We start from the raw sequence: 121,896 nt of genomic DNA, 5'->3' as shown, positions 1-121,896 counted from the left end.
TGTTATCTAGGCTGTGGAACTTTATGTCAATTCAACACTATAGTGGCTTCAAAAGCACAAACTCATCCAAAAATTCAGGCGGTGAAGGAAACCCTTTGCTGAAGAAAAGCAACAAATATGAAATGAGATTATACACTGACAATCCATTCAGATAATGGAAAGACTAATTGCACAAAACAAAAAAAAATTAACACACCCAGATGATATTTTACCATTTCTATAATCATTGTATGGTTTATGTGGTCTTTTGATTAGACCGGAACACAGATCAGCACAGGAAGAATAAATGGACTTCAATATAACTGGGGTATAAACTTCTTTTGCAAGGAAGATTGAGTGACAAGGGATAGAATGCCACGGAGAATCCCAACGAGCATCTAAGCACAGATAATAAATCTACAAGGCATTATCTGACTTTCACACTGAATGGCGGCTGTTGACATAACCACTAAAAAAAAGCCATCCCAGCAACGACAGGTAATGAAGTACTTTAACCAAGCACAAGCCTTAATCACTGAAAACACTGTGTAGTCTGAAATCCTGTCAGCAGTAAACAGAACCCTGTTCAGCAGCTTCAATGAGTTAATGCAGCAATCTCACAGAAACTGTATATAATGGAACATGTCAGCATGACAATGTGTTTATTAACATGATGTTATTAGATGTTCCTATGTATTCTTTGCTTCACAAAGAAGGTAAAGTACTCTGAAGAACCTAACCAAAAATGCTTCTGAAAGTAAGTTCAGGGTCAGGTTACTGCTTCCCAAGATGCATTCTGATACATTAGTGTAATAAAACAGAAGAAAACATATCTCAGATGACAATGAGATGCAACTAACAACGTGATGGCATTTTTATTTGTTTTGTTATTTTTAAAATCTGTCAGATGTTCTTGAGGTTCAATGTCACCAACTGGACTTGTCAATCAACCCTGCAAGTATTTGTGTACAGCAAGGATTACCGTCTGACTGCTAGTCAGAGAAGGTTTGCAAAGTGATTACAGGCTGTACAGGACAAAGTGATGCCAGCACAGGTAGAGGTGGTGGTGAAGAAGTGGTTGGCATTCTCACCTCCATCAGACAGGGCACTGAGTACAAGTGTTGGGATGTCACGTTTCAGCTGTATAGGACGCTGGTGAGACTGTACCTGGAATACTGTGCGCAGTTCTGGTCGCATTACTGTAGGAAGGATGTGATTAAGCTAAAGAGCATGCAGAAAAGATTCACAAGGATGTTGTTGGGACTGGAGGGCTTGTGTTATAAAGGGAGACAGAATAGGCTGGGACTCTTTTCCCTGGAGTGAAAGAGGTTGAGGACTGACCTTATAGAGGCTTATAAAATCACAAGGGGTATAGATAAAGTGGATGGTTAGTCTGTTTCCCAGGGTAGGGGAGTCTAACCCTCAAGGGCATAGGTTTAAGATGAGCGGGGGGGTGGGGGGGAAGATTTAAAGGGGACACGAGAGGCAAAAGGATGGTGGGTGTATGGAACAAGCTGCCAGAGAAAATTGTAGAGCAAGATGCAATTACAACGTTTAAAAGACACTTGGACAGGTACATGGATAGGAAAGGTTTAGAGGGATATGACCCATATACAGGCAAATGGGACTAGCTCAGCAAAGCACCTTGGTCAGCATGGACCAGTTGGGCCGAAGGGCCTGTTTCCGTGCTGTATAACTGACTCAGATGGAATTCAGTTTTTGAAGTTACTGCAGTGCTACACAGACACAGCAAGTTCCATTTTTTTTGGGGGGGGGGGGACTTCAAAAGTGCTGCACTTCCATTGGCAGTACTAGTCCTTCCAAGTTAACCATCACCTCGAAATCAAGCTCCCACTATTTCCAGGAAAAGTGTTGAATAGCTCCTTTCTCGGAAGGTTACCTCTGCTGTAAAACCTGGGTTAAAAAACCAGCCACAGGTATTGTACGCCAGCTTTAGTAGGTTCACAAGTATCAGTGTTTTGTTTCAACGCTAGACAATGACCATCCTTGAAATATTGTGTATTGGACATTTTTACCATCTGCAATTAGACTGCATTTTTGTCAGCAGAAAAACTATTTTAAAGTCAAATCCAACTCCATGTCTAAAATAATGCAAGGTACATGAAAAAATGAATTAGAATTTAAACTATAAACATCCTGAGGGTAACAAAAATCTACGGCCAAACTCATTTTTAGTTTTTATTCTCAGATGTAAATCAGGTATACATTATATCAACTTGCAACAAGTTAGAGAAATGTTAAGTCACTCCAAATCTCCCATTTGGTTTTGTCTAAATTCATACATTTAATCCACTACTCAGCAAGTAATTGGTTACTTCCAAAACAAAAGTATGTGCATTGTGCACATATTGGTCCAAATAGAATACAAAAATTAATAGTAAATAAATTATTTTAAACAAAATATTTTTGTTCTAAACAAAACATTTGTATGCCAACATAAATGAGCCAAGCAGCCAGATATTTACCGTGGACCCAGCCTGTTCTTAAAGGCCCTTAAAGATTTTGCCATCATCGGTGCAATTTCTGGTGGGGAAAAGAAAAGTCCTTTAAGAAATCCATACTCTGACTCCGAGGAGTTATTAGCACAGCAGAAAGGATTAGGAGCAAATTCTGTTGTTGGACACGGGACTTATTCACTTCAAGTACAATTCACAATCAACCCAGTTGTTGTTCAGGATTTAGAACAATTGGAAATATCAGTTCATCATCATTTTATTTTTAAATGGTCCTAAAAATTACTTCTGTGCTTTAACAAAAAATGATTTGCTTTACTTACTTTTAACTTGCCTCTTTGCATCTGGCCCTGAATGACTGCTTGCAACAACATTGCTACTGCCGCTCCTTGTCCCATCAGAAGAGCCACTCCCTCCAGTAGAACTGGACCAATCTGTGCTCCCAGAAGACTTCATCCTACGAAGGCCAACAATTAATTGCAGCCATGAAAATGTATCAGATGTTCTCCATTCATACACACACACATATATACACATACACACACACGTTCTCCATTCAGACAGTAAGTAACATCCTATATATACACATGTACATATATATACACACACACATATATATACACATACACACACACACATGTTCTCCATTCAGACAGTAAGTAACATCCTATATATACATGTACATATATATAAACACACACACACACAAGTTCTAGTGCAGATTACAAATGGAAGCTGAACCTCTACTGCCCACCACATGCTCAGAACCCACTATAGACAAAAGACTCTCAAACATTATAAATCTGCATATGTTCCTCATTATGAATAGGTTCTGGGGGAATAAATTGCAAATCTTCAAGCTATAACAGGAAATGAGCCTAGAAGGATTGTACAAACTAGACAAGCAGATTGTTTCATGAGAAAAACTGGCTAAATTCCAACCCATTCTGGATGTGCTCCTCTTCTCGGTAATGTTTTACAAACTTTTCAGGCACAGGTCAAGTCTTCCTCCAATGCCAAAACAATTCTAAGATTTGTTTCCCCTCCTCCAACCTCAATGGACTCCTCTTTTAAAGAGCAGGAGACATCTAAGCTTTTGTAGCACCACACTTTGTAGCCACTACACTTTGTTATATTTAATCAGCAATAATTATCGCTGACATTGTTATAGATGCACATAAAGCTAAACATTTTTCAATCTTAATTAACAACGTTACTATCAGATGACAAGCTGGCTCGCTGCCTCAGTAAAGCAGCCAACATAATCAAAGACCCCACCTATACCAGTTAACTGGGAACTTCTACCCCGCTGTAGTAGGAGCAAGATGATTCATCCTTACTTCAACATAGTGATGTTTAAGTATTTTCCCCACTTCTTTTGCATGATAAACATCCAGATTTAACCACAACACCAAGCAACGGAGCTCATTATTCATTACAACCATAAACCGCAGCTGTTCCAGTGCAGTTACAACAATGGCTTTACCCAACCATGTGGAAAATTGTCTGGGTGAGTTGTGTTCACAACAAGTAGGACAGATCTAATCTGACTAATTCCCACCAAGTCAGTCTACTGTCAATCAGAAGAGTGAAGGAAGGTGTTGTCAATAGTGCAATCATGTGCCACTTCTACTCCAATGACTTGTTTACCAATGCCTACTTTGGATTTCAGCAAGATCACTTGGCTGTAGACTTCATCACAGCCTTTGTCCAGAATTAGACCAAAGAGATAAATTAAATTTAAATTTTAAATTCCAGAGTGACTGTCCTTGACATCAAGGCAGCATTTCACTGAGTGAAATGTGCGCAGATGCTGGTAAAACTGAACTCTACGAGTGTCAGGCATGGTAGAGTAGTGGTTAGTGCAATGCTATTACAGTGCCAGCGACCCCGGTTCAATTCCCGCCGCTGTCTGTAAGGAGTTTGCACGTTCTCCCCGTGTCTGCGTGGGTTTCCTCCGGGTGCTCCGGTTTCCTCCCACATTCTAAAGACATACGGGTCAGGAAGTTGTGGGCATGCTATATTGGTGCCGGAAGCGTGGCAACATCTGCGGGCTGCCCCCAGAACACTCCACGCAAAAGATGTATTTCAGTGTGTTTTGATGTACATGCGACTAATAAAGGGGATAAACTCCAATGGGTTGGAGTCATAATTCACAAGATGGTTGCGGTATGGTGGGGGAGGGGGTGGGGTCAATCATTCCAGTGCCAGGAATTCATCAGGATAATATCCTAGGCCCAATCAGCATCATCTTCTCCACCATAAGGTCATGAGATCAGATTTCATAAACTTTGCAAAAATTGCATGTGCTACTCCCCAGCAAGTGAAACAGCCATGCCTGCATGCAGCGAGACCTGGACAACATCCAGTAAGCAGTAGATAATACTCATTCCACAGAAGTACCAGACAATCATCACCTCCGACAAGGGAATCGATCTTCGTACCCTTGACATTCAATGGCATTACCGTCGATGATTCCCCCGCCATCAGTATCCTGAAGCTTTCTGTCTCTGTATCAGGATTGGCCTTTTCTGCTATGGCTCATCCATCTGTGTTTTATTGGCTCAGTTTTTCCTCTCGACAAGGTCAGCATGAACTAGATGCCGAAGGGCCTGTTTCTGTGCTGTGGTCCTCTGTGACTCTCCATGATGTCCACGCTGCTGGGCATGTCCCACAGTCCTGCATTCAGCAACTCTTACATTCCTTTGTTTGTATTGACTCTTTAATGTCCTCCCTGTCTAATTCATCTCCATTAACTGCCCCCATTAACCTAGATAACCCTGACAACTTATCCTCATGGCAACCCTGGCCTCACCCATCAGAGCTATTCTCTTTGTCCTATCCATTACTCCCCAGCTCCCTCTGCAACTTAAAACTAACCAACTGTTTTTTTTTCTTTTCCTGGTTCAACCTGAAACTCTGTTGCTCTTTCCTGAAAAGCTTTCTGACCTGCTGAGCATTTCCTGCTTTTACCGACCATTAATTAAGTGGACAGAAATAAGAGAGGATTTCTCTCTCTCTCTCCCTCCAGCATACATGCAAAGACCCATCTAATTATTTCCAGTGCCCTTTCTCTTCCTACAGGGCCCAAATGCTGCTCCCAAGTATTTTACCAGTCCCTTTGAAAGTTTGGATTTGCTTCCCCCACTCTTTAAGCCAGTGCAAGTTTAAATGCAGGGAATTCTTATTTCACCAGTGCAGCCCCAATGACTGCTGATTACTCTGCAACCATTTTCTTTCCTTATCGACCTTTTCACTGGAAATATTTTCTCCTTGTTAACTACAAAAAACCCCTCACGATTTAAACCCTTAACCTTTTCTGTTGAAGCCGGCCAATCCTAGAGTCACCTTCTCGCACTGAATCTTCTTGCGCCCTTTCGAACACCTTGGCAGCCCCACTGAAGAGCTACGCTCAGAATTGGCCACAGCATCCCAGCTGGAGCCAAGCCACATCATCTACAGACTTAGCAGAACTCAAGACAAGTCAAGTCGAGTTTACTCTCATGTACACAAGTACGGTGAGGTGCAGGTACAATGAAAAACTTGCTTGCAGCAGTATCACAGGCAACGTAGATTCAGGCAACACACAAAACACAAATTATACAAGACAGTAATGAAACAGACTGTACAAAACAAGACATTAGTGCAAAAACACAGTCAACAGCAAGTCCATGGTAGAGCAAGAGGTGCTCTGTGGTGTTCTGTTGCTGAGGTAGGGGTTAGGGTTGTGCAGGTTGGTTCAAGAACCGAATGGTTGAAGGGAAGTAGCTGTTCCTGAACCTGGTGATGTGGGACTTCAGGCTTTGGTACCTCCTGCCTGATGGTGGCAGCAACTCAGAATCTCATTTCTTCAATAAATAGTCTCCTCACTTTCCTCGTTAAAGAATTACGTGCCTACAGCCCTGTTCTCCCTGTAACTGTGCACCTTTAAAAATGCACCATTTTGTGCTAGGATCTTGCGTGATGACACTCCTCATGACTCACCCGCTTGCTGGACCCATATTTCATCTCCTTTCCCAACTGAGATCAGAACCACACTGCACGCTGATAGATGACACCAGCCCATCAGTTCACAAACTGGTTAATCCATGCAATTTTTATTTCATCTTTCTGTTCTACCTGTAGCAGCAAGAATGCTTACCTCTGCTTGGAAGAGCTGTGAAATGCAGTTCCTGCAGTACCATGTTTTCCTTGCTGCCGGACAATACCCCTGGGTGGTTTTGCAGAAGTATTGACATATGCCAATTTCACTTGACGACCTAAAGACAAGATTATTAACCAATGATCACATTCTTGGCACAATCTAATGTCGCAATGCTGAGCCAATAGCCTTTCTAACTGCTAACGCGGTTGGCGTAATGCTATTAGAGCGCCAGTGACCCGGGTTCAACTCCGGCTGCTGTCTGTAAGGAGTTTGTACATTCTCCCCGTGTCTGCGTGGGTTTCCTCCGGGTGCTCCGGTTTCCTCCCACATTCCAAAGACGTACGGGTTAGGAAGTTGTGGGCATGCTATGTTGGCACCGGAAGCGTGGCGACACTTGCGGGCTGCCCCAACAACACTCTACGCAAAAGATGTATTTCACTGTGTGTTTCGATGTACGTGTGACTGATAAAGAAATCTTAACTTAATGAGTTTCCAATGGCATATTTTAATTGAAAATAGTTATTACTTACATTTCAATAATCTGCAACACAATGGTTTTAAGTGACTACAAGAAAATACTGTTCTCAAAATTAATTTTCACTCATCTTGTCCCTTGAATGCTGTGGCAAAATATTGAGCCAAAATAGGCTCAGGGACAGTTTCTACCCCGCTGTTATAAACTGTTGAACAGACCTCTTGTATGATAAAGGTGAACTCTCGATCTCTCAATCTACCTCGTCATGGCCCTTGCACCTTATTGTCTGCCTGCACTGCACTTTCTCTGTAACTGTAACACTATATCCTGCATTCTGTTTTTGCTTTTCCCTTGTACTACCTCAATAGACTGATGCTTCGAAATGATCTGTCTGGATGGCATGCAAAACGAAGTTTTTCACTGTACTTTGGTGTATGTGTCAATAATAAACCAATTGCCAATATGTCAGTCAGAGTCAAGTAAGACCCCAATGTTAAAAACTGTAGAAACCAGTCATAAAATAAACTTACACAAACATACAACATTCAAACAATGGATGACACAGAAGGATAAAGACTCTGGCCTGTAAATTATAGGATTTGCATTGCCCTGATTGCAGCTCTGAAATTGTTTTAAAAATAAAACAATATGCTTTGAGAAATGCTTTAGTGCGTTTCAAACATAGAACATTACAGCACATTACAGGCCCTTCAGCCCACAATGTTGCGCCGACATTTTATCCTGTTCTAAGATCTATCTAACCCTTCCCTCCCACATAGCCCTCCATTTCTCTATCATTCATGTGTCTAAGTGTCTCATAAATGTCCCTAACGTATCTGCCCCCACAACCTCTGCCGGCAGTGCGTTCTACGCACCCACCACTCTCTGTGTAAAAAACTTACCCCTGACATCCCCCTTACACCTTCCTTCAATCACCTTGAAATTATGTCCCCTCGTGTTAGCCACTTTCACCCTGGGAAAAAGTCTCTGACTGTCCACTCGATCTATGCCCCTTATCATCTTGTACACCTCTATCAAGTCACCTCTCATCCTCCTTCTCTCCAAAGAGAAAAGCCCTAGCTCGCTCAACCTATCCTCATTAGACATGCTCTCCAATCCAGGCAGTATCCTGGTAAACTTCCTCTGCACCCTCTCTAAAGCTTCCACATCCTTCCTATAATGAGGCGACCGGAACTGAACACAGTACTCCAAGTGTGGTCTAATCAGAGTTCTATAGAGCTGCAACATCACCTCGCGGCTCTTAAACTCAATACCCTGACTAATGAAGGCCAACACTCCATAAGCCTTCTTAACAACCCTATCGACCTGCACGGCAACCTTGAGGGATCTATGGACGGGGACCCCAAGATCCATGAACCAAAGTTCGTAACTTATAAAATAAACCCTTAATTTCCCATACTGATATTCCATTAACCAAAAAAAAAAGCTGTAGTTGTAAGAGTTACATTTTAAATTAAGATTGCAAAAGGTTGATTGACCAAGAATTGGTCTAAAATAGTTCTCAGCACTTTCCTTTCTAGAATTCAAGTGTAGGAGTTAATGTTATATGTATCATTTACAATGAAGTGCACTTAAGTACAATTTATTTGCATTATATTTAGAATTGTCCACGTCCATAGATCCCTCAAGGTTGCCGTGGATGTTGATAGGGTTGTTAAAAAGGCATATAGTGTGTTGGCCTTCATTAGTCGGGGTAGTGCGTTCAAGAGCTGCCAGGTAATGTTGCAGCTCTATAGAACTCCGGTTAGACCACACTTGCTGTATTGTGTTCAGTTCTGGTCGCCTCATTATAGGAAGGATGTGAAAGCTTTAGAGAGGGTGCAGAGGAGATTTACCAGGATGCTACTTGGATTGGAGAGCATGTCTTATGAGGATAGGTTGAGTGAGCAAGGGCTTTTCTCTCTGGAGAGGAGGAGGATGAGAGGTGACTTGATAGAGGTCTACAAGATGATAAGAGGCATAGATCAAGTGGATAGTCAGAGACTTTTTCCCAGGGTGAAAATGGCTAACAGGAGGGGACATCATTTTAAGGTGATTGGAGGAAGGTATAAGGGGGATGTCAGAGGCAAGTTTTTTTTTACACAGAGAGTGGTGGGTGCTTGGAATGCACTGCCAGCAGAGGTTGTGGGGGTAGATACATAAGGGACATTTAAGAGACTCTTAGATAGCCACGTGAGAGACAGAGGAATGGGAGGGAAGGGTTAGATAGATAAAATGTCGGCACAACATTGTGGGCCGAAGGGTCTGTACTGTGCTGAAGTGTATGTTCCCTTTAATTCATGAGACCACATTTCAAATACATGCACTTTTGTACACACAACCTTCAAAATTCTGGTCCTTAATGTGGTATAAGTTTAATAGAAAAGAGCCTTAGATTGCAAAACAGTATCTTTTCTCGATTCAAAGGTGGCAGAACTGGATTTTTGTTTGAAGCACTGACTGTTAACATGAACCATCAGTACAATATTTCAGGACAAATTCAAAGTTTAAAATGTTTTGTCTAAGACAATTTTAGAAAGAAATGGTTCTATTATCCTCAGGTGTAGCTGCGGTGAATAAAAAAAGATAAATTGAAATAAGTACCTAGAAAAGTTGGCAGAATATAATTTTAAGAATTGGGGTTTATAATAATTATGAACAGCAATGAACAGAGCTGTCAGAGTTAGACAGCATGGAAACAGGCCCTTCAGCCCAACTTGTCCATGCCAAAAGCTGTCCATCTGAGCTAGTCCCACTTGCCTGCATTTGGTCCATATCCCTCTAAACCTTTCCTGTCCATGTACCTATCTTAATATCTTATAAACGTTGTGACTGTATTGGTTTATTATTGTCATTTGTACCGAGGTACAGTGAAAAACTTGTCTTGCACACTGTTCATACAGATCAATTCATTACACAGTGCATTAAGGTAGTACAGGGTAAAACAAGATTGTACCTGCCTCTATCACTTCCTCTGGCAGCTTTTCCACATATCCCTCAGCCTCTGTGTGAAAAAGTTGCCCCTTAGCTCCCCTTTCCCCTCATTTTAAATCTATGCCCTCTAGTTTACACTCCCCTGCCTGAGAAGAAGACTGACTATCCACCTTATCTTTGCCCCCTCTGACCTTATGTACCTCAAAGGTCACCCCTCAGCCTCCTACGTCCAGGGAAAAAGCAGTCGCAGCTCATTGTAACTCATGCTCTCCAGACCTTCTGAATCTTTTCTACCCCCTTTCCAGCTTAATGACATCCTTCCTCTAGCTGGGCGACCAGAACTGCACACAATAGTCCAACTGTGGTCTCACCAACGTCATGTACAATTGTAGCATGATGTCCCAACACTTGTACTCAATGCCCTGAGCAAACCCTTTCGTCTCCATCTTATCTATCTTTGTTGCCACTTTCAGGGAACGATGTACTTGTACTCCAAGGTCCCTTTGTTCTACAGCGCTCTCCAGGTCCCTGCCATTGAATGTGTTAACTACAATGAGCTGTTAACTCATTGGCACTGTGTAAATGTCATTCTAAGGGCCAACAATCTGGGTCTCAAGTCAGTGCAGACTTGTATACAAGTCAGCTTTGAACACAGAACTGAAGGAGGGAGTGTTGGAGACAGAGATTGCAGCTGCTGGAAATCTGGAACAACATACAAGGGAGTCGGAGGAATTCAGCGGGTCAGGAAGCAGCTATGGAGGGATAGGGACAGTTGACATTTTGGGTCGAGACCCTTCATCTGGACTGAAACAGAAGAGGGGAGAAGCTAATATAAAGAGGTGGAGGGAAGGGGTGGAGCAAGAGCTGGCAGGTGATAGGTGGATCCAGGTGAGGGGGTTATAGGAAGGTGAGGTAGAGGGAGCGTTAACTTTTTTTTTACTGAGAAGTTAAATTTGTCTATCGGAAGTAAAGGCCAATGTCCTCACCTTTCCAATATTCCTTCTTCAACCAAAAGCAAATTCCACCAGCAATTCATTTGTTTTATTTCAGGAGCACGTCCAGAAATTGATAGCCACGTTTGGCTTTGAAACATATAGAGTCAAGTTTATAAGCAGTAGGCTATACACGAAGAGCTTTGGGAAGTTCCAAGTACATTATGTGCGACTGCTGAACTACAAGATCTGACATTTGCTAATAACAAGTAAATGGAGAAATCCTATTTGCATTCTGGATATATTTAGGCAAGCCAACATCTGTAAAGAGGACAGACTGGTAAATGTCTCAGATGTACACTTCCTCATTAATGAGGAGAACTGATACTACAAACTGAAAAAGTCAATTATATCAGGCACGGTAGTGTAGCGGTTAGCGTAACGCTATTACAGCGCCAGCGACCCGGGTTCAATTCCCGCCACTGTCTGTAAGGAGTTTGTACGTTCTCCCCGTGTCTGCGTGGGTTTCCTCCGGGTGCTCTGGTTTCCTCCCACATTCCAAAGACGTATGGATTAGGAAGTTGTGGGCATGCTATGTTGGCGCCAGAAGTGTGGCGACACTTGCGGGCTGCCCCCAGAACACTCTACGCAAAAGATGCATTTCACTCTGTGTTTCGATGTACATGTGACTAATAAAGATCTTATCTTATCTTATTTAATTTAAATCCCCCTCAAGTGCACATTAAACACCAGGTAGATGAAACATCTAGTTGCACTGGATGCTCATCTCTAGTTCCAACTCCAGATCCAGCACAATGATTCGAAACGTAGCCACTACATAGATATGATGGCTTGTCAGTATAAAAGTGTCAATATTATTTTCAAAACTGACCTTTGGGTTTATTAGCATGAGCAGAGCTAATACTTTGAGTCAATATTTTCAGCTTCTGTTCTCGTTCGTCGTAGAGCCTTAGGTACAGCTCACGCCACGATTCATACTCTTGGGGTTGTTCACTTTTGAAGTCTTTTTTACAATGTTTCATCCAGAGGTGATCAGTCTGTTCAATAAAGCTCTATTTAAGGTAAACAGAAGAGAGATATCACCAGGGATATTATAATTACAAAAGGTACGAACTATTCAAGAGTACACAGCTCTCATGGTCTTGTCATTAATCCCAGAGACGCTTGGACTCAGAGTAACACACCATGGAACCAGGATCTCCGGCGCACCATGTCAATGTTGATCATCTACCGTAATCAGTTCCCTCCCCACTGATGACCCTCCCTGCAACCGCACCAGGAGCTACACCTGTCCCTACACCTCCTCCCTCACCAACATTCAGGGTCCCAATCCTTCCAGGTGAGGCAGCGCTTCACCTGTGAATCCGAGGATGTCACTTATTGCATCCGGTGCGGTCTCCTCTACATCGGTGAGACCCAACTCAGATGGGCACCTTCGTTGAGCACCTTCGCTCCGTCCGCCGCAACAGCCAGGACCTTCCGGTGGCCACCCACTTCAATTCCACATCCCACTCCCACACTGACATGTCTATCCATGGCCTCCTCTACTGCCACGTTGAGGCCAGATGCAGGTTGGAGGAACAACACCTCGTATTCCACCTTGGGAGTCTCCAACCTGATGGCCTCAACGTTGATTTTTCTAACTTCTGGTAACCCCTCGCCTCTTTGTTTTCCCTCATTCCTGTGGCCCACTCAACCCTTCCCTTTCCCCTCCCCTGCCCTCATGACCTACCTATCTATTTCCCACCTCCTTCCATTTATACCATGGTCCACTGCCCTCTCCTACCAGATTCCTTCTTCTTCAGCCCTTTGCCTCTTCTACCAATCACCTCCCAGCTTCTGACGTCACTCCCTTTCACCCCTCCTCCCCCACCCACCTACCTTCCCCCTCTCACCTGGACTCACCTGTCACCTGCCTGCGTGTGCTCCTCCCCCTCCCCCTAACTTCTTATTCCGGCTTCTGCCCTCTTCCTTTCCAGTCCTGATGAAGGGTCTTGACCCAAAACGTCGACTGTTTATTTCCCTCCACAGATGCTGCCTGACCCGCTGAGTTCCTCCAGCATCTTGTGTGTTGCTTCAGTAGCGTCTTAATCTTGAGTTATAATAAAACTCAAACCTCCCAGCTTCTGACACCACTCCCACTCTCCCCCTCCTCACCTGGATCCACCTATCACCTGCCAGCTCTTGCTCCACCCCTTCCCCTCACCTCTTTATACCGGCTACCTCCCCTCTACCTTTCCGTCTAGATGAAGGGTCTCGACCCGAAACATCGACTATCCATTTCCCTCCACAGATTCTGCCTGACCCGCTGCGTTCTTCCAGCGTTTTATGTGTTGCTCCAGATTCCAGCATCTGCAGAATCTCATGTCTCTATTCCGCAATCAGTTCTCCTTTACATCCAACCCTCGATATCCCTTGACATCCCGGGTACCCTTGACATTCTGACGATTTCCACGTTGAATGATATAGACCTCCCGACAAGTATGTGCTCCCAGTCAACTTTTGCAGCTCCAGCCTTAAGATATTGAAATTGGCCTTCCCCCCAATTCAGGACCTTAATCCCCATACCGCCCCCATCCTTTCCATATGTACCTTGACACTGACAGAGGTATAGTCACCATCTCCAAAATTCTCTCTGACACTTCAAACAATTCCTTAGTAAACTAAAGAACTGAATATAAAAGATAATGCCTCTAAAAATATGTCAAATGCAGGTGAATGCTTCAACTTTTCTCTCTGCAAAGAGAAAGTGAAGTTTTACAGAGGAGATTGGACAGATTTTAAATACTTATGTTTTTCATTTACCAAGGACCATTATCGAGTCATACACCACAGACATAGGCCCTTCAGCACAACTGGTCCATGCCGACCAAGATTCCCATCTAAGCTTGCGGGCTGCCCCCAGAACACTACACAAAGATGTATTTCACTATGTATTTCAATGTACAGGTGACTAATAAAGATATCTTATCTTATTTGCCCGTGTTTGGCCCACATCTCTCTAAACGGTTTCTATCCATGTACCTGTCCAAGTACCTGTTAAACATCATTAATGTACCTGCCTCAACCACTTCCTCTGGCAGCTCGTTCCATACACTGACCACCCTCTGGGTGAAAAAGTTGCCCCTCAAGTTCCTATTAAATCTCTCCCGTCTCACCTTAAACCTGTGCCCTTTAGTTCTTGATTCCCCAACCCTGGGAAAAAGACTGTGCGCATTCACCCTATCTATGCCCCTCATGATTTTATACGCATCTATAAGATCAGATTTCTTTATTAGTCACATGTACATCGAAACACACAGTGAAATACATCTTTTGCATAGAGTGTTCTGGGGGCAGCCCACAAGTGCCGCCACGCTTCCGGCGCCAACATAGCATGCCCACAACTTCCTAACCCTCATTCTCCTACACTCCAATGAATAAAGTCCCAACCTGCTCAGCCTCTCTCCATAACTCAGTCCCTCGAGTCCCAGCAACATCCTCGTAAATCTCCTCTGCACTCTTTCCAGCTTAATGGCATCTTTCCTATAGCAGGGGTGACCAAAACAGAACACAATATTCCAAATGCAACCTCACCAATGTTTTGTACAACTGCAACATAACATCCCAATTTCTATACTCAAGTGCCGTGACTGATAAAGGCCAGTGTGTCAAAAGCCTTCTTCACCATTTAGGACACTTTCACAATCTAATCTGTTTCATTTTTGTTCCAGCAATTTAAGGCCCCCTCATTGACATTTACAATGCAATGTTCCTTCTCTTCTCAGATCCTCACCTATCAGCACTTCTTCATCAGCAGACAGCCTTAGAGTAGTTTGTCACATAGCTGCACATTTTGATTCAATACATTCATATTTTTTGTCTCAGTGCCTATTTATAATACTTTGAGGCATTAACTACATTACTGGTTTATAAACCATTTTACAAAAGTTTAAAGTCTTAAACAAATAATCCATTGAAATAGGTTCTCAATGTGTTTGAAACAGATCTACATGCTGACTAATAGAAAAATATCTTCAAAGATCAAACTAAAATATTGATAATATTTAGTGCACAAAACTTAATTTACCACAGCAACAAAAACAATACTGTTTATTTCCCTTCCTTGTCATCATCTATTTGGTAACTGCCCAAACAAATTGAGAGCTCAAGTCATGGATATTAACACACTAAATTTCTTGTTGATTTAAACACATATCTAAGGCACACATTATCCTTTGCTGAGACTTTGCCCATCTCCCCAGAATAGTAGGGGGAAGAACTATCAGAAGATACACTGAACTTTCACTCTTCTGGGAAATGTGTCCCAGCCATAATGCATTCAAGACACCAGAAAAAACCCGAATCTTCATTCAATGGACTTCACACATTTAACACTTCATTCTTCAAATTCTCCAATTACACCCATGTACTTATTTCAAGAAATCCAAGAAGAGAGATTCTGCTGGATAGATATGCCCCACAGAATATTACAAATCCACCAAATGTATACTAGTTTATTAAATACTATGTCATAGCTTGAAGACTCTGCCATCGTCATGTGGAAATCCTCCCACAGTCGAAAGACGTACGGGTTAGGAAGTTGTGGGCACGCTACATTGGTGGCGGAAGCGTGGCGACACTTGCGGGCTTCCCCCAGAACACTCGATGCAAAAGATGCATTTCACTATGCATTTCGACGTACATGCAACCAATAAAGAAATCTTATCTTATCGTCAGCCAAGGCATTTAAGTACAAGAGTTGGGACATCATGCTACAACTGTACAAGTCGTCGGGGAGACCACACTTGGAGTATTGTGCACAGTTCTGTTTGCCCATCTGTAGGAAGGATGTCATTAAGCTGGAAAGGGTACAGTACAGATTCCCTATGATGTTATTGAGACTGGAGGGCTTGAGTTATAAGGTGAGGCTAGGACTTTTTTCCCCCTTGAGTGTAAAAGGCTGAGAGGTGACCTTATAGAGATGTATGAAATCATGAGGGGCATAGACAAGGTGGATGGTCACAGTCATTTTCCTGGGGTAGGGGAGGGCATCGATTTAAGGTGGGAGGGGAAAGATTTAAGAGGGGAAAGATTTAAAAGGGGACCCGCAGAGCAACTTTTTCCACACAGAGGGTGGTGGGTATATGGAACGAGCTGCCAAGGGAAGTGGTTGAGGTGGATTCAATTACAACATTTGAAAGACACTTGGACAGGTACAGGGGTGGGGATAGGTTTAGAGGGATATGGGCCAAATGTGGGCAAATGTGATTTGCTCAGGTGCACACCTTGGTCAGCAAGGATGAGTTGGGCCAAAGGGCCTGTTTCCGTGCTGTACAACTCTATGAAAGCTTTCTTCAATGAAAACACTTAGAATTATATTTTCCAAGAGTAGTCATCACAGGGCAGGTGTTGATTGTCCCAGCACATAGAATTCTTGGATGACTCCAGTAATGCCAAGTTTTTACTTTGCTGACGCCAAATCCTGAATTGAACTTGTTTAAAAAAAAAGCCTTCAACTAAAATGAGAATGACCACTCTTCACTGAATTCAATCTCCGTGTCAAAAACTCTGATCCTTAATTGCCAATCCCAGCCTTTCCCTGATCACAGTTGGACAACAAATCATCATCCCACGTGTCCCAGAGCGAAGTTCGGGACTGTCCGCTCCACCACCAAAATCACCTTCCTCATTGACGTCATGGTAACCTAACCCTTAACCAACCCTGCCTCAGTTCAATTGCCACTAAAATGCTCATCTCTGGTTTTGTTGCCCCTAAACTTGGCAAAGCTCACCTGTGTCTCTTCCATTTTCCACCATCCATAAATACCAGCTCATTAAAATTGATGGCCACATTACAACTCCAATGGAATCCAGATAAGCACACAAGGAAGAATAGAATTACATGCCGATAGGATTTTATGAAGAGTTGGGGAAGGAAGCAGGTAGTTTGTGTGGAGAATAATGTTGTTGATCAGCAGAGTCAGAGTCTGTATCTGTTGATTGGACACTCAACTTTATTTAAGGCAACATCTAAATATAAACCAGACTACAACAGCCGAGAGAGTTGTCTGTCTAGAATCTTGACAGGTTAAAAAGGAGACAAAGCATTTTATATTAATTTTACTAAAATATATTCAGCTAATGGTGCCTGGCAGTAATGTGGGAAGAGCCCACCATATTAGCAGTGGTTGGAGAATGAGGCTGAAGCCCACTCTGTTCCACTTCTGGAATCTGAACTGCACAGCTCTGACATGGCTTCTTTGGATTGAGTAATTGTGAGCAGGGTTGTCTGAAGAGATGCCGAAGTCCTTGAGAGCCTGTTTGACCTTGTCACTAAGTCTGCATTTTGCCATTCCTGTGACCAGCGGGTGGTTCTCAACTTGGCCTTGATCCAGTAAGAAACTCTTTAGTACTGCAGAGTACTGAAGCTCCTTTTGAAAAGAAATGGTGCTAAGTTTGTGATGAAGCATCTTAGCACCAGTTTACCAACCTGAAATCTGTGACTCAAATTGGATTCAGTCAGGAAAAAGGCTCTGCTTTCTTATAGAACTCCTTCCAAAATCAGAGCTAAAAACACATTTAATTTATTGAGGAAAAAGATTAACTTACTACAACTGGTGGGGGCATCCAGATTTATGATTTATGTGAAATTAAGTGAGAAACCTACTTTTTTTTTAATCCAGTTATCCAACTTAAAGGCCATTTGTATCATTATGTCTACACATTTCAATCTAATGTGTATGTTATTTTATGGACATTGCCATTTTAAACCATCCTACAGATGGCACACTGATGAACAACAACACCTGTCTGCTATTGTACAGGTTCCATTTTGGAGTAATAAGTTTGTTACACAAGCAATTCAGTGATTTAACATTTCATCAAATACCAATAGTGGCGACACAGATTAAAAATCAGGCACATAAAATAACATTTGGATGCAGAACTGGCAAGTAAAAGATGGACAACAGCAGAAGCACAAGTACATACACAACACTGGCTATTGTGTGTGCTTGGTCAATATATTCTTCAGTAGTTATTAAAGCAATAACAGCAATGGGGCTACAGTAGACAGTGCAAAAAGGAAAGATTCTTTTGTTTTTTTTTGCAATGATTGGCCTTTCAAATACAGATAATACTTCAGTAATTTAAGAGATACCCAGAGTGAGAATTGTGTAAGTTTTACCCAATGATAAGATATCTTTATTAGTCACATGTACATCAAAACGCACTGTGAAATGCATCTTTTGTGTAGTGTTCTGGGGGCAGACCGCAAGTGTCGCCACACTTCTAGCGCCAACATAGCATGCCCACAACTTCCTAACCCGTATGTCTTTGGAATGTGGGAGGAAACCTGAGCACCCGGAGGAAACCCACGCAGACACGGGGAGAACGTACAAACTCCTTACAGACAGTGGCTGAAATTGAACCTGGGTCACTGGAGCTGTAATAGCATCACGCTAACTGCTACACTACCGTGCCTGCCAAGGTTCATTCCACAAGCTGGAGAGGAACTTGGAAGAAATCTGATGGCAACTTATGGAGTTAGCTTACGTGCAGTTAATCAGAAGTCATTGAAAATATGTGCCTCCCAAAAGAGCTCAGTTGCAACTTTAAGGAGAACACAAGAAAATAGGAGCAGGTGTAGGCCACCAGGGGCCTCAAGCCTGCCCTGTCATTCAATGTGATCTTGGCTGATCTTTGTTGGCCTCAACTCCTCTTCTGTGCCAGTTCCCTGATCCCTCGATCTTTCAAATATTTATCTATCTCCACCTTAAAAATATCTAATGGTCTGATCTCTACCACTCTTTCAAGTGTAACTGGTAGCATCAGTGAAATAACAAATATCAACTATTGGCAAACTACTACATTTAAAGCCCTAAGCACCTTTTTGAATGAATTGTAAATGAGTTTTCACTAAATGCAGTTACTGCTTTTAATATCACATTTTTGATCAACCTGCCAACTCGGACCTGATCAAGAAATGCCTCCTTTGACCCTCACTAATTTTTATCAACGCACCACACAAAGCATCCTATCCAGATGCATCACGGCTTGATATGCCAACTGCTTTGCCCAGGACTGCAAGAAACTGCAGAGAGTTGTGGACACAGCTCAGCACATCACAGAAACCAGCCTCCTCTCCTTGGACTCTGTCTATACCTCTCGCTGCCTCGGTAAAGCAGCCAGCATAATCAAAGACCCCACCACCCCAGACATTCTATCTTCTCCCCCCTCCCATCAGGCAGAAGATACAAAAGCCTGAAAGCATGTACCACCAGGCTCAAGGACAGCTTCTATCCCACTGTTATAAGACTATTGAAGGGTTCCCCCGTATGATAAGATGGACTCTTGACCTCAGTCTACCTCATTATGACCTTGCACCTTATTGTCTACCTGCACTGCACTTTCTCTGTAACTGTAACACTGTGTTCTGCAATCTGTGTTGTTTTACCCTGTACTACCTCAATGCACTGTGCAATGAATTGATCTGTATGAGCGGTCTGCAGGTTTTTCCACTGTACCTTGGTACAAGTGACAATAACAAACCAATTCCAATCCAAAGCATTGCTAGGATTGATGTAGATTGCACTGCCCTCAATAACCACCTTATTTCCTCACAAAAAATTCAATCAAGTTAGTTAAACGTAACCTTCACTTAACAAATCTGTGACGACTGTCCTTGATTAATTTGTGCCTTTCAAAATAATAGTTTATACTATCCCTCAGAACTGATTCCAATAATTTCCCCAAGGTTAAAGTGAAAAAAATCATAGAAACAGAAAGCTTAAAAAAGGACAAAACACAAAAGAAATGTTAACACTTTTTCCTTCCAGTGACGTCACCCGAGTTGCTGAATGTTACCAGCATTTTCTGTTCTTGTAAAAAAAATTAAACCAACTGACCTGTAATTACTTGCACGTTATCCCTTCTTCCGTTTTTTTTTCCCCAAACAAATGCACAACGTTAGCAGTCCGCCAATCCTCAAGCACCATCCCCAAATATTTTCTCTTGGCCTTATGACTCATCTACTTTCAAAGATGTTAATTAATATCTCCTCTCTTACCAGTCTTATCTCATCCAATTCTCCACCTCCTCCTCCCCACACACAATACCAGTATCAACTCCTGCTGAAGTATTCGCTAAGATCATCAACCACATCTTCTGCACGTGGGTTCCATTTCTGGCTCACAGTAGATCCTGGTCTTCTTTTTGTTACCCATTTGCTCTGGTAGACTTAAAACAAATCTTTGGATTCTCTTTGATCTTGGGTTCGAGGAACTGGCACAGAACAGGCCAGCAGGAATCAGCCAAGATCATACTGAATGGCAGGGCAGGCTTGAGGTGCCTGGTGGCCTATTCCTGCTCCTATTTTCCTGTGTTCTCCTTAAAGCTGCAACTGAGCTCTTTCGGGAGGCACAAGTTTTCAATGACAGTAACTTCTAATTAACTGGAAAAGAGGACGACGAGACAGGATCCGATAGACAAGTCAAAGACCCCAGGCAGAGAAAATAGTGGGGAAACTACTCCCATCGATGGGAGAGTCAGGTTCCAGTGACAAAGAACAAAGATGATTGATTAAAGAATCCAAAGTCCCATAAGAACTACAAACTTTTCACTCAGTTAAAGATTAGGGTTGGGCAGTATTGCCAGGGATAGAAATGGCAGCAGATTAAATTGTAGCATTTCAGAGAGAGGAGGTCAGGTAGTGTTTCAGAGCACTTCTTAGGGCTGTAACAATTGTGATTCTGCAATCTGATTACTACAACAAAAGCCCTCTCCCACTGATTCTCCTTCCAACTGCCATGCTTCATTCACCAGAACCACATCTAGATTTATATTCTCCCCCACCACCACTCCAACTGCTCTTGTTGGACTTGCTGCGTATTGGCTGACAAGAAAAATCTGCCTGAGTGCAAGTTAGAAATTCAGTGTCCTTTACGACTGCTGCTCTAGGATGCTGCCTGGATTTGAGAGCATGTCTTATGAGGATAGGTTGAGTGAGCTGAGGCTTTTCTCTTTGGAGAGGAGGAGGATGAGAGGTGACTTGATAGAGGTTTACAAGATGATGAGAGGCATAGATCGAGTGGACAGTCAGAGACTTTTTCCCAGGGCGACAATGGCTAACACGAGGGGGCATAATTTTAAGGTGATTAGAGGAAGGTATAAAGGGGGCTGTCAGGGGTAAGTTTTTTTTTTTTACACAGAGAGTGGTGGGTGTATAGAACGCACTGCCAGCAGAGGTTGTGGGGGCAGATACATTAGGGACGTTTAAGAGACTCTTAGATAGACATATGAATGATAGAGAAATGGGGGGGGGGTGATGTGGGAGGGAAGGGTTAGATAGATCTTAGAGCAGGATAAAATGTCGGCACAACATTGTGGGCTGAAGGGCCTGTACTGGGCTGTAGTGTTCTATGTTCTATGCTCTCTGCTTCCCAGTTACATCAGGACAATGGAAAAATCCTGCATTATTACTGCCCCAGTGTTGGGGAAATTTGCCCACAAATTTGCTCTCCCTTCTCAGTCTATTTGGAGTCCTACAGAACATTTCCAATGGTGTCATCGCTCCACTTATGTGCTTGAGTTCAACCCATAAAGCCTCATTTGATGATCCTCCATTCTTATATGAGTGTTTCTTTAGCCAACATTACCACCACACAGCTTTTTGCTTTAATCTTTCCTTTCTTCACTGAGCCAGTACTGGGAATGCTAAGCTATCATTCATGCCTTCTCTTTAAGTATATTACATATTTCAGTAATGGCCAAAGTATCATATTCCATGTGCCCATTTGTGCCTTCAGTTCAACTGTCGAATTTACAACACTCTTTCCATACAGGCGTATACTATTAGTGTTGGAAAAATAAACGTTAACTTCTACCCAGCTTTGAGTAGGTTAACAAACCAGTGTAAAGATAACACCCTTGACCCCAATCTTTTTTAAACCCCTTTCAATGATAGGGAGCACCAATACACCAGTAGCTACAGTAATTAAAGTTTGAATAAAAGTTTTGATGGACCAGTGAAAAACGGCAACAAGATTTCCTCAAACTAAGCACCAGCTCGAGAAAAGTAAAAAGATAAAGGATTAAAATAACTTTACTGTGAAGGCGCAGTGTTTTTATTGTCCCTGAGCTGGGAGTTGTAAACCAATTTACAAATATTTTACCACTATATTTGTCATTCTTATACATGATTGCTTCTTTAGCCAACATCACTACCACACAGTTTTAAAAAAATTCTTTCTTGTCTGAGGTCAGCACCATTCTTTCTTTTGTGCTGACTGTATTTATTGTGATTATTATGGTACTTGTTATTAACAGGTATACGGTTTACTGTGAACTTCATGCAAGTAAGGAATTTTGTTGTATGCTGGTGTATATGGCCATTGACTTCAGGAAAGGGGGAGGTGTACATGCACCTGTCTATATCAATGGTGCTGAGGTCAAGAGGGTTGAGAGCTTCAAGTTCCCGGGAGTGAACATCACCAACAGCCTGTCCTGGTCAAATCATGTAGATGCCACGGCCAAGAAAGCTCACTAGCACCTCTACTTCCTCAGGAGGCTAAAGAACTTTGGTTTGTCCCCTTTGACACTTACCAACTTTTACCGATGCACCATAGAAAGCATCCTATCTGGACGTATCACAGCTTGGTATGGCAACTGCTCTGCCCAGGACCGCAAGAAACGGCAGAGAATTGTGAACACAGCCCAGCGCATCACGGATACCAGCCTCCCCTCCATGGACCCTGTCTATACCTCTTGTTGCCTTGGTGAAGCAGCCAGCATAATCAAAGACGCCACCCACCCGGGACATTCTCTCTTCTCTCCTCTTCCATTGGGTAGAAGATACAGGAGCCTGAGGGCACATACCACCAAACTTAAGGACAGCTTCTACCCCACTGTGATAAGACTACTGAACGGTTCCCTTATACAATGAGATGGACTATGACCTCACGATCTACCTTGCTGTGACCTTGCACCTTATTGCACTGCACTTTCTCTGTAGCTGTGACACTTTACTCTGTACTGTTATTGTTTTTACCTGTACCACATCAATGCACTCTGTACTAACCCAATGTAACTGTACTGTGTAATGATCGGTTTGCAAGACAAGTTTTTCACTGTACCTCGGTACAAGTGACAATAATAAACCAATACCAATACTCTGAATCCAAGATGGTTACTTAAAATCAAACATTGAGATAGTGTAGGTCTTTTTCAACAGGAACATCAGTCTAAAATAAACTCCTCACCGGGTTGCAATCCTCAATTCGACACAGCTGCTCTGAGGTACATCGATCAAGCACTGGCTCAATAATTTCAAATGGCACACCACCAACTTCATGAATAGCTTGGGGAAGAGAAAGAATAGACTTCAGTATTTTGTTTACACTAAAGCACCGCTATAAAAGGTCATCCGTAACTATCACAAGAATAAATGTGGGCACAGTTTAAGTTTCTTCTTAACAATACCAAAGCATGTGAAGTTGCATGCTTTTCAACTCAAGATTCAGCTCAACCTGAGAACAGGAAGATGCGTTCAGAAGGGTGATCTAGCAGCTAACAGCAGAGCAGCCAGAAAACGTGATCATCCTGGTCCCTCCATTAATTTGACACACATACCAAGGAAAAGGTTTAAAAATGTTTTAAAAAAACCAAAATCACATATTACTCTATTACTGGAATTTTGCTATTTTTGTTTCCCATTTCCCATTTGTCCAAGTTACATCTTCCGAGTTGCTTAACATAGAACATTACAGCACAGGAACAGGCCCTTCGGCCCACAATGTTGTGCCAAACTCATTAAGCTAGTCATTAAATAACTAACTAAACTAGTCCCTTCTGCCTACACGTCCATATCCCTTCATCCTCTACATATCCATGTGCCTATCTAAGAGTCTCTTAAATGCCTCTATCATATCTGCCTCCACCACCACCCCTGGCAGCACATTCCAGGCACCCATTCCCTATGTAAGCAAACTTGCCCCACACATCTCCTCTGAACTTACACCCTTTCACCTTAAATGCATGCAATTCTAGTATTAGATATTTCAACCCCAGGGAAAAGATAACAGCTGTCTCTCTCTGTCTTTCATAATTATAAGATATCAGGTCTCCCCTCAGCCTCCGCCACTCCCGAGAAAACAACCCAAGTTTGTCCAACCTCTCCTTATAGCTCATGCCCTCTAATCCAGGCAGCGTCCTGGTGAACCTCTTCTGCACCCTCTCCAAAGCCTCCACATCCTTCCTATAATGGGGCGACCAGAATTGAATGCAACACTCCAGAGTTAGCCAGAGTTCAATAAAGGTGCAACATAACTTCCCGACTCTTGAACTTGATGCCTCGAGTAATAAAGGCAAGCAGGCCATACGCCTTTTTTACCACCCTATCGACCTGTGCAGCCACTTTCAGGGGAGCTATGGATTTGGACCCCAAGATCCCTCTGCATGACTTGATAGAGGTGTACAAGATGATAAGAGGCATAGATCGACTGGACAGTCAGAGACTTTTTCTCCAGTGTGACAATGGCTATATAATTTTAAGGTGATTGGAGGAAGGTATAAGGGGGATGACAGGGGTAAGTTTTTACACAGAGAGTTGTGGGTGTGTGGAACACACTGCCAGCAGAGGTTGTGGGAGCAGATACATTAGGGACATTTAAGAGACTCTGAGATAGACACATGAACAATAGAAAAATGTGGGAGGGAAGGGTTAGACAGATCTTAGAGCAGGATAAAATGTCGATACAAAATTGTGGGCTGAAGGGCCTGTACTGTGCTGTAGTGTTTTATGTTGTATATCAACTTACAATCAATGTTGTTCTGAAGGACTCGGATGCACTGTTCATACAGAGACATCATCTTCAAAATGTTTGTTGTTTTACAGCCCGAGTACACTTGCATTTTACAGTTCAATCTCCGACCAGTAAATTCCACCGTGTTCTCAGAAACATTGGGTGCCACTGCTGATAAAAAGGAGGAAATTATTTTCAGTTCCAGATGCACAAAGAAAACCACCTCCAATGAACTTACAAGATGCAACAACAAGAGTGGAGCATTCAACCAGAGTCTATTCTCCATTCAGTTAACTTATTGCACGACACGGTAGCGTAGTGGTTAGCGTGACGCTATTACAGCGCCAGCAATCGGGGTTTGATTCCCGTCGCTGTCTGTAGGGAGTTTGTACGTTCTCCCCGTGTCTGTGTGGGTTTCCTCTGGGTGCTCCGGTTTCCTCCCACATTGCAAAGATGTACGGGTAGGTTAATTTGGGTTTAAAATGGGCGGCATGGACTTGTTGGGCCGGAAGGGCCTGTTACCACGCTGTAAATAAAATTAAAAAATTTTTTTTAAAATTTTATCGTTGTTCTATAATCACACCTCCATTAACGATCCACTTGTCTCATAAAAATCACTCAGTCACAAAGGTTTCACCTGACTTAGCCTTTGTTGCTAGATGGAGCTGGGGAGGGCTGGGGTGGAACTGGAGGAGACAATGAATTTCACCAGCCTCTCCAGCAACTCTTTGAGCAGCTCACTCCTGTTCAAGCGGCTTGGCTGCTCTTTTTACCAGCGGCTAATTCCAGTGACGAATAGGGCAGGGGTTTTCTGGTTTCATTATTCTTCCTTCTTAAATAATGAAGGTGTAACTTTCAAATTGAGAATGATTTAATAATTTGTGACTGCAAAATCCTCACCTGACTTCTTTCAGTACTTTACAGTGGGACCCAAATCCTAAAGACCTGTTTACGTTAAATCCCATTAATTCCCTTGTTTTCATATTAAATCGAATAAAGGGCGGTGTACATGCACCTGCCTACATCAACGGTACTGAGGTTGAGAGGGTTGAGAGTTTCAAGTTCCTAGGAGTGAACATCACCAATAGCCCACCCTGGTCCAACCACGAAGATGCCACAGCCAAGAAAGCTCATCAGTGCCTCTACTGCCTCAGGAGGCTAAAGTAATTTGGCATGTCCCCTTTGACCCTCACCAATTATTATCGATGCACCACAGAAAGCATCCTATCTGGATGCATCACTGCTTGGTATGGCAACTGCTCTGCCCAGGACCGCAAGAAACTGCAGAGAGGTGTGGACACAGCCCAGCGCATCACGGAAACCAACCTCTCCTCCATGAACTCTGTCTATACCTCCCGCTGCCTTGGTGAAGCAGCCAGCATAATCAAAGACCCCATCCACCTGGGTTGTTCTCTCTTCTCCCATCAGATAGAAGATACAGGAGCCTGAGGGCACATACTACCAGGCTCAAGGACAGCTTCTATCCCACGGTGATAAGACTATTGAAATGGTTCCCTCATACAATGAGATGGACTCTTGACCTCACAATCTACCTTGTTTGTGACCTTGTGCCTTATTGTCCTGCTGCAATGCACTTCCCCTGTAGCTGTGAGGACTTTACTCTGGCATTGCTACTATCTGTACTACCTCAATGCACTGTGTAATGAATTGATCTGTACGAACGGTATGCAGGACAAGTTTTTCACTGTACCTCGGTACAAGTGACAATAATAAACCAATTCCAATACCAAATTCATTTCCAGACGTTGTATTTGGTCTCCTCAGACTGGTGGTTTTATGATCATTTCCTCGAATGTTAAAATAGCTGTAAAAGGTCTGTGGACAGAAGCGACGGCAGATACTGGAATTTGGAGCAACAAACAACACGAAACATTGATAATTCCTTCCCCACCCCACAGATGCTGCTCGACCTGCTGAGTTCCTCCAAGCAGATTGTTTTTTTTTAAAACAGGATCTGTCATTTTCTTAACACACCACATGGCCTCAGATTAATGGGGGTACATTTTTCCTTACTGTTCTCTATAACATATTCATAAAAGCATTCCCAGTTAATGGTAAGACCGTTTTATACTTATTTTTGCTCTCTATACCTTTTTTGCAACTGTAACTTCACCCCCATCTCGGTTGCCCTCTGCAATCTCAATGTTTCTTTAATTCTGTCCTCTTGCATTTTCTTGCTTCTCACTGCACCACTGCTGTTGACCGTGCCCTCTCTGGCACTTCCTGCCTCCACTTCTCTGTCTGTCCCCCCCACAAACCTACCTCTTTGACAGACCTTCAAGTTGCCTCAACAGCTCCTTCTGAGGCTGAGTATCAAGTTTTATTTGGGACTGCTGCGAAGCACTTTGGGAAGTTTGGCTGCTGTAGAAATGCAAATTATAGCTGTTTTTAATGGCTCTCTTGTTTGAATTTCAGATCTTGGTTTTCACTCCCAGTTAATATGAAATGCAATCCCTTATAGCTTCTGCACAAGACTATTCCTTCCAATCCAACGAAAATTGAAAGATTTTCATCCACTTTTACACAGTGCCAACTTCCCCTTGATGGCCCAAACCACATCATTCCATCAGATGGTCTGAAAGTAACTTCCAATACAGTTTGGTGTTCTTTAAAGTTCCTTAGTTCTTGGAATTGGAATTGGAATTGATTTGTTATTGTCACTTGTACCGAGGTACAGTGAAAAACTTGTCTTGCATACCATTCATACAGATCAATTCATTATAAGGTGCATTGAGGTAGTCCAGGGTAAAACAATAACAATGCAGAATAAAAAGTGTCACAGCTACAGAGAAAGTGCAGTGCAGTAAGGTGCAAGGACCTAATGAGGTAGATTGTGAGGTCAAGAGTCCATCTTATCGTACTAGTGAACTGTTCAATAGTCTCATAACAGCAGGATAGCAGCTGTCCTTGAGCCTGGTGGTACGTGCTTTCAGGATTTTGCCAGTTACCGAGTTCTTACTCTTACAGAATCCCTTTCTTTCCAGTTATAAGAGAGGATTTCTTTATTAGTCACATGTACATCGAAACACACAGTGAAATGCATCTTTTAGGTAGGTTTGTGGAGGGACAGACGGAGAAGTGGAGGCAGGAAGTGCCAGTGAAGGCACGGCCAAAGATGCATTTCACTGTTTGTTTCAATGTACATGTGACTAATAAAGATCTTACCTTTTGCGTGGAGTGTTCTGGGGCAGCCCGCAAGTGTCGCCATGCTTCCAGTGCCAACGTAGCATGCCCACAACTTCCTAACCCGTACGTCTTTGGAATGTGGGAGGAAACCAGAGCACCCGGAGGAACCCACGCAGACACGGGAGAACGTACAAACTCCTTACAGACAGCAGCCGGAATTGAACCCCGATCGCTGGTGCTGTAATAGCGTTATGCTAACCGCTACACTACCGTGCCTGCCCTTATTTTATAAGTAATCAATATTTCTGCTCCTTTTTTTCCCTCAATTTCCATAACATTCCAAAATTCCCATAATTAGGAATATATATCTAGTCCTAAAGAAGGGCCCTGACCCGAAACATTGACCACCTGCTTTTCTCCACGGACGCTGCCTGGCCTGCTGAGTTCCTCCAGCATCAACGTGTTTTTCATCTAGATACCAGCATCTGCAGTCCTTTGTTTCTCTAATATATATCTTCTAATTACAGCCTATTTGTAGCTTGCGTTGTCTAATGGCTATTGTATAATTGAATTGGTACACAGACTCAATTATTCAATTTCCTTTGCTACTTATTTTCATGTGCAGTCCTTAGTCAGATTATTGACTCCATTTTATCATGAGTTTAGAAGGCCTGTAACCACTCTTTGAAACCTCACATCACATCCCCATTTTTAATCTTGAAACATAGTTTTCTTCACTACAATGGAATTTGATCCCACCACACAGGATACCTGCCTTCATTAACCAAGGCATAGAATATAAAAGCAAGGAAGGGATAACGGTACAACTTTATAAAACATTGCTTTGCCCACAGCTGGAGATTTGAGTGTAGTTCTTGGTCACCACACTACAGGAAGGATATGATTACACTGGAGAGGGTACAGAGGAGATTCACCAGGATGTTGCCTGGGATGGAACATTTCAGTAACCTGGAGAGACTAGACAGGGAACCTGATTGAGGTAGACAAAATTATGAGGACTATAGACAGGAAAGATGGTAGGGAACTTCTCCCCGTCACAGAGGTGTCTAAAACTGAAGGACATAGATTTAAGGTAAAGAGTAAGAAGTTTAAATGGGATCTGAGGATGAAGTTTTTCCACTCAGAGTGTGTTTGGAATCTGGAACGCACTGCCTGCTGTGGGGGCAACTCTAGCAACATATTAGTATCAAGATGAGCACAAAAATATACCGACTCAAATACATGGGAATCACTTACATTTCTTGATTGGTGATGTAGATAGAAAATCAAAAGGCACCTCAGTGACATCTGGTAGAAATTTAGGCAATGGGATGTCCAACAAAGTATTTATATCAACTTTTACCTTAAAAGCATAGAAACAGTAAAATTAACTATTGCAACGTTTGAATAACTTTTTTTCAGAAGTTTTAACAAGTACAAACGTACGCAAAACCTTCCAAATTGTTTCCCTCGTTCACAAGACCCTACCTGCATTGTAGAGATCGCAAATGCCACAATATGAAGCACCGACCTCAGTTTGTCAGCCCAGGTTGCCGGGGGCGAGCACTGCCCTGCCCTCTCCCTCAACCGCCTTCACTGAGAGGGTGGGAGAGGGCGCACAAGGCAAAAGGGGGGAGCAGTTGGCAAGCACAGTAGTGTAGCGCAGTTAGTGCAGTTGGCAGGTAGTTCAGTTGGCAAACAGGGCAGGCACGGTAGTGTAGCGGTTAGCATAACACTATTACAGCGCCAGCGACCCAGGTTTAATTTGGGCCACTGTCTGTAAGGAGTTTGTACGTTCTCCCCGTGTCTGTGTGGGTTTCCTCTCACATTCCAAAGACGTATGGGTTAGGAAGTTGTGGGCATGCTATGTTGGCGCTGGAAGCGTGGTGACACTTGCGGGCTGCCCCCAGAACACTCTACGCAAAAGGTGCATTTCACTGTGTGTTTCGATGTACACGTGACTAATAAGGAAATCTTAAAAGATAAGTTAAGATCAAGGACAAGTTCAGGTCAGGGATCAACAACTGTTAGAGAGTGGGAAACTGCTTAGTTTGGTGACATGTTCATAGAGACTTCTTGGAGTCAGCCTACATTGATGGGGAGGTGGGATCACTGTGCTGGTGGGATTCCTATCTCCAGGTGGATGAGGTTGTTGTTGGGGCATATGCCCCCCCACCCCACTAGGTGCAAGAAAGTGCAAAGCACCACCCCTGCTCCCCATCAAAGCATCAATACCTTGGGATGAACAATGGTTCATGGCTAAGGAAGAGAGCAACTGGTTCTGAACACAAGCCACATTCTAACATCACTACTAACAGGTACAAATGCTTTGAAAGCCATAAATGTTCATGTAGTTTATGTTGTTTTCCTCCCAAGAATATGCCTGGTGACTTTTGCAAATGACCACCATTAATAACAGGCCAATCTTACCTTCCCGTGAGTACATCCACGTTCTCTGCAACTGGGCCACAATATCTTTTGTTTAATTTATCCTGCAGTTTGGGTAGGGGCTTACTAATCCACTGTTATATTAAAAACTGGCACAATGCAGTTCAGGGAATCAAAAGGAGTAATTAAGAAGCAAAAAGAAATTGCAGATACTGGAGATCTGAAGAAAAACAGAAAATGCTGGAGAAACTCAGCAGGTTTATAAATGATCGGGATGAGGATGTGGAAGGGTGAGTTAGTAAGTTTGCTGATGATACAAAGGTTGGTGGTATTGTGGATAGTGTAGAAGGTTGCTGTAGATTACAACAGGATATTGATAGAATGCAGAGCTGGGCTGAGAAGTGGCAGATAGAGTTCAACCCGGAAAAGTGTGAAGTGATACACTTCAGGAGATCAAATTTAAAGGCAGAATACAAGGTTAATGACAGGACTGCTAAGTGTGGCGGAACAGAGGGATCTTGGGGTCCACGTCCATAGATCCCTCAAGGTTGCCGCGCAGGTCGATAGGGTTGTTAAGAAGGCGTATGGTGTGTTGGCCTTCATTAGTCGGGGTACTGAGTTCAAGAGCTGCGAGGTAATGTTGCAGCTCTATAGAATTCTGGTTAGACCACATTTGGAGTATTGTGTTCAGTTCTGGTCACCTCATTATAGAAAGGATCTGGAAGCTTCAGAGAGGGTGCAGAGATTTACCAGGATGCTACCTGGATTGGAGAGCATGTCTTATGAGGATAGGTTGAGTGAGTTAGGGCTTTTCTCTTCCAAGAGGAGGATGAGAGGTGACTTGATAGAGGTGTACAAGATGATAAGAGGCATAGATCAAGTGGACAGTCAGAGACTTTTTCCTGGGGTGACAATGGCTAACACGAGGGGACGTAATTTTAAGGTGATTGGAGGAAGGTGTAGGGGGGATGTCGGGGTGAGTTTTTTTTTTTGCACAGAGTGGTGGGTGCGTGGAACGCACTGCCTGCAGAGGTTGTGGGGGCAGATACATTAGGGACATTTAAGAGACTCTTAGATAGACACATGAATGATAGAGAAATGATAGGGCTATGTGGGAGGGAAGGGTCATATGGATCTTAGAGCAGGATAAAATGTCGGCACAACATTGTGGGCTGATGGGCCTGTACTGTGCTGTAATGTTCTATGTTCTATGTAAGGAAACATCTGTGAATTAAGATATACCATGGATGTTATATTCCTCATATCGTAGTGCCAGCATGGTTTTATTTTCTCCCTTCTGCCTTTCTCCCTCCCTCCAACTGACAGATTAGTTTATGATTAACAAGCCTTCACCACCCTCTTTCGGATGATATCAATACCCTGTATGTCACCTGGTCAATCTTGGTCTCAACTCCATCACAGACATTGTTCTCTGTACCCCTTCCCCTCCCTGCAACATAGAACATGCTCGTTTCCTCATGTTTCACATTCTGATGAAAGGTCATCGACTTGAAACGTTAACTCTGGGTCTCCCTCCACAGATACTTCCTCACCTACTGAGCACATCCAGCATTTTCAGTCTTTAAAAGATGTGACTGAACACTTAACTCCGTTACACAACTGTAGTGAAACTGGAGTGAATGCAAACCAAACCAATACAACAAGCAATCAAGCAAAGCACAATCAACACAGTGGAAAAGCCTGTGAACACTTGCTACCTGATGCTGAAGTGCATTAATAATCCTATAAATCAAAAGAACACGTGATAGCCAATGAGCCCACGATGCTCAGAACTAGCTCTTCTACCAAATCTGCAAACTGATTCCAATTTCCTGTCTTTCGATATATTTCTAATTCAAATGCTCATCAAATCACTTATTGAATTGTGTTCCAGTCTGTAAGAAAATTGCCACTTAGGATTCCAAATCCCCAGGTACACCTCCACAGAAAATTACTTTTCTCCCCAAAATGTGAGGTACATTTTCCTTTCACTTCCACACTCCTGCAGAGAATGTGCACTGAGTTACACCTGCCCTCCTCCACCCATCTGTTTTACTGCAGATGTTCTTCCTTAGCTTTTCTCTTTGGAGAGCAGGAGGATGAGAGATGACTTGATAGAGGTGTACAAGATGATAAGAGGCATAGATCGAGTGGACAGTCAGAGACTTTTTCCCAGGGCGACAATAGCTAACGTAAGGGGGCATAATTTTAAGGTGATTGGAGGACGGTATAGTTTTTTTTAAACACAGAGAGTGGTGGGTGCGTGGAACGCACTGCCGGCAGAGGTTGTGGGGGCAGATACATTAGGGACATTTAAGAGTCTTAGATAAACACATGAATGATAGAGAAATGGAGGGCTATGTGGGAGGGAAGAGTTAGATAGATCTTAGAGCAGGATAAAATGTCAGCACAACATTGTGGGCCGAAGGGCCTGTACTGTGCTATAATGTTCTATGTTCTCTAATTGTGCTCCTTAATTTTGTCTTCTTAAGTTCCAATGTCATTCTTTTGCTGTCTTTTCACATTTTTTAAAATCTATTTATCTGAAAAAAAGTCTTAGAATAAATCCCCAAGACCCCATTGCCCAATATCAATAAGCAAAAGTATTGTTCTTTGCCTCAAAAACATTTTTTTCTTTCTCCTAGTTGCATTCCCTAGGAAGCCATTTGATAAGGCATCAGACAAAGAATGTATTGAAAATTATAACCTGGTATCAGTGTATTCAAGTAGCAGCATCTAGTGCAATCCCTTAAACCTTACATTGATTATTTCAAAGTTCCAATAAAGTAGTGAATTTAAATTGATGCCACCTGTCCATTATAACCTGTCCATCATAACAAATATCTTTAAGTGTTCAGAGTTCTCCATCAAAAAGATAAAGACAGACGTAGCTAGCTTGCTTGTACTTAGAGTCCCACTACATCAGTTCCCACCACCCCGAATTTCATCTTTTGTAGCAATCTCCCTCCAATAAATCGGTACCCTGTACCGAACCTGAATAACCCCTTTCTCAGTTTGTAATCAAGCTGCTCCCTTATTTCATCTTAAATATCATGCAGCATTAAACTTTTCTTTTTCATTTTGTAATTGATATATAACTGAAGCGGTACATAGGGTTATGAATCATCTAACTTCAAATCGAAGTTCTGTTTTTCCCCAAACTTTCCTCCAATGTTCAGAACGAACCTGATTTTCCTCTTAATCACAGGTTTGGTATGACTGAACACTTTCCCAGCTGAAGGAATAACAACTCCAGGCTAAACTCTGGCAACGTAGCTTGGCAATTTCTTTTTTGATTTGTTGCATGGTGTTCGGCAACAGCCATATGTGGTAATTGTAAAGCCACAGGTTTAGAGGGCTATGGGCCAAATGCGGGCAGATGGGACTAACTCACTGGGCAACACTGTCAGCAGGGACGAGTTGGGCCGAAGGGCCTGCTTCTGTGCTGTCTGACTATGGCTCACTCCCAGATTTTCTTCAACTTCTACCCCAGCAACTTGAACTATGATCCAACTTCTATTCCTCCCTTGATATGTTCAGTGGAATACATTTATCATCGTGGATTTGATCAGCTGTGTTTCCACTCCACTTGCCAGTCTTGTTTGGGCTGCCTCATCAGATTATAATGGGGGACAGAGAGTGACACAGGGTGCTAAGTAACGGCACAAACCTAGACATAAGATTAATGTAGATCTTCTAAAATTAAAATCACTCAATTTTTTTTAAATTGGCAAAGAAATCACAATGCATAAAATCAGCTTTTTTTTTAATTAAATGCAAGATAATTTGGTAAGCAGTAATTACACCATCAAAATCTCACTTAGTCCTCCTGGAACTAAGTGTTAAGATTTTCCACAGTATTATACACCTGAAGTTATTTGTAAATAGCATAAATTCAAGTCATTTCCAGAGATTTCCTTTGGTTAGACAGGAGAAGGATGCAGAGAGTGCAAGAGGGCTGAATCACTGACAACTGTGGATTTCTGGATTCACAACATTCCTGCCATATTCACAGAGTAAAGGGAAAGTTCCATAAAATTCAGACCCAAACGAGCCATTAAGTGATTAACCCCAATCTGAGGTTCCCACCTGCTTTGAGAAGACCACCATTATACCCAAGAAAAACAAGGTAACGTGCCTTAATGACTACCGCCCAGTGGCTCTGACATGAACCATCATGAAGTGCTTCGAGAGCCTGTTCCTGGCACACATTAACTCCAGCCTCCCAGACAACCTCGACCCACTGCAATTCGCCTGCCGCTGGAACAGGTCGACAGTGGACGCCATCTCCCTGGCCCTACACTCAACTCTGGAGCATCAGGACAGTAAAGGCACCTACGTTAGACTATTGTTTATTGACAACAGCTCCGCCTTCAACACTATAATTCCAAGCAAACTCATCTCCAACCTCCTAAACCTGGGACTCAACAACTCCCTCTGCAACTGAATCCTTGACTTCCTGACCAACAGACCGCGATCAGTAAGGATAGGCAGCAACATCTCCGTGACGATTATTCTCAACACTGGCATCCCACAAGGCTGTGTCCTCCGCCCTCTACTCTACTCCCTATACACTCATGACTGTGTGGCCAGATTCTGCTCTAGCTCCATCTACAAGTTTGCAGATGATACCACTGTAGTGGGCCGTATCTCAAATAACGATGAGTCAGAATACAGGAAGGAGATAGAGAGCTTAGTGGCATGACAACAACCTTTCCCTAAATGTAGGGGGAACAAAAGAGCTGGTCATTGACTTCAGGAAGGGGGGCATTGTGCATGCTCCTGTTTACACCAACGGTGCTGAGGTCAAGAGGTTTGAGAGCTTCAAGTTCCTAGGAGTGAACATCACCAATAGCCTCACCTGGTCCAACTACGTAGGGGCCACAGCCAAGAAAGCTCACCAGTGCCACTACTTCCACAGGAGGCTAAAGAAATTGAACAGGTCCCCTTTGACCCACACCAATTTTTAAATCGATGCCCCATAGAAAGCATCCTATCTGAGTGCATCATGGCTTGGTATGGCAACTGCTCTGCCCAGGACTGCAAGAAAATGCAGAGAGTTGTGGACACAGCTCAGCACATCATGGAAACCAGCCTCCTCTTCATGGACTCTGTCTATCCCTCTCGCTGCCTCGATAGAGCAGCCAACATAATCAAAGACCCCACCCAGCCCAGTCATTCTCTCTTCTCCTCCCTCCCATAGGGCAGAAGATACAAAAGCCTGAAAGCACGTACCACCAGGCTCAAGGGCAGCTTCTATCCTGTTGTTATAAGACTATTGAATGGTTCCCTAGTACAATAAGATGGACTCTGATCTCACAACCTACCTCGTTATGACCTTGCATATGTCTGCCTGCACTGCACTTTCTCTGCAACTGTAACACTTTATTCTGCATTCCGTTATTGTTTTCCCTTGTACTACCTCAATGCACTGTGCAATGAATTGATCTGTATGGACAGTATGCAAGACAAGTTTTTCCACTGTACCTTGGTACGAGTGACAATAATAAACCAATTTAACAGTATTTGTGATAGATAGCAAACACAAAATGATAGTATTAAATCAGTTACTGAGAATCCAGCGTTCAACCGTAGTGTAATGGTTAGCGTGACGCTATTACAGCGCCAGCGACCCAGGTTCAATTCCGGCCGCTGTCTGTAAGGAGTTTGTACATTCTCCCCATGTCTGCGTGGGTTTCCTCCGGGTGCTCCGGTTTCCTCCCACATTCCAAAGACGTACAGGTTAGGAAGTTGTGGGCATGCTACATTGGCACTGGAAGCGTGGCGACACTTGTGGGCTGCCCCCAAGAACACTATGCAAAAGATGCATTTCACTGTGTGTTTCGATGTAAATGTAACTAATAAAGATCTCTTATCTTAAAAGATGGGCATTCAGTTCAAATGAATGAGAACTGCAAAGTAATATAATTGGGAGGAAACACACAGGAAGGAAGTCTACCTCCAGCTGTGAAGGATTTGGATAAGCCGTGATACTTTTGGGTAATTCATTGGGAGTACAAAGAAAGAACTAAATTAAACTTGTATAATGCTCTTCGTGATGTCCAGGCATCCCTTACATGCAATGAAATAAAGATAATACCACACAGAAAGCCAAAAGGTTTTGAATTCAGAAACATCAGGAGTGTGGAGTAGGTAAGTATTACAAAGAACATAGAACACAACAGCACAGTAGAGGCCCTTCGGCCCACAATGTTGTGCCTACATTTTATCCTGTTCTAAGATCTATCTATCCCTTCCCTCCCACATAGCCCCCCCCATTTCTCTATCATTCATGTGACTATCTAAGAGTCTCTTCAATGTCCCTAATGTATCTACCCCCACCACCTCTGCCAGCAGTGCGTTCCGCGCACCCACCACTCTCTGTGTAAAAAAACCCCTGAAATCCCCCTCACACCTTCCTCCAATCACCTTAAAATTATGTCCCCTCGTGTTAGCCATTTTCACCCTGGGAAAAAATCTCTGACTGTCCACTCATACAAGAGAAAGATGGCTACAGTTAGAATATTACATGCATTTTTGGGTAATCCAAGCTGTTGTTAACTAAGCAAAAATACTATTTCTACCAGAGCAAAGAGAAGACTCATTGTGAAAGGTTTTAAATACAATAATTTGGGAAAGATGATTTTCACCAGCTGCAGAGATACAGGGATATCAACTTAGAAATGTTAAGTGTGCAATTTGGCAGGTTACAAGAAACTTCATTGTTTCTAAAGCAACAATAATCTAGTTGAAGACAGCATTCAATTTTCTATTTTAAAATTACTCATTTCAGGTTGTGGGTGTTACAACAAGGTTTGTATCTATTGCCTGTTTCTAGTTGAAGACAGTAGCAAGCCACCTTTTTGAACATCTGTAGTTGATGAAGGCACCCACACAGTGCTTTCGGGACCACTTATATTCGTATATTTGTATTACAGCTGAGTTGCTTGTAAGACCAGCATCAAGGGGTTAGTGCAAAGTCAACCATTTGGTGTGGTACCGGAACCAGAAAAGGCTGACTAATGTCCTTCTGTGTATTAGTAAATGAACTGTTTGGTATTCTTATAACAACTTCACAGTCACTTTTTATTCTTATGTTAGCTTTTTATTTGCTGACTGTTTAACAAAAAAAGATCAAACTTGAAAAGAATTTGTCATGATAGGATTTGAATAGTGACTTCTATTCAATGAATCTCCACAGCTAACATCTTAACTATGGTGCTTTATGTGGAACCTTGCCAAATGCCTTCTGAAAGTACAGCTGCAAAACATCGTGAAGGTCATCAGTTTACTTGGAATACCACTTCAAAGATGACTGCCAGGATCTTCCCTTTACATATCTCCCTCTTGGCAATTGATGGTGAAATTCTAAGGCATGCATTGCATCACTAGGATGCTCATATTTCCCAGGCCTTCCCAGCTGAAGTTCCCACTTCTCAAAAGATCCAAACCGGGTCAGAATGCATTCCCCATAGACTTAAACTTTCAAAGTCCCACATAGCTGATTCTTGTCACGTAACACTGCCTCTCTTGATTTTAAAGCTTATTCTTGTTTACAATTGCTTCCAACCCCATCCCTCCAATGGAACCTTCTCAACCCCACACACAAATCAGAAGATCAAAATTCAAATGCAATGCATGCAAGATTATTAAGCTTAATATTTAGCTGCTTAGCATTGTAAATATGAACAAGTCTTGTGAGAAAAGTTCATTTGTTCTTCGATTTGTTCTTCTGATATGGCCTGCTCTTTAAGTTCTACCATTATATTCTATAATGGATACTAAGGGAGACTAAGAGAGCTAGGACTTTAATCTTTGGAGAGAAGGAGGATGAGAGGAGGCATGATAGAGGTGTACAAAATATTAAGAGGAAGAGATAGAGTAGACAGCCAGCACCTCTTTCCCAGGGCACCAATACTCAATACAAGAGAGCATGGCTTTAAAGTAATGGGTGGGAGGTTCAAGGGAGATATCAGAAGGAGGTTTTTAACGCAGAGAGTGGTTGGGGCGTGGAATGTGCTGCCTGGGGCAGTGGTGGAGGCAGGTACATTGGTCAAATTCAAGAGATTGCTAGATAAGCATATGGAGGAATTTAAAATAGAGGGATATGTGGGAGGAAGGGGTTAGATAATCTTAGGCGAGGTTTAAAGGTCGGCACAACATCGTGGGCCGAAGGGCCTGTATTGTGCTGTACTGTTCTATCTTCTATTCACTATTACAGCCACTATGCTCTTATCCTTGAGTTTGTTTCCTAAATCCTTCTACCACGGCAAGTAGAACCAGAGAAGGACTTGCACAGTGAATGGTCAGACCCTGGGGAGTGTTATGGAACAGAGGAACCAAGGAGTACAAGTACACAGTTCGCTGAAAGCAGCATCACAGGTAGACAGGGTGGTGAAGACGGAATTTGGCACGCTGGCCTTCATCAGTCAGGGCAAAGAGTATAGAAGTTGGGAGGTTATGTTGCAGTTGTACAAGATGTTGGTGAGGCCACACTTGGAGAACAGTTTTGGTCACCCTTTTGTAAGAAAGTCATCATTAAACTGGAAAGAGCACAGAGAAGATTTCCAAGGATGCTGCCTGGACTAGAGGCCCTGAGTTATAGGGAGAGGTTGGGCAGGCTAGGACTTTATTCCTTGGAATGTAGGAGACTGAGGGGCAACCTTATAGAGGTGCATAAAATCATGAGGGGCATAGATAGGGTGAATGCACGCAATCCTTTTCCACAGAACTAAAAACTAGAGGGCATAGGTCTAAGATGAGAGGGGAAAGATTTGAAAGGGATGTAAGGGACAACTTCACGCAGAGGGTGGTCAGTATATGGAACGAGCTGCCAGGGGAAGTGGTTGAGGCAGGTACATTAACAACATTTAAAGGACATTTGGACAGGTGCATGGTTAGGAAAGGTTGAGGGATATGGGCCAAACGTGGGCAAATGGGACTGGCTTGGTGGGCACCATGGTTGGCATGGATGAGTTGGGCCAAAGGATCTGTTTCCAGGTGGTTTTGCTCTATGACTCTATCTTGCTTCCTTTTTTGCTTGCTCTAAAATCTCTACCCATCAATGTTTTCTATCAGTTGATGTACCTTTTTATTTGCTTCTTCAGTCCAAATGTCTTCATCAGATTGATCTCTTTTAATTGCATCTCCCTTGCTTTTGTTCTCCTTCCTCTGCGATGATCGACATCCATCAATCCCCTTCTTGGTGGGAGAGGTTAACTTGGAGCATCCGTCCTTTTCCAAAATGGGCAGATTCTTACTTTTGTGGTGTCTTCGTGCTTTTCTTTTTGGCTCCTCATAGTTTAGATATGATTCAAATGTCATAACTGGTTTTTCAAACTCTTCATTTCGACAATCTGATAAATCTTTCATTTGACCACCTTTAATGCTCTGTTTAGGTGCGTGAGAGATGTCCTGCGGTTTGTCTGATCCAAGACTTCCTTTCTTCTTTTCAGAATATTCGTCTGCTTTGCAAGCTAAGTTGGAATGCTTTGTTTTATCCACAGATTTATTTTTCTTCTTTTCACCATTTTTACGAGTACTCTTTCCTGAATGAGATCGTTCCTTATCATTACTGCAGGATGCAGCAGAAACTCCTGCTGAAGATTCCCTCTTATCCTGATCTTTTGTGATCTCACCATTACCAGCCGGCTTTTCACCTTTCCTTGAAGAGGTACTTCTCTTTTTATGGGAAGATGTTGATTTTCCACATTTAAAAAACCGTTGGTCTGGCGACAAATTACTTTTTGATGCACAGTGACGATCTTTTCTTTCCTTCCGTGAAGATTTGGACTCATTGGTCTTTAACTGAACTGGACTGTCCACGGGAGGTTGCTGATAACACACAGCCCCTTCTTGTTTTTTGGGGCTTTTGTCATCATTTAAGAGTCTTGCACATTTATTGACATGCTGCGTCTCTGCATGACTAGACTCTGATGACTTGCTTGCATTTTCCATTCTAGGCTTCTTCTTAGCATGGTCCCTGTTATCTCCCCCTCTCCCTTCATTCTGTTCTCTGTTATCCCTGAAGTTTTGTTTTCACCGTTCCAATAAGAGGCCCAATTGAAAAGAGAACAAAGAAAAGCTCAATAAATAATTGATTATGACGTAGAGTATTTTGGATATATACACAATAATATTAGAAGGCAAATATCAGATGAGTAAAACTAATGTCGTTCACAAATTCTGCAGATGTTGGAATCTGGAGCAACACACAAGATGCTGAAGGGTCAGGCAGCATCTATGGGGGGGAAATAAACAGTCGATGTTTCAGGCCGAGACCCTTCATCAGGACTGGAAAGGAAGATAAGATTTCTTTATTAGTCACATGTACATCGAAACACACAGTGAAATGCGTCTTTTGCGTAGAGTGTTCTGGGGGCAGCCCACAAGTGCCGCCACGCTTCCGGCACCAACATAGCATGCCCACAACTTCCTAACCCGTACATTTTTGGCACGTGGGAAGAAACCGGAGCACCCGGAGGAAACCGACGCAGACACAGGGAGAATGTACAAACTCCTTACACACAGTGGCCGGAATTGAATCCGGGTCGCTGGCGCTGTAATAGCGTTACGCTAACTGCTATAAGGTGGTGGGAGGATTGCCTCCGGTGCTCCCGGTACGGTCTCCTGTACATCGGTGAGACCCGACACAGATTGGGTGACCGCTTCGTCGAGCACCTTCGCTCTGTCTGCTGCAATAGCCAGGACCTCGCAGTGGCCACCCACTTCAATTCCACGTCCCACTCCCACACTGACATGTCTGTCCACGGCCTCCTCTACTGCCACGTTGAGGCCAGGCGCAGGCTGGAGGAACAACATCTCATATTCCACCTTGGGAGTCTCCAATCTGATGGCCTCAACATCGATTTCTCTAACTTTCGGTGACCCCCCCCACTCCCCACCCACCAACTCCTTTGTCTTCCCTTATTCCTGTGGCTGTCTTCCCCCTGCCCATCTCCTCTCCTCCCCTCCCCCATCCTTTATTCCATGGTCCACTGCCCTCTCCTACTGGATTCCTTCTTCTTCAGCCCTTTGCCTCTTCTACCCGTCACCTCTCAGCTTATTACATCTTCTCCCCCTCCCCCACCCACCTACCTTCCCCCTCTCACCTGGACTCACCTCTCACCTGGGCTCACCTGTCACCTGCGTGCTCCTCCCCCTCCCCACACCTTCTTATTCTGGCTTCTGTCTTCTTCCTTTCCAGTCCTGATGAAGGGTCTCAGCCCAAAACGTTGACTGTTTATGTCCCTGCATGGATGCTGCCTGACCTGCTGAGTTCCTCCAGCACTTGGTGTACTGCCTTCAGGTGGATTGTTCACTGCATCTACAGACAGTAATTTTACTAATTTCACGATTTCTCCTCATGTCAACAGTTGCATCATTAACAGTTCCTTCTCCATTCAAATTCACTGCAATGTGCACACACCACATTTAGGGTTACCTTGTGTCTATTGCCATAACCTGACATTAGTTCTCCAGCTAAATATTCCTTCATAAAAATGATAATGTAGATCACAAGATTATAAGACAAAGGAGCAGAAGTAGGCCATTTGGCCCATCGAGTCTGCTCTACTACCTCACCATGAGGTGAACTATTCTCCCATCTAGCCCCAATTCCTAGCCTTTTCTCCATATCCCTTGGTACCCTGACTAATTAGATACCTATCAATCTCCTCCTTAAACACCCCCAATGATCGGGCCTCCACAGGTGTATATGGCAACGAATTCCATAAATCCACAACCCTCTGGCTAAAGAAATTTCTCCTCGTGGCACGGTAGCGTAGCGGTTAGCGCGACGCTATTACTGCACCAGCGATCGGGGTTCGATTCCCGTCGCTGTCTGTAAGGAGTTTGTACGTTCTCCCCGTGTCTGCGTGGGTTTCCTCCGGGTGCTCCGGTTTCCTCCCATATTCTAAAGACGTACAGGTAGGTTAATATGGGTTTAAAATGGGCAGCGCGGACTCATTGGGCCGGAAGGGCCTGTTACCATGCTGTAAATAAAATATAAAAATTTAATTTAAAAAAATTTAAATTTAATTTAAATTTAAATTTAAAATTTAAAAATTTAATGCCGGGTAAATATAACAGAAAATGTTTTCATCCCTCACCCCAGTTTAAATCAAATCTACTTTCTAACAGCAGTTCAGATACCTAATTAATTATTTCAGAGTGGATTCAAGCCAATTTCTGTTGAAATAGAGAGTAAAAAAGTGCCAAAAAGTGGAGTACTCGGAAAAATAAGATCTCGTACTTCGGGACAGCACTGAGATCGCTTGTGTTGAAGTCAACAACTCAGCACAGGAGTGCTTCCTTATGACATCGAGGCACAATAAAACAAAGGAGACATGATCAGATTACACTCAACATGGCAATGCTTCATCTTTGGACACCAGATTTCTTCCAAATTTCCTGTGAACTTACTAACCTAACATAATAGCATGTGGTTGGAATTCTAGAAATGGTCAGAGCAGAAATCTATCCCAGTTCACCAACACCCATATACTCAATGCAAGGAATTCTAACCAATTTTCCATTCTCTGGTCTACAAATACTTCCTAGGGACATAGAGACCCAGCACGGAAACAGGCCCTTCAGCCCACTGAGTCTGTGCCAACCACCCACTTAAATTAACCCCACTCTAATCCCACCTTGCCTTTTAATTCTCCCCTCATTTCCCATCAACTCCCCCCAGATTCTACCCCTCACCTACACACTAGGGGTAATTTACAGTGGCCAATTAACCTACCAACCGCACACCTTTGCAATGTGGGAGGAAACTTGAGAACTCGGGGGGAACCCACACTGTCACAGGGAGAATGTGCAAACTCCACACGGATATCACTGAAGGTCTCTGGTGCTGTGAGACAGTGGCTCTACAAAGTCCACTACCTGACTTAATAGGGTTTCATATTATAGTTCTGAATTAAATGCATTTTACCATTGATCTAAAACCATCCTACCATTGTATTCTACTTCAGATCAGCCATTTAAGTTAAATTATAATTAATTTGCTTCAATAATTTAAATTATTGACTGAAAAGAAACCATATACTCAAAAACATATTTAGAATTTTAAGGGCATAAAAAAAAAATCGATAGAAGTAAAATAGAGTCAGAGCAATACAGCAGGGATACAGGCCCTTCAGCCCAACTCATCCGTGCTGACCATGGTGCCCACCCAGCTAGTGCCAATTTCCTGTGTTCAGCCCATATCCCTCCAAGCCCCGCCCCTCCATGTACCTATCCAAGTGCTTCTTAAATGATACTATTGTACCTGCCTCAACCACTTCCTCTGGCAACTCGTTCCATATACCCACCACCCTCTGGGTGAAAAAGTTGCCCCTCAGGTCCCTTTTAAATCTTTCCCCCCTCACTCTAAACCTATGTCCCCTAGTTTTGGACTCCCCTACCCTGGGGAAAAGACTGTTACCGTCCACCTTATCTATGCCTCTCATAATTTTAAACATTTCTAGAAGGTCACCCCTCATTCTCCTACATTCCAAGGAATAAAGACGTAGCCTGAACAACCTCTCCCTATAACTCAGGCCCTCTAGTCCTGGCAACATCCTTGTAAATCTTTTCTACACTCTTTCCAGTTTAACCACGTCTTTCCTATAACAGGGTGACCAAAACTGTACACAGTGCTCCAAGTGCGGCCTCACCAATGACTTATACAACTGCAACACAATGTCCCATCTCCTACACTCAGTGCCCTGACTGATGAAGGCTGGCGTGCTAACTGCCCTTTTCTCCACCCTGTCTACCTGTGACACCGCTTTCAATAATTGAAGTACTTTTCACATTTGACATAGACCAAAGTCAGAAACAGTTGCATGTGAAATAATGTTTCATAAGTTCTGGTTCAATAGCCTATCAATGCCCAGTTTAAGAACATTCTGTTCTGCCAATGTGACATTTTACCATTTTCCAAACATGTAGCTGGTACATAGGAACACAAGAAAAAAGGAGCAGGGGTAGGCCATACCTTGCCACTCAGTAAGAAGATTACTGAGCTTCCCCAGGCCTCATCCCAACTTCTGTGCCAGTTCCCCACAGCGCTCAATTCCCTGATCTTTCAAAAATGGTTTCATGACAGCAACCTTTCCCTCAATGTCAACAAAACAAAAGAGCTGGTCATTGACTTCAGGAAAGAGGGCTGTGTACATGCACTTGTCTATATCAATGGTACTGAGGTTGAGAGAATTGAGAGCTTCAAGTTCCTGGAGTGAACATCACCAATAGCCTGTCATGGTCCAACCACGTAGACGCCATGGCCAAGAAAGCTCACCAGCGCCTCTACTTCCTCAGGAGGCTACAGAAATTCGGTATGTCCTCTTTGACACTCACCAACTTTTATCGATGCACCATAGAAAACATCCTATCTGGATGTATCATAGCTTGGTATGGCAACTGCTCTGCCCAGGACCGCAAGAAACTGCAGAGAGTTGTGGACACAGCCCAGCATGTCATGGAAAACAGCCTCCCCTCCTTGGACTCTGTCTATACCTCTTGCTGCCTTGATGAAGCAACCAGCATAATCAAAGACCCCACCCATCCGGGTCATTCTCTCTTCTCTCCTCTTCCATCAGGCAGAAGATAGAGGAGCCTAAGGGCACATACCACCAGGCTCAAGGACAGCTTCTATCCCACTGTGATAAGACTGTTGAATGGTTCCCGTATACGATGAGATGGACTCTGACCTCACAATCTACCTTGTTGTGACCTTGCACCTTATTGCACTGCACTTTCTCTGTAGCTGTGACACGTTACTCTGTACTGTTATTGTTTTACCTGTACTACCTCAATGCACTGTGTACCACCTCAATGTAACTGCACTGTGTAATGAATTGACCCATACAAACGGTATGCAAGACAAGGTTTTCGCTGTACTGAGGTATTGGTATTGGTTTATTATTGTACAAGTGACAATAATAAACCAATACCAATCTCTCTACTTCCTCTTTAAATCCATGATCCAGCCTCCACAAGCCTCCAGGGCAGAGAATTTCTGAGGTTCATCGTCCTCTGCTAGAAGTTCCCATGAACCACAGCGTTAAATGGTCTTGTAATTAATGGTTTTATTCACCAGACCTTTCTGCAAATAGCACTGCAAAATGTTTTAACACTAGATGTAATTGAACAATCTGACAAACTGGAGAACACAAAATAAGATTGTTACGTTTCACGAAAGTTAGATTATGCAAAGCACAACATAACTTAATTCACAGTGCAGATAAACCATTGGCACAGACTGAAGATAGAACACATTCACACCAGCTCAGAAAATTACCTCTGGTCTGAATCACATTCAAAGACTCAAATGTTGCAAAAAGGTTACTGCGAGTAACCTCATTGAAATACCCCTAATTATCCAACCCTCCGAGGCTGAGAGTTCCAGACTGTCCCCACCGTCTGTGAGAAGATCATCCTGTGCACCATAAGCACAGGAACAACGCTGGGGGAACTCAGCGGGTCAGGCAGCATCTATGGAGGGAAATGGACAGTTGACGTTTCAGGTCGAGACCCTTCATCAGGAAGAGGGGCGATGGTCAGTATAAGGAGGTGGGGGGTGTGAAGGGGTGGAGCAAGAGCCGGTAGGTGATAGGTGGATCCAGGTGAGGAGAGGGTGATAGGCAGGTGAGGGAGGGAGGGGGAGAGAGTGGGAATGATGTCAGAAGCCGGGAGGTGATAGGTGGAAGTGACAAAGGGCTGAGGAAGATGGAATCTGATAGGAGAGGACAGTGGACCATGAAATAAAGGGAGGGAGGTGGGGAGGGGAACCAGTGGGAGGAGTTTGTGGGTGACGGGCAGATGGAGAGGGTGGGGGGAGGGGAAAGAGATTGGTGGGAGGCAGGGGGAATAAGGTAAAAGGAAAGGAAGGGACAGAGGGGAGTGGTTACCAGAAGTCAGAGGAAGTGATGTTCATGCCATCAGGTTGGAGACTGCAAATGTCTCCAAGCACGGGAACGATTTGATGCTCGTGGCTTGTCGCAATTTCGTGAATTCAAGGTTGAATCTCCGCAATGCGGCATTCCTGGCGAGGTTGTTTTGCAGCCTCAGTATGACTGAGCTGCACTACGTCCTGGTAACATTCCCCATTAGATCTTTTTGCATCTATCAGCGACTCAGGTGGAACAGATACCACCTTTAACTTTTCAATCCCATTCAACGAGTTATTTTGTTTTTAATTGCAATCCTTGATCTTGATTCTGAATCTTGGACAAACTCCAAGGCAGAGTACAAGGTAAATGGCAGGATTCTGGGCAGTGTCGAGGAGCAGAGGGATCTGGGGGTCCATATCCACAGATCACTGAAAGTTGCCTCACAGGTGGATAGGGTAGTTAAGAAAGCTTATGGGGTGTTAGCTTTCATAAGTCGAGGGATCGAGTTTAAGAGTCGTGAGGTAATGATGCAGCTTTACAAAACTCTGGTTAGACCACACTTAGAGTACTGTGTCCAGTTCTGGTTGCCTCATTATAGGAAGGATGTGGAAGCGTTGGAAAGGGTGCAGAGGAGATTTACCAGGATGCTGCCTGGTTTAGAGAGCATGCATTATGAGGAGAGACTAAGGGAGCTAGGGCTTTACTCTTTGGAGAGGAGGAGGATGAGAGGAGACATGATAGAGGTGTACAAAATATTAAGAGGAATAGATAGAGTGGACAGCCAGCGCCTCTTTCCCAGGGCACCAATGCTCAATACAAGAGGGCATGGCTCTAAAGTAATGGGTGGGAAGTTCAAGGGAGGTATCCGAGGAAGGTTGTTTACCCAGAGAGTGGTTGGGGCATGGAATGCGCTGCCAGGGGCGGTGGTGGAGGCAGGTACATTGATCAACTTCAAGAGATTGCTAGATAAGCATATGGAGGAATTTAAAATAGAGGGTTATGTGGGAGGAAGGGTTAGATAGTCTTAGGCGAGGTTTAAAGGTCGGCACAACATTGTGGGCCGAAGGGCCTGTATAGTGCTGTACTGTTCTATGTTCTATCTGATCCAAGACAGGTGCTTTGCCATCAGGAATTCCTGTCCCGATGTTACCCCCCTCAGTCCAAAAAGTCAACGTCGAGTTTATCGTCATATGCACAAGTCCATGTATGCACAGGTGCAATGAAAAACTTACTTGCAGCGGCATCGCAGGCACATAGCACTAGAGACACAATGTTCACAAGAAAAAACATTAAATTACACGAGAAAGAACACAATCAGGATACAATAAAAGCCCAATGTAGTGGCAGAATCTTAATTATATCAAGCCAGCCAATTTCAATATCATACACCTCCCATTGTCATGGCAGCAAACAAGCACAAACTGGCACTAACGTTGCTGTTGCAACATGTAAAAGTAGTTTTCATGACTGTTTAAGGATTTACTGTATTAGGCAATTCTCCAAGCTGCTGCCAACTTTGGGAAACAGCTCAAGGGCAAGGTCCTTACAACCAATAGAATCAAGAGTTTTATACAGGCAACTGTGCTATCAGGAGAGGCTGGACAAACTTGGGCTCTTGCCTGGAGCGGTGGAGGCTGAAGGGTGATCTGTTTCAAGTGTATAAAATGATGAGAGGCGTAGATAGGGTGGACAAGCGATATCTTATTCCCATGATTGAGTGATCCAATACCAGAGGGCATGCATTTAAGGTGAGAGGGGGTAGGTTCAGAACAAACGTGAGGGGTACGTTTTTTACTCAGAGAGTGGTGGATGCCTGGAATGCATTGCCTGATAGGGTGGTGGAGGCAAATTCATTGGGGGCTTTTAAGAGGGGTTTGGATGGGCACATGAATGAGAGGAAAATGGAGGGATTTGGGATTTCTGCAGGTAGGAGGGATTAGCTATGTCAGCACAACATTGTGGGCCGAAGGGCTTGTTCTGTGCTGTACTGTTCTATGTTCTATTGTAACAGTACAGCATAACAAAAAGTCGGTTGTTGTTGGCCATTTGGCATGTAGGTTTTAGGTTTCAGGTTTCAAGTGGCAACTTCAAATACAACTGCTAATTTTGGAATTTTGGCTTTTATTTAAAATCTGGATTTGGCTCACAAGAAACAAACAAAACTCATAAGGGAAACAAATCTCATGAAAACTCTCCCTATTTATGAAGCACATCTTCATTACACGAACAAAATGCAATTGAAGTGTGCTGCCACAGAACATTCTACCTCTCTCTGAATTTTAAAAATAGGCACACAAGAGCCAAATCTTAGAAAACAGATAAACTTCTGGACTGGAGATGACCGATATCAATGAATGGCGATCGGACTATTGCTACTGAAAATCCTAGTGTCTACTGATGCAGAAGTCCAACCCTACCTTGAGGTCAAAGACTTCACTTTAATTCCTGGATGCTCTTGATATAGGTGGCGCGGTAGGGTAGTGGTTAGCGTAACACTATTACAGCGCCAGCAACCCAATTCCCACTGCTGTCTGTAAGGAGTTTGTACGTTCTCCCCGTGTCTGCGTGGGTTTCCTCCGGGTGCTCCAGTTTCCTCGCACATTCCAAAGACGTACGGGTTAGGAAGTTGTGGGCATGCTATGTTGGTGCCGGAAGCGTGGCGACACTTGCGGGCTGCCCCCAAAACAGTCCATGCAAAAAGATGCATTTCACTGTGTGCTTCAATGTACATGTGACCAATAAAGATATATTTTCTTATAATAATTGCACAATTCTCCTCAATTAAGTTACCATAGCACCCAACTAACCTCTCCATCAGCCCTCAACATAATTAAATTGTCCTCTTAGACCTCTTGAGGCTGAAAGAATGAATGCCAGAAAATTAGCTTTCAGTGGAGCCAAACAAAATCTATTATTGATAACTGGAATTTAGTCCAAGTTTGAAGCTTTTTCAAAACCCTCAAAGGGGTTCAAATTATTCTCCAACTGGCATCAGTTCTGCTGATGTCCAGTGAGGGTAGAATGGATTCTGGTGAACCTTTCTGCAATTTGAAACTGTCAGTCATAGCTTCATTTTGCCTTCTGATTTAGCCCTGCCCATCACCCATGGAATCCAGACTCTCCTTCTCAATGAGCGCAGGAATTTCGGGATCTGCTTTCAAAAACAAATCAAATACTTTTTCATAACGAATGACCTGACATTCATAGTGGCAGGACCACACAATCTGATCATATGGAGCTTCAAGAATTTATAATTTGTGCTTACATAGCAAAGATAAGCTTGCAGCCCCATCGACAAGCTGTGATTGAAAGCCTACCTGGATGCTTGCTCAGGTATTAATTTTCTCCACTGGTACACTAGCTTTTTAGCAGTGCCACCAACAGCTTTATTTTTCCTGAATCCATTCACTGTTTTTCCTATTCCTGTTTCCTAAAACAAAAATTCAAACAAATTTGAAATACTTCAATGAGTAAATCGGTAGTAAAACATCCACTTATGGCTCAAACTTAGGTTGTGGCTACATTCAGAACAAATTACTGGCTCAGAAATGTTACATTCACACATCCCTTTCACATACATTGTGCTTCATTTTCATTTAATACCAGCCCGTACGTCACTGCCAAATTCCTGAACGCTCGAGCATTTTTGATGTTTCCAAGTGCTCTCCAAATTTAGTAACAAGATATTTCCCCAAAAAATGCAAGTTCCAAATTGTTTTTGACATTCTGCAAGAAGAAAATAAAATCCTTTCAGCGCTCACATACAATAGAGTGATACAGCACGGAAACAGGCCCTCCAACCCACCACATCCATGCTGACCATGAGTATAATAGCTCTACTTCAATGATGTAACATGAACAGAGGCAGAAACATTAGGGCTCCCAGACCTTGCCACCACCAGAGGTGTGCTGGGAACCAAAGCGGAGGACCTTGGAATCCAAGAATTTATTCCACGCAAAGCTTATTTTCTTTGCCTGTTCTGGGGGAAATTATTTTGTGCAGAATTTTCTCCTTGCAGCTATAATTTCACATCCTGAGTAAATCTGCGCTTTCCACAACCATTATTAGGCGTAAAAAAATTGTATGTTTTAAAAGGCACACCGCCAATGTTTTGCGTAGATTTGTCACTTTGCTTCTCTTCTGTCCCAATCCTGGAACCCCAATGGTAGGTGGTGTTATTGTGACCCTCTCCTTGCACTTACCCAACGGATTTAAGACGACTCCAACTACAAGTTTGCAAACGATACCACCGTAGTGGGCCGTATCCCAAATAACGATGAGTCGGAGTACAGGAAGGAGATAGAGAGCTTAGTGACATGGTATCATGACAACAACCTTTCCCTCAATATCAGCAAAACAAAAGAGCTGGTCACTGACTTCAGGAAAGGGGGCGGTGTACATGCACCTGTCTACATCAATGGTGCTGAGGTCGACAGGGTTGAGAGCTTCAAATTCCTAGGAGTGAACATGACCAACAGCCTGTCCTGGTCCCAACATGTAGACGCCATGGCCAAGAAAGCTCACCAGTGCCTCTACTTCCTCAGGAGGCTAAAGACATTTGGCACGTCCCCTTTGACTCTCACCAGCTTTTATCAATGCATCATAGAACACATCCTATCTGGATGCATCATGGCTTGGTATGGCAACTGCTCTGCCCAGGACCACAAGAAACTGCAGAGAGTTGTGGACACAGCCTAGCACATCACGGAAACCAGCCTCCCCTCTATGGATTCTGTCTATACGTCTCGCTGCCTTAGTGAAGCGGCCAGCATAATCAAAGGCCACACCCACCTGGGTCATTCTCTCTTCTCTCCTCTCCCATCAGGTAGAAGATACAGGAGCCTGAGGGCACATACCACCAGGCTCAAGCACAGCTTCTATCCCATGGTGATAAGACTATTGAACGGTTCCCTTATACAATGAGATGGACTCTGACCTCACAATTTACCTTGTTTGACCTTGCACCTTATCGTCTACCTGCAATGCACTTCCCTGTAGCTGTGACACTTTACTCTGTATTCCGTTATTGTTTTTACCCTGTACTACCTCAATGCACTGTGTAATGAATTGATCTGTACGATCAGTATGCAAGACAAGTTTTTCACTGTACCTCGGTACAAGTGGTAATAATAAACCAATGCCATTGACTTGGCCTCCACAGCCCTCTGTGGCAATGAATTCCACAGATTCACCACCCTCTGGCTGAAGAAATTCCTCCTCATCTCAGTTCTAAAGGGATGTCCCTTTATTCTGAGGCTGTGCCCTCGGATCCGAGACTCTCCTGCGAATGGAAACATCCTCCCGACATCCACTCTATCCAGACCTTTTGTATCGCTAGGTTTCAATGAGATCTCCCCCTCATCCTTCTGAACTCTATCAAGTACAGGCCCAGAAACATCAAACACTCCTCATTCGATAAGCCTTTCATCCCTGGGATCATTCTTGTGAACCTTCTCTGGACCCTCTCCAGGGCCAGCACATCCTTCCTCAAATACGGGGCCCAAAATTGCTCACAATATTCCAAATGCAGTCTGACCAATGCCCTATAATGTCTCAGCAGTACATCCTTGCTTTTAATGTTCTAGTCCTCTCCCTAAACCCCGCAGAAGCTAACCTACAGGACTAAGAAGAAGGTTTTCGACCTACATCACCTCCACTCCAGAGCCAAATTCACACAAACATTTACAGTCAAGCAGTATTCAGATGTTGCTGGCACATGCTCACGTTTGGAGAATAAACTCTATCATACGCTTCTTCAAATGAGTCAATGGTAAGAGAATGGGCCTAACGTTAAACCCAAGTTCCCTACCAACCTGCTCCAACGTATCGTACCGCCTTCTGACAAGACCCGAGAAAATGTGCTGGAAATCTGGAGCAACATACAAGGCGTTGGAGGAACTCAGCGGGTCAGGCACCATCTGTGGAGGGAAATGGACAGTCGATGTTTCACGTCGAGACCCTTCATCTAGACTGAAAGATGGAGGGGAGGTAGCCGGTATAAAGAGGTGAGGGGGAGGGCTGGGGCGAGACCTGGCAGGTCATAAGTGGATCCAGGTGAGGGGGGCGGTGTGATAGGCAGATGGGGGAGGGGGGAGAGTGGGAACGGTGTCAGAAGCTGGGAGGTGGTAGGTGGAAGTGACAAAGGGCTGAAGATGATGGAATCTGATGGGAGAGGAAGGTGGGGCCTGGAATAGAGGGAGGGAGGTGGGGAGGGGAACCGGTGGGAGGAGTGTGTGGGTGATGGGCAGATAGAGAGGGTGGGGAAGGGGAAGAGATAGGGGTCAGGTGGATCAGGCGGAGAGAGAAAAGACAAAAAGGGGGAGAAAGGGGCAGAGGGGGAGACGTTCCCCAGAAGGCTGGGGATTCGACGCTCATGCCGGCAGGTTGGATACTGCCCAGGCGGAACATGAGGTGCTGTTCCTCTAATCTGCGTTCAGCCTCGACCTGACAGTGGAGGAGGTCGTGGACAGACATGACGGTGTGGAACGGGATGTGGAAATGAAATGGCTGGCCGCCGGGAGATCCCAGCTGGCATGGCGGACGGAGTGAAGGTGCTCGGCGAAGCGGTCATCCAATCTGCGTCCGGTCTCACTGATGTAGGAGAGGGCCCTGCCGTCTGTAACCGCGACCTGCATCTCCCCGACGCCGGTCACTTCAACTCCCCCTCCCACACCATCACTGAAATGTCAGTCCTCGGCCTCCTCCACTGCCGGGAGAATTTCAAGCGCAAACTGGAGGAACAGCACCTCATTTTCCGTCTTGGAACCTTGCAGCCTAACAGCATGAATATTGAATTCCCCCACTTTAGGTAATCCCCACCCCCTTCCCCACACCCCCCACCCACCATGCTTCTTCTCTTCTTCCCTTTCCTAGCCTCTTTTTTTCAACTTTTCTTTCCTCTCTCTCCTTACCTTTGACCCATCCCCCGGTGGATCTGCTCTCCCCTCCTCCCCCACACCTGCCTATCACTATCTCTTACCTGCATCTACCTATCACCACCCTGTGCCCACCCCGCCTCCCCTCTTCTGTCCACCTATCACTGCTCTGCTTTTCCCTCCTATATATTGGGCTTCCCCTTTTCCTAGCTTCAGTCCTGAAGAAGGGTCCTGCCCCGAAACATTGATCGCCTGCTTTTCTCCACGGACGCTGCCTGGCCTGCTGAGTTCCTCCAGCATCATCGTGTTTTTCATCTGGATTTCAGAACCCGTAGTCCTTTGTCTCTCTAGTGCCCTGCCGTCTGTGATGCTGATCCGATTAATCACATCTGCCTGCATGTAGACTGTGTCCCTCCATTCCCTGCCTGTTCACATTTCTGAATGTTGCTATCGCTTGTCTGAGGGAATAGATCCAAGAGGAAATAAGTGGGGAAGTGGGATTAATGTGACTGCTCCAAGACCTGACAGGAAATCAATGAGCCAAACAGCCTTCTTTATTGTATTATTTTTCATAACTATTACTGTAACTATTAGGATCTTATAAGACAAATTAGGTTGACTTTAGTTTTATTTTAAAACTATTAATTCATATCTCCCTACTGATGAACACCAGTGATGTTTAGTTAGCTTATAAATGCTCCCTTTCTAACATGTTTCTCTACTGAAAGTAACAATTAAATGCAGTCCACAAGTCACAGTATCCCCACTAAACTATTCACAGGAGATGTACAATGTGTTATCTGTAACTTTTTTGTTATTGAATAATTACCTTGTGCTATGGAAAGATTTGTTCTCCTCTCCTGAAGGCCATGACTGCTGCAAGGCACAACGTCATCAACATCATAGGGCGATCCTGCTCACTGTTCACCCACAGAATACTTAGCAACTAAGTTGGATCTTGTTCTTACCAATGTCCATACACACATTTTCTTCCCCCCACCCAAAGAGATTTATTGCAAGGCACTTGATTCATTTCTCCTTCTACAGTGACACTAAGGATAATGTTTAATTTCCTAATCTGCTTGACCAAAACAGGAATTAAATAAACCCCTCCTATCCGGCCGAGTTTAATAACATGCTGGAGAACAATAAGGGCATAGGAAAATAGCATCAGGAGTAGAGTACTTGGCGCCTCAAGATTCAGTGAGGGTACAAACATCGATTGCTGCCAGAAGATCATCAACTCGGTGAAAGATGCCGCTTGGTCTGCCCAGAACGCATTGGTCTTCCAGCACAAGATGTTAGTCCAGTTAAGTTTATTGTCCTGGGCATAAATACCCAGGGTACAAATGCCATGAAAATTAGCTTTTTGCAGCAGCAGCACAGTACATTAGAAACACAAGTTAACAAACTTAAATGAACACAAGTTACGATAAGTAAGGGGCCCTGGAAGGAATGCTGCCAACTGGTACATTCCACGCTGCAGGGATATGTGCGCAGGAACGCACCGAAGCTTAGTGCAGCCAACACAAAAGGCATCGAGGGGGAAGGAGCAGAGTCCAGGGTCCTTCTGCCACTAGACATTGGGAGGGACATTGAGGAGACAGCATGTGCACCGCCCCCGATTCATTCAATTACATCTAGCATTAAAAGGTTCTGCAGTGCTGTTCGCAGAAAGATCTGGTGAATAAAACCACGAACAACAAGATCAGGAGGAAGCCACTTAACACTATGGTATGAAGGAACATCCAGCAGAGAATCAGAACCAGGTTTATCATCACTGACACGTCACAAAATTAGTTGTTTTGCGGCAGCAGTACAGTGCGAGACATAAAGACATGAAAATTACTTTTAGTTACAAAAATAAATAAATAGTGCAAAAGAGGAATAACGAGGTAGTGTTCATGGGTTCATGGACCGTTCAGAAATCTGATGGCAGAGGGGAAGAAGCCATTCCTGAATCATTGAGTGTGGGTCTTCAGGCTCCTGTACCTCCTCCCTGATGGTAGTAACAAGAAGGGAGCATGTCCCAGATGGTGAGGGTCCTTAGTGATGGATACCACCTTCTTGAGGAACCGCCTCGTGAAGATGTCCTCGATGGTGGAGAGGGTTGTGCCCGTGATGGAGCTGGCTGAATCTACAACCCTCTGCAGCCTCTTTCGATCCTGTGCATTGGAGCCTCCATACCAGATGGTGATGCAACCAGTCAGAATGCTCTCCACCGTACATCTGTAGAAACTTGCAAGTGTCTTTGGTGACATCCCAAATCTCCTCGAACTCTGAATGAAGTAGAGCCACTGGCATGCCTTCTTCGTGACTGCATCAATGTCTTGGCCCCAAAATAGATCCTCTGAGATGTTGACGCCCAGAAGCTTGAAGCTGCTCACCCTTTCCACCGCTGACCCCTCAATGAGGACTGGTGTGTGTTCTCCCGACTTCCCCTTTGCAATCAATTTCTTGGTGTTGCTGACATCGAGTGCAAGGTTGTTGTTGCGACACCACTCAGCCAGCCGATCTATCTCCTGTACACCTCTTCATCACCATCTGAGCTTCTGCCAACAGAAGTGGTGTCATCGGCGAATTTATAGATGGCGTTTGAGCTGTGCCTAGCCACACAGTCATGAGTGTAGAGAGAGTAGAGCAGTGGGCTAAGCACGCATCCTTGAGGTGCGCCTGTGTTGATTGTCAGCGAGGAGGAGATGTTACTGCCAATCTGCACTGACTGTGGTCTCCCAGTAAGGAAGTCGAGGATCCAGAGGGTGGTGAATGTCTGGAATTCTCTGCCCTGGAGCCTTACTGAGGCTGGATCATGTGGGATTTAAAGAGGAAGTAGGTAGATTTTTGAAAGGTCAGTGTTATGTTTGTTCTTCATTACAAGACAAACTTGGCATGGGTTTAACATCTGAACATTTATTAAAACAACAACAGACTGCACAGACTGGCTGCTGCTTTTCCTGCTCTTTCCAGCCACTTCCTGTTTCTCCCATGTGACCCCTTGCATTGCCTGCTGGGAACTGTAGTTCTTTATTATAACTACATAACAACACATAATAACACATCTTCCCCCTTTAAAGAAAAAAACAAACATAATACTTTGTCCTTATAAACCTGCCAAGAACCCTTGTCCACTCAGCAGCTTTCAATCAAGTCTCTGAGGTGGTTTAATGGTCCTTTTTGGTCTGGTACTTGTTTCTGCTGGTGTGTTGCTTTCATTTGCTGCACTGGTGTTTTCCTGCGAACTCTGGTCCACATGTTCATTTTCTCCAGATGCTGGCCCCTTTGATGTACTGACAGGAGACGGATCACAGTTGGAGCTTGTGGTCGTAGATCCACGCGGTTCCTCCTCAGAGGTGCCCCTCGCTCCGTCTGGATCTGGTATGAATGTGGATTTACTTCCTCTTGTACAACTCCTTGCATGGATCATGTGCCAAATTCATGATCTCGGATTCGCACTTGATCCCCAGGCTTCAGGACTGGTCGGCTTTTCACTGTCTTGTCGTGATTCTGTTTCTGTTTTTCTTTCCCTTCCTCTTTAGCCTGTTTGACCTTGTGTGCTCCTTCAGGTGTCAACAGGTTTTCATGTATTGGAAGGTTAGTGCGTATGCGTCGACCCATCAGCATTTGGGCTGGTGAAAGGCCGTTCTGTAGTGGCGCACTTCTGTAAATCATTAGACTTCTGTGGAAATCCTCTCGTCCATCTTGTACTTTTTTCATGAGGCCCTTCACCACCTTAACTGAACTCTCTGCTAGGCCATTAGATTTTGGGTGATGTGGGCTTGAGGTTATATGTCGAAACCCCCAAACATTGGCAAAGGATTCAAATTCACAGCTCGAAAATTGTGGACCATTGTCTGATACTACTTCACATGGAACTCCATGCCTCGCAAACACAGCTTTCAGGAACGTGATAACTGCTTTGCTGGACATTGATTGCAGTGTCGCAACCTCTGGGTAATTGGAAAAGTGGTCTGTTACAACAATATGGCTCTTCCCATTACAGTCAAGCAAATCCACTCCAACTTTGAAATACGGCCTGTCTGGTACAGGCTGTGGTGTAAGTGGTTCTGCTTGCTGCCTTGGTCTGTAGGTAAGGCATATTTCACATGAAGCAGTAGTCCGGCTGACGTCTTGGTTCATTCTTGGCCAGTACATCACTTCATGTGCTCTATGTTTATATTTCTCCTCTCCAAGATGCCCTTTGTGTATCTTCTGGAGCATCTCCTTGTGTAGTGACACTGGAATCACAAACCTGTTCTCTTTGAAGACCATATCTTTCACTACTGACAGTTCAGCTCTGCATGCCCAATAATCCTGAACACACATTGGACAGTCATCCTTTGCTGCTGGTCATCCTTTCCATATTGTATCCTTGAGTACTTTCATTGTTTCATCTGCCTCTGCTGTTTTCCTAATCTGCTCTGTTCTATCCAGAGATACTGGAAGAGAGGTGACTATCATGTCAACATAGGCCTGTATATTTGCATTAACCTGTTGGTATCTCTTTTCTGTCTTGTTGACTGCTCGAGACAGAGCATCAGCAGCAAACATATATTTTCCCGGTGTGTAGATCATCTTCACATCATATTTCTGCAGCCTTATCAACATGCGCTGTATCCTCATGGGACAGTCATTCAGTGGTTTGGGCATAATTGAGACCAATAGTTTATGGTCTGTCTCCACTTCAATACCTTGCCCATAGATGTACTGATGGAACCTTTCACATGCATATGTATTGGCGAGAAGCTTTTTCTCTATTTGGGCATAGTTGGCTTCCGCACTTGTTAAAGCCCTTGATGCATAAGCCACAGGTTGCCATGTGCCATCATACTGCTGCAGTAGTACTGATCCAAGGCCGTGCTGGGACGCATCAGCTGATGTCCTGATACACCTTTCCGGATCATAAAACTTCGGCACGGGCTCTTCAGTTAGGACCCTTTTCAATGTCTGGAAACACTCTTCTTGCTCATGAGACCAAATCTATTCATTTTGACCTAAGTGGTGCTGACACTGTTGACAGTTGACGGATGAACTTAGCCAGGTAAGTCACCATCCCTAAGAAACGCCTCACCTCCTCTTTGTTTTGAGGCCTCTCCATGTTTTAAATGGCTGACGTCTTTCTTGGGTCAGGCTTCACTCTCTCTTCAGATATGACATCTCCTATGAAGGTCAGTGTCTTCACACCAAACTCACATTTCTCCTTACTTAATTTCAAATTGACATTCCTTGTCAAGTCAAGCACTTGCCTCAGTTGAGTATCGTGTTCCTCCTTGGTGGACCCCCAGACGATGTCATCCATCATGGTCTCGATACCAGGTATGCCCTCGAAAATCACGTGGATGGTTTTATGGTAGACTTCTGGTGCGGACAGGATCCTATATGGCAGCCGAAGATAGCGATATCTTCCATGTGGTGTGTTAAAAATGCAGTCTCAAACTTGCCTCATCAAGCTTCATCTGCCAAAACCCAGACGATGCATCAAGCTTGCTAAACCATTTGGCACCTGAAAACCGGGACATGGTCTCCTCCCGTGTTGACAATTTAAAATGCTCTCTCTTGATGGCTTCATTGAAGTCTCTTGGGTCTAGACATATCCGCAATGCTCCGTTTTTCTTTTGCACAATGACCAGTGAACTCACCCAATCTGTTGGTTCTTCAATTTTCTGTATGACATTCATTCATTCCATGCGTGCTAGTTCTTGCTTAAGTTTATCTCTAAGTTGAAACGGAACTTTCCTGCATGCATGGACAACAGGAGCCACTGCCTCATCTATGTGAATTTTGTGTACACCAGGTAAGCATCCGAGCCCCTCAAAGACGTCTGCATACTCTTCCATGAGTGTTGTGTGGTCATCTTTGGTATGTGAAGCTACTATGAAAACTCTTTTCACTAGGTTGAGCTTTTCGCATGCACCCAGACCTAATATTAGCTGTACTCTCTTTTCTACAATCAGTAGCTGTGCTTTTAAGTGCTGCCCTTTGTGCTTAAAGGTCACCATACAGCCCCCTTTTACCGGAACTTTCTCTCCAGTGTAGCCTGTCACTTTTAACTCCACAGGGTAAATCTTACTCTTTACTGCGAGAGTCTTATAATCATCCATGAATAACAGATTCACCTGAGCTCTGGTGTCAAGCTTGAATGGAATTACTGTCTCATTCACAGTTACTGGAACAATCCATTCTGTTTTATCAGCAACCATAGTCTGTACAGAATCCACAAAGAATTCCTCCATTTTCTCATCAACTGCGTGCACCTTTCTCTTGTTAGCCCCAGCTTTGCAGCACCTTGCAAAGTGATTCTTCTTCCCACAGCTATTGCAGGACTTCCCATAAGCAGGACACATCTTTGGAATGTGTTTACCTCCACATCTGCTGCATTTGCTGTTTCAGCCTTCCTCTTTGATTTGCTGTTGCTTTCGGAAACGCCTTGGGAGCTGCTTCTCTGTTTTCACAGCATGTACTGTTGTGTCTGCTCTGTACAGCTCCTTAGCTTGTGCTCGTGTGGTTTCTGCTGACCTGCACATATTCATTGCCTCTTCCAGGGTCAAATCTTTTTCACGCAACAGTCCTTCTCTGAGTCCGTTATCTGGAATTCCACAAACTATTCTGTCTTTAACTAGTGAGTTTCTCAAATCTTCAAATTCACAAGACTTACTCAGTGTGTGAAGCTCAGCTAAGTATTAGTCGAAGCTAACACCTTGTTTCTGGTCACAGGAAAAAAAATTCTCTCTCTCAAATGTGATGTTTTTACTTGGGATAAAATACTCCTCAAATTTTTCCATCAAGGTGCCCAACTCAAAAGCTGTCTCATCAATTTGAAAGCTGTTATAGATGTCCAAAGCATCTTCACCAACCATGTGCAGAAAAATAGACACTTTCAATTTTTCATCGTTCCTTCCCACTCCACTAGCATCTAAATATATGTTGAATCACTGTTTGAAGTGTTTCCAATTATCGGCTAGATTGCCAGTAAACTGCATAGGCTTGGAAGGACTTAGCTTATCCATAACGGGAACACTCGGCCTCTCACCTGAAGCCCTCTTGGCAAATCCGGTGACTGCTGAACTTCAGGAACAATGAGCTCCCATCTGGATGCACCAAGGCTTGGTATGGCAACTGCTCTGCCCAGAATCGCAGAGAGTTGTGGACACAGCCCAGCACATCACGGAAACCAACCTCCCCTCCTTGGACTCTGTCTATACCTCTCGCTGCCTTGGTGAAGCAGCCAGCATAATCAAAGACCCCACCCACCTGGGTCATTCTCTCTTCTCCCCTCTCCTATCAGGCAGAAGATACAGGAGCCTGAAAGTGCATACCATCAGGCTCAAGAACAGCTCCTATCCCTGATAAGACTATTGAACAGTTCCCTAGTACAGTAAGATGGACTGTTAACCTCAATCTACCTTGCTATAACCTTGCACCTTACTGTCTACCTGCATTGCACTTCCTCTGTAACTGTGACACCTTATTCTGTATTTTGTTGTTGTTTTTCCCTTGTACTACCTCAATGCACTGTGTAATGAATTGATCTGTACCAACAGTATGCAACACAATATTTTCAGTGTACCTTAGTATTGGTATATTATTGTCACTTGTACCGAGGTGCAGTGAAAAACTTGTCTTGCATACCAATCGTACAGATCAATTCATTACACAGTGCAGTTACATTGAGGTAGTACACAGTGCATTGATGTAGTACAGGTATAAACAATAACAGTACTGAGTAAAGTGTCACAGCTACAGAGAAAGTGCATTGCAATAAGGTGCAAGGTCACAACAAGATAGATTGTGAGGTCAGAGTCCATCTCATCGTATAAGGGAACCGTTCAATAGTCTTATCACAGTGGGATAGAAGCTTTACAAGTGACACTAATGAACCAATTCCAATAATCTGACAAACCACAGAACACAAAATAAAATTTATCTTCTACAGAAGTTAAATTATGCAAAGCACAACATAATTTAATTCACAGCAGAGTTAAGCCTTTGGCAGAGACTGAAGATAGAACACATTCAGACCTGCTCAGAAAATTACCTCTGGTCTAAACCATTCTCAAAGGCTCAACTGTTGCAAAAATACCACTGGAATGTGAAGAATTTGCCCACAATCTTCAACATTGCCAAGGAATCCCAACTGCAGGTAACCTCAGCACAGAAGACATGGCAGGTAAAACCCATTACTGGTGCACAGAGTATGCAGTGTGTGCTACCCAGTGAGGTCTCCAACAGTAACACAAGGACATCCAGGACTACGCTTCAACCAGAGGAAGTAAAAGGCAACCAGGATATTCACCCAGTGTCCGCAAGAACTGTTATTAATGAGGGGAATTTCAAAGGTTCCATGTGATATTTATACATTTCTAAGTAAACATTGCAAAACCTTTAAGTGAACTGTTATGAACTTCAGCAAACTGTTAGAAAATGCTCAGGACCAATGTGTGCAGTTGCACGCAGAATCAGAATCAGGTTTATAATCACTGACGTATGTCGTGACCACAGAACCATAGAACACTACAGCACAGAAAACAGGCCATTCAGCCCTTCTAGTCTGTGCTGAAACTTTGTTTCGCTAGTCCCATTGACCTGCACCCAGTCCAGAACCCTCCAGACCTCTCCCCTCTGTATATCTATCCAATTTATTCTTAAAAATTAAGAGTGAGCCCACATTTACCATGTCAGATGGCAGCTCATTCCACACTCCCACCACTCTGAGTGAAGAAGCTCCCACTAAACCTTTCCCCCTTCACCCTAAAGCCATGTCCTCTCGTACTTATCTCTCCTAATCTAGGTGGAAAGAGCCTACTTGCATTTACTCTGTCTATACCCCTCAATTTTGTAAACCTCTATCCAATCTCCCCTCATTCTTCTGCATTCCAAGAAATAAAGTCCTAACCTGTTCAATCTTTCCCTGTAACTCAACTCCTGAAGACCCGGCAACATTCTAGTAAATCTCCTCTGCACTCTTTCAATCTTACAGATATCCTTCCTATAGTTAGGTGACCAGAACTGCACACAATACTCTAAATTTGGCCACACCAATGACTTATACAACCTCACCATAACATCCCAACTCCTATACTCAATACTCTGATTTAAGAATGCCAGGATGCCAAAAGCTTTCTTTACAACCCTGTCTACCTGTGACTCTACTTTCAGGGAATTATGTATCTGAACTCCCAGATCCCTTTGTTCCTCCGCACTCCTCAGTGCCCTACCATTTACTGTGTATGTCCTCCCTTGATTTGTCCTTCCAAAATGCAACACCTCACACTTGTCTGCATTAAATTCCATCTGCCATTTTCTGGCCCATTTTTCCATTTGGTCCAGATCCCTCTGCAAGCTTTGAAATCCTTCCTCACTGTCCACAACACCTCCAATCTTAGTGTGATCAACAAACTTGCTGATCCAATTTACCACATTATCATCTAGATCATTGATATAGACAACAAACGACAATGGCCCCAGCACAGATCCCTGAGGCACACCACTAGTCACAGGCCTCCAGTCTGAGAAACAACCATCCACAACCACTCTGTCTTCTCCCACACAGCCAATTTCGAATCCAGTTTACAACCTTTCCATGAATACCTAGTGACTGAACCTTATGAACTAACCTCCCATGTGGGACCTTGTCAAAGGCCTTACTATAGTCCATGTAGACAACATCCACAGCCTTTCCTTCATCTACTTTCTTGGTAACCTCCTAGAAAAACTCTACAAGATTCGTTAAACACAAACTACCATGCACAAAGCCATGCTGACTATCCTTAATCAGCCCTTGGCTGTCCAAATACTTGTATATCCGATCTCTCAGAACACCTTCCAATAATTTACCGACTACTGATATCAGGCTCACTGGCCTGTAATTACCTGGTTTACTTTTAGAGCCTTTTTGAAACAACGGAACAACATGAGCTACCCATCAGTCCTCCAGCACCTCACCCATGGCCAAGGACATTTTAAATATATCTGCCAGGGCCCCTGCAATTTCTACACTAGTCTCTCTCAATGTCCGAGGAAATATCCTGTCAGGCCCGGGGGATTTATCTACCTTTATTCGCTGTAAGGCAGCAAGCACCTCCTCCTCTTTAATCTCTATATGTTCCATGACACTATTGCCTGTTTCCCTTCCTTCTATATCCACTATACCAGTTTCCTGAGTAAATACTGATGCAAAAAAAACTTCCCCCATCTCCTGAGGTTCCACACACAGACAACCACTCTGATCTTCTAGGGGACCAATTCTGTCTCTTCCTATCCTTTTACTCTTAATATACTTGTAGAAACCCTTTGGGTTTACCTTCACATTATCTGCCAAAGCAGCCTCATGTCTTCTTTTTGCCTTCCTGATTTCCTTTAGTATTTTAGAAACATAGAAACATAGGAAAACTACAGCACAATTTAGGCCCTTCGGCCCACAAAGCTGTGCCGAACATGTCCCTACCCCAGAAATTAATAGGCTGACCCATAGCCCTCTATTTCACTCAGCTCCATGTACCTATCCAACAGTCTCTTGAAAGACCCTGTCATATCCGCCTCCACCACCATTTCCGGCAGCCCATTCCACACACTCACCACTCTCTGAGTAAAAAACTTACCCCTGACATCTCCTCTATACCTACTCCCCAGCACCTTAAACCTATGTCCTCTTGTGGCCACCATTTCAGCCCTGGGGAAAAGCCTCTGACTATCCACCTGATCAATACCTCTCATCATCTTATACACCTCTATCAGGTCCCCCCTCATCCTCCGTCGCTCCAAGGAGAAAAGGCTGAGTTCCTTCAGCCTGCTTTCATAAGACATGCTCCGCATTCCAGGCAGCATCCTTGTAAATCTCCTCTGCACCCTCTCTATGACTTCCACATCTTTCCTGTAGTGAGGCAACCAGAACTGAGCACAATACTCCAAGTGGGATCTGACCAGGGTCCTATATCGCTGCAACAATACCTCTCGACTCCTAAATTCAATTCCACGATTGATGAAGAACAATACACCATATGCCTTCTTAAACACAGAGCCAACCTGCACAGCCACTTTGAGCGTCCTATGGACTCAGACCCCAAGATCCCTTTGATCCTCCACACTGCCAAGAGTCCTACCATTAATACCATATTCCGCCAACGTATTTGACCTACCAAAATGAACCACTTCACACTTATCTGGGTTGAACTGCATCTGCCACTTCTCAGCCAACTTTGCATCCTATCTATGTCCCTCTGTAACCTCTGACAGCCCTCCAAACTATCCACAACACCCCCAACCTTCGTGTCATCTGCAAACTTACTAACCAACCCCTCCACTTCCTCATCCAGGTCGTTTATAAAAATCACAAAGAGTAAGGGTCCCAGTACAGACCCCTGAGGTACACCACTGGTCACCGACCTCCATGCAGAATACGACCCTTCAACAACCACTCTTTCCCTTCTGTGGGCCAGCCAGTTCTGGATCCACACTGCAATGTCCCCTTGGATCCCATGTCTCCTCACCTTCTCCATAAGCCTTGCACCGGGTACCTTATCAAACGCCTTGCTGAAATCCATATACACTACATCTACTGCTCTCCCTTCGTCGATGTGTTTAGTCACATCCTCAAAAAATTCAATCAGGCTCGTAAGACAGGACCTGCCCTTGACAAAGCCATGCTGACTACTCCTAATCATATTATACCTCTCCAAATGTTCATAAATTCTGCCTCTCAAGATCTTCTCCATCAGCTTACCAACCACTGAGGTAAGACTCACCGGTCTATAATTCCCTGAGCTATCCCTGCTCCCCTTCTTGAATAAGGGAACAACATCCACAACTCTCCAATCTTCCGGAACCTCTCCTGTCTCCATCAATGACGCGAAGATCATTGTCAGAGGCTCCGCAATCTCCTCCCTCGCCTCCCACGGCAACCTGGGGTACACCCCATCTGGTCCCGGCGACTTAGCTAACTTGATGATTTCCAAAAGTTTCAGTACCACCTCTTTTCTAATATCTGCATGCTCAAGCTTTTCAGGCCGCTGCATGTCCCCACTACAATCCCCTAGATCCTTTTCCATGGTGAATACTGATGTAAAGTATTCATTAAGTACCTCCGCTATTTCCTTCCCACGGCTGCACTTGATAGACCCTATCCTTTCGCATCTTATCCTCTTACTCTTCACATACTTGTAGAATGCCTTGGGTTTTCCTTAATCCTGCCCGCCAAGGCCTTCTCATGTCCCCTTCTGGCTCTCCTAATCTCTTTCTTAAGTTCCTTCCTTTTAGCCTTGTACTCCTCCAGATCTCTAACATTACCTAGCTCTCTGTACCTTTTGTAAGCTTTTCTTTTCCTTTTGACTAGGTTTATTATAGCCTTCGTACACCACGGTTCATGTATCCTGTCGTGACTCCCCTGTCTCACTGGAACATGTCTATGCAGAACTCTACACAAATATCCCCTGAATATTTGCCACATATCTTCTGTACTTTTCCCAGAGAACATCTGTTCCCAATTTAATCTTCCAATTTCCTGCCTGAGAGCCTCATAATTCCCTTTACTCCAAGTAAATGCCTTTCTAGTCTGTCTGTTCCTATCTCTCTCCAGTGCTAACGTAAAGGAGATAGAATTATGATCACTATCACCAAAATGTTCACCCACTGAGAGATCTGACACCTGACCAGGTTCATTACACAATATCAAATCAAGCACAGCCTCTCCTCTTGTAGGTCTATGTACGTACTGTGTCAAGAACCCTTACTGAACACACCTAACAAACTCCACCCCATCTAAACCCCTCACTGTCTGGAGATGCCAGTCGATGTTTGGGAAATTAAAATCCCCCATCACAACAACTCTGTTATTCTCATACCTTTCTAGGATCTGCTTCCCTATCTGCTCCTCAATATCCCTGTTACTATTGGGTGGCCTATAAAAAACACCCAGTAAAGTTATTGACCCCTTCCTGTTCCTAACTTCCACCCACATAGACTCCGTAGACAACCCCTCCACAACGTCCACCTTTTCCGCAGCCGTGACACTATCTCTGATCAACAGTGCCACTCCCCCACCTCTCTTGCCTCCCTTCCTGTCCTTCCAGAAACATTTAAAACCTGGCACTTGAATCAACCATTCCAGCCCCGGAGCCATCCAAGTCTCCGTAATGGCCACCACATCATAGCTCCAAGTATCGATCCAAGCTCGAAGTTCATCCGCCTTGTTCACAATACTCCTTGCATTAAAATAGACACATCTCAAACCTGTCTGAACACTTTCCTTCTCTATCACCTGCCTATCGTCCCTCTCGTACCTACTATTAGCTTTCTCTATTTGAGAGCCAAACACCTCTTCCCCAGTCTCTCCAGTATGGATCCCACCCCCCAGCAATTCTAGTTTAAACTCTCCCCAGTAGCCTTAGCAAACCTCCCCGCCAGGATATTGGTCCCCCTGGGATTCAAGTGCAACCCGTCCTCTTTGAACAGGTCATACCTGCCCCAAAAGAGGCCCCGATGATCCAGAAAACTGAATCCCTGCTCCTTACTCCAATCCCTCAGCCATGCATTTAACCTCCTCCTCATTCTGCTCCTATACCCACTGTCACTTAGCACAGGCAGTAATCTGGAAATTACTACCTTTGAGGTCCTGCTTCTCAACTTCCTTCCTAATTCCCTATAGTCTCTTTTCAGGACCTCATTCCTTTCCCAACCTATGTCGTTGGTACCAATATGTACCACGGCCTCTGACTGTTCTCCCTCCCCCTTCAGGATATCTTGGACGCGATCCGAAACATCCTGGACCCTGGCACCTGGGAGGCAAACTATCTTCTGAGTTTCTTTCCTGCATCCACAGAGTCGCCCGTCTGCCCACCTAACTATAGAGTTCCCTATCACTAGTGCCCTCCTCTCTCCTTCCCTACCCTTCTGAGCCACAGGGCCGGGCTCTGTGCCAGAGACACTGCCACTGTTGTTTCCCCCAGGTAGGTTGTCTCCCCCAACAGTACTCAAACAGGAGTACTTATTGTCAAGGGGTACAGCCACAGGGGTACTCTCTGGGTACCTGACACTTCCCCTTCCCCCTCCTCCCTCCTGACTGTGACCCAATTGCTTGACTCCCGTGGTCCCGGTGTGACGACCTGCCTACAACCCCTCTCTACCACCTCCTCATTCTCCCTGACCAGACAAAGGTCATCGAGCTGCATCTCCAGTTCCCTAACACGGTCCCTCAGGAGCTGCAGCTCGACACACCGGGTGCAGACATAGCCTTCCCGGAGGCAGGGAGACTCCGGGAACTCCCACATCTGACACTGAGTACAGGAAACCGCACTCATACGCCTTCCTTAACTCAAGTCACCTACCTTTCCTCACCCCTTTACGCCGAAGCCCTTTGAGCCAAAGCCCAAAACACTCTGCTCCCTCTCACTCCGCTGCCCACTCCGACGCTGCCCGCTGGATAGTCTGTTTGCTTTTTAAACTGCCCACACCGCGCCTGCGCAGTCCAGCCCCCACTCTACTGCTTAAAACTTTCAAAACACTTATAAAAGTACCTTCTTACATTTTCTATACTCTTCAAGTACCTCATTTGTTCCTAGTTGCCTATACCTGCTATACACCTCTCTCTTTTTCTTGACCAGATCGCCAATATCCCTTGAAAACCAAGGTTCCCTATGCTTGTTAACTTTGCCTTTAATCCTGCCAGGAACATGCAAACTCTGCATTCTCAAAATTTCGCCTTTGAAGGCCTTCCACTTACTGAACACATCATTGCCAGAAAACAACTTACCCCAATCCACTCTTCCTAGATCCTTTCTCATTTCCATAAAATTGGCCTCTCTCCAATTTAGAACCTTAACTCCAGGACCAGACCTGTCCTTATCCATAATTAACTTAAAACTAATGATGTTATGGTCATTAAACCCAAAATGTTCACCTACACATACTTCTGCCACCTGACCTGTCAGGTTCCCTAATAGGAGATCAAGTATTGCATCTTCTCTCATTGGTACCTCTATATATTGATTTAGAAAATTTTCCTGAACACATCTGACAGACTCCAAGCCATCCAGCCCTTTCACAGTGTGGGAGTCCCAGTCAATATGTGGAAAGTTAAAATCCCCTACGGTTATAACTTCCTATTTCTTACATCAGTCTGCTATCTCACTACAGATTTGTTCCTCCAATTCTCTCTGACTATTGGGCGGTCTATAATACAACCCTATTAGTGTGGCCACACCTTTCCTGTTCCTCAGCTCCACCCATATGGCCTCTATAGACGAGCTGTGATCTGTTCCCTGACCAGTAACGCCACTCCTCCCCCTTTCATCCCTCCCCCTCTATCACGTCTGAAACAACAGAATCCTGGAACATTAAGCAGCCAGTCCTGCCCCTCCTGCATCTAAGTCTCACTAATAGCAATAATGTCGTAATCCCACGTGCCAATCCACGCCCTAAACTCATCTGCCTTACCTACAATACTCCTTGCATTGAAATAGATGCACCTGAGAACATTTTTATCACGTACAAACCTTTGATTTCTATCCTCGCATGACCTTTAATTTCCTCCACCTCGCTATCATTTGTTGTTGTGACATTTGTTGTTTTGTGTCATCACAAGAGGCGGCGCCTCAAGAAGGCGGCATCCATCATTAAAGACCCTCACCATCCAGGACATGCCCTCTTCTCATTACTACCATTGGGGAGGAGGTACAGGAGCCTGAAGACCTGCACTCAATGATTCAGGAACAGCTTCTTCCCCTCCGCCATCAGATTTCTGAACAGTCCATGAATCCATGAACACTCGCTTATTATTCCTCTTTTGCACTATTCATTTATTTTTGTAACATATCGTAATTTTTATGTCTTTATGTCTTGCACTGTACTGCTGCCGCAAAACAACACATTTCACGACATATGTCAGTGATAATAAACCTCTTTCGATGCTGCGCATTGGAGCCTCCATACCAGGCGGTGATGCAACCAGCTCTCCACTGTTCATCTGCAGAAATTTGCAAGTGACATGCTGCATTCTCACTGTTTAAACTTGACTACTGCCTTCCCATCCCCGATATGTTTTACTTGTGAATGCTGCTTATCTGATGCTATGTGCTTGTGATGCTGCTGCAAGTAAGTTTTTCATTGCACGTGCATACGACACTAAACTTGACTTTGACTTGGACAAAGGCTAGCCATTGATAACAAATTTCCTCTATCTAAATCTTAAGTTAATAACCATCCATAATTCGAGGAGCTTTTCTTACTATTTGACCACTAATTCAATTGACCTGTAGTTGTACATATTCTGCAGGGTGATATTCACAGCGGAAGTGCGCACAGTTACATTTACTCTCTCAGGGCACCTTCAGAAATGCAACCAATTCAGAATGGCAGTAATAACATTCTATTGCACTCCTTGACAAATTACCCACCTCCTGCCCCATCTGTGGAAGACCCTGCTGTTTCCACATTGACTTCATCAACCACCTCAGAACCCACAATACCATAGATGGGAAGCAAGTCACCCAAGAGGAGGAGGAGGAGAAGTTAATTGACCAAGGATACGGTACGACCAACGCGAGAATATTTCTAACGAAACTTCAGGTGTTCAATTAGATGACGGCTGAGCTGACTTTATAAAGGGAAATTCCTTTCTGACATTTAGATAAAAATAGCTGAATACACACAGATCTCTCCCCCTCTCTCACACACATTCAGAACCATAAATTAGCAAGTGGAAGAATTCAGATCTGTGTTCAACTGACAAAATTTGTTTCATATATAATACAGATGTTGTATCTTACCACCAGAACATCCACCGTGATGTTTAAGTCCTGCAAGCGTTTCAACAACTTCAGAATCTGGAAAAGATCCATAATAAATATAAGTACGTTAAACTACAGTGTATTATTTCAGAGTTAAATGTACTGGTTTACACAAAAATTCAGACAGTAAGTTTCCGTGAATTGGAAGTATTTGTTCATTGTCAAAATATCTACATTGCTCCTAAATGCTTGATATTTTCAAGATATGTTGCAAGTTCAGCACAAAAGCATGATCTTTGCAACACTTAACATATTATATCTAAACTTTTCTAACCAGAAGAGCAAAGTTTTATATAATTAACTTTTAAAGTTCCGGTTATTTAGTTAGCCACGTACCACATATGGCAAATGACTCCATGTTCTTGTCGAGCCATGGAATGGCTGACTCTGCAATGAGCTCAGTGCCTATCTATGGGAATGCTGGGGTGACCTACTCCATTTACCACGCACTATAAACGTGCAACTTAAAAATGACAGCAGTTACACAAGCAGCAGAAAATAGTTTGACCTCACTGGTGATACCCTTAAATCCTCCTCACCAGCAAAAGCGAGGCGCATGTAATTTGCATAACACACTTTGGCAAGAAAACGATGATAATGGATCATTTAAAACATACAATGTACTAACACAGCATGGAATGGCAGGAAACAGGTTTGAACCCAACATCCTCAAACATATTGATTAGAGATATTCCCTCAAGTAGATATGCCCCATTACATCGGCAGGGAAATGAAATGCAGCACTGAAGATATGGTTTTCACACACTTGCTGGCAGCCACAGCAGTATCTATCAAGAATTTGCAAAGAAAATGAGAAAAACTTGGAAAGAACTTATTAAAAGCATTACTGTGTGGAAGCCTTCACTACAGACAACAGTTAAAGCACAGATGATATATACAGAAAAAAAGCTGTGGCAAAACGGAAAGATCTATAAATGCTGCTATGTCAAAGAGTCAATACTTATTTAATACCAAAGGAATAAATGGCCTCTTCTGTGCTTCTGTCCCAATGACACTTCACATGCGAAAACGGCTCAAGAACATAGAACCAGGATTAGTTCATTTCGCCCTTCAAGCTTGATCTGGCATTTAGTTATTTAACTCCATCCAGAGTCATAGAAATACAGCAGGGAAAGAGGCCCTTTGGCCCATCGAGCCCATGCTAGCCATCAATCACCCATTTGCTTAACCCCTACATTAGTCCCAGTTTTAATTCTCCCCACATTCCCCATCAACCCCAACAACACCCCTCCTCCCCAGATTCTACATTCTCCTACACACTAGAGGCAATTTACATTGGCCAATTAACCTACCATCTTCTTGGCTTGGTTGATTCTGTAGCTCTGAACCCCAATACTGGCAAAAATCTAAACCTCGTCTTCTAAAACTCTCTGGTTGACTCTCGACTTCAAGTCATTTTTGAGGGGAATTTTCTCCAGATTTTGAGGGGCAGAATTTCATACCTCCCCCTGCCCCACGTGTAAAGGTGTGCTCTCTGACATGACCCTTATTTTGTGGTTATGGCCTTGAATTAGATTGGTTCTCTACACAAAGTAGTTTCTCTCTATATGAAATAGTTTCTCTCTATAAACCCAAATGTTACTTTAACCAACTTAAGCACCTCAGTACCTGAGGGGATACGTCTAAAACGTGCACTTTGCCTCATCATTTAACCCTTTTTACCCCAGTTTCATTTTGGTGAATCGACATTGGATCCTGTCCAACACCACTTCATCCTTTCCAAGGCGAGGTTGCCTCATATTTTAATACTATTAACCCAATTTCATCCTATATTGGATCCTTCCCAACATCATTTCAGGCTTCCCAAGGCATGGTTTCCAGAATTCTCAGATACAGCAGATGGAAACCTATCAGAGCACTGCTCAGACGTAAAGCCACTTCAGATCCTTTGAAATAAAGGTTAACATTCCATTAGCCTTATTTATCTACCTGTTCAATAAGTTTTAATGCTTTTTGCACTGCCAGCAGAGGTGGTGGAGGCAGATACATCAGGGACATTGAAGAGACTCTTAGCCACATGAATGATAGAGAAATTGGGGGGCTATGTGGGAGGGAAAGGTTAGATAGATCTTAGAGCAGGATAAAATGGTTCTCTGTAATCAGCTCATACCCGTCACTCTCCCCAATAAGAGATTCAAGTGCCACAATAAAACTAACAGGCATATAATTTCATGGTTTCTCCCTCCTATGCTTCACTGTACAACTACTTGCATTCACATGGAACATTTAATACAGTAAAGTCCACAAAGCTGCTTATAGGAACACTATGAACAAAAGGCAATACTGGACCACATACAGAGATAATAGACGATCTAAAGCTTGATCTAAGCCGTAGATGTTGAGGTGTACCTTAAGTCACAGAACAAGAACAATCCAGCAATCAAGGAGGTCAGTTATCTGTTGTATTCTTTTGAACATGAGGCTTTGGATTCAGAAAAGGTGGTCGGCATTTTACCCGGGGGAGCAGCAGGGGTGGAAGACCACAAGAAGTCCAGCTGGAAGTGTTATGGAAGATAGAATTGAGGCATCTCTCAGTAGGTGAACAGAAAAGAAAAACTGCATTTTTGGCTTCTACTCAGGATAGGAAGATCTTCCAGTTCTTTTGAAGTCACAATCGCAAAGAAATGCCGCAGCCAATTTGCATCTCAGGTTCTCGAAATAGCAATAAATTGACATTTGTCTTAACTGATGGTGATAGAACGATAAGATATTTGGAAGGCACTAAGAAAATATACGTGCTTTTAGAATTCATTAGAGGAAGCTGTTGGGGCCAATTCAACATTTCATCAAAAACAGAGAGAACTGGGGAGGGTAGGAACTAAAAGAGTGGGAGAACATATCAGAGATTTGCCATTTCAACACCTTCTCTGTCAATCCCTTTTAGAATCTTATTTGGAATGGGAATGACAGAATGGTCTCACTGGGTTGGGAAACTGTAAAGTCACTCATTGAAAAAGGTGCAGATTCGATGTGGGCTGTATCAAGGACAATGCCATGGATGAGATGAATCTTATTTGCAAAGAAGCAGGAACTTAGTGATCAATTTAAAGTGGGTGACTCACCAAAGGAGCCAAGTCATCAGTCAAAGCATTGAGTATAGGAGCTGGGGCATCACATTGCAGTTGTACAAGACAGCGGCGAGGCCGCACTTGGAGAATTGTGTACAGTTTGGGTCACCTTGTTATAGGAAAGACGTCATTAAACTGGAAAAAGTGCAGAGAAGATTTACGAGGATGCTGCCAGGACTCGAGGGTCTGTGTTGTAGGGAGAGGTTGGGTGGGCTAGGACTTTATTCCTTGGAACATGGGACATCAAGAGGTATAAAATCATGAGGGGTATAGATAGGGCGAATGTACATAGTCTTTTTCCCAGGGAAGGGGAGCTAAAAATTAAAGGGCATAGGTTTAAGGTGAAAGATTTAAAAGGGACCTGAGGGGCAACTTCTTCATGCAGAGGGTGGTGAGTATATGGGATGAGCTGCCAGAGGAAGTGGTTGAGGCAGGTACAATAATAACATTTAAAAGACATTTGGATAAGTACGTAGGAGGAAAGGTTTAAGAGGGATACGGGTCAATTGCAGAGAGTTGTGGACACAGATCAGCACATCACGGAAACCAGCCTCCCCTCCATGGACTCTGTCTGCACTTGGTAGAGCAACCAGCATAATCAAAGACCTTACCCACGCCAGACATTCTCTCTTCTCCCCCCTTTCCCATCAGACAGAAGATACAAAAGCCTGAAAGCACGTACCACCAGGCTCAAGGACCGCTTCTATAAGATTACTGAACTGTTCTCCAGTACAATAAAATGGATTCTTGACCTCATAATCTACCTCATCATGGCCCTTGCACCTTATTGTCTGCCTGCACTGCACTTTCTCTGCAACTGTAACACTTTATTCTGCATTTTGTTATGCTTTTCCGTTGTACTACCTCAATTCACTGTTCTAATGAATTGATCTGTACAAACGGTATGCAAGACAAGTTTTTCACTGTACCTCAGTACGAGTGACAATAATAAACCAATACACAGGGAAATGGGACTAGCTTGGTGGGCACCTTGTCGGTATGGCCGAGAGGGGCCGAAGGGCCTTTTTCTATGCTATATTACTCTGTGGCTCTAAGTGTGAGTCACAAGGAGTAAAGAATGGAACAGGGGGAAAGGATATAAAGGTTCACAACAGGTTCCATAACACGAACATTATTTAATCAGTGACGAAACAGGGCAGGTGCAAACTATAGAACTGGCATTGTCAATGATCCAGGTCAAATGTCCTTGTGTGGAAAGGCAGCATGGACTCGTGCAGTGAGAGCCCAAGCCTGTGAAGCAGCAGAAAGTTAAATTTCCATGGAATGAAGAGGCTGATAAGGATGGGTTGGGACAAGGCACGTAGTGAAAGATAATAACTAAAGCAGTACCATTTTTAAAAAAGGTGCACACGTTTCTTTGCTATCTCTTTACCCATGTGACCTTCAACCATTCATTCACGCGAGTGAGGGAAAAACTGTGAAACCACTGGTACAACGTTATGCGCTATTTTGTAATTTATAGTAATTTTCCACTGTACTGCTGCCACAAAACAACAAATTTCACGTCATAAGACACTGATAATATATCTGATTCTTGATCAAAAACACATTTAAATAAAGTACTCCTAATATATATTGCTTAACAAACATATCAAACCATATTTCCACTGATGCATTTAGCCACCATTCAGGGTCTGGCACCATTTGGCTTTGACAAGAATCGCTGTCTCTTCTCTGTAGAGAAGAGGTGATTTAATCTACTGAGTGCAAGGCATCTTCTACCAGAAGCTAGAACAAGTCATTTTTGTGTTACTGATGAGCTTAAAAACTTTGATAGGTTTCTGTGAAGCTTTTAAACAGGAGGTACACTGAAAAGGAGATTCAGCAAAGAAAGAAAGCTGTAAAGGGCAGTCCAGGTAACACAGGTAGATGGGAATGCACATTGAAACACACAGTGAAATAAATCTTTTTGCGTAGAGTGTTCTGAGGGCAGCCTGCAAGTGTCACCATGTTTCCGGCACCAACATAGCATGCCCACAACGTCCTAACCCGTATGTCTTTGGAATGTGGGAGGAAACCGGAGCACCCGGAGGAAACCCATGCAGACACGGGGAGAATGTACAAACTCTTTACAGACAGCGGCCGGAATTGAACCCGGGTCTCTGGCACTATAATAGTGTTATGCTAACTGCTACACTGTTGAGTGTAAAAGTTGGGAAGTCACGTTGCAGCTGTATAAAACTTTAGTTAGCTCACATTTGGAGGATTGCGTGCAGTTCTGGTCGCCGCATTACAGGAAGGATGTGGAGGCTTTGGAGAGGGTGCAGAAGAGATTCACCAGGATGCTGCCTGGATCGGAGAGTATCAGCTACAAGGAGAAGTTGGACAAACTTGGGTTGTTTTCTCCAGAGTGTCAGAGGCTGAGGGGAGACCTTATAAGAAGTTTATAAAATTACGAAAGGCATAGATAGGGTGGACAGTCAGAGACCTTCGTCCTGGGTGGAAAGTCAAATATTAGAGGGCATGGGTTTAAGTGAGAGGCGGAAAGTTTAAAGAAGATTTACAAGGCAAATTGCAAACTTTTTTTTAATAAAAACACAGAAGAATGGTAAGGTGCCTGGAACTGACTGCCAGGCAAAGTGTTGGAAGCAGATACGGTGGCAATGTTTAAGAAGCATTTAGACAGGCACATGAACAGGCAGGAAATGGAGGGATATGGACCATGTGCAGGCAGATGGTAGTAGCTTGACTTGGCACTGTGGTTGGCACAGTAGGGCCAGTTCCTGTTAGATATTGTTCTATGTTCAGCAAAGAAAGATTCTATCAAAGTAAGGAGGTTAGCGATGCAAGTGGGGCACTGATCAAAGTCAAGAAAATGGATATGTTGTACCACATGCCTACTGTACATCATTGCACAAAGAAACTTAGGTTGAACAGAGAACCCGTTTTGAACTGGTGCTCTGTGGGGAAAAAAAATACATTAGTTGAATGATATTGGCAGAACTACGTTTCAAAATACGGCCAACAGGTTCACCTTCAGGTAATGAGTCAGTGGAGAAGACCGATCCAAAATTCTGGTTCACGTTACAATAGAAAGGAACAGGTCAGAAGGACCTCCAAGCCTTCTCTTCAGTTCAGTTATACCATTACTGATAAGCTCCTCTGTTTAGTTACCCACCAAGTCCCCATCTTCCCTTGGTATCCACAAATCTGTTCATCTCAACCCTGTGCACGAGCATCTACAGTTCTCTGGGTAGACAATTCCAAAGATTTGCAGTCCTCTGACTGAGGAAACATCTCCTCACCTCAGCTTAAATGGCCAACCTCTTACCCAATGGGAGGAAACAGCACGTCAGCCCCGACCTTCTCAATCCTTTTCGGATTCTCATTTGAATGAGATTCACTTCTTGCTCTTCCCAACTCCGACACACAGAGACCAGTCACGACCAGGCACTCATGACATGACAACCCTCTCATGGCAGGATCATTCGAACAAACCTACACCACACTGACTCCAAGGCAAGCAGATTTCTTTTAAGGTGCACCAAGTGCACTCTCTCCAAAGCCTTGCATAATTGCAATTGACCTTACCCCTTTTAGAACATAGAATATTACAGCACAGTCAGCCCACGATGTTGTGCCCACATTTTATCCTGCTCTAAGATCTATCTAACCCTTCCCTCCCACATAGCCCCCCATTTCTCCATCATTCATATGGCTAAGAGTCTCTTCAATGTCCCTAATGTATCTGCCCCCACCACCTCTGCCGGCAGTGCGTTCCACCCACCCACCACTCTCTGTGCAAAAAACTTACCCTTGATATCCCCCTTATACCTTCCTCCAATCACCTTAAAATTATGCCCCCTCATGTTAACCATTGTCGCCCTGGGAAAAAGTCTCTCACTGTTCACTCGACCTATGCCTCTTATCATCTTGTACACCTCTATCAAGTCACCTCTCATCCTCTTTCTCTCCAAAGAGTAAAGCCCTAGCTCCCTTAGTCTCTCCTCATAATGCATACTCTCTAAACCAGGCAGCATCCTGGTAAATCTCCTCTGCACCCTTTCTAAAGCTTCCCCATCCTTCCTATAATGAGGCAACCAGAACTGAACACAATACTCCAAGTGTGGTAATCTCCAACTTACTTGTGAAAAAAAAGCCAATGTGTCATTTGCCTTCCTTAATGTCCGCTACTCGAGTACACAAAGTCCCATCTGTACACTGCCATTTAATAGATTCTCACTGTATAAAAACATGTCTGCGTGGGTTTCCTCCGGGTGCTCCGGTTTCCTCCCACATTCCAAAGATGTACGGGTTAGGAAGTTGTGGGCATACTACGTTGGCGCCAGAAGTGTGGTGACACTTGCGGACTGCCCCCAGAACACTCGACGCAAAAAGATGCATTTCACTGTGTGTTTCGATGTACATGTGACTAATAAAGATCTTATCTTATACTGTTTTCTTCCTACCAATATGAATAACCAATCTATGTGCCCTTTGTAGACTTCATGCCCAACCCATTTTTCTATCCACAGTCATTTATCATTGGTGCACTTAAATTACAAGAGAATTTTTGAAAGTAATTTAGTGGCAATGATATCTAAAATTATACTATCAAACAATGGCAGGAAACCATAATAAATATGTCTGCCCAAGTCTATTATGGAATAACTAAACCAGAGGAAGTGTTCATGAAAAAAAAATCAAATTTGCAACACCACCTATTTTCTGAAAATACTTTTCAGGAAACATTTAGGCAATGAGAAGGCGTAACATTTTTATTAACAATATCCAGCAATGAAGCCTCTCCTCCAGAAGTCAGGTACACCTACAACTTAAATTATCATAATTTTCATTCCCAAACCACATCTTCAGCAAAAGTACAGAAGCCTTAGTTAAGTTGCAAACTTTGAGGGGAATAAGCAAGTCTTCTTGCAGCTACTGGGTCATTTTCAGATTGCCATATCTCAGATACAATGTCCCAAGGTAGTTTTAAGATAGGAACTGAAAATATTATCTTGCTTCCAAGTCCAGAAACAGATGTTGCGCAGAGCATTTTAACACACCTAGTTTTTAAAGATTTTCACCACAAAACACTTTTTTTTCTGTGCATTGAATATTCATCCCCAAACATAAAAAAAACTCTGAAACTACTCAGCAGATCAGGCAGTGTCTGTGGAGAGAAAACCCGGGTTGTAACCCGCATTGCAAGTCGATGATGCTTCAGCAGCACCTGTTTGTATAGGTAACAATGTTCTGAGGAATTGCAATGTGGGGACCGTTACTCAACAGCTTGCAAACACACCTTAGCCGGGTCGGTGACCTTCAGGAGTCGTTCTTTCAAATACAATACATCTTGCATTACCTCTTCTGCCATACCCGTCGCCCCTGAGGGAGCACACACACACACTCAAGTCAGCCAACTGCTGCTATAACGAGTGTCAATGGCTACACCACCGGAAACTTGTTGCAGTCCGCCTCTTGGTTTGAGAGAGTTAACGCGCAGAATCACATTTTTTAACAGACCCTCTGCCGGCTTTAGCCTGACAGTCTTCAGCTACAGAGGACCGACAGCACACCAACAACCCTTCTAATAATCTCGGGAAGATTTCATCATTACGGGTAGGTTTTCAAAAATATATGATATTAAAATGCAACTTTCTTAGTGCAAGTGACATGTAGAATATTTCAGGTTTATATTAAATTAGACATTTCAAGGTTAAAAGGCTGTGCAACGTTGTTTTATTTAGAACAACATTAATTGTATTATTTCGAGCAAATCTTTGATTTGCCAATTTTGGAAATTGCCATACACAGCTTATGTTAGATTTAAATAAAAGTATTGGTCGATGACATGATTTAACTTTTCATTAGCTGTCTGCTTAAATTTTAGATCAAGATCTGTTTTGCATGTTGGTTAAGATTTTAACTTAATACACCGGATTATATATTCTGTTCTCTTATTGAAGTAGCTATCCAATTTGAGGTTTAAAATAGCTTTTTTAAGCAGATATGCTAATTATCATGAATGAAAATGTGGAACTTTTCCCCTCCCCCTCCCCCTCCCCCTCCCCCAATAAACTTTTGCCAGAAAGGCTATATCTTTATTTGAACCCGTCTTAATATGGGAAGCCCAGTGAGAGCTGCTGTGTTGCTATTCCTGGAGCTGATTGATGTATATCAGCAGATGCAGAGAGAGAAGGAATGTAGGGGTTGGACATCCAGCTCACAGAATCCTTATTCCTCTCCTGGTCACCCCTGCCCTCCCATGTGTTAATTGTATTGGTGATTGAAACTACTGTTTTAATATCCTGAACTATATAGGATGTTACTTTGTAATCCTGACTTCTGAATGTGATCTGTGCTCCCATCCCACCTGAGCCATTAGGTTCTGAGTTCGAGTCCCACTTTGCACACCTGAGTACAAGAAAATCTCTGTGGACGTTCTGAGAGAGGGCTACCGTATTTCAGGTGTTGTCTTTAAACCAAGATCCCATCTGATCTCTCCAGGTGAAAGTAAAAGATGCAGTGAAGCTATTTCAAAAATCACCAGGAGAGCTATCTCCTGGTGTTCTGAAAGTCATACATAGAACAGCACAGCACAGAACAGGCCCTTCGGCCCACAATGTTGTGCTGACATAGCTATTCCCTCCTACCTACAGATTGCCCATATCCCTCCATTTTCCTCTCATTCATGTGCCCATCCAAGCCCCTCTTAAAAGCCCCCAGTGAATTTGCCTCCACCACCCTATCAGGCAATGCATTCCAGGCATCCACCACTCTCTGAGTAAAAAACGTGCCCCTCACGTCTGTTCTGAACCTACCCCCTCTCACCTTAAATGCATGCCCTCTGGTACTGGATCACTCAATAATGGGGAAAAAGATATTGCTTGTCCACCCTATCTATGCCCCTCATCATTTTATACACTTCCAACAGATCACCCCTCAGCCTCCGCCGCTCCAGAGAAAAGAGCCCAAGTTTGTCCAGCCTCTCCTGCTAGCACATGCCCTCTAATCCAGGCAGCATCCTAGTAAACCTCCTCTGCACCCTCTCTAAAACCTCGACATCCTTCCTATTAGTGAGGTGACCAGAATTGTACACAATACTCTAAATGCGGCCTAACCAGACTTCTATTGAGATGCATCATAACTTCTTGACTCCTTTACTCAATACCCCAATTAATAAATGCAAGCATTCCATAAGCCTTCTTAACCACCCTGTCTACCTGTATAGCCACTTTCAATGAGTCATGGACTTGCACCCCAAGGTCTCTCTGCTCTTCAACACTCTTAAGATCTTGCCCTTAAGAGTGTACTGCCTCCTGACATTTGTCCTACCAGGGTGCAAAACCTCTCATTGTTATGCCTCACATTGTTGTATTCCTCGATAATCGCAAAATTATGTAATCAATATCATGATATAATTTATTGGTGTGGGCAGTGTGCAAATTGACCACCACATTCCCCACATTAGAACATAGAACATAGACCATGCTTCAAGAGAAAGTGTTTGGAACTTAGTAAAGGCATTATCCCTAGTTCCTCGTTAGTATAGTGGTTAGTATCCCTGCCTGTCACGCGGGAGACCGGTTTTTCTGCTTTGTGGTTAGCGTAACGCTTTACGGCGCCAGCAACCTGGGTTCAATTCCAGCCGCTGTCTGTAAGGAGTTTGTACGTTCTCCCCGTGTCTGTGTGAGTTTCCTCCGGGTGCTCCGGTTTCCTCCCACGTTCCAAAGACGTATAGGTTAGGAAGTTGTGGGCATGCTATGTTGGCGGCGGAAGTGTGGCGACACTTGCGGACTGCCCCCAGAACACTCTACGCAAAAGATGCATTTCACTGTGTTTCGATGTACATGTGACTAATAAAGATATCTTTTCTTAACACTGCTAGTTATCATTTTACACTGTATATAAACTTTAGGTATAAAATTGATTTAATAAATTCATATTAAATTAATATTCATAATAAATTCCAACTCTTTATTCAGAACAAATTATTGTTATCGAGTCGTACGGCAGGAAAACAGACCCTTCGGCCCAACTCGTCCATGCTGACCAAGACGCCTAACTAAGCCAGTCCAATTTGCCTGAACTTAGCCTTTATCTCAAAAACCCTTCCTATCCATGTACCTGTCCAAATGTCTTTTAAATGGCGTAATTGTACCTGCCTCTCCCACTTCCTCTGGCAGCTCGTTCCATATATGCACCACCCTCTGTGTGTAAAAGTTGCCCCTCAGGTCCCCTTTTAAATCTTTCCCCTCTCACTTTAAGATGTAAGATAAGATATTTATTTATTTGTCACATGTACATCAAACAGTGAAAGGCATCTTTTTGCATTACTGCGAATGTGCTGGGGGCAGCCCGCAAGCGTCGCCACACTTCTGGTGCCAACATCCCATGCCCACAGCTCCTAACCCGTAGATCTTTGGAACGTGGGAGGAAACCGGAGCACCCAGAGGAAGCCCATGCAGACACAGGGAGAGCATACAAACTCCTTACAGACAGCGACCGGAATTGAACCTGGGTCACTGGCGCTGTATTGGCACTATGCTAACCGCTACGCTACCGTGCTGACCTATAAGCCTACGTCTTCTAGTTTTGGATTTCCCTACCCTGGGGAAAAAACTGTGGCCATTCACCTTATCTGTGTCCCTCATGGTTTTATACACCTCTGGAAGATCACCCCTCAGCTTCCTACACCCAGGGGGGAAAAGAAGTCCCAGCGTATCTAGCCTCTTCTTATTAACTCCAACCCTCCAGTCCCAGGAAATCTTTTTTGCACCCTTTCCAGTTCAGTGACATCCTTCCTATAGTAGAGCGACCAGAACTGTACACAGTACTCCAAATGTGGCCTTACCAATGTCTTGTACAGCTGTAACATGACGTATTAACTCCCGTACTCAGTGCCCTGATCGATAAAGGCAAATGTGCCAAACACCTTCTTCGCCACCTTGTCTACCTGTGTCTCCAGTCTTCAGGAGCTATTGTGCTAACAGAAAACCCATGTACTAAACTACTATTTCTCAGAAAAGTACTTTCATTTCGTCAGTTCTTTATTGGTTTCGTTGCTGTGAATCGAAGAATCCTGCCAAAATTATTCTTTTATTGTGAGCCCTAATTGTGAGTGTCAGTGGGCTGTTCAATCCATTGTAAGAGCACAGATTTGTCCTCTTCCAGCATCCATACAAGCACATTTCTGACAGCTATTGGTATTGGTTTATTATTGTCACTTGTACCGAGGTACAGTGAAAAACTTGTCTTGCATACCATTCGTACAGATCAATTCATTACACAGTGCAGTTACATTGAGTTAGTACAGAGTGCATTGATGTAGTACAGGTAAAAACAGTAACAGTACAGAGTAAAGTGTCACAGCTACAGAGAAAGTGCAGTGCAATAAGGTGCAAGGTCACAACAAGGTAGATCGTGAGGTCAAGAGTCCATCTCATCGTATAAGGGAACCGTTCAATAGTCTTATCACAGTGGGGTAGAAGCTGTCCTTGAGCCTGGTGGTATCTGCCCTCAGGCTCCTGTATCTTCTGCATGATGGGAGAGGGAGAAGAGAGAGTGACCCGGGTGGGTGGGGTCTTTGATTATGCTGGCTGCTTCACCAAGGCAGTGAGAGGTATAGACAGAGTCCATGGAGGGGAGGCTGGTGTCTGTGATGCACTGGGCTGTGTCCACAACTCTCTGCAGTTTCTTGCGGTCCTGGGCAGAGCAGTTGCCGTACCAAGCCCTGATGCATCCAGATAGCAATGCACAAAAAGTGCTGGAGGAACTCAGCAGGTCAGGCAGCATCCATGGAGGAAAATAAATAGTTGACCCTTCATCAGGACTGGAAAGGAAGGGGGCAGAAGTCAGAATAAGAAGGTGGGGGAGGGGGAGGAGCATACGCAGGCAGGGGACAGGTGAGTCCAGGTGAGAGATGAGTCCAGGTGAGAGGGGGAAGGTGGGGGAGGGGGAGAAGATGTAATAAGCTCAGAGGTGATGGGTAGAAGAGGCAAAGGGCTGAAGAAGAAGGAGTCCAGTAGGAGACCATCAATAAAAGTGCATCAATAAAAATTGGTGAGGGCTGATGGGAATGTGGCAAATTTCTTTAGCCTCTGGGAAGTGCTTGGTGTCATCTTTTGATTGAGACGTTAAATTGATTCTGCTTTTCCAGATGGATATAAGCATTTCTTATACTGAAGAACAGCAAATGTGTTCTTCGCAGTGACCTGGCCAACATTTTTCTTTCAAATTCAAGTCATTAGATTTGATTATTTGGACATCATCACTATGGTGTTTGTGGAAGCTTTAACCACATATTGTCCCAAGTGGCCTCAGCATCTACATTTTAAAAGTTCTAAACTGGTTGTACTTTGGGAAGTACTTACATGGTGATGATTGCTGTATAAATTTTGTTTTTGAGGAGAAAATAATTCCAATCCAATATCAAAATTTCTAATACATGTTGTGTCTACAATCAGCAAGAATTTTAAGTATGTATGCATCTAATTAGTGGATTAGAGAATTATTTACTCAGTTTATAAATAAATACCTGTGTTCCAGATTGTGACCGTGACAGGGCATTACAGTCATGGCACCAAAGAAGAAAAATATTAAAAAAAATAAAGCAGAAAACAAGGACACGACTGTCATTGTGGAGGAAAGCACAATCATCCATTTAAATGGCGTGAATGGCCTTGTAGATGGAGGCAATGGTTTCAGTTGCATTTCGACGGAGATCTCCAACTCATTCCACAGCTCTAGTCTCTTAGAAGCAATGAACAAAATGAGGCAAGAAAATTTTCTGTGTGATCTAACCATTTCCACAAAAACCAAGTCATTTGAAGTTCACAAAGTGGTGATGGCTTCTTGCAGTGAGTACTTCAAGAATATCCTAAAGAAAGATCCATCCACCCAAAGAATAGACCTCAATGAAATATCTCCAGTGGGTCTTGTCACGGTTATCACTTATGCATATTGTGGAAAGATAACATTATCATTGTATACAATTGCTAGCACAATCGCAACAGCCAACTTGCTCCAGATTGATTCTCTTGTAAAGATGTGCTGTGACTTCTTGATGCAGGAAATCAATGTGGAGAATTGCATGTACATTGCTAATATTGCGGAAACATATGGACTTAAAAGTACCAAGGAAGCAGCACATAAATTCATTACTGAAAATTTCCTAGAATTCTCAGAAAGGGACCAGTTCTTGAAGCTAACCTTTGAACAAATAATGGAATTTATGCTGGATGATGCCCTTCAGTTACCATCAGAAATTACAGCATTCCAGATTGCAATGAAATGGCTGGATTTTGATAATAAAAGGGTCAAATATGCAGCCGATTTACTGAACACCATTCGGTTCGGTACCATTTCAGCACAGGACCTGGTGAACTATGTCCAAACTGTGCCTAGAATGATGCAAGACCTGGAATGTCACAAATATCTTGTAGAAGCCATGAACTATCACCTCCTTCCCTATCAACAAAACACCTTACAGTCAAGAAGGACAAAAGTCCGTAGTGGCCTCAAAGTTCTAGCGGTAGTGGGTGGCCGTCAAGAACTAACAGAAAAGTCGCTCAGCAGAGAGGTTATATATCGAGATCCTGAACGTGTTTGGAACAAACTTTCTGAAATGCCTTATAAGAGCTTCAATCAATGTGTGTCTGTGATGGATGGATTCCTCTATGTTGCTGGTGGTGAAGATCAAAATGATGCCAGGAATCAGGCCAAGCATGCTGTGAGCAACTTCTGCAGGTAATAATAGTCACTACTGCAATGTAAGTATTTTAACATTCATCGGAATTATCTCCATAGAACATAGAACAATACAGCACAATACAGGCCCTTCGGCCCACAATGTTGTGCCAACCTTTAAACCTCGCCTCAGACTATCTAACCCCTTCCTCCCACATACCCCTCTATTTTAAATTCCTCCATATGCTTATCTAGCAATCTCTTGAATTTGACCAATGTACCTGCCCCCACCACCACCCCAGGCAGCACATTCCATGCCCCAACCACTCTTTGGGTAAAAAACCTTCCTCCGATATCTCCCTTGAACTTCCCACCCATTATTTTAAAGCCATGCCCTCTTGTATTGAGCATTGGTGCCCTGAGAAAGAGGCGCTGGCTGTCCACTCTATCTATTCTTCTTAATATTTTATAATATTCCTCTTAATATCTCCATATTGACAAGGTAGTGTAGCGGTTAGCGTGACGCCATTAGAGCGCCAATGACCTGGGTTCAATTCCGGCCGCTGTCTGTAAGGAGTTTGTACATTCTCCCTGTGTCTGCGTGAGTTTCCTCCGGGTGTTCCGGTTTCCTAGCACATTCCAAAGATGTACGGGTAGGTTAACATGGGTTTAAAATGGGCGGCACGGACAAGTTGGGCCGGAGGTGCCTGTTACTGTGCTGTAAATAAAGTTTACATTTTAAAAAATATATATGGAGTGGTGGAAAATGAAGTTCTGAGCACTTTGGGATTAAAATTTTTAGAAACACAATACAGTGTGCCCTCCCTCGTTACAGCAGCTTGATGAAAAGAAATTCGGCCTTACAGAATTCAGAAATCACTACCAAAAGATTTAAGATAAAAGGAATTTCTGTGAGCGGAAAAAAATAACTAAATAAACTCAAAATGCCAAAGAAACTATACATTTTGTTAATTTTTATCATGGGTTTGCATTATGGACAATCGCAATATGGACGGTTTTCTCAGAATATGACCCCTCTGTTGCCTGGAGGTATACTGTTTTACAGAGCAAGGGGGCATTTTAGTGTTGATTTTGAGCATCTCTCATTATAATGCAATAGGCAACCACATACAGCCCGCTTCCCACCTGCAATATGTTTCTATTATGACCTGCCTCAGAGAGTGGCAGGGTGACCGTACTCCTCACTGTCCTACCTGTAGATGCAAGTACATGAAGCTGGCTCCTGACTGGGGAGACCCAGTACACTGCAGGGCTGTCTCACTATACAAGGTACATCCAGAAGTGCTTTGACATCTAACTAAGCCATCCTACCAGAAAGACCAACTGTCAAAATAATCATGGAATTTTTGTGAATGCCTCTGGCATTTTCAAGCACTGAAGAAAAAAACTATTGAAGACATGATAATGCTAAATATTAAGATTAAAAAATACTTAAATGGGTTTAATAGTTAGGTTAACTCAATTGATTAAAAGCAATGCCTCTTTTCCTCATGGCAGTTTCTCTCTGTTGAAATAAATATGGTTGCTGAGCCTGTGTAAGGTTCAGATTCAGTGCCCCGATTTTCCAACCCAACAAAGACAGAGAACTGAAGGACGTTGAGACTCCAGTGCTGGAATCCACGGGAAGTCAGAGTGCATTCAGAATGGCAGTAGCGTATGGACTGTTGAGAAGTTTGGTACTTCCACAATCAATTGAATAGCCCCAAAAATGATCTGGATTCTCCATCTGGGCTTCTCTGCAAAAATACACAGTGCACTGCTTTATACTCGAACCCTTTAGGGATACTTTCTTTAAATAAACATGTTTTTGAGTGCATTCCTACAAATGTAATCTGAATGTCAATTTAAAGTACATTTAACCTGGTGTTCTTATCAAGGTTTACTTTTTTCTATTTAAGACAAAGCACTTATGCACACTCCTAATTGTGATAGGAATATTCTTTATGTTTCAAAAGCATGTGGTAATACATAAATAATTCCCGTTTAACCTTTGGATTGTCAGTAATTGACTCAAACCTTAGTGTCACAGTAACAAAGGTATTTAAATGTCAACAATAGTTCTCATACTAGAGTTTTAATCCTGTTACAAAAGAAGTTAGAAACAATTTGCTCTTTCTGCTAAGTATTTTTTCTCTCTTTATGTTCTCAACTTGGCCCATTTTTAAAAATTGTAACTTTTAGTTTATTTCCAATTTTGATTTAAACACTACCATTGATCTTGTTAAGTTTGGTGTAGTTTTTAGATGTTAGAGAGACATTCTGTAAATCTGTTCTCTTACTGACAGTAAACTATCTAAAAATGACTGCTTTGCAGTCTTTCCAACAGACATTCTAAAATCAGGTATTACACACAAAACACTGGAGGAACTCAGCGAGTGAGGTAGCATCTATCGATGGAAATGGACAGTCGGCATTTCGGGTTGAGACCTTTCATCTGACCTTTGTCCACTTCCCTCCGCAGATGCTGCCTGACCCGCTGAGTTCCTCCAGTGTTTTGTGTCTTGCTCCAGATTCTGGCATCTGCAGTCTCTTGTGTCTCTTTATAAAATCAGGCAGTGAGTTCAGATTCTTATACTTGAGCACTGCTGCTCAAAGAGAGAACTAAGTGCAAAAGTGAGGTGTTTTTGGCAACATTCAGAGTTAAAATAGTTTGGTGTTCCTGATATTGAAATACATTCTTCTTATTGAAAGTTTGCACATAGATATAGATTACTTCTTTCATTTTAAATCTATTTGTGAAAGCATACAGATTTTGGCTGCATAATCTGGAGATGATTAATTCTTCTCACTATGCCGTTTCTTTAGATCAGTTCTGTGAGTTCTTAGGTAGGGAATGAGACAAGTGTTGGATCTACAGATCATGCAGGATGGAGCAAGTGGATGGGTGGTGCGCTCTATCCGCAGCTAACACCAGAATTGTGTGTACTTCTGATAAACGGGCTCGTCGTTTTCATTGCCATCCCAAATGCACCACCTTCGTCTTGAGTGGTCGTGGGCTAGATATTCCCACAGGTCAGTGAAGATGGTTCACAGTTTCAGCAAGACTCTAAGAACTTCTGCTGTTCGACTGCTCAATACAACAGGGATGGCATTAAGCAACTGCACACTTAACTACCTGTACAAATCTCGAAATAATTCCTGTTGCTAAAAATCAAATGCAACCTAATCTTGTTAACTGTTTAATCATCTCAGTCTTTGCAAACTGATTAACTGTGCCATTGAATTTGCTGAACTGAAAATTAGCTTCTAGACTATCAATTAGTTCTCTCCTTGAGAGGAAGTGTTCTCTTGCTAATGCATTTTTTTTTAAAGAAAACTCCCTTTTGAAAAGTTGAAAAATTAAATGCAGTACTGAACTATAAATCGGCCCTAACTTGCTGGGAAATGCTGGTTCCATTCCACAGTACCAGCATGTACCCACCCCTGTAAATGCCAGGAACTTTGGCCCTTCTGCTTGAACAAGGAAGCCTTAAATTACCATTTAATCATATGCTGAGGTATTCCCACTGCATTCTGACAGTGAAATCCTCATGGAGTCCAGCAATAGAATACAAATTTGGTGCTTCTAACCCAAGTAGGAGTACCTGAACTCTGAGTCTGCACAAGGAACAGGCAGCTCATCTAATTCATGGAACATAGAACAGTACAGCACAATACAGGCCCTTCAGCCCACAATGTTGTGCTGACCTTTAAACCTCGCCTAAGACTATCTAACCTTCTTCCCACATACCCCTCTATTTTAATTTCCTCTATATGCCCATCTAGTAATCTCTTGAATTTGACCAATGTACCTGCCTCCACCACCACCCCAGGCAGCGCATTCCATGCCCCAACCACTCTCTGGGTAAAAAACCTCCTTCTGATATCTCCCTTGAATTTCCCACCCATTACTTTAAAGCCATGCCCTCTTGTATTGAGCATTGGTGCCCTGGGAAAGAGGCGCTGGCTGTCCACTCTATCTATTCCTCTTAATATTTTGTATACCTCTATCATGTCTCCCCTCATCCTCCTTCTCTCCAAAGAGTAAAGCCCTAGCTACCTTAGTCTCTCCTCATAATGCATACTCTCTAAACCAGGCAGCATCCTCTACACCCTTTCCAACCCTTCCACATCCTTCCTATAATGAGGCGACCAGAACCGGACACAGTACTCTGAGTGTGGTTTAACCAGAGTTTTGTAAGGCTGCATCATTACCTCACAGCTCTTAAACTCGATCCCTCGACTCATGAGAGCTAACACCCCATAAGCTTTCTCAACTACCCTATCCACCTGTGAGACAACTTTCAGGGATCTGTGGATATGGACCCCCAGATCCCTCTGGTCCTCCACACTACCCAGAATCCTGCCACTAACTTCAATGGAAAAGAATGGGTACAAAGGAGAGAGGTTTTTTTTTACTTGACCATGTTTAGTTAAAAGTTTTAAATAGCTTTTACATACTGGTGTTTTAATTTTATAACATTTTAACGTTTTTTAATTGATAAACAAATTTGTATTGGAACTTCAATATTTCTGAGTTCTAGATGGACATTCAGTAGCTTTCAAAGTCCTTGATGTATTTGACAGCTGGAAAAGGTTGGGGAGGTGGCTTACTTTTCTGTCAAAGGTTTTTCCACTTGTTAAATAGGAGGAACTTGTTCTCCTCCATCCTCTATACATCCCACCTTAATCCCCCACCCCAATATATGATGGCATCGCCCTGTGCAAGGCCTTGCCACTAGGCAGGAGTTTGCCATTTGGTAACATTAGCAGATGCAGAAAAGTTATGTTATAGCTCAGCAGTTAGTGGGGGCAGCTTGCCGCTGGCAGCTGATTCTTGGTATTGGTTTATTATTGTCACTTGTACCAAGGTACATTGAAAAACCTGTCTGGCATATCGATCGTACAGGTCAATTCATTACACAGTGCAGTTACATTGGGTTAGTACAGAGTGCATTGAGGTAGTACAAGTAAAAACAATAACATTACAGAGTAAAGTGTCACAGCTACAGAGAAAATGCAGTGCAATAAGGTGCAAGGTCACAACAAGGTAGATTGTGAGGTCATAGTCCATCTCATTGTATAAGGGAACCGTTCAGTAGTCTTATCACAGTGGGGTAGAAGCTGTCCTTAAGTCTGGTGGCACGTGCCCTCAGGCTCCTGTATCTTCTGCCTGATGGAAGAGGAGAGAAGAGAGAATGACCTGGGTGGGTGGGGTCTTTGATTATGCTGGCTGCTTCACCAAGGCAGTGAGAGGTAAAGACAGAGTCCAAGATTCACAACTGAAGCCATGGGGTTATGACACACAGCAGGTGAAACTGTTCTAGATAATGGAATGTGAAACATTTCACTTCTTGTGGCTTCAATCTTCAAGGTAACCAATGTAAATCCTTGGAACTTGAATAGTTTTCCTGTATATTGTTAAACTTGAGCAAAAAATCCCATAATGTAGACTGATTTAGTTGTAGACTTGCAGCCTTTGTGTGCTGCTTCAACAACATGGTTTAACTTGCCCCAATTCTACAAGGCAGTGCTGATATTGATTTTATTTTTACTTACTTTATTGGTTGAATTGATTGGAGAAGTGGTCACATAGAAATATTGAAACATAGAACACTACAGCACAGTACAGGCCCTTCGGTCCACAATGTTGTGCCAACATTTATCCTGCTCTGAGATCTATCTAACCCTTCCCTCCCACATAGCTCCCCATTTCTCTATCATTCATGTGGCTATCTAAGAGTCTCTTAAATGTCCCTAATGTATCTGCCCTCACAACCTCTACCGGCAGTGCGTATGGTATTTGGCTCTTCCAGCTCTCTACAATGTTCAACACAATCATGGGTAAATATCCACTTCAGTACCTCATTCCCAGCTTTCTCCCATATGCCTTAATCCCTTTAGTATTGAGAAATATATCCATCTCCTTCTTGAATGTAGTTAATGACTGGGCCTCCACTGTCTTCTGTGGGAGAGAATTGCACAGGTTCACCAACATCTGGGTGACAAAATCTCTCCTGATCTCGATTCTAATTGGCTCGCCTTATAACTCTTTAGTAAAGAACTGGGAAATGATCGTGGTCCATTAAAACTTCATACCAAGAGTTAATTATTTTGTGCTGTAAGGAGAGGGTGGACAAACTTGGGTTGTTTTCTGTGGAGCGTCGGAGGCTGAGGGGAGATCTGATAGAGGCTTATAAGATTACAAGAGGCATAGATAGAGTAGACAGCTGGTATCTTTTTCCCCAGGATCAAAGTGTCTAATACTAGAGGGCATGCATTTAAGGTGAGAGGGGGTAAGTTCAAAGAAGATGTGCGGGGACAAGTTTTTTTACACAGAAGTGGTAGGTGCTTGGAATGCGCTGCCAGGGATGGTGGTGGAGGCAGATACGATAGAGGTGTTTCAGAGGCTGTGAGATAGGCACATGAATGTGCAGAGAATGGAGGGATGTGGACATTGTGTAGACAGGAGGGATGAGTTTAGTTAGGCATTTAATTAGTTTGGCACAACATCGTGGGCTGAACGGCCTGTTCCTGTGCTGCACTGTTCTATGTTCTATTTTCTTCAGACGCAGAGAGAGCAAAAAAATTAAGGAAAATCTAATAAACTCAAGTGGATGACAGCCTTAAGTTAAGGAGGTTGACTTGAAAATTAACCCAACACTTAACTAATCATCTGACTTTGAACAAATTGTAATGAATTTTCTTCATTATTTTCTATCAATGTTATTGAAAATGTTTAATAAGCAAAGAGCATGAAGGTTGGCTGTATACGTATTTGCATTTGTTTTTATTCTTCCAGGTACGATCCTCGATTCAATACTTGGATTCATCTGGCAAGCATGACCTATAGACGTACCCACTTCAGCCTCAATGTCTTTAATGGTTTAATTTTTGCAATTGGGGGGAGGAACTCAGATGGTCTCCTTGCCTCTGTTGAATGCTATGTGCCAGCAACCAACAAATGGCATCTTAAAGTGCCTTTGGAGGTATCCAGGTGTTGTCACGCCAGTGCAGTAATAGATGGGAAAATCCTGGTTACTGGAGGTTACATTAATAATGCATATTCCCGTTTGGCATCTGCCTATGATCTCTCAGCAGACAGCTGGCAAGATGCAGCTAACCTGAGCACACCTAGAGGATGGCACTGTGCCATCTCCCTTTTAGATCGTGTGTATGTACTGGGTGGAAGTCAGCTAGGAGGTCGCGGGGAGAGGATTGACGTGCTCCCTGTTGAATGTTACAACCCACGTACTGGGCAGTGGTGCTTTGTGGCTCCCCTCCCTGTTGGTGTCAGTACTGCCGGTGTTACAAACCTTGACAGTAAGATCTATTTGGTGGGAGGTTGGAACGAGGCAGAAAAGAAATATAAGAAATGCATCCAGTGCTTTAACCCAGGTCTCAATGAATGGACGGACGAAGAAGAGCTTCCAGAAGGGATAGTTGGCTTATCTTGCTGTGTTTTCACCATGCCTAGACAAAGAACACAAGAATCCAGGACTAGCTCGGTTTCATCAGTTCCAGTCAGTATCTGATTAGTAGAAGAACATTTTAAATCAAAACCACAATTGCACAAAAAATGCTCGGGCTTAAATTAATAATTAGTTTTTGTTATTGGATACAAAAGATTTTCTGAATTAGATTAATAAGAAACCATTAGAGGCAAATCATTGCCTTTACAAGATGTACATATCATAATGGTGTGCTGAAATTAGTTGTTTGCAGGAGGGAAGAAAATCAGTTACAATGGTGTGACTCAGCATGGCTTACAGTGATAGGTACTTGCAATCAAAGTCAGTCAGCTCCAGCCAAGAATACAACATTCATTTAACAACCTCTTCATTTATGTCCTGTTGATGGGGTTATTAAAACTTGGAGATGTGTATTACTGTTTGAAACTAAAATGTTTGGTTTGTTAGATTCATGCATTGCAATCATAGGTTTTTTTTGTCCAAATCCTTTGGAAAAATTTGAGTTCAGTTTCAGTATCTACTACAGTGAGCTTAAGTGTAACTTTACTGGGGTCAGTGGGAAGTAACAGCAAGTTACTTAACTTTTGGAAAACCGGTCCTCGTTCTTATCAAACATTCTTGCATTTCAAAGTATGGCAGGAATTGGTCATGGAGTCATAGAGCATGACAGCACAGAAACAGGCCCTACAGCCCATCCAGTCCATGCTGACCTGATCTTCTGCCTAGTCCCATCTCCCTGCACCCGGACCATATCCCTCCAAACCCCTCCCATCCATGTACCTATCCAAACTTCTCTTAAATGTTACAATTGAACTCACATCCACAACTTCCGCTGGCAGCTCATTCCACACTTGCACCACCCTCTGAGTGAAATAGTTCCCCCTCAGATTCCCCTTAAATATTTCACCTTTCACCCTAAACCTATGTCCTCTAGTTCTAGTATCACCCAACCTTAGAAGCAAAAGCCTGTGTACATTCACCCTATCTCTACCCCTTATAATTTTGTATACCTCTATAAGATCTCCCCTCATTCTCCTGCACTACAGGGAATAAAGTCCTAACCTATTCAACCTTTCCCTATAACTCAGGTCCTCAAGTCCCGGCAATATCTTTGTAAATTTTCTCTGCACTCTTTCAAGCTTGTTGATATCTTTCCTGTAGGTAGGTGACCAGAACTGCACACAATACTCCAAATTTGGCCTCACCAACATCTCATACAACATCAACATAACATCCCAACTTCTATCCTCAATGCCCTGATTAATGAAGACCAACATGCCAAAAGCTCTCTTTACGACCCTTTCTACCTGTAACGCCACTTTCAAGAAACTATGGATCTGTATTCTCAGGTCCATTTGTTCTACGGCACACCTCAGAGCCCTACCATTCACTCTAAGTCTTACCCTGGTTTGTCCTCCCAAAGTGCATCACCTCACACATGTCTGCATTAAATTCCATCAGCCATTTTTCGGCCCATTTTCCCAGCTGGTCCAGATCACTTTGCAAGCTTTGATAGCCTTCCTCGCTATCCACTACGCCCCCAATCTTGGTGCCATCCACAAATTTGCTGATCCAGTTTACCACATTATCATCTAAATCATTAATATAGACAATAAACAACAACAGACCCAGCACCGATCCCTGTGGCACACCACTAGTCACAGGCCTCCAGTCAGAGAGACAACCATCTACTGCCACTCTCTGGCTTCTCCCGCTAAGCCTATGTTGAATCCACTTGGCTACTTCATCCTAAATGCCAAGCGATTTAACCTTCTGGACCAGCATCCCATGTGGGACTTTGTCAAAGGCCTTGCTAAAGTCCACAGCCTTTCCCTCATCGACCTTCTTGGTAACCTCCTCGAAAAACTCTATAACATTGGTTAGACATGACCTACCATGCACAAGTCATGTTGACTATCCCTAATCAGGCCCTGTCTATCCCAATACTTATATATCCTGTCCCTTAGAATACCTTTTTGACCCACGACTGACATCAGGCTCACCGGCTTATAATTTCCTAGTTACTCTTAGACCCTTTCTTGAACAACAGAACAACATTAGCTATCCTCCAGTCCTCCGGCACCTCATCCGTGGTTAAGGATGTTTTAAATATCTCTGGCAGGGCCCCTGCAAAGACAAATAATAGAATCCCTTGGAGAATTTTGGAAAATGTTTGAGCGATTCTTAGTGAATACTCTTGGGAAAATTGACAGCCAGTTTTGCCAAAGCTGGCTGTTTTTATTAAAAATGAGAGAGTTTTAAAAATGGATTTCTTATTTATCCTAAGTACCCTTGGAGTTTGTTAATACAGCACCGTTTCATTGGTATTGGTTTATTATTGTGACGTACTGAGGTACACTGGAATAACTTGAATCACATGCCTTTGCCTACTATTTTGTGACTCAGCACCACAGTGCATTGTATATTTACCTACCAAGCCTTCAAGGGTTTATGACTCAGCTGTTTTAAATTTTCCAAAATAACATGAAGAACAGAGGATTATATAGTTGAACGTTAATTTGGAATGAGTCACGTGGCTTATAACTTGAGTAATTTTGGTTCTCCCTCTTTGTGACTACCTCACCTTGTTACTTCAAGGTGATACTAGAGTATGACTATTGCAAATTCCTCCAAAGCCAAACATTGTCACGCCACCCCCCCCCCCCCTACCATTTCTGCCAACATTTGTGGTGTTTTTCTTTGATAAAGTAATCCATCTCCCTGCCTTGAAACTCTCCAACCTCTTCTGTTCCATCTCCCATTCACCTGAATTACTCCAACTCTAGCTTTCGTTTTCAACTTCCACTCCTACCATCAACCGCAGCACCACAATTCCTCTTGCACTTTCACATCCATGAGGCCAACTATTTGCTCCCATTGTACAATCAGACATTATTTATTTTCCACAGCTCTACCAGCTTCCCCTTTAAGAAAACGACTTTCGATTACAATTAATATTCCTGCCATTTGTCTTGTTTTCTCTCCTTAAGTCTCCAAAATTTAACTGTTATGCTGAGGCACACAAGACTCTCCCATCAGTCACTGCAGTCTGATTTCTATCCAGCCAATAGCACCTATTCAGCCTATCCCAGGACAAGCTTTTCACTGTACCTCGGTACATGTGACAATAATAAACCAACGCCAATATCCTTTGTAATTGCAGCTTGTTGTCTCCCTTCATCTTACTTCAGACTTGGACTGCTTAAACAAATCAATTCTCTCCATTATTACTCTTTGTGGTGCATCCTAATGGGACTCTCCTCATCAAGGTGCCACTGGTAAAATTGTTTGCAAACTGTAGAAGATACCTCCTATATTCACGTGAGCCTGTGGTTGCTTCCTTGACCTTGTGTCTACATAAAGCCCCTCAATCACATTATCCAAAGACATTGAGTATGCTTTCTTACGTCTACCTACAGAGTCAGAAGTTAGCTCCCTACCAGATCCAGGTACATCTTGTTCCACGATCTTTAGTTGTGTTTGTCCAACCTCAAACATGGATGAGCAAAAGCTATCTCAGGACATGAGATCACACACCAATTTTGAGTTTATTTCCCTTCCTCTCTGTTCATTTCGATATCATTTGACCCAGAAGTGGGTTTCAAATTGGATATCCTCACATTAACTATTTTCACCTTCTAGTTTAGTTCCATAGTGCGGGAACCTATTATCTATCTACTATTCCCTACTGCTCCTAAGTTCGATCTTGCATGAGTTCCAATATATCTAAAACTCTACCATTTACTTACACTAAGCTGAATCCTAATTGCCTGTCAAGCCTATACACTTTGAAATGTAACATTTGATTCATTTCATTCTCCCCGTCTGCTTCCTAGCACCAGTTTCACCCCACTCCATCAATGCACACCCTTCTCCTCCAGTTGGGACAGAACTTCCACTGAAATTATCTGTCTAAATCCATTTTTCACTTGCAAGAGGCTCATTAAAGCTTTTGAAATATGCCATTATTTGTTTTGTCTTCTAACTCCTGTTCTACCCATTCTATGAAGTAACTTGGGATATTTCAATACTTTTAAAAAATGCCATGGAATTGCAAATTGTTCATTTTGCCAAAGCTTAGTAATATTTAACAGAATCATTAGAAAGTTTATAATATTGCAGAATTACAGTATATGTATTTGCAAGATTTCAACTTGTTCATTTTTCTGTGACCCAGGTCAATAAATGTCAGCCAGCAGAACAACTTAACAAAATTATAAACTATAAAAACTTTGAAACTGATGTGGTGACAAACATCTAGTTATGAATGTCATTCTGTATCAGTATGATCAAGTTATTTTATGGAATTAATTGGGCCATTGTTCTGCTATAAACAAATCAACTATGACTGCTTTTTTTTATTATTGAACACAATTTGAACATTATTGTATGATATTTCAAGAATATATCTGAGCAAAATGTCCACGGCATACATCTGGTCTAGTTGCCTTCACAGATTAATAATGATCAATTTCACTAGTTAATCTGTCTAAATTCCTTGATTTTCCATTGAAGGGCCAAGTATGGCCTAATTGGATTAAGATAAAATGCTGAGGGGAAAAAGATGAAGGAAAGTTTTATTAAAAGTTATAATTAACTTTGGACTTTAAAAGTCAATAGATTGTATTAAGAAGAAGGAGAAACTAAAATCATAGTTTAGTACAGTACAGGAGACAACCTTTTGCTCTGCTTCAGTTTTTTTTGGAAGAAGGATCTCATTATTCCCAGCCCTGCTCTTGTCTCATACCTTCGCAATCTTCTTCTCCAAGTTTATTTATGGCATATGAGTATTTGTTTGTTCCCTGTGCCTAATCACCCTCGAGAAGATGGTGGTGTGCCAAACCTCTTGCTGCTGGCAAGACTTTGAGATGAACGTTCTCCAAGAATGTTATGGTTAGGGAGTTCTGGGATGTTGGCCCAGTGACGAGAGATTTGGAATTCAGGATGTTATGTAACTTGGGGAACCTGCAGTACGTGGTTTTTCATGCACCTGCAGGCCTTGTCGTTCTTGGTAGTGGAGCTCATTTGTTATAGAATTACTGTGATAGAGAAGGAGGACATTCAGCCCATCGAGTTGACACTAGCTTCTGGTAGAATAATCCCAACACATCCATTCTCCCAGTCTTTCCTCATCACCCTTCAAATTGTTGTTTCTCAAATTCATTTTATTTAAGGTATCGATTGCTTCTGTTTCCACCACCCATACAGCTGTTGAAGTAACCTTGCATGCATTTTGTGGATGCCATCGTGCTTTGCTGTTGGAGGGAGTGAATGTTTCAAGTGGGTGATCGGATGCCAAGCTTTGTCCTGCTTGGTGCAGAGTTTCTGGGGTGTTTTTAGAGTTGCACTTGAAGGGAAGCAGAGAGATTTTCATCACAGTCCTAACTTCTGCTTAGTAGATGGTGGTAAGGCTTTGTGGGATTCAGGAGGTGAGCCACTTAGTACATATCACCAAGCCTCTCACTTGTTCTTGTAGCTACAGTGTGTTCCAGATACATTTCTGGTCAATGTTGGCCTTCAGGGTATTGAAGAAAGGGGACTTGGCTATGATAATAAAACTGAATATTAAATTTCTCTTTCATAGACTACTTTTGTATCCAAATCCACCACCCTTTTAGACAATATATTCCAAATCCCTACTACTTGTATCATGAAGGGAACACTTTCATGAAACCTCTTTTGGCATTCACCTTAAATCTGTGATTGTTAGCCTTTCAGAAACAGATAAAGTTTTCCTTTATCTTATCAAAAACCTTAATAACTTCCTTTGGCCTTCTCTGCTTGAAGGAAAACACTTTTAGCTTCTGAAATCTGTTCAAGTAAACATAATCTCTGAACCTTGGAACCATACCACCGAACCTCTTCTGCACACTCCAAAATCTTCACAACTTTTTCTAGATTATAATGCCCAGACCAGCCACAATATTCTAGGTAGGGCCAGGCAAGTGTGGTATGTACATTCAGTGTAACTTTTTTTCCCTGTTTCCTTTCTTAAAACCTTTGTTCACAGTTTTGTTGATGTCACCATCCAAGATTCGTACGGAAACCCTCAGACCCACTTTTCATTCAATCCTTTAAAAATGTACCATTATAAAGTATGTGAAATACCAGCGCTAAATGACTTAAAATAAGACTGATCTGCTTTTCTATTGCTGTGGAACATTCGATTTAGGGCTGTTATACATCTGTATGCTAAATCAATGTTTATTTAACTTTCTAAAGTAGGGCACTGAAAGGCTGTGTAATGTTGAATGACATAAAGCTGATACTCATCAAACATGCAGTCAACAGAATCTGCTGGAGGAACTCAGTGGGTCGAGCAGCATCTGTGGGAGGAGAGGAACTGTCAGCGTTTCAGGACCTGACAGGGTTTCAGCTTCAAATGTCAAGAATTCTTTTCCCTCCAGATGCTGCTCAACCCACTGAGTTCATCCAGTAGATTGTGTGTTGGCCCAGATTCCAGTATCTGCAGTCTCTTCCCTCCAAACATGCAGTCAAACAAGTTATTTAATCATTCATTTGGTCACTCAGTCACATCAACATCATATATTGTGCCAAGGAAAGGTATTCATTTATTTTTATAAATTGAAATAATTTTGTACAAAGAGTGTTGGTTAAATAATGTTTTCCTGCCTTTGATTGTAGCTTACGGCAAAATATTGTTAGCATTCTTCATTTCAAGTATAGCAATGGTAAAGCTTAAACTAAGATGTGGGACTATCAAAAAAAAATAGGTGAGGTTTAAATTTTTTAAATTTCAAGCCCAACCCCATCTCACCCACTTCTGGATTGAGCAATGTTGCAATCATGGACGCATTGCTGACAGGAAGTTATTTTGCCAAGAATACCACATCCATTTAACAGCCTCATCATTATGTCTGTTGATGGGACTATTAAAAGTTGGAGATTTTTATTACTGTTTGGAACTAAAGTATCTGGTTTGTTAGATTCCCCCAATTTCCTTAAAATTTGAATTCATTTTCAGTATCTACTACAGTGAGCTTTTGTGTAATGTTACTGAGTCAGTGGGAAGTAAGAGCAAGTCATTTAACCTTTTGTAAAATCTAAAATTGGTCCTCGTTCTTATGAAACATTCTTGCATTTTCGATCAATGCAATGCAGACAAACAAGTTTTTGTATCTTTAGCATCATGCATATAGACTTCCTTTTGATATCAAGGTATGGAAAGAATGCTGAACATCTGTTTTTCTACACTTTGGGAAACTGCAGCTCAAGAGTGGCAAAGGACAACTTACATCACTGCTCATTCCAGAAGAAGCAAGAATTCCTCTCAGATATTAACTACCTTCATCCCTGCCATTGGAACACCCATCAGGGTAAATAAATAAATGTCCTCTCTTCCTGTCTCTGGATCCCCTCAGATCCAGACAACCACACTCTGCTTTTTATCTGCTTTACCTCCTGTGATCTCCTCCAAAGAATACCTTGTCAGAGGGAGGGAAGGGTTAGCTAGATCTTAAAGCAGGATAAAATGTCGGCACAACATTGTGGGCTGAAGGGCCTGTAGTCTTCTATGTTCTAGATCTGGAGCCGAGCATGACAAACAACCCAAAGTCCAACCAGGGAACATGTTTGGAAAAAAGATGCATGATGTTGAGTTCAAGCTTCACAGCCTCCGTCCCTGCTTCCATGATCTGTCCCTTTCTACATTCCTAACAAATCCAGTTTATACCTACTGAAATCTAGTCATAGGAGAAACTAGATTTAAATTCGGTGCAGGAAATGAAATAAAGGTTGGAAAAAAAGACACTTAAAAAAAGGAGGAATAAATAATAAAATAAATCACCAGCGTTAATTAAATTCTGAAGGAATGAGACTCCACATTCATGTAGTGTAGCAGTTAGCATAACACTATTACAGTGCCAGTGACCCCGGTTCAGTTCTGGCCGCTCTCTGTAAGGAGTTTGTCCATTCTCCCCGTGTCTGCATGGGTTTCCTCCAGGTGCTCCAGTTTCCTCCCACATTACAAAGATGTACAGATTAGGAAGTTGTGGGCATGCTATGTTGGTGCCAGAAGCGTGGTGACACTTGCGGGCTACCCTCAGAACACTACGCAAAAGATGCATTTCACTGTGTGTTTCGATGTATATGTGACTAATAAAGAAATCTTATCTTAAAATTAAACTTTTAGGACCAAAGTTTGAGGAGTAGTATCATGATTTTTATAGCATTTATATAAAAAAAGTTATTCCTGAATGTGGCAGCTCTATATTTTCCTTCTGTTTTAGTAGGTAAATCATAAATAAGTGTTTAGACTTTAAAGAGGCTTTTGGACTGATTTACTCTGGTATTTCTATTTGGGAAGCCAGTATTTGCTGGGTGTCATAAGTCTGATGGACTTGGTTGGAATCACTAGGGTTTTAGGTCTCATCGTGTCTCCATAAGATCACCCGACTCGTCCATGAGCTCTTTGCCTCCTTCGGATGCAAGCTTATTTTTGAGCCCTGGTGTCTCCCACTGCTACTGAGAAATAAATAACTGCAGCAAAGAGAATCCAACAGCGTTTAGACAGGAAAGTGAGCTGAGGCCAAGATCGGATCAGCCAGATATTATTAAATAGTGGAGCAGGCTTGAGCCTGCTCCTTCACTTTATGTTCTGGGAGAAAGTTCAGAGGCAATTTCCTTGATTGAAGCCAAAGAGAAAGGAATTCAGTTTTGAACAGAGACCATGAAAACTGGCAATAATCTCATGACAGCAGAGAAAGTTGTGAAATTTAATAGATTCAAAATTACAAAATGTTTTGACAGTAAATTGGGAGAATTTCCACAATGTGTTTGAAGGCCACTGAACAGCCTGTGTGGTGGCTTTTCATCTCTGAGCTGGAACTTGCCCAGAGAACTTCCCTTTAAGTTGCACAGAAGCAAGCTCTGTGGCCTTGAGACAACACGGACCACTCTGAAGCAAATAAATATCCCAGTAGTGCCATCTTGTATTTGGGTACATTTGCATACATAGCGAAGAGACTGGGACAAAACCGCCAACTTTGAGATCGGCGTGGTACTCTAGTTTTCATTCTTATTTTTCACAAAGGTTGGACCTTATGGTGCCACATGATCTAATTTCTACAACATTGGGAGAGGTATTAAGGAGCAAATTTGCAAAGGTGTGTAAAAGCAATAAAGTAGTGCTAATGGGAGTAAAACCTGAAAATGTTGGAAACACTCAGCATTCAGGCAGCATCTGTGGAAATAGGAACAGTCAATGCTTCATCAGAACGGGGAGAGAGATACAAGTTAGTTTTCAGTAGGTGAGAAGGTGGGGGAGGGAAATGTAGAACAAAAGGAATGGCTGTGATAGGACGAGTCAAAATGGCTTAATGGGGGCAGTTGCAATGCATTAAGCTGCCTTGTCTATGTATTGGCATTGGTTTATTATAGTCACTTGTACCGAGGTACAGTGAAAAACTTGTCTTGTATACCGTTGGTACATGTCAATTCATTACACAGTGCAGATACATTGAGTTAGTACAGAGTGCATTGATGTAGTACAGGTAAAAACAATAACAGAGTACAGAGTAAAGTCTATGTAATGTGTGTAATTGCATAGACCAAGATGTTTAATGTACTGGTGACTGTTTCCATTAAGCCACTTTGACTCCCTTGTTGCATACATTTCCTTTGTTCTACACATCCTTTCCCCACCTTCCTACTGAAAACTCTCTCTCTCTTTCCCAGTTTTGACAAAGGGGTCGCAGATGCAAAATGTTGGTTGTTTCTCTTTCCACAGATGCTGCCTGACCTGCTGAGATTTTCCATTTAGTATTTCCAGCATCTGTCTTTTTTTAAATTTTCCTTTCATGGTAATGGAAGACCTCAACTAAATAAATATAGACTGGGATAAATATAGACTGGGATAACAATGATAAAAAGGGGAAAAGAGAGGGACAAGTATCTGAAGCTTGTTTAGGAGAACTCTCTTGACCTGGTCATTTCTCGACAAGTGAGGAATGCCCCATTGTTGGGCCAAAGGGAATGAGCAATGCTGGGTGGCTTTGGAAAATGAGCTGGACCAATTGAAGCAGGTATCAGTGAGGGAACATCCAGGAAACAGAATCATAATTCTACAAAGATCAGAATAGCTGTTAAGAAGGACATGGACCACTCCAAAATAATTGGAAAAGCACCAATTCCATAAGATGACCACAGATTTGGATTGGATAAACTGGATTCAAGCCACAGTAGACAAACTGAAAAATAAGAGACCTATTTCAGTTACAGTCTAGGTACATTTCCATGAGAGAAGAGTAGGGAAATTAAAGTTGGAGCTCCATAGATCACCAAAAAGATGGAGTGTATGAAAGAGCAAAAGGGAAGAACACAAGTCATAAGCCAAGTTGTTAACAGGCAAGAATTCGGCTGATTCCAGAAAAAAGAGTGGATATAAACAAAATAAGAAAAGACTGGCAGTAAATATAAAAAGGAATCCAAGAATTAGCAGTCACATTGGATAAATGTGGATTGAATAGAGAAATCAATCTGAGAAATAACCAGCATGGATTTGTTAAGGGCAAATTAAGTCTAACTAACTTGTGTGAAATCATTCTTTTCTGTCTTAAGGGTCAAGGACTCTGAACACGAGCTTTGTAGACCAAAACTAGTTTAATCACAAAGGCAAATGCGGGACAGAATGGATGGGAACAGACACACGCTACTCACGCACAGGGTACCACGAACACGAGAGGGGATCACAACTAGTTTAGGATACACTCTCTCTCACACACACACACACACACACACACACACACACACACACACACACAGTAACAATGTACAACTTCAGGATATAACACTTCAATGCCCGTCCCACACTAGCATTGGCCCTTAATGCCCCCTGAGTCTGAGTGAAACGTTCCCTGACCACGTGGTGATACACTCTTACCAATGATCTCTGCAGCGTTGTCTCACTACTCCTGGGGTCGTCAAAAGAGGGAGAGCTAGGGGATTGCAGCCCTTTTTATGGTGCTAGGAGGCTGGGTGGAGCCTCACTGTTGTATTTAAATTGAGCCAATGGTGTGGGGGGGGGGTCAAAGACAAAGGTTCCTGCCACAGCCAATGGTCCAGGCAGGTTTAGAGGACAAAGGGTACTGGTCAGGCAAGTTCAGAGGCAAAAGGTACTCCACACCTGAGGGGTCCGTGGAGCCACACCTTGATTGACAGTGGTATCACTTCCAATCAGAGGAGCAATGCTGTCCTCCGGTTCGCAGGGGTCATTGTCGTTACTGTCACGTGACAGCCATGTGGATTTCTCACAACACTAACTAACTTAGTAAGTAAAAGGAATAGAGTAGTAGTGAAATGTAGGTTTTTGTACCATGGTAGTGTAGCGGTTAGCATAATACCCTTACAGTGCCAGCAACCCGGGTTCAATTCCGGCCGCTGTCTGTAAGGAGTTTGTACATTCTCCCCGTGTCTGCATGGGTTTCCTCCGGGTGCTCCGGTTTCCTCCCACTTTCCAAAAGACGTACGGGTTAGGAAACTGTGGGCATGCTATGTTGCTGCCGAAAGCGATGCAACACTCACGGGCTGTCCCCAGCACATTCTACGCAAAACATGCATTTCATTGTGTGTTTCAATGTACCTGTGACTAATAAAGAAATCTCTTGTATGCAATGGAGTTTCCCAACAATTGGTTCTAGAATTGCCACCTTCTCACAGAAGTGATTTGGAGATGCAAGACACAACATCAAATTGAACAAAGCAAGGGCATAGTGAAGTATGTGGAGGATGGTAATTATCTTCCAGAAGATATAGATTGGCTGATGGAATGGGTGGTTAGGTAGCAGATGAAATTTAATCCTGGTAAATATGAAGAGTTTTATTTGGTTAGGAATGATGAGTAGAGGCTGTATAAACGACATGGCACAACCCTGAAAGGAGTGCAAGAACAAGGAGATCTGGGAATACATGAATATAGTTCATTGAAAGTGACACGGTTAATTAAGAAAACTGGTTAAAAAAAAAGCATATGGGATCCTAGGACGTACAAATAGGAGCAGAGAGTACGTGAGCAAGGAAGTCGTGATGAACCTTTATAAAACACTGGTTCAACACAAATGGAATATGTGCACACATCAGTGAAGGTGTAAATACTTCAGAGAGTGTGCAGAATTTATTGAAATGATTCTGGAAATGAGGGACTTTAGTTAAGATCATAAGGTACAGGAGCAGAATTAGGTCATTCAGCCCATTGAGTCTGTTCAATCATGGCTGTGTTTTTTAAACCCCATTCTTCCGCCTTCTCCCTGTAACCCTTATTCCCTTTGAAGTTCTATGGATAGACTGGGAAGTTGGGTTGTTTTCCTTGGAACAGATGGCACAAGGACCTAAAAGGTATTTAAAATCATGAAAGGTACAGACAGATTAGAGAGAGACTATTGCGATTGGTAGAGGTGTCAAGAGCTTGGGGATGGGAATGAAGGTGATTGACAAAAGAACCAAAAGTGATATGAAGAAGAATCCTCTAATAGGGCTATCCTTTTATCCTCATTCCTCCAGTTATTCCTATGTCCAATCTTCAATGCAACTTATTGATCACCTGTTTGCAACACTCTTTCATGTTATCCTCTCTTTTTAGACCAATCCGCAGTGTTGAAGATGTCTTGCTTCCACTGCAAGGGGTAATAGGTGCAGGAATAATAGTGGGGTTAGATTCAATTAGTGCATTTAAAAGGGAATTGGATAAGTATATGAAAGGAAGGAAATTGCAGGGCTATGTGGAGAGAGCAAAGGGGTGGGACTAATCGGATCCTTCTTACATAGAGCTGTTAACAGCCATAATGGCCCTTCTGTGCTGTAATCATTGTGGTTCCGTGATATTGTTTCCACAGGCAGGAGTGTCAGTCGTCAAGGAACAAATTTACAATTAACTGGCAACTACTCTACAGAGGTGTACAGTTTGTTTATATTTAGTAAGTTATGGCCTGGAATGCACATCATCACGCAGGCATTTTCCATTCCTCTGCTCTGGAGTGGAAGCAAGATATTCTTAATCCCAAGGAGAGACAGAGGATAACATCAGCTCCTTCATCCAATTCACCTTCTCTGTTAAAAGGTTCAGCTGCCAGTTGTTCTCATGAGCCCATTGGCTTTCGGTAACTATATTTGCACAAATAGCATCTCCTGGAAAACCTTCTGACCTCAAAATGTAATTCATTGTCTAGTGCTCTAAACTGTTATGTGAAGCTTATTTGATATTGCTGCTTGATTGGTTCATCTTAAATTAGGAAATAAATTAATTATTAATTCATTACTACTCATGAATCCTTGGTGTTTTGTGCAGAAACTTATATCTTAATATGACTAATATTGGCTATTAATGCTTATTCTTTGTTCTATCCCTAACGACCCATTCCATTTTGTTCTGCAGAGGATTTCACTCTTGCATCTGAGTCTAGTGATTGTGGGTTCAGGTTTTTTTCCCATAAACCTAACCCCTAAACTTGTATTGAGATAATCCTCACTGTCAGATATGTTATTGTTCAGATGTATTGTTAAATTGAAGCCTTGTTTGCTCCTTCAGCTGGATGTAAAAGATATTTTGAAGAAGAGCAATGAAACTATTCTCAGCTCCCTGGTCAATAGTTATTCCTCACTCATTAAAATAGATTACCTAACCATTATCATATTACTGTTTGTAGTACCTTACCATGCACAAGTTAGCTGCCATATTTTCTATATTACAACAGTGACTACACTTCAACTGTACTTTGGCAGTGCACAACTTGCTATGAGGTATTCAGAAGCTGCAAAGGGTGTTACACAAAGACTGCACCCAGCTTGCATTCTCACCCAACAAGAGGCAAGGACAGCAGTCTTTCTGTCGAGGAGGTTGTTTACAATATTGTGGTGTCCAGGAGGTTCCTTGGATTGCTCACTAATTGAAGTGCAGTGGAAACACTGCTTTAGTGGTAAACTGATGTCTCACCCTACTTTTGTAATATAATGGTGGTAAAAGGGAGCACACATATAATTTTATTCTACATTCAATCCAAACAATTTATGGAAACAGTAATATATTAATTACAATGATTATTTTGAGTTACCAGCTCAAGCTACTCTGGATATAATTATGCAAAAATAGTACTACTGAGTAGGAAGGCAGCACAATGAGCAAAATGAGTTTGGGAACCTCGGAAATGGAGCATTAGGGCCCACTATCGATCTTCACGACTGCACGTCCTTTCCACTGACTAAGCCTGCAGATTGTGGTGCAAATTATCCCAATTCTGCTGCAAAAGTGTTGAACCTACACATCAATCCCACGCCGTATATTGAACATTATCACCCCCAAGCTCCACTCACTCTGAGCACCAAAGCCGTTTCTGCCACCTCCACTGCCAATGGAGAGAATTTCCTTGGTTCTTCCTCCTCTCGGCTGGACTCCTTGCCGTCCCCTCCCCATTCCCTACCCCCCTTGACTCCAATGTTTCGATTCCACCATGTCCAGTTCTGTCCTCATCTTCTTCTTCCTCTGCCTTCTTGGTCTGCTCTATCCCTCCCGTCCTCAACCACTCTTCTGTCCGCTGCCTCTTTTACTATTTCATCCCACCTGTCTGAAATTAGTTACTCCCCTGTTTAGTTATTCTTACTTTACTGTTCTACACTCACAGAAACAGGCCCTTTGGCCCACTACATCCATGCTGACCTGTTCGCTCAGCCACACAAATCCCACTTGCCTGCATCAGGACCACTTTCTCCTATGCCTCGCCCATTTAAGTATCTATCAAAACGCCTCCTAAACATAGGAGTTGTATCTGATTGCACCACCTCCTCTGGCAGCACGTTCCAGAAGTCAATCGCTCTCTGTGTGCAGAAAGTTACCCCTCATGTCTCCTTTAAAACTCCTTCCTTTCCCCTTAAAACCTATGCCCTCTTGTTTTTGATACCCCTATCATGGAAAAAAGTTTGTGACTATCGATCTATGCCTCTCAGATTCTTACATACATTTATATATCACCCCTCAGCCTCCTTCCTGGAAAACAAGCCAGGTCTATCCAGTCTCTCCCCATAACTAATGTCCTCCAATCCAGGCAACATCCTGGTGAATCTCCTCTGCACCCTCTCCAGCACAATCACATCCTATAGTGTGGCAATCAGAACTGTTGTGGCATAACCAGTGGTTTACAAAGTTGCAATATCACATTCCAAATCCTATTTCATTTGCCCAACCTATGAAGGCAAGCAAGTCATGTGCCTTCTTCACCACCCTATCCATCTATAAGATAAGATATCTTCTTTAGTCAGATGTACATCGAAACACACAGTGAAATGCATCTTTTGCGAAGAGTGTTCTGGGGGCCAGCCCGCAAGTGTCGCCACGCTTCCGGTGCCAACATAGCATGCCCACAACTTCCTAACCCGTACATCTTTGGAATATGGGAGGAACCCAGAGTAAACCCACGCAGACACGGGGAGAAAGTACAAACTCCTTACGGACAGTGGCGGGAATTGAACCCGGGTCGCTTGCACTGTAATAGCGTTATGCTAACCGCACCACTTTCAGGGAGCTATGGACCAACTCCTGGGCCTCTTTGTTCATCAGCATTCCTTGGTGCCCTCCGATTTACTGTATGTGTCCTATCACAATTTGACTTCCCAAAATGCATTATCTCACACTTGTCAGGATTAAATTCCATCAGCCAGTGCTCTGCCCAACTTTCCCTCTGATCTATATCCTGCTGCAGCCTCAGCTAAACCTTCTTGCTATCCACAACACCATTCATTTTAATGTCATCCTCAAACTTACCAATCATTCCTCTTAAATTCGGATCCAAGTCTTATATATCATAAACAGCAAAGGTCTCAGCACCGATCCCTGTGGTATACAGATTTCCATTCAGAAGACCATCCTTCCACTGCTACCCTCTGCCTCCTAACACCAAACCAATTTTAGATCCGATTAGCCGGCTTGTCTAGGATTCCATGTGCCATAACCTTCTGGACCAGCCTACCATGTGGAACTTTGTCTTGATACCGTGTAAGATGGTAATGTTTGATGAAGATCCTCAATCTACCTAAGTGCAATGCCTGTAGGCTTTTGTGTGTTGTTACTTGCATCCTTTTATTTAAGGCTTTTTTACAATTTTACTATTTTTTGAAGGCACAGTAGTGCAGCAGTTAGCATAACGTTATTACAGTGCCAGCGACCCCGGCCGCTGTCTGTAAGGAGTTTGTACATTCTCCCCATGTCTGCGTGGGTTTCTTCCGGGTGCTCCGGTTTCCTCCCACATTCCAAAGACGTATGAGTTAGGAAGTTGTGGGCATGCTATGCTGGCGCCAGAAGCGTGGCGACACTTGCGGGCTGCACCCAGAACACTCTACGCAAAAGATGCATTTCACTGTGTGTTTCAATGTACATGTGACTAATAAAGATATCTTATCTTAACTAAACTTCAGTGTCTGGATGCAACAAGTCCTTTGATATAATAAAAAATAGGTTATAAATGATCCTGAATATATTTTACATTATTTTGCTACCCATTTAAAAAATGGAACTACACTCATTCAATCAATTAAACTTTGCATATATTCATTTCTACAGTTTATTAATAGTTTACATTAATATCAGTTATGAATGTACCAGATCTCTTGGTGTCCTGTTCATTGATCTTTTTGCTGCAAGCAATCCATCACATCTCCAAGGTATACACACCAAGTACTTGTAATTCCAGTGGATCACTTCCCAAGAAAGGCTAATACACCAGATCTCAAAGCCTGTTCTGCAATTGTTGCCTCACACTCAGTTTAAGACCTTTGAGTATATCATTTTACGTATTCATCATAACTATCTTCTTGATATCGCCTCTATGCACAAAACATTCCTCATAGAATCAGAATTATTGATATTGGTATTGGTTTATTACTGTCACTTGTACCGAGGTACAGTGAAAACCTTGTCTTGCACACTGATCGTACAGGTCAATTCATTACACAGTGCAGTTACCATAGAACCATAGAACAATACAGCACAATACAGGCCCTTCGGCCCACAATGTTGTGCCGACCTTCAAACCACGCCTAAGACTATCTAACCCCTTCCTCGCACATATCCCTCTATTTTAAATTCCTCCATATGCTTAACTAACAATCTCTTGAACTTGACCAACGTATCAGCCTCCACCAAGACCCCAGGCAGCGCATTCCATGCACCAACCACTCTCTGGGTGAAAGACCTCCCTCTGATATCTCCCTTGAGCTTCCCACCCATTACCTTAAAGCCATGCCCTCTTGTATTGAGCATTGGCACCCTGGAAAAAAGGCGCTGGCTGTCCGCTCTATCTATTCCTCTTAACATCTTGTATACCACAATCACGTCTCCCCTCATCCTCCTTCTCTCCAATGAGTAAAGCCCTAGATCCCTTAGACTCTCCTCATAATCCATACTCTCTAATCCAGGCAGCATCCTGGTAAATCTCCTCTGCACCCTTTCCAACGCCTCCACATCCTTCCTATAATGAGGCGACCAGAACAGGACACAGTACTCCAACTGTGGTCTAACCAGAGTTTAGTAAAGCTGCATCATTACTTTGCGGCTCTTAAACTCGATCCCACGACTTACGAAAGCCAACATCCAACAAGCTTTCTTAACTACCCTGTCCACCTGTGATGCAACTTTCAGTGATCTGTGGATATGAACCCCCAGATCCCTCTGCTCCTCCACACTACCCAGAATCCTGCCATTAACCTTGTACTCCGCCTTGGAGTTTGTCCTTCCAAAGTGTACCACCTCACACTTCTCCGGATTGAACTCCTACTTCTCAGCCCAGTTCTGCATCCTATCAATATCCATCTGTAAGCTTCGACAGCCCTCCACACTATCCACAACACCACCGATCTTTGTGTCGTCTGCAAACTTGCTAACCCACCCTTCCACCCCCTCATCTAAGTCATTAATAAATATCACGAAAAGTAGAGGTCCCAGAACTGATCCCTGTGGGACACCACTAGTCACAGCCCTCCACTTCGAATGCACTCCCTCCACCATAACCCTCTGCTTTCTACAGGCAAGCCAATTCTGAATCCACACGGTCAAGCCTCCCTGGATCCCTTGGCCTCTGACCTTCTGAAGAAGCCTACCATGTGGAACCTTGTCAAACGCCTTACTAAAATCCATGTAGACCACAGCTACTGCACTATCCTCATCAATCTGCCTGGTCACCTCCTCAAAGAATCCTATCAGGCTTGTGAGGCAAGATATTCCCTTCACAAAGCCATGTTGGCTGTCCTTAATTAGTCCATGATTCTCTAAATGCTCATAGATCCTATCTCTTAGAATCCTTTCTAACAACTTGCCCACTACAGATGTAAGGCTCACTGGTCTATAATTCCCTGGACTATCCCTACTACCTTTTTTGAATAAGGGGATAACATTCGCCACCCTTCAATCCTCCGGTACCATTCCCGTTGACAACGAGGACTCAAAGATCCTAGCCAATGGTTCAGCAATCTCCATCGCCTCCCAAAGCAGCCTGGGGAATATTCCGACAGGGCCCAGGGACTTATCTGTCCTAATATTTTCTAAAAGGTCCAACACATCCTATCTCTTAATATCTACGTGCTCTAGAACATTACCCTTACCAACACTGTTCTCAGCATCATCAAGACCCCTCTTCTTGGTGAATACTGAAGAGAAGTATTCATTGAGAACCTCACCCACTTCCACAGCTTCCAGGCACACCTTCCCACCTTTGTCTCTAATCGGACCTACCTTTACTCTAGCCATCCTTCTGCTCTTCATGTACGAGAAAAAAGCCTTGGTGTTTCCTTAACCCTACTCACCAAAGCCTTTTCATGTCCCCTTCTTGCTCTCCTCAGCCCCTTGTTACTCTATATTCCTCTATATTCCTCACGAGCCCTATCTGATCCTTGCTGCTTACACCTTATGTACGCTGCCTTCTTCTTCCTAACTAGTTTTTCCACCTCTCCCGCCATTCTTTGCATCACCGGGACAAATTTATCCCAAACATCCTGCAAGAGATCCCTGAACATCGACCACATCTCCATAGTACATTTCCCTTCAAAAATGTCATCCAAATTTACACCCTCAAGTTCTCGCCTGATAGCCTCATAATTCTCCTTTCCCCAATTAACTACCTTCCCGTCCTCTTTGCTCCTATCCTTGTCCATGACAATGCTAAAGGTTATGGAGCAGTGGTCACTGTCCCCCAAATGCTCACCCACCGAGAGATCTGTCACTTGACCCAGTTCATTACCTAAAACTAGATCTAATATGGCATTCCCTCTAGTTGGCCTGTCAACATACTGTGTCAGGAATCCATCCTGGGCACACTTAGCAAACTGCGCCCCGTCTAAACCTTTGGCACTAAGCAGGTGCCAAATCAATATTTGGGAAGTTGAAGTCTCCCATGAGAACAACCCTGTTATTTTTGCATCTTTCCAAAATCTGCCTCCCAATCTGCTCCTCAGTATCCCTACTGCCTCCGGGGGGGGGGGGGGGGGGCCTATAGAATACTCCCAGTAGAGTAACTGCTCCTTTCTTGTTCCTAACTACCACCCATATTGACTCTAGAGAGGATCCTTCTACATTATCCACCCTTTCTGCAGCTGTAATAGTGTCCCTGACCAGTATCGCCACCCCTCCTCCGCTTCTCCCCCCCTTCCCTATCCCTTTTAAAACACTGAAAACCAGGAATATTCAATATCCATTCCTGCCCTGATGTCAGCCATGTCTCTGTAAGAGCCATAATATCGTAGTCCCATGTACTTATCCAAGCCCTCAGTTTGTCACCCTTATTCCTGATACTTTAGCCCATCCACCTTTCTACTTTTATACCCTGTACTCTGCTTCTCCTTCCTCAAAGCCTCTCTGCCTGTTAGATCTGACTTTTCCCCATCCCCTTCTTCTTCAGACCTACCCCTCTGGTTCCCATCCCACTCGCAAACTAGTTTAAACCCTCCTGAACCAACCTAGCAAACCTGCCTGCAAGGATATTGGCCCCCCTCAGGTTCAGGCGTAACCCATCCTCTCTGTACGGGTCCCACCTTCCCCTGAAGAGATCCCAATGATCCAAAAATCTGAAACCTTCCCTCCTGCACCAACTTCTCAGCCACGCATTTATTTGCCATCTCCTCCTATCCTACCTTCACTATCGCGTGGCACTGGCAGCAATCCTGAGATTGCTACCCTTGAGGTCTTGTTCTTCAGTCTTCTTCCTAGCTCCCTAAACTCACTTTTCAGGACCTCATCCCTCTTCCTACCTATGTCGTTGGTACCAACATGAACCACGACTTCTGGCTGTTCTCCCTCCCGCTCAAGAATCCTGTGGACCCGATCAGTGACATCCCGGACCCTGGCACCTGGGAGGCAACATACCATCAGGGATTCACGCTCACTGCCACAGAACCTCCTATCTATTTCCCTGACTATCGAGTCCCCTATCGCTACTGCCTTCCTCTTCTCCCTTCCCTTCTGAGCAGCAGGACTGGTCCCAGTGCCATAGACCTGGCTACTGCTGCTTGATCCCGGCAGGTCATCCCCCTCAACAGCTTCTAAAGCAGAAAACCTGTTATTGAGGGGAACAGCCTCCGGGGTCCTCTGCTCGATCCGCCTGTTCGTTTTCTTTTTCCTTTTCTCTCCCCCGACAGTCACCCTTCTACCTACTTCCTGGACCCCAGAAGTACCTGCTCTAAGGGGGGGTGACTGTCTTCTGATGTACATTATCTACATAACTCTCTCCCTCCCTGATGCTTCGCAGTGTTTGAAGCTGCAACTCCAGCTCATCAATTCTGAGCTGAAGTTCCTCCAGCCTCAAGAACTTACCGCAGACATAGTCATCGCGGACCACAGCAAGGTCCACGAGCTCCCATATCAAGCAGCTGCAGCCCACCACCATGTCCTCCATCTGAACTAATTCTTTCCCTATCTAGTTTTACCCTACTTAAATATTTATAACAGATAACAGGTAAACCTTACCTTTACCTACTAGCTACTCGCCTGCCTCGCCCCTTTATGCCGAAGCCCCTTGAGCCAAAGCCCAAAATGCTCTGCTCCCACTCATTCCGCTGCCCGCTCCGACACTGCCCGCTGGTTATGGCGGTCTTCTTTTTAAACTGTTTGCGCGCTACCGACTGACGTCACGTGCCTGCGCAGTTACTCCCTGCTATCCCCGAACTGTTAGAAGGAAAAGAAACTTATCTGTTCGGAACTCCTCGGCTGCTTCCGCTTGCTCGCCTCTCGCTCCCGATTGGGTTAGTTCAGAGTGCATTGATGTAGTACAGGTAAAAACAATAACAGTACAGAGTAAAGTGTCACAGCTACAGAGAAAGTGCAGTGCAATAAGGTGCAAGGTCACAACAAGGTAGATCGTGAGGTCAGAGTCCATCTCATTGTGTAAGGGAACCATTCAATAGTCTTATCACAGTGAGGTAGAAGCTGTCCTTAAGTCTGGTGGTACGTGCCCTCAGGCTCCTGTATCTTCTACCCGATGGAAGAGGAGGGAAGAGAGAATGACCCAGGTGGGTGGGGTCTTTGATTATGCTGGCTGCTTCACCAAGGCAGTGAGAGGTAAAGACAGAGTCCAAGGAGGGGAGGCTGGTTTCTGTGATGTGCTGGGCTGTGTCCACAACTCTCTGCAGTTTCTTGTGGTCCTGGGCAGAGCAGTTGCCGTACCAAGCTGTGATACATCCAGATAGGATTCTTTCTATGGTGCATCAGTAAAAGTTGTTGAGAGTCAAAGGAGACAAACCGAACTTCTTTATCCTCCTGAGGAAGTAGAGGCGCTGGTGAGCTTTCTTGGCCATGGCATCTACATGATTTGACAAGGACAGGCAGTTGGTGATGACATATGACATGAAATTTGTTGTTTTGCGGCAGCAGTACAGTGCAAAGACTTAAAAATCTATAACTTATAAAAATAAATAATTTAGTGCAAAAAAAAGGGAATAATAATGCAGTGTTCAGAAATCCGTTCAGAAATCTGATGGTGGAGGGGAAGAAGCTGTTCCTGAATCGTTGAGTGTGAGTCTTCAGGCTCCTGTACCTCCTCCCTGATCGTAGTAACAAGAAGAGGGCATGTCCTGGGTGGTGAGGGTCCTTAGTGATGGATGCCGCCTTCTTGAGGCACCGCCTCTTGAAGATGTCCTCGATGGTGGGGAGGGTTGTGCCCGTGATGGAGCTGGCTGAGTCTACAACCCTCTGCAGCCTCTTGCGATCCTGCACATTGGAGCCTCCACACCAGGCGGTGATGCAACCTGTCAGAATGCTCTCCGCTGTACATTAAACGTAGAATTAAACACAGAACCCACTTAACATAGAAACTCGTAGTAATAACCACGGTGGTTGCAATTATATATTCTGTTTGGTGCATGACTGAATTCTATGAACTCAGTTGCAACAATTTCTAGTTTTAACTTTAGTTTCTGCTTAAAACTTTGATTTTCATGCAACCCTGCAACCTCACTCCTGCTTTGATTCACTGTAGATATCGGACCTTTCCCTTTGCCTCATCTCATCTCTTAAATCAAAGTCATCTCCACCGACTTTCCCTTTTCTGTACTTCACTGAGACTCTCAACTCTGACATAGCAATTGTCACGAACCAGCAACAAAAGAAACACACTGAGCATGATTCAGTGTTAAAAACTATTTTATTAATCACTACTTATGATAATACGTAAAATAAAAGTTTAAAAAAATGTTAGTATGTTAGAATTCAAGAATGTTAAACCTCGAACGTTAACCCCAAAACTAAACTCTTCGTGTGTGTGTGTGTGACAAAGTCCAAAACTCCCAGTTCCGGAATGGTTCTTAAAGTTCAGTTCCGCAAAGCCATAAGGTGAAACATGAGCAATGGCTTCTTCAACAACCACCGTTGTCTGAAGATAAGATGTAGATGTTAGAAAAACATAGAGAGAGTACATACGAAATCCAAATGTTCCACGATGGAACCCAAACGACACTTCAGTGTTTACTCGGTAGTGACTTCCTCACCCCGAAAAGCATCCGAACCGTGGTCGTCCACATACAAATACCTGTTTCCTTCTACAGGTCAGCAACAAAGTGAACTCCACCGGATTACTTCCAACTTCCATACATGGATTTCAGTGGTAAACACAGTTATTGTTTCTCATCAATCGATAGAGAAAAACAAGCAGGCTGGTGTCTCTCTCCCTTCTCTCTCTCTCTTTCTTCTTCTTCTTCAACAACGTCATTACGTCCTTTATCTTCTATTGACGTAAGCACGCCCCACACACACATACACACACACTCTCTATCTTAAAGGGACTTTCACTGAGTCCGTAACACAATTTTCAGTCTGTCCGGTCACACTCTCGCTATCTTGTATTGGGCTGACATTATTAGCTCTGTACCCACTGCAACATCCTGCAGAAGATCTTCAGAGGTTTGGAATTCCACTTCTCAGTGCATTCTCTTCCAAAGTTCCAGTCCAATCAGCAATTCTATTAACGGCAAGAGTCTTGTAGATACTGAACTCTTCCCCAGAATCTGGACACTCAACCTTTCATTATTGACCAGCCAGACCCAATCAATATCCTTACCTCATGCTGAGCCTGTTGTTTCTCACCTTGATTGTGGACTCTTGTAGTGACTCAGCTGTTTTCCTGAAACTTCTGGGAACCAACTCTCGCATGCTGATCAAACACATTAAAGGCACCCCCTCCATCTTCAAGGTTTCTGACTAGTTTCCAAATGAAATTGTCAAATTACCATTGAAGTAAATCACCTTTGACTCAGGCTATTCACAGTAGACACGAGAGACTGCAGATGCTGGAAATCTGGAGCAACACACACGAAATGCTGGAGGAACTCAGCGGGTCAGGCGGCATCTATGGAGGGAAATAAACAGTCAACGTTTTGGACCTGATGAAGGGTCCTGAGCTGAAATGTCGACTGTTCATTTCCCTCCATAGATGCTGCCTGACCTGCTGAGTTCCTCCAGCATTTTCTATGTGTTATTTACAGTAGACTTTCTTTCCTGGCCATGGATACGGAGCATCTTTTCCTGTGGGACCTCATTTTGGTCCAATTCAATGACCTGAATACTGTTTGCTCCGCATGCACGGTAGCGTAGTGGTTAGCGTAACGCTATTACAGCACCAGCGACCCGGGTTCAATTCCTGCCACAGTCTGTCAGGAGTTTGTATGTTCTCTCTGTGTCTGCATGGGTTTCCTCCAGGTGCTCCAGTTTCCTCCCACATCCAAAGACGTACGGGTTAAGAAGTTGTGGGCATGCTACGTTGGCGCTGGAAGCGTGGTGACACTCGTGGGCTACCCCCAGAACACTCTACGCAAAAAGGATGCATTTCACTGTGTGTTTCGATGTACATGTGACTAATAAAGAAATCTTATCTTATGTCTGCTTCTCAATATTGTGGTTTCATTCTATCCGAGCACTTTGCTGCCAATATGAATCTATGGCTCTCAAAGAGTCGCTTTGTAACCAAACTTGTAGCAAGTACACATTTAATTGTACCAATACTAAAGGGATCTGGCTACTGCAAGGTTAAGGCAGTTCTGTAACCTGACACACAAATATTGGCCAAACCTAATGCACCAGCAGGCCATGAGGAACCAAGGGACTTTGTATTGAACTATTAGGGAATATACCATAAGCATACAGACAGAGTTAAAATTTGTTGGTTTAACATTCTCCTTCACTGAACTCCTGAAGCTGGCTGTTAACAAGAATTACAAGTCAACAATCAGGGATCATGGATCATGGCAACTGCTCTGCCCAGGACCGCAAGAAACTGCAGAGAGTTGTAGGCACAGCTCAGCACATCACGGACACCAGCCTCCCCTCCATGGACTCTGTCTATACCTCTTGCTGCCTTGGTGAAGCAGCCAGCATAATCAAAGACCCCATCCACCCGGGTCATTCTCTCTTCTCCCCTCTCCCATCAGGCAGAAGATACAGGAGCCTGAGGGCACATACCACCAGGCACAAGGACAGCTTCTATCCCACAGTGATAAGACTATTGAACGGTTCCCTTATACGATGAGATGGACTCTTGACCTCACAATCTACCTTGACCTTGCACCTTAATGTCTACCTGTAATGCACTTTCCTGTAGCTGTGACACCTTATTCTGTATTCTGTTATTGTTTTTACCCTGTACTACCTCAGTGTACTCTGTGCTACTTCAATGCACTGTATAATGAATTGATCTGTACGAACGGTACACAAGACAAGTTTTTCGCTGTACCTTGGTACAAGTGACAATAATAAACCAAAACCAATACCAATCTGTCAGATCTGGATTTGTCCCCAAGTTTAAATTCACATTCAAGTTTATTGTCATAAGGTATAAATGTGTTCATAAATATTCATAAATGTTTATACACGGGATATAAATGCCATGAAAATTTAGGTTTTTGCAGCAGTAACGCAGTACATTACAAATATGACAAACATAAGTTAACATTCTTAACCTACATGACAAAATTAATACAATAACACTGGTGCAAGTTGTGAGAGGGGAAAACATAGCGCGAGGTAGTGTTAGGGTTTCTCAGGTGGGTTCAAGAACCTGACGGCAGTGGGGAAGAAGCTGTTGTTGAACCTTGAGGTGTGGGTCTTCAGGCTCCTGTACCTCCTGCCTGATGGCAGCATCGTGAAGAGGGCATGGCCCGGATGGTAGGGGTCCCTGATGATGGCTGTCGCCTTCCTGAGACATCGCCTCTTGTAAGTGTCCTCAGTGGTGGGGAGAGCTGTACCCATGATGGAACTGGCTGAGTCTGCCACTCTCTGGAGCCCCTTGTGTTCCTGTGCATTGGAGTTTCCATACCAGGCCATGATACAACAGTTCCATCAGCATTTGAAAGCATAACATATGAGAATCAAATAACACATTCACCAGTCAGATATTTTTCCCCAATCAAAACATTTTTGGCAAGGATAGTGGTGAAAGGTCAAATAGAATTACATTTCCTGAATGACAATGGACTGGTTCATTAAATCGACCAATCGACAGGATAAAGGTGCAAAAAACAAACTGCTGGAGAAACTCAGCAGGTCAAGCTGCATTTGTGGAGGCAGAGGGATAGTTGATGTTTCGGGTTAAGACCCTCGGCCAGTTCTGATGCAAAGTCTCAACCCAAAACATCAGCCATCACTCTGCCTCCACAGATGTTGCCTGACCCACTGAGTCCCTCCGGCAGTTTGTTTTTTTTTACTCCAGATTCCAGCATCTGCAGTCTTGTATCTCTCCAACTAAGGTAAAGGTGGCTGTGTGCAAACAGACATGTGGAGTCATGCAGAATTCCCACACAAAGTGTAACTTAATTGTAGATCTGTGGTCTAATAAAATTTTATCAAGACAAATGTGAGAGTCACATAAAGAAGATCATATAATGCAAAATGGACAAGCAAGATTTGTAGTCTGTGGCTCAGCAGTGTAATGTGAATTATGGTTGTAAGGTTATGTAAACAGAGAAGAGGACAAAAAATCCATGAACACTGCAGTTAATGGCCAGCAGAGTTTGGCATTAAACAAAATAGCCCCTCGGCTACAAAGACACTGTGGCTGAGGAAGAATGACCTGATCAGTCAGCAGAAGATGCACATCACCAGATCATCAGTGGGCTGACCACGGGAGGCAGCCAGGAGTACAAGGGACTAAGCTTGGAACAGAGAAAGGGAGGGAGCATCAGGCTGTTCGCTATTATGTTAAGATATTGTAATTTCTCAACTGAAAGGCAGGTTATCACAGAATGAGAAAATCTGGTTTGTTGTCATTAATTAAATCCATGAATCAGACACTTGCACAGCTGGCAGTGGTTCAATCCCTACCCTCTGTAAACAATGGTAGGCTTAGCAGAGATATTCATCCTTTACCTGAATCTCCTAGTTGTCCACCCTCAATGTGAACACACATCTGGGGATATCATATTCGACGCCCTCCCTACCCAGAAAAGTGTGAAGTGATACACTTCGGGAGATCGAATTTGAAGGCAGAATACAAGGTTAATGGCAGGACTCTTAGCAGTGTGGAGGAACAGAGAGATCTTGGGGTCCACGTCCATAGATCCCTCAAGGTTGCTGCGCAGGTCGATAGGGTTGTTAAGAAGGCATATGGTGTGCTGGCCTTCGTTAGTTGGGGTATTGAGTTCAAGAACTGCGAGGTAATGTTGCAGCTCTATAGAATTCTGGTGAGACCACACTTGGAGTATTGTGTTCTGTTCTAGTCATCTCATTATAGGAAGGATGTGGAAGCTTTAGAGAGGGTGCAGAGGAGATTTACCAGGATGCTGCCTGGATTGGAGAGCATGTCTTATGAGGATAGGTTGAGCAAGCTAGGGCTTTTCTTTTTGGAGAGAAGGAGGATGAGAGGTGACTTGACAGAGGTGTACAAGATGATAAGAGGCATAAATCGAGTGGACAGTCAGAGATTTTTTCCCAGGGCGACAAATGCTAACATGAGGGGGCATAATTTTAAGGTGATTGGAGGAAGATATAAGGGGGATGTCAGAGGTAAGTTTTTTACACAGAGAGCGGTGCGTGCGGGGAACACACTGCCAGCAGAGGTTGTGGGGGCAGATACATTAGGAACATTTAAGAGACTCTTAGATAGACACATGAATGATAGAAAAATGGAGGGCTATGTGTGAGGGAAGGATTAGATAGATCTTAGTGCAGGATAAAATGTCAGCACAACATCGTGGGCCGAAGGGCCTGTACTGTGTTGTAATGTTCTATGTACATTGTAATGTTGTGGAAGTTGCTGAGCCCACAACAACAGGTCTCTTCAGCAATAAGGCAGATTACCTGGACCACTCCTGCTTCCTTCAGTCTCCGTCCTGGCCGCTCCTGTGGTTTCTGGCCTCCACCCCGACCAATCGCAGAACCTCTGACCTCCCTCTCAGACACTCTCGTGACCTGCCGTCTGCCCACCTAATCCCACGCTCACATGTTCCAGGTGCAGCCCACCTGTACCAAGCCAATCACATTCCTGGATAGGGGCATCACACCGTAATGCACCAAGAGGTGCTCATTAAAAAATAAATCAATGATTACTAAGGCAAAACACCACACAGACATGACTTAATGGCATGATCTAAAACATTTTCAAGAATTATAAGGAATGTTTATGCAATTTCAGTTGTTTAATCTTCCCAGAAGCAAATATTCCAATTGACTTTTACAAATTAGCACAACCGATAACTACCACTTTGTCAGCAATTCCGTGACAATATTTGAAGTTTGTTCCACAACTTAGGGCTTTAGTCATGTTTTCATAGACTGCTACGCTGCTTTACCACATTCCTTGGCTCCATGCCACATTACTTTTCCTTTGGTTTTGTTCACTCTCAACGCATGGATGCTTCTGCTAAACTGCTATTCAAAAAATCTCTTGGGAAAGTCTCACATTCAACTGCTTGGCTTTATTGTCAAATCTAGTTGCATAACTTCTATCGGAAGGCCAGTCATCAAGTTCCATTGCCATTGGTGCCAGTATATCACCACCCAAGCCTTGGCTACTCATGGAGGGAGCTGCCTACATATGGTGCACTTTGATCTTGGGTTGTACTTTCTCTCATCGTCACAAGTCATTGCATGGCTGTCATTGAACTACCATTTTGTACAGCTGACCTGTTGATGCTGCAGTCTGTAACCCTTGTCTGCCAGTTCCTGCCAGCTAGTGACTCCCAAGCCCACATGATCATTGACAAACAAGATGCTGGAGGAACTCAGTGGGTCAGGCAGCATCTGTGGAGGGAAATGGATGGTCGACATTTCGGGTCGAGACCTTTCATCTGGATCCAGGAAACATCATCTGCAGTCTCTTGTGTCTCCACCTGATCAGTGGGCTACTTAGACAGTGTTTAGTGCACCCCAATATGAGGGTTTTGTAACAGAATCAAGAGGCTGTGGCCTCCAGAGTAGCATATTAGCACTTGAAGAAAACCATTATTTTCAAACTTTATGTGGAGAATCTACTGCAAATGGTGTACCATATTTTGCTGAAATAAATGTTTCCAAATAAAAAATTCTGTTATTAACTAACAAATCAGCTGGTAACAAACTGAGAGGAAAAGTATTGTGTGAATTATGACTTGGCACAAGTTGCTAGCCTTTTTAAGATATCTTTATTAATCACATGTACATCGAAACACACAGCAAAATGGATCTACTGCGTAGAGTGTTCTGGGGGCAGCCCGCAAGTGTCGCCACGCTTCCGGCATCAACCTAGCATGCCCACAACTTCCTAACCCGTACGCCTTTTGGAATGTGGGAGGAAACCGGAGCACCCGGAGGAATCCCACGCAGTCACGGGGAGAACATACAAACTCCTTACAGACAGCAGCCGGAATTGAACCCGGGTCGCTAGCTCTGTAATAGCGTTACGCTAACCGCTACACTACCGCACCTGAGCTGTTCTGTTTTCACTTTGCAAAGAATAGCACCTTGTACTTAACATCTCTGCGATTTTTATGAAGTTACTGCAATTGCACATTAATGTATGATTCTCACCACAGAGCGTTATATCTAGTATGCATTCTTCAACAATACAATCAAACTCGCCTATTCATAAAGTGAACAATTTCAAAATGCAATGACTCATCCCTTCAGGGTGAGAATAGTTTTGGAGCATTTTTCATGTAAAATCTCGTCTTAAAATTTTGATTCTGTTTTGTGTGTCCTGTTTCTCTCTTTTCCTTAATCCAGTCTTTCTTTTCCTCTGTTTATGTCATTTTGTATGTGATTTGACATCAAAATCACCAATTCTAATTCATCTACCTTCTTGGTCATTCCTCCATTTATCTCTCAGCCATGAAATTCAAAGGTAAGATATACACCATTGCCTGTTATTCATCAAGCTGTCAGATGCCTTTGTTATTACACATCCAGCAACATATCGGGTATTTTTTAA

At 43.4% G+C, this 121,896-nt stretch overlaps 2 protein-coding genes across 3 annotated transcripts; one reads left to right on the top strand and one right to left on the bottom strand.

Moving 5' to 3' along the window:
• Positions 1 to 2,182: 2,182 nt before the first annotated feature.
• eloal (elongin A, like) lies at positions 2,183 to 78,348 on the bottom strand. 2 transcript variants are annotated; one of them, XM_052024384.1, is made up of 11 exons: positions 78,166 to 78,277; positions 69,790 to 69,846; positions 49,477 to 49,589; positions 39,363 to 40,299; positions 29,145 to 29,250; positions 24,756 to 24,908; positions 23,199 to 23,296; positions 11,831 to 12,011; positions 6,595 to 6,712; positions 2,777 to 2,910; positions 2,183 to 2,523 (listed from the first exon to the last, which is right to left on the bottom strand). In XM_052024384.1, exons 1-11 carry the CDS (start codon positions 78,235 to 78,237, stop codon positions 2,462 to 2,464), a joined length of 2,031 nt encoding a protein of 676 aa, XP_051880344.1. In that variant the 5' UTR covers positions 78,238 to 78,277; the 3' UTR covers positions 2,183 to 2,461. The 2 variants fall into 2 exon arrangements, with proteins under 2 accessions (XP_051880344.1, XP_051880343.1); XM_052024383.1 differs by having other exon boundaries at positions 2,184 to 2,523; positions 24,756 to 24,911; positions 78,166 to 78,348.
• A 5,063-nt stretch (positions 78,349 to 83,411) lies between these two features.
• Positions 83,412 to 92,435, top strand: klhl31 (kelch-like family member 31). The gene is made up of 2 exons (XM_052024392.1): positions 83,412 to 84,611; positions 91,354 to 92,435. Exons 1-2 carry the CDS (start codon positions 83,440 to 83,442, stop codon positions 92,084 to 92,086), a joined length of 1,905 nt encoding a protein of 634 aa, XP_051880352.1. The 5' UTR covers positions 83,412 to 83,439; the 3' UTR covers positions 92,087 to 92,435.
• Positions 92,436 to 121,896: the final 29,461 nt, after the last annotated feature.

This window comes from Pristis pectinata, chromosome 10 (genome assembly GCF_009764475.1).
Source record: "Pristis pectinata isolate sPriPec2 chromosome 10, sPriPec2.1.pri, whole genome shotgun sequence".
NCBI lineage: Eukaryota > Metazoa > Chordata > Chondrichthyes > Rhinopristiformes > Pristidae > Pristis > Pristis pectinata.
The sequence above is the reverse complement of the archived record's forward strand: the minus strand, read 5'-3'. Positions and strand labels throughout refer to the sequence as shown.

What these genes read in the sequence shown, in the direction of transcription:
- klhl31 (XM_052024392.1), top strand. Translation starts at nt 83,440, where the DNA reads ATGGCACCAAAGAAGAAAAATATTAAAAAAAATAAAGCAGAAAACAAG. An exon ending in GCTGTGAGCAACTTCTGCAG is followed by an intron (nt 84,612 to 91,353) that starts GTAATAATAGTC and finishes TTATTCTTCCAG; the next exon opens with GTACGATCCTCGATTCAATA.
- eloal (XM_052024383.1), bottom strand. Translation starts at nt 78,237, where the DNA reads ATGGCAGAAGAGGTAATGCAAGATGTATTGTATTTGAAAGAACGACTC. An exon ending in TCACGGTGGATGTTCTGGTG is followed by an intron (nt 49,590 to 69,789) that starts GTAAGATACAAC and finishes TTTTTGTTTTAG; the next exon opens with GAAACAGGAATAGGAAAAAC. An exon ending in CTGAAGAAGCAAATAAAAAG is followed by an intron (nt 29,251 to 39,362) that starts GTACATCAACTG and finishes TATGCTTTTAAG; the next exon opens with GTAAAAGTTGATATAAATAC.